This window comes from Maylandia zebra, linkage group LG20, assembly GCF_041146795.1.
Source record: "Maylandia zebra isolate NMK-2024a linkage group LG20, Mzebra_GT3a, whole genome shotgun sequence".
Lineage (NCBI taxonomy): Eukaryota > Metazoa > Chordata > Actinopteri > Cichliformes > Cichlidae > Maylandia > Maylandia zebra.
This window is the reverse complement of record NC_135186.1, coordinates 32,223,738-32,367,916: the sequence shown is the minus strand read 5'-3', so window position 1 is coordinate 32,367,916 and position 144,179 is coordinate 32,223,738. Positions and strand designations below refer to the sequence as shown.

Below are 144,179 nucleotides of genomic sequence, written 5' to 3'. Positions count from 1 at the left end.
ACTCCTTTTAAAAATTTCTCCGCGATTTCTCCAAAACCCCTAGAATAACTTGTTAGCTACCCCTCTATTCCCCCCAAAAAAAGCGCTATAATCCAAAAACATTGGGAAAGCTCCTTACTCTTTTTTCTTCAAAAACTTGCCTCTTGCTAGCTACCTCTAAAATTCTACGCAGAGTCTAAGTTCTACCTCGCTCTTAATCGCACCGACCCGCAACAGCTTCCAGAGCACAATTTTTTCCTGCTTGTTCGCTCCCCGCTCTGCTCCCGAATGCGCTGCTTACCTCGTTTGAAAATTCCCCCCTTAGACCAACTCCGCCTCACTGCGCCCCGCTGCCAATCACATAACCCTTGCACCGCTCCCTTCGCACCCCGGTTAGCCAATCCACTCCAGGTCTGATTTTACGATCTCCCGCTGATGTTAAGACTATCTTCGAACCCCCAGAAGACCCCTGCCTTCAGCCATATCAACAACTGGAACCGCTCAGACTGCTTGCGACTTCGCATAGGGAGCGGCCGATTTCAACAGCAACTTGCGTCTCTTTCCTTATCCGCATATCATTCGGTAAGTGTTAATCTTGCTCTCTAACTACATTTTTGCATTTTCCTTTTTACCATTCTGTCAATCCTTTCATTTAAATAAATAAATAAATATCACAATGGTTTGTAACAGGTACAATACACCATCCATCCATCCATTCGCCTCCACTTATCCTTTTCTCAGGCTCGCGCAGTGCGCTGGAGCCTATCCCACGTGCAATACACTTTAAAATATATATAAGCTCCACTTTTAACCCCCGTAAAAGTTTATACATTACATGTCTACATCACCTATCATGGCCTCATCGGGTATCTCATATCATCTTGTTATTGTTATGTTATGCTCCTTTGATATTTTGCTAGTTTGCGTGTTTTAAAACTCTTTTTGTTTTTCTTTATATTTTTAGACCCAGATGTGTTAACCTGATCCCTGCGAAACACCAGCTCTGCGTGGATTTTGACCGCGAGTGACCGGATGTTGTTTCCGGCCTGAGGTTGCCTGAAATGCCGTGAGGCTCGTTTGAAAGATTGCGCCCGAGACCAACTCCGCCTCCAAGGCATGCCTACCTTTAGCTGCCACCAGTGAGATATCAGAGCCGGGCTCCACATATCCAATCAGGAGCACGAGCAAGACAGCTTTTGCAGACTCTCCAGAAATATACAAGTCCTTACCAACTGCTCTGCAACCCAGTGTTTCTGGTCCCCTCACTAACATCGCTTTTTGAGATATTTTTTATGAACCACCAAAAAAGCAATTTTACCCCACAGACTGGGTCTGAGGGCAGCAGCGGGGACAAATGATTGTAATGAAGCGACGGACATTTCATGGCTGGTCTTGCATAATCGTGAGTTATTATGTCATATGGTGATAAGTACATAGTTTTGCAAGAGGCATACAAGCACTGTGGAAAAAGTAATCATAAAACTGTTTTTGTGAACACCCTACGTTATGCTTTAAAAAATGTGATACATGTAATGTGATCATCAAAGAACATGATTTAAAAAAAAAAAACTTTTATTCTTATGCTTTTAAAGTATGTCAGATTATCTTAAAACACTTATTTGTATGTTATAATGTTTTTCTTACACCATGTGTAATTTTTATAGACACCGTATTCATTGTATCAATGTGTAATTATGTATCTTTGATAAATAAATAAAATATTTAATCTTGTATTTGTGTACTTTCTGGTGATTCAATAAAAAATTAGTCACATATCGCTCTGATAAACACAGATGGCTGAAAGAAATGTTTGATGGAACAAAGGAAACAAGTGTCTTGCTGCTAAACTTTTAAGTCACCATGGTTTAAATGAGAAAGTCTGTATGTAAAACATGAAAAACTCCATATCAGTGATATCTACAAAGGTGTACTCATTTCTTTGTAATGGTACTTTACTGTTCCAATGAAACAAAAAGAAAATCTCATTTTTAAAGTACATTTTTCGGCCATCCTGACCTATTTTCAGGGGCAAGAATGTTGATGTTAGACTGTGTTTTAAATCAGGTTGTGATCTTAAACTAACTATCACAGCACTGATTTCAGTTGTAATGTCAATTAGAATCCCAATTTGGCTTTTCTCCAGTCAGTGTTATGGTGAAATTTAACTTGTTCTTTTGTGTAATTGCACATGGCCCAGCAAAGGACCCCTTAGTAAACTGTACAGCATAAGTTTTCAATTCACTTTTGTCAGAAAACTTCACAGTATGAGAAGTTACAGCACAGTTTCTCCAAACGTGTGGTTCTTTTTCAGCCAGCGTGCTTTTAGAGCATCTACATTAGCTCATGTAGTAAAAGTACAATCAGTAAGTGTACTTTAACATTTGAGATTCCGAGTCACTCTTGCTTAGATCATGTGAACTATATCATGAACCTTTTTTTGTATAATGCATCAAACGTGTTCAAATCAGTTTATTTTCAATTTATTTTAACTAATCTAGAGACAAGCAACTCCTTTTTAGCTTCTGTTATGTATTTACCTCTCACACCTTAATCTAGATGTTAGTGTTCTCAGAGTTAACATGTCTCATGTTGCCATGTTGTATTTCTAATACCCATCCTCAGTGTTCGCCCTGTTGACCCTCAAATCCAAACACCAATGATCTAGCCAGGTGAGTGAGTGGAGTTGAGTGTGTGTGTGTGTGTGTGTGTGTGTGTGTGTGTGTGTGTGTGTGTGTGTGTGTGATCAGAGGTGAAGCTGCTTTCTGCAAAGTCTCATCAACAACCAGGAAGAGTCTAAAAGCACTAAATATGAAACAGACCATTTACCATACCCAACACTGAGCTCCTGCACAGTCAGATGGAGTGAAACATAATGTCCCAGTGGTGTTCTGTTGGATTTAGCAGGTGAGCGTTGTTGCCAGTCAAAACCTTTTTGGAAACTCTTTACAAGAATCAATGTAATTATTTGTTTTACTTGAATCAAATGTATTGGTTTATATACCTGAAATAAAACTTTTTTTTGGAAACCCGTTACATCAAATAAAACTTTCTTGGAAAAGCATTGCAAGAATCAATCGAGTTATTTGTTTTACCCCATTCAAATCTATTGGTTTCATTACATCAAATTAAATAATTTTGGAAACCCGTTACATCAAATAAAACTTTCTTGGAAAAACTTTACAAGAATCAATGTAATTATTTGTTTTACTTGAATCAAATGTAATGGTTTATATACCTGAAATAAAACTTTTTTGGAAACCCTGTACATGAAGTAAAAGGTTTTTGATCTTGTAAGTTCTGGCTTTAATATTTTCAGCTGATAAAGTGAACTTCATACAAACTCTGTGTTAGAAAAAGGGGATAGTTTACTACATGCTATAAAAACACAATCCTTAATCTTTTATTTTGCAACTTTATCTTTCTGTTCTGGTTTTTAGAGTGATTGTTTTATTGACTCGTACTTTGGGAATCACCCTGTTGTGAGAAAAGGATAAGCTGGGAGAGAATACAGCATTATACAAGCAGAGTGTTTTAGCTGTATCCGTAGATCTAAGACATAAACCTGTTGTTAAAAAAGAATAGTTAACTGAAGTACAGATTTAATTTTAAATTATTTCACGAACTGTCCAGGAATTACAGAGAGCTTTATACTGATATGGTAAAATTCTCTGAGTGTATTGGTTGTATATGACAAGTATTTGTAAATCATTAGTAGTTACTCTTGCATAGGTGTTTTGCTTGTTTTAAATTTGTGCACTATTTATTTTTATTTTTTGTATTTTGTAATGAATCTCTAATTCACTTTTTCTTGTTGGCCTTGTTGTGTGTACCTCACAAGTCAAATTATACATTGTGATGGAGCAGTCACAATACACCCACACGAGACACAGTTTGATTTTTCTAACACAGAGTTTGTATGAAGTTCACTTTATCAGCTGAAAATATTAAAGCCAGAACTTACAAGATCAAAAACCTTTTACTTCATGTACAGGGTTTCCAAAAAAGTTTTATTTCAGGTATATAAACCATTACATTTGATTCAAGTAAAACAAATAATTACATTGATTCTTGTAAAGTTTTTCCAAGAAAGTTTTATTTGATGTAACGGGTTTCCAAAATTATTTAATTTGATGTAATGAAACCAATAGATTTGAATGGGGTAAAACAAATAACTCGATTGATTCTTGCAATGCTTTTCCAAGAAAGTTTTATTTGATGTAACGGGTTTCCAAAAAAAAGTTTTATTTCAGGTATATAAACCAATACATTTGATTCAAGTAAAACAAATAATTACATTGATTCTTGTAAAGAGTTTCCAAAAAGGTTTTGACTGGCAACAACGCTCACCTGCTAAATCCAACAGAACACCACTGGGACATTATGTTTCACTCCATCTGACTGTGCAGGAGCTCAGTGTTGGGTATGGTAAATGGTCTGTTTCATATTTAGTGCTTTTAGACTCTTCCTGGTTGTTGATGAGACTTTGCAGAAAGCAGCTTCACCTCTGATCACACACACACACACACACACACACACACACACACACACACACACACACACACACACACACTCAACTCCACTCACTCACCTGGAGGATCAACACTCAGGCTAATGGTGCTGATGGGGTTATTGCTCTGGGGTTTTAGCACGTGAGCCAAATCATGTGTAACATGTGAATTTCCTGAGTGTGGCATTAATAAAGTCTGTGTCTATGTCAAAGCTGACGTTTAAATTCCTTTTTAAATTTACCAACATTTCTGATTTGCGGTTAAGACTGTGACATGTTTTCACCATTTGAAAGCCAGAAGAGTGATCACTCTTGAAGCCTGGTTGCTGCAGAATACTAGGACTACTAGTACTAGTTCTAGTACTACTGCTACTCCACAAAGCACATTGTTCAGGAATTTCACAAATTTGCTTACGTCTAATGTGTTGGCTTACAGGTAAACTTGTTTTGCAGATGGATAGGATGAAAACTTCCAGCATCACATAATGTTTTCCGATCAGTAGGTTTGGAGTAAAAAAGAACTGGATATATTTGTCTTCTTTGGGCTACTTTTATGTCAAGAAAGTTAACTTATTTAGAACTGTGATCAAGGATAACACATAAACCCTTGCAAATGTGATGGTAAAAGAGTCTAACATCTAGGTGTTACATGGTGTTGCAGGTGATAAAGATCCATAAACTACTTCCATTTGTTTAGAGGTGATTGCCAGTTTTGTTGGGATTTTTAGAGATACAGAGATCCTGTTCTGCTTTACTTAAAAAAAAAAAAAGGATTTTCAGAGCTGTTGATATATTAATCAGTGTTCATAGAAACATGGATCAACCATGTTTTGACAGTGAGAGTGTTACATTGTGACAGTTTCCATAAAAGTCTGCAAATTCTCTGAACAGGTAGCCATGAAGCAGCCATTTTTTTAAAAGATTAATTAAACTTAATATTATTTGTATGGCCATATCACAACAACAGCATAGCCTTAAACCAGGTTTGGAGTAAAGAGAACTGGACATATAGTTTCTTTTTTGGGTTACTTTGAAGTGAAGAAAGTTAACTTGTTTAGAACTGTGATCAAGGATAACACGTAAAACGTTGAACGTTTCAATATAAAAAGTGTACAAACTCCAGAAAAGTGGCAACTGAGGTGGCAAAATTGCAGGCAATTTTCACTTAAGTAGAAGTACAGCTGCTAGTGTCAAAAACACTCGAGTAAAAGCTTGATAAAGTATCGGGTCAGAAATGTGCTCAAATTGAGGAAGTCAAAGTAGTAACCTAACTGAACCTTGTGCTATAATAAAAAAATAAAATAATATTAGTAGATAGGACTACAAACTTAGTCTGGTGGTAAAAGGCACAAAGGCCTCAGGGGGACATTTGGCAGCCAGGGTTAGAGCTCAGACACCTGGAGCCTGGGGGTTGGGGCTAACAACACTGACTGGTAAAATAATCTAACATCCAAGTGTTACATGGTGTTGCAGGTGACAAAAAGCCATAAACCACTGTTTAGAGGTTGTTGTGGAAGTTTTCCATTTAATAAAGCCTGCAGACAAGCGATGAGCGGTAGCTAACATTCTTTAATCAAGACAAAGAACAGAAATCGAGCTTGGTGAGGGACTGCCATCGCTGGGGCAGAGGGTGAGCAGAGTCTCTCACTGAGCCTAGCATGGCTCTCAGTTTTGTCTTTCCCGCAAAGAAAGTTTCACACTGCCTTGCTATCTTTTACAGTGGAGAAAAGACAAAAAGACTCTTCCTGTGGAGTTGTCTGCTTCCCCCCAACTTCCTTACCAGACCCCACTATCTGTTAAACTGTTTAAATGGAGTGTGAGGCAGACATGCTAAAACAGTGACCTAAAAGCATTACCAATAAACAATGGGATCAATACATAAATGAAAGAAATGCAGCTGATAAAAAAGCCATAAACTACTTTCATTTGTTTAGTGGTGATTGCCAGTTTAGTTGGGTTTTTTTGAGACACAGAGAGTGAGAGATCCTGTCCTACATTACTTTAAAAAAGAAGATATTTTCAGAGCTGTTGATATATGAAGCTCTGAGCATTGAGTGTTGCATTGTGAGAGTTTCAGTAAAAAGCCTGCAAATTATTGCATTTATACTGGAGAGCAAAGAAAAATTAAATTCTACTTGTACTATGGAAAATCAGTTTCATAAAAGCTACATAAACAGAGCTGAAGAAGACTGCGTTTGTAAAACTAGCGGTAACGTGAGAGAATTATAAGTTATAAGACTGTTTCTGCTATCGATACAATTTGTGTTGTTAATCCTAAATGATTCACGGTGACAACATCATAAGAACAAGGTCATTTTACTCCACACACACACACATTTGGAAAATCACATAGTTTGACCATAAAAATTCCCAGAATAATTAGTATTTGAGATTGCTGAAGCAACATCACTAAAGAAAAATATCCTTGCATGTCACTTTCGTTTAAAAATATAAAAAATGTGAAGTTTTTTTTTTGTAAAACATAAAAACAACAAAACTTAAGACCTTAAGAATCTCCTTATGAATGTTGTGAATATCTAGATCATTGGTGTTTGGATTTGAGGGTCAACAGGGCGAACACTGAGGCTGGGTATTAGAAATACAACATGGCAACATGAGACATGTTAACTCTGAGAACACTAACATCTAGATTAAGGTGTGAGAGGTAAATACATAACAGAAGCTAAAAAGGAGTTGCTTGTCTCTAGATTAGTTAAAATAAATTGAAAATAAACTGATTTGAACACGTTTAATGCATTATACAAAAAAAGGTTCATGATATAGTTCACATGATCTAAGCAAGAGTGACTCGGAATCTCAAATGTTAAAGTACACTTACTGATTGTACTTTTACTACATGAGCTAATGTAGATGCTCTAAAAGCACGCTGGCTGAAAAAGAACCACACGTTTGGAGAAACTGTGCTGTAACTTCTCATACTGTGAAGTTTTCTGACAAAAGTGAATTGAAAACTTATGCTGTACAGTTTACTAAGGGGTCCTTTGCTGGGCCATGTGCAATTACACAAAAGAACAAGTTAAATTTCACCATAACACTGACTGGAGAAAAGCCAAATTGGGATTCTAATTGACATTACAACTGAAATCAGTGCTGTGATAGTTAGTTTAAGATCACAACCTGATTTAAAACACAGTCTAACATCAACATTCTTGCCCCTGAAAATAGGTCAGGATGGCCGAAAAATGTACTTTAAAAATGAGATTTTCTTTTTGTTTCATTGGAACAGTAAAGTACCATTACAAAGAAATGAGTACACCTTTGTAGATATCACTGATATGGAGTTTTTCATGTTTTACATACAGACTTTCTCATTTAAACCATGGTGACTTAAAAGTTTAGCAGCAAGACACTTGTTTCCTTTGTTCCATCAAACATTTCTTTCAGCCATCTGTGTTTATCAGAGCGATATGTGACTAATTTTTTATTGAATCACCAGAAAGTACACAAATACAAGATTAAATATTTTATTTATTTATCAAAGATACATAATTACACATTGATACAATGAATACGGTGTCTATAAAAATTACACATGGTGTAAGAAAAACATTATAACATACAAATAAGTGTTTTAAGATAATCTGACATACTTTAAAAGCATAAGAATAAAAGTTTTTTTTTTTTAAATCATGTTCTTTGATGATCACATTACATGTATCACATTTTTTAAAGCATAACGTAGGGTGTTCACAAAAACAGTTTTATGATTACTTTTTCCACAGTGCTTGTATGCCTCTTGCAAAACTATGTACTTATCACCATATGACATAATAACTCACGATTATGCAAGACCAGCCATGAAATGTCCGTCGCTTCATTACAATCATTTGTCCCCGCTGCTGCCCTCAGACCCAGTCTGTGGGGTAAAATTGCTTTTTTGGTGGTTCATAAAAAATATCTCAAAAAGCGATGTTAGTGAGGGGACCAGAAACACTGGGTTGCAGAGCAGTTGGTAAGGACTTGTATATTTCTGGAGAGTCTGCAAAAGCTGTCTTGCTCGTGCTCCTGATTGGATATGTGGAGCCCGGCTCTGATATCTCACTGGTGGCAGCTAAAGGTAGGCATGCCTTGGAGGCGGAGTTGGTCTCGGGCGCAATCTTTCAAACGAGCCTCACGGCATTTCAGGCAACCTCAGGCCGGAAACAACATCCGGTCACTCGCGGTCAAAATCCACGCAGAGCTGGTGTTTCGCAGGGATCAGGTTAACACATCTGGGTCTAAAAATATAAAGAAAAACAAAAAGAGTTTTAAAACACGCAAACTAGCAAAATATCAAAGGAGCATAACATAACAATAACAAGATGATATGAGATACCCGATGAGGCCATGATAGGTGATGTAGACATGTAATGTATAAACTTTTACGGGGGTTAAAAGTGGAGCTTATATATATTTTAAAGTGTATTGCACGTGGGATAGGCTCCAGCGCACTGCGCGAGCCTGAGAAAAGGATAAGTGGAGGCGAATGGATGGATGGATGGTGTATTGTACCTGTTACAAACCATTGTGATATTTATTTATTTATTTAAATGAAAGGATTGACAGAATGGTAAAAAGGAAAATGCAAAAATGTAGTTAGAGAGCAAGATTAACACTTACCGAATGATATGCGGATAAGGAAAGAGACGCAAGTTGCTGTTGAAATCGGCCGCTCCCTATGCGAAGTCGCAAGCAGTCTGAGCGGTTCCAGTTGTTGATATGGCTGAAGGCAGGGGTCTTCTGGGGGTTCGAAGATAGTCTTAACATCAGCGGGAGATCGTAAAATCAGACCTGGAGTGGATTGGCTAACCGGGGTGCGAAGGGAGCGGTGCAAGGGTTATGTGATTGGCAGCGGGGCGCAGTGAGGCGGAGTTGGTCTAAGGGGGGAATTTTCAAACGAGGTAAGCAGCGCATTCGGGAGCAGAGCGGGGAGCGAACAAGCAGGAAAAAATTGTGCTCTGGAAGCTGTTGCGGGTCGGTGCGATTAAGAGCGAGGTAGAACTTAGACTCTGCGTAGAATTTTAGAGGTAGCTAGCAAGAGGCAAGTTTTTGAAGAAAAAAGAGTAAGGAGCTTTCCCAATGTTTTTGGATTATAGCGCTTTTTTTGGGGGGAATAGAGGGGTAGCTAACAAGTTATTCTAGGGGTTTTGGAGAAATCGCGGAGAAATTTTTAAAAGGAGTTTTGGCTTTGTTTGGCTGAGCATGAAGGGAGCCGCGGGGCGCTGAATTTGAGAAAAAAGACTAAGGATTTTTTCAGGATTTTCCCTGTTATCGAATATAAGGTTTTGGGAATAGAGGGGGTACCCTAACAAGTTATTGTAGGGTTTTGGAGAAATAGCGGAGGGTTTTTTAAGGAGTTTTCCCTGCTTATGTATCTAAGGATTAGGTTAAGGGGGCTGCGGGGATCGCGAGTTGTTTTTTCTGAGTATGAGTTTTATTCTAAATCTACAAATGCATATAAATCTAAATAAAGTTTTCCCCCAAGGCATGCAGCATGTGTTTGTGGCCATACTGAACGTTACAAAAGCACAAGTTTAACTAAACAATTTTAATATGGTTTAATACATTTTTAAACACATGAGCACAGAGCCCGAGAGAGCACGGTCCGGAGACACGGGCGCGCCCCCGCGCGCCCAGACACACAGCCTCGGGCGCGCGCGGGCGCGCGCACACACTGACCCACCACCAGATGGCGTTTTTTGAGCATAAAAAAATAAATAAATTTTTTAATTGCTTAAAGAAATAAAAGAATGCTAATTTGATATATAAAAAACTTTCTAAATAATCAATTATATTTTTATGAATATCATATTTTTATTATTTAATTACTTCCTACTTCCGGACTTCCGGAGCTAATTTAATTAGGGGCTAATTTAATTAGGGGATAATTTAATTACTTCCTACTTCCGGACTTCCGGAGCTAATTTAATTAGGGGCTAATTTAATTAGGGGATAATTTAATTACTTCCTACTTCCGGACTTCCGGAGCTCATGAATAATTAATGAGCTCCGGAAGTAACCTGTCACTTTTTTTGACGAGAGGGGTATAATATCACTCTCTCTTGAGGGAGGGATTGACTGAAACAATAGTAAGACCCGGAATTTGATTAAATGTAGTCCACTATGTTCAGCCAGACAGCTGCTGTTGTGTCTCCTGAATTAATGGGTACCAGACTGCTTAATTTGTCTACTTTGTTTGTATAAGAGGAGTTTTTCACACTACAAAATACAGAAACCTAAAAATCTGTGACTTACCAACCAGTGACTTATCTATTTAAATACTGAGATTTTAAGGAAGATATGCTATGGCTAAATGGACCTGCAAAGGCTCACCAAGAAATCATATGCAGTCATAGTGTAAAGGTGCACATAAAATAATTAGCCTGTCTCTGGCAGTTTTTACATGGTTATCGCTACATTCAAGAACCCAAAAAACTTCAGACACACACATTTAGTGAAACTGAACAAAAGCTAAAACTGTGTAAAAATGCTATTTCTATGTTTTAGCTAATGTTTTTCACTCACCTGGTTCCTGACTCTGACTTTTCTGAGGTTGGCATTAATCTCAGTTGGGAATGGGCACTCGGACAGCTGTGGACACTGTGGAAAAGTAGTCCCTGTTACTTTATTCACGCTTTATGGAATTTAGGTGGTGCAATTTTAAACCTCAGTGTTAGCTGCTGTGATGTCAGCTGTAAGAGAGGGTGAAGTGCTACGCTGTCAACTAAAGCTAGCAAGCTTTGTTAGCAGGTTTCATCAATAAACTGTACAGGTGTGGTGCACAGACACAAAGGTAATAGTAACTGACAGGCTAATAAAATACCAGAAAGTGAGTTTTGAAGACTGAAAGTGAGCTTGCAGTGCCTCTCAAGCAACATTAAGCAGCGTTGAAGGCATAAACATTGTTTTAGAGGGTGTAAAATAGTGTCAAATTTTAACATAGGATTCTATGGGCCCCAGGTGCCATCAGAAGAGCAGTTTCGCATTAATCACTGCGTCATTTCATGCTGCATTCCTCTAGCAAAATATTATATCTGGCGCTAAGATGATACATGAAATTATAAGAGAAGGTGGTGGAAACGCTAATAACTAAGATCTGATTAGTGCCACAACTAGACTTTTTAAATAGTACATCGTATGTTTAAAGAAAAGTTTACTTAGATGTATTACGTAGCATCATGTCTTTGCAGTACTAACTGCTTTTCATCCCTAATAACAGCAAGCTGCAGATGAAGTTCACTTATTGTATAGTGTAAGAGGAGTGAATTTTATGCTTCCCAAGCAGCTGAACTACTTGGCATCATTGCTAAGAAGTGACTAATAATATTATGTAACTCTCGATGCAACGGTGACTGTGTTATTGTGGGTATCATCCAGGGACAGCTCAGCAGTATAACACAGGGACCTGAAATATTTGGCGGTTTTATATAGAAGTCCCTGATTTAGTGTTTCTTTTCCACGCTGATGGAGATATAAAAGGCTTAGTTTTTTTCTTTTTTTTGACATTTCAGTTGCATGCATCGATTTGTTCCTGGTGTCCAAAACCACTGGTCCTGCTGTAATTACTATGCTTATTTTACTACATTCTTTAGGTTTATTTCATTACACCATGTCTGGCCGTGTTCAGCAAAATTCCCATTTTGTCGTTCCGCCAAATGTAGCACTTTATGCCTCAAGTGTCATCTTCTTTCATTAATCTTATTCCCAGTAATAGCTCTCCATGGACCTTGGCTTATCCTTCATGCTGTTAGTAATGTATCCTGATTGTCCTGGATTTTTTTCTCAAACTCTAGCACCCTGTGTATCTCATTAGCTTGGCAGACCACACAAACAACCAGCTCTCTCTACAGTACAGCAATTTGCAATGTAATGAACTGAGCGGAAGCTTTTAGTGAGTTTAATTTTACATTTGTTTTTTTTGTTGTGCAGTTTTTTTGTTGTGCAGTTTTTTTTTCTTAAACCAAAAATGGATGAAATGTCCTCTTATTTTGTCTTCATAGTCTAGTAACAAATTGCAAATGTTCACCCACTGAATATATTTCCAGACATACATGTTGTGATTAAATAAAAAAACAGGGGATGTGTTTGGACTAATCACGTCCTTTGTAATTTCAGGTACGGCTCGTCATTAATGAGAAGGGTCTTGTCTGTGAGGAGAGGGATGTGAGCTTGCCACTGCAGGAGCACAAGGAGCCCTGGTTCATGAGGCTGAACCTGGGCGAGGAGGTGCCCGTCTTCCTCCATGGAGACACCATCATTAGTGACTACAACCAGATTATAGATTACATGGAGAAAACCTTTGTGGGAGGTAGGACAATGCTGTCTTTCTTTTCTCTTGTTTAAAGATGGCAGAGTCATTTCCATTTGCATATTTTCATTATTTTCATTCATGCTCCATTAGAGAAGCGTTGCATAATTCATAGTTCAAAATAATCCCTATTTATCATGTATTATTAATCTGGTGCTTGCTGTGGCCGTTCAGTTCTCCTGCTTACTGTCTGAAAAACACTGTTTTAGCTCCTTTTGCTCTCACTTTAAAACTTTCTTTTTATTGGCTTCCCTTCATAAACAAAAACAAAAGATTTTGGCAGTAGGTTGATTGGGCTTCTGTAGTCACTGCTAAAGCTTGAAGAAACATCCCCTCTCTCTGACGTCACACAGAGCTATGGGTAGAAAAAATGCTTTTTCTCTCAGTGATAATCACTTACAAAGACCTTGTTATTTAAAACTGGCCATATGAGCATCCACCATGATAACAGTAACTATATAATAGAGGAATAAGGAAGCTGCATAGGTCCCACTTAACTTACAAGCATCCTTTCTATAGCAGGAAAAATCATCTTTACGCTGCACTGCAAAAAAAACCCCAAGTTCTTTTCATTTCCATATCTTCCTCATGGATCATTAATGGGTCTAGATGCTATTTGTCTGGACGTAGCTTTAGCCTCTCTATTTTATCTTGACATATTTATGTAGCCATCAAGTGCGTGTTTGAGGCCCTTTTACAGAGATCTACTTTTTAAAGAGTCCACCAGAGAGAGAGTTGTTAACCAGTAAAATTCGTTATGTTTACTAGCTAATTGTACCAAGTTAGACTATAAAAATTGGTACTGTAGTATTCAAAGCCGGCTCATTGCATGTGTGCTGCACTCCTCGTTTTTGCATTAGTCCACCTATACCAGACTAATTCATCTCAACCGCCGCCTCGTGCTCTGCCAAAGGTTTGTGATCTGTAATCACCAATAAAGATGAGGATGAGTATTTGTAATTCTGATGTAAGCCACCTCTGTGAGTTACCAGCTGTACAGGTTAAGTGGGTGTAAAAACTGAAGGCAGCAAAAATTCCAGCAGAAGTTTAACCTAGCAGACAGAGATTGATTACACATGTGGCATCTCAATCAGTGCTGCCACACCACTAACTGCAGTACTAAGATGAATCTGGTATAAAAATTTGACCCAGTTTAGAGCTTTTACGAAACTATTCATAGAGGCCAAAACTGCTTTTTGTATCAAGCTATAAACATATTTTAAAATGCTGTAAAGTCAGGCCTTTTAACATGAGAGTCTATTACGAAGAATTTGCATTTGGGGTCAACTTAAGGTGGACATTTTAGAAACTTTAACTTTTGGCACTTGTATGTTGGCTTCATTTTTCACTCCTAGAGGCTGTTTGTTTGTTATAAACACAACCCAACCGGTCGCGGCAGATGGTTGATACTCCCTGAAGTCTTCAGCTGGAGGTTTGTTCCTGCTAAAAGGGAGTTTTTCCTCCCTACTGTCACCGCCTGCTTGCTCATAGGGGGGTTGTCTGATTGTTGTTGTTTTTTTTCTGAATTATTGTAGGGTCTTTAACGTACAATAGAAAGCACCTTGGGGCAATTGATGTTGTGATTTAAGAAAATGTAATAAAATTCACTTGAAATTAAAGTATATCGGCCCTATAAGGGGGCGGGATATGCAACACAGGGGATTCTTCTTCTTCATCTCTCTCTTATATCTCTGACTAGAGCTATAGAAAATTTGAGGCCTCATTTGCCCAGTTTGTGAAGCTGGAGTGACAAAGACTGTTGGAAGCCATTGGAGGCCATCTGTTTTCTTTGTGCAGACTGTGTCAGTGCATACTATAATGTGAAACTGTAACTCATTGCATCAACGTCTTTGCACCAATGTCACTGAGACGATCCTTGCTGATTAGATTAGACAAAATTGGAGTGACCCCTTGGGGAACATTTGTGGCACTCACAAACGAGACACAGATATAAACACAAGAGACATAATTTAATGATTGAAACAAAAAGTCCATCAAAGCTATATTTAGAGAAGCGGCATCTGTAGCTGTGAAGTTGTGATGGGTATGGAGGAACGTACGCTGTGAGGTAATGACTGAGATTCAGACTCTTGAGCTTGAAAAGGAGGCAACTGGATTTCTTTACATGTTTGAAGACATTTTGAAGACATCTAAAAAGTTTCTTCAGTTCTAAAACAAGTGGCAGAGAGTCCCAGGTAATAAACCCTTAAAAGGTGTCCTGACCCTCTTGGATAAGAGGTTAAATGTGTTCAAAAACCTAGAGAAGGACAGTTGCCTTCTTTTTAGGCTCTCAAGACTGCCATGGCCTGGATGACTGAGAGCCTACACAGACATTCGGGCTTGGCAAACATGCAGCTCAAAGAATAAGCAAATGTTAAGAAGCATACACTGAATCCTGTTATCTGTGTTGTGCTGTAGTATCTGTAGGTGGCACGTTCTATAGGATTATCAGCTGAGAGATTATGTAACAAACTGGGAGCCTCAGATCAGAAAATGCCTGGGGACATAGGTCTGTAACTGAAAAACTTCATGGCTTTCCTGCTTAGTTAGTGCTCACATGTCTAGGGCAGCGCCTAGAGCTTTGAATTCAACAGCAGAAGATCTGGTTCACTGCTTGCTCAGTAATAAAAGGCTAGAGTGCATAAGCTGACCCCAGGGTCTGATGATCTCATTCAGCTAACTTCATTTTAGTCTTTTGATAGTGTGCTAATAACTTGTTTTGGAGCAAGTTAGTCATAGAGATATAAAATCATTCATCAGTCTCCAGTTATACTCTAATAATTTAGTTAAGCTGTTATTGTTGCATTTTTTGGTTTTGTTTATTTTGTCTACTGAATGTCAAACAAGTCTGATGCATGTTTTATCCAGAAGCTTTCATCCAGGAGTCAATTTGAGGGGATGAGTTACAGGCATGCTTTTTCTCTGCCTTTAAATCCCTAATGAAACCTGGCAACGTGGGCTGCAGCTGGTCTGCAAAGTGCAGATTTCTCAGAAACGGGAGGCATATGCAGTGTGGAGCAGTGGCAACAGTTTTACAGTGTTGTTGAGGCACAGCAGGGCAAAAGCTGTTTGCAAAAAGATGTCAATCATCGCCCGAGTTGTTCTTATATATTTGTCATGCTCATTGTGAACATGTATGAACTCAGTCGGGAAGTTGCTTGACAGTTTGCTGCTAATTTAATCTTTCCATCACCAGTGCTGCAGCAGACTTCCTGCAGAGAACCACTGCAGGGCATGCCCAGGTCAGCATGCAGGTCCAGAGACTGATTACTCAGCTCTCTGGAGCTCAGCCACGTGCAGCTCCACCCTCCTTCAGCTTCTCCTCATCGTCAAGCACCCATCTGATTATCTCTGTCTTGTCAGCGATGCCTTCCCTGCATGTGGCTGGCTGTGACCCTGCAGAAAGATAAAAGCTCCCTCTGTTCTGCACTTTCAGTACCGAATCTCAGCAGCAGGTCATTATGCTGAACACCATCGCTCCCAGCCAGGCGCTGCGCTGTCAGACACGAGAATTAGGGCAGCAAAATGTAAAAGCGGGATCTCTCTGAGGTAGTAAAAGTTGGAAGTGTTTTTATGTGTGTTAAGGTGCAAACAGACTGTAGAGTTCATCTTATTATTTTTTCAAACCCACGTTGTGCAGCATAGTTAGAATAAACTGGACTTACAGCCTGAAAATGTGATGAAAGTATTTTGTTTTAATAAAGCTTATGTTTGCAGGCCATTTTAGATGTTTACAGTAGCTATAAGGATAGACAATATAAAACATTTTAATATGATAGCAGGCAGAAAAAATCCACTCTTAAATTCTGGTAACAAAATATTTGGCACATGTTGATAATCAGTCTTTAACAGGAAACAAAATCAACATGCCTCACGTGCTTCCCTGTCGCTGTGTGAGGAGGACCTGCCTGAGCTAAAGTCACTAAAAGAGAAAACTCTCCAAACAACTCGACTCCTCTTTGGGTCACAAGTTATTTTGGAGTCTCTGGGCTCTTTTTTTAATCCTCCAGGTTGGTGTTTTTTTTGCCATCATTAACTTAGTGTTTTAAAAACAGGTGTAAAAGAGAAAAACTACATACTCACGGGATATAATCATGAGTCTATTCCAGATTACCTTCATTTATGTTTATTCTGTGAACATAATTTATAAAACGGAGTTAATGTTTTATTCATTTTGACCTGACAGTAGCGACCGAGAGAATATAGTTACCAGGAACTGGAACCAAGGTCTTTTTGCAAGCAGAGTCCTGTATGCCTTTAAAAAGTATGTAGGCTTAAAGCATCTCCAAGTTGTCTTGGATGGAGAAGGTACCTCCATCTTTTATATTTTCTTAGCAACAAAGCCTTAATAAGCTGTTGGATGAAAACTTGATGAGAGTGAAATCCATCTTTTCTGCAACTGTCTGCAAGAAAGTCTATAATAATTCACGATCATAATAATAATAATAATAATAATAATAATGCAGCTTTTTTCTTGTAACGGCAGGTAAGCAGAACAGATTGAGTCAGTAGGCGGATGATGTAACAAAGTTATGGAGTCTAATTACAGTGTTAATGTTTAATTTGTGTTTTTGTTGATCTGGAACGGGAATTTAATCTCATGTGGTTATACCAGGGGTGGGCAACTCCAGGGTTCGAGGGCCGGTGTCCTGCAGGTTTTAGATGTCACCCCGGGTCTACACACCTGAATCAAATGATTAGTCCATTACCAGGCGCCTGGAGAACTTCAAGACATGTTGAGGAGGTAATTTAGCCATTTAAATCAGCGGTGTTTGACCAAGGACACATCTAAAACCTGCAGGACACCGTCACTTGAGGCCCGGGGTTGCCTACCTTTGGGTTATACCATAGTCTAGTGTTTTCACTCAACATAAATTGTTGTTGATCTTGTTGTTCCCTTCACCTGAAGGATGAACTGGTTAGATTTTGGTAATCAAGGTCACTGTGACCTCACCTCCAGCCCTAACATCTGTATCATTTTTGAAAGCTCAGTATGTCAGGAACACTTTCAGGGATTTTCTTTACATTTGGCACAAACATGTACTTGGGGGTGACGGGTGGTTTATTATAGTCCTCCACCTGTTACCAGGTTACCATGTTGTGTGTCTGACAGCTGAATCTGGCACAACTGTGTTATTCTGGGTTTGTGTGGTTGCTTAGAGACCTTGGGGGTTTTGGACAGATTAAGAAAAAGTCCACAGAATAATGCTCTGCAGCATGTAATTATGATTCACTACATTTTGCCCAGTTTGTATTCCTGTAAAAATGTTTTCTCTTTTTCATGCTCTTGTCTTACTCACACAGACACAGTGGCTCAGCTGATCCCTGACGCAGACTCGCCTCTCTACGATCGTGTGCAGCAGTACCGTCAGCTACTGGATGGTCTGCCCATGGATGCGTACACACATGGCTGCATCCTTCATCCAGAGCTCACGACTGACTCTATGATCCCAAAGTACGCCACAGCAGAAATACGTAGTAAGTGAAGCCAGCTCACTGCACTGCGGAGGCACGAATGCTCGTATTTTAGCATCTTTGGGAATTACAAAACAGCTTGTGTTACTTAGAGAATGGTTTTTGGGTTGTTTATTTTGCAAACATAGTGTAAGGTCAATAGAAGAAATAAAGGATCCCTTTTAATCAAATGCATTTTTATTGTATTTTGAGATGTCTATAAACATTCCTATAGCTCTTGACAGTTAGCTTGCCTCCCTGCTTTGTGAGTGCAGATTTGATTTTCTTGTGAATAACAAATTTATTCAGTGTTAGAAAAGTTCAGGTTCCTCCAATATTTAAGATGTAAGAAATAAGAAGCATTGTTTCAAATTTTCAAGTAAGTTTTTTATTTTTTGTTTTCACATCAGTTTTGATTCAGTTAATTTTAACAGATTAAGTAAATACCTTTACAACAGCAGTCCCCAACCCCCAGGCCTCGGACCGGTACTGGTCCGTGAGTCATTTGGTACTGGGCCGCGAGAGGTGAGGCTCAGGTGTGAAATGTGTAGTTTTCAGGGTTTTTATTGGTTTTCAGCATTATTTTGTTATCGTTTTGATCGTTAACTCGGTTTTCCTGAGTTTTTTCACGTGTGTTATGAATAAATCTTTTTTTTTTTCGGTACCGGTACTAGTTTTATTTTGTTGTATTTATCTGCAACACCTTAAAGGCCGGTCCGTGAAAATATTGTCGGGCATAAACCGGTCCGTGGCGCAAAAACGGTTGGGGACCGCTGCTTTACAAGACAGTTGATAGCTAGATCAGCTGTTTTCATCTGTGTTACGTCAGCTGACCTTCTGCTGCTTCTGTAGCCGCTTATTTAAAGGACAAACATACATCACAAAGACTGACCTGCGTTTAATTCAGAACTATAGAAGAGGTAAATCTCAAGCTACATCCTGAAAGTTCACAAAGAGATTTAAAATAAACGAACAAAAACAAACAGGAAAGAAGTGCAGATTTAATGAAATGTGCAAAAATAAATGGAAATACAGGATGTTGTTTGAGGTAAAAAACAACTCTATAACCGGAAAGTCAAAACCATCTTTATCTTCATTATGCTCTGACCTCTCTGAGGCAAGCTTTTGTGTAATGTCTTGAAGTAATCGTCAGAAACAGTTCTTCAGGCTTCCCGAAGGAGATTCAAGTTCTTCTTAGGAGCTTCCTTTTCTTCCAATATCTGTCAAGATGATCCCATTACTTCAGTAACTTTAATCTGAAAAGAAAACATTTATCAAATTTGACTAAAGGACAGACGCAGCTCTCTGTCCATTCAGGTCAGTTATGTGAAAAAGCCAAAATAGCTTTAACCGACCAAACCTTTGTTCCCCAAAAAAGGTACAATATGAAGACTGTCTGATCTCCTCACGAAAAACTGAGCAAGACTTCAGGGTCTTTCCAGAAACAGGATGATTTGCAAATTTTAGCAACTGAGTCCACTCGAGTGTGTGTAGCACAAAGGCACGCAGTGTCCATAGAATCAGAGTGTTCACTGACTCAGTTTAATTTAATGTGACAGAGGGCTCTGCTCCATTTCACAATGCATGTTCACACACGTTTAATATCTGAATAGATACATGTGGGTCTGCAGGTGTGTGTGTCTGTGTGTGTGGTGAGTTAATGATATATTTTTGTCCCTTTTGTTATTTCTAAGATATTACATTTATCAATTAATACAGAGTGAAAAGGTCAAATTATAAAAAAAGGCTCCACAATAAAAGCAAAAATGCTTCCTTCTAGAGTTTGAATGAAAACAACAGAATTTCAATGAAAACAACAGAATTTGAGAACAAACAATGGAATTTGAATGAAAACAACAGAATTTGAATTAAAAGAACAGAATTTGATCAAAAACCAAAGAATTTGCATGAAAACAACGGAATTTGGGAACAAACAATGGAATTTGAATGAAAACAATGGAATTTGAATGAAAACAATGGAATTTGAATGAAAAGAACAGAATTTGAATGAAAACAACGGAATTTGAATGAAAACAACAGAATTAAAATGAAAATGTCGGAATTTGAATGAAAACAACAGAATTTGAATTAAAAGAACAGAATTTGATCAAAAACTAAAGAATTTGCATGAAAACAACGGAATTTTGGAACAAACAATGGAATTTGCATGAAAACAACGGAATTTGGGAACAAACAATGGAATTTGAATGAAAACAATGGAATTTGAATGAAAAGAACAGAATTTGAATGAAAACAACGGAATTTGAATGAAAACAATGGAAGTTTAAAACAAACAACAGAATTAGAATGAAAACAACAGAATTAAAATGAAAATGTCGGAATTTGAACGAAAACAACAGAATTTGAGAACAAACAATGGAATTTGAACGAAAACAATGGAATTTGAATGAAAACAACAGATTTTGATCAAAAACAAAAGAATTTGCATGAAAACAACACAATTTGAACAAAAACAACGGAATTAGAATGAAAACAACGGAATTTGAAAACAAACAATGGAATTTGAATGAAAACAACGGAGTTAGAATGTACAGAACAGAGTTTGAATGAAAGCAACAGAATTCTACAACGAACAATAGAATTTGAATAAAAAGAGTAGAATTAGAATTAAAACAACAGCATTTAAATGAAAACAACGGAATTTCAATGAAATGAACGAAATTAGAATGAAAACGACGGAATTTGAGAACAAACAAAAGAGTTTGCATGAAAACAACAGAATTAGAATGGAAACAACGGAATTTGAATGAAAACAAAATTTGAATGAAAAGAACAGAATTTGATCAAAAACCAAAGAATTTGCATGAAAACAACAGAATTTGAACGAAAACAACGGAATTTGAAAACAAACAACAGAATTTGAATGAAAACAACGGAATTAGAATGTATAAAACAGAGTTTGAATGAAAGCAACAGAATTCTAAAACAAACAATAGAATTTGAATAAAAAGAGTAGAATTAGAATGAAAACAACGGAATTTCAATGAAAAGAATGGAATTAGAATGAAATGAATAGAATTTGAATGAAAACAACGAAATTAGAATGAACAGACCAGAATTTGAATCAAAACAATGGAATTAGAATGAAAAGAACATAATTTGAATGAAAACAACGGAATTTGAATGAGCACAACAGAATTTGAATGAAAACAATGGAAGTTTAAAACAAACAACAGAATTAGGGATAGCCTTAAGTGGTAAGCATTCAACAAGGTGCTAGAAACATTCTCTCATCCCAACTGGTCGCAGCAGATGGCCGCCCCTCCCTGAGCCTGGTTCTGTCAAAGGTTTGTTCCTGTAAGAGGGGAGTTTTTCCTTCCCACTGTCGCCAAAGTGCTTGCTCATAGGGGATCATATGATTGTTCCTAAAATAAATGCAAATTCATGATGTGAGTCCCCTGCTCCGTCACATCTCAAAGGTGCTCCATTGGACTGAGATCTGCTCACTCTGGAATACAGTTACACTTATTATCAGTGTTGTTCAAGTTACTTGAAAAAAGTAATCAGTAACTAATTACTGATTACTTCCCCAAAAAAGTAAACCTGTTACTTTACTGATTACTTATTTTCAAAAGTAATAAATTACTTAGTTAATTAGTTACTTTTTAAAAACACAATTTACAACCTGAATAGGCGATAAAGCGATAGATCTTTCAGCCCAATTCTACTTTTTCTGCATAATCCATCATACAAAAATTTATCAAATGGAAAAGTCTCTTTTTTTAAACTTGTTTTATCAGTTTTAATTTTTTAACTTTATGCATCAAGCAAAAAATGAAATTATATGCACCATTCTCTGACTTGAAGAAATTAGTTTAACATTTAAACCTATTTTCTGCACATTCCATGTGTTACATGTAACGCGTTACTGTCCATCTCTGCTTATTATGAACTCATGAACTTAACTTAATATGCATGAAGCCACTGCACTCTGTGTATACTCTGGTTATGAATGGATGGATATGGTCAGCAACAATACTCAGAAAGGCTTGGTATTTAAATTTGGTACTAAAGAGCCCACAGTATACCAAGAAAATAACACCCACATCATTGCACCACCAGCAACCTGAACTGTTAATACAAGGCAAGATGGATCAGTGTTTTCACGTTTACACCAAATTTTTACTCTATTGTCCAAATCTTGCAGCAGAAATCAAAACACATAAGTCCAGGAAACATTTTGCCAGTCCAATTCTGGTGAAGCCATGTGAATTGTATCCTCAAATTCTTGTTCTTGGCTCACATGAGCAGGGCCAGGTGTGGTCTTCTTCTGCTGCTGCCCATCTGCTTCAAAGTTTGATACATTCTGTGTTCAGAGGTGGTCTTATGCATACCGTGGTGTTAACAAGTGGTTATTTGAGTTTCTTTTGCCTTCCTATCAGCTCAAAGTCGTCTTCGTAAACACCGGAGATGGTTGCGTGGGAATATTTAGGTAGATCATTGGCACAACCATGCAATGTTCAAAGTCACTTAAAACACCTTTTGTCCCCATTCTGATGCTCAGTTTGAACTTCAGCAGTGATTTTGATGAGGAGTTAAACAGGGGTACCCACTGAAGTGTATACTGGGCCCTCATTGGTGAAAAAAGTGTCCCATGTTTGTCCCTAGTGCTCATCCCTGAGGTAAAGAAAGTTTTCTTGTGGATTGACAGGATGAAAGGTAGATGCTATTTTGGTTTTGTCATCTTTTCTCGACTACTTTCTTCTTTTAAAGATATAAAAACTTTTCAGTGCTTTTAACTCGCTATATTGAACACTGTCACACACTCAGCGTGACTCAGCTTCAGCTCTGGTACCAAAGAGACTCCTACGACGAAAACCACATGCATTTTGAATGCAAAGCAATTCATCTTCCTTGCAGCATTTTCCACATCATTGGTAAAACAAATCCCAGGTTTTTATGTGCACAGCGTGATTAGCATACTGTGTAATTTGATGCTACTCAATACCAAAAACCCTTAACACAGCACTTTGTAGTGATGCCAGGTTTTTAACGGCAGATATTAGACCTCCCAGCCTGAACTGTGGTGCTCTTCACATCAGGTAATGGCCTTGTCATGTAAATCAGAGCAACAGGCTGGATGAGATATAAAAGAAAGTCTGCAGGAGAATTAATCATCCAGTGAAATCCTGACCAGTCTGTGATGGACCTGCAAAATCAACTTTAAGGAGTATTTCATTGAACGCATCGGTGTTCTCTGTGCGGTAAACTTTGGTTTGGATGATTATGATTCAGACTGAAGGGACAGTTCAGACACAAACATTTTTATCTTTCTGGGTTCATCTTGTCATCATCATTCCAGCAGACTCATGGAAAATATGCAAAAAATAGGCCGCGTCACAGGTTTGCAGCTAAAGTAAAGACTGACAAAATATTAGAAGACTAAAAGATTCTGCATCCTGGCCAAGTTCTTCATCTTTATTATTAACAATTCCCCAAAAAACAACAAACTCAGTAATGTGTCAGTCTATCGTATGAATTTTTCCATCTTCCTGCTTAACTCTGAAGAAGTAAAACTTCAAAGGTTTGACTTTTATTTTGTAAAAACAGAATCTCAGAGCACAGTTGTACACTGTTTTTGGCAAATGTTACACTAAATGTCATTACTAACTACACTTGTTAGTATTGTATGTGGATTTGGCTAAAAATATAAACTTCAGTGTCCAAGTACATAATACAATCACCGTGTTATTGCAGGGACTTTACCTTGCAATATCAAGTACATTGAAGCAACTGTTGTGATTTGTGCTACATAAATAAAATTGAATTGAATTAATGGTGCCTGCGCTGAACTACACCTGCCTCTGTTTGTTCTGTTAGTTTACCAAACTGCCTTAATTAGGTCACAAAATGCATAAAAATGCTTTTGTAATTAAAGGTTTATATCTGGTATGCCTTAAAAACTTGTTTTAGCTGCATGTTTTTTTATTATTCAAGTGATCTTTGAGTTGGAAATCATAAAACTACCTGAGTAGAGCTAAATCAAGTAGGTTAAACACTAAGACAAAACATCAATCTTTTACTTTGACTCATCATTAGTTACCCAGATGGCAAAAAGAAGGGTAACAAAAAAACAACACAGATGAGTGGATTCATGCCATTCAGACCAGAGAAACAAAATGAAAACAGCTTCTATTAAAAGTGTAGTACAGTAAAAGCCATACCGGACTGTGCTAGGTAACAAAAACAAATTTAATCCTGGACTCGCCTGTCTTCCTGTCCACAGCAGTAGTTAAAGAACAAAACAAAACAATCAGAACTGAAGAAGCTTCTCGGATGAGAGGTGAAACGCCTTCAAGCAACTTAAAGAAGTCCAGACGCTTTTTTTTTTGCAAGCTCCTTTGAAAACAAAACAAAAAAAATAGTATCTCTAACAAAAGAAGTTATGTGAATGTGAGCAGATATTATCTGCCTGACTGACTGTTAATGTTGTAATATCATACCTGGATAGAAAAACACACAGTGGAAAACTATCAGTCATGTTCTGGCCTCCTCAGAGTCCAGACCTCAACATTATTTAAGCAGTTTGGGCTCATCTCGACAGAGAATAGACTAAAAGGCACCCAAAATCCATAGAAGTCTTTTGTGAACATGATTCTACCAAATATTGAGGTTTGGTTCAATTGTGCAAACTATTTTTTAGCCTTATATACTGTGTTATATTTACCCAATGAAAGAAATGAGAGGTGGCTCAAGTGTTTTGCACAGTGCTGTACGTTAGCAATATAAAAAATTATAGTGCACCACGGACACATCTTATGTCCTTGATGACGTAAATAAAAACAATATGTGTAACAGCTGATGACACAAGCTTCTTCCTCTGCCCTCGGGAGACTGAATGGAGCTCAGATGGGAATAAGCTTTGTATTGTCAGACATCCCCTTGGAGATTAAACACACTGGACTCTGGCGTATTTGCTTTTAGTAAAATATGCCAGGCAGACAGCACAGTGTCTAAATATTATTCAAAGTGTTTTTTTCCCCTTCCTGAACAACAGAGGACACAGTTAATGTGAATGCATGCACTGTGTTTGTGTGTAACTTCAGGACATCTGGCCAACGCTGCGACAGAGCTGATGAAGCTGGACCATGAGGAGCCTCAGCTGACAGAACCGTACCTCTCCAAACAGAAGAAGCTAATGGTGAACCCGTGTTTTCATTAACGTTAACATTTAACTTTTAAGTGTCCTTCACAACTACAGATTTCATTAATATACACTTCAGAAGTGAAGACTTAAGATGACTTTCAGGGTGTGATTCATATACTGCAATTCATAGGAGTTCATTTGCATAAGTTTCAGGGCCTTTAATCCATTAAATGATGCATTAAAATTAAATAAATTTCTCACTTATTGTAAGAATTAATAGCTTAGTGTATTGTACATTTTTAAATTGTTGTTATCCCTTCAAGAAATTATAGAGCACATAGAAAATCCATTAAATCCTCTAAATGTGTAATACATTTATACTTATTTAGGGCAGCTGCCTGAATTAGCATCTTAAACTGATGTATTAATATCCTTCATGGGTACAAAGTGAAGGTTATCACACAGGAAACACCCTGTAAGATTAGCTTCATCGAGTGAAACCCTTAAAATTTTAAATCCTGAATAAAAATATACTTATTTTGAATTACATATATTTGAGACCCCTGAACGGGAATGTAACGAGTATGATTTTTATGTATTTAATGCTTTTTTGGGGGGACAAACAGTTTAAGTCTCTATTAAACTGACAGGTATTGCGTCATTTATGATCAGAGAAGAAATCCTGACTTTTCCTTCAGTGCCGTTAGTTTTCCTATTTGTGGCTTTGAGTGAAATATCTTTAGAGCTACTGGATGTGACATATAGTTAAAGTGCTTTAAATGTTTTTTAAGACTAATTCTATGTAAATACAAGTACACTGCAATTACTTTACATTATTATGACAGTTTTAAACAGATTCCATGCCCCCCATAGAATAATTCATATTAAGGTTATTTGTATTTTTTGTAAGCAATAAAAAGCAGTTTAGGCGTTTGGCTTTAGCATTTAACTAGATACATATTTTTGGCTGAAATAATGTTCTGAGATGTTTTTTATTTTTCTATAAGTTTTTTCTTTTCTTCCAAAAAATGTTTTTAAAGGCTGAATAAATCTCTGCAAAGTATTCCAAAAATGTTTAGTGAAAATGTTGCTTTTGATGTTGTTTTTGGAGTGAGTGGAGCTTTCCCTGTTTAACTTTGGTTGAGGCAGATAGTCAGACTGGTTAACAGAGTAGGACAACCACACACTGTCACATCCACACCTATGGCCATTTTAAAGCCACCAGTTAACGTGATTTGCACTGAACTGTGGGAGGAAGCCACAGTACTCGAATGGAACCTGTGCAGGTACAGCAAGAACATTCAAACTGCACACAGAACGGCTCCAGCTGATCAGCATATATAAGAACCAGGAAAGTTCTTGCTTTGCTGTCGCAGTGCTAGCACTAGCTGTTTCTCACTGCATGTCAAAATATCAAATTTAAAATGTATGTTTTCAGCATTTTAGGCTAAATGTTAAAATGACACATTTTATTTCCTGAAAATATGTGAAACACTTTTAGTGTAGTCTCCAAATTTGATATTTTTCCTCGTGGCATTAGAAATCATTTCACTGCAATGTGTCAATCTATCATAAAACCTGATTTAAATGATATAGTTTATGTTATCCAGTAACATCTGTGACACAGTCTCATAATTTTGCATTCAGAATACCTTTTGTTCAGAAATTGCATTCGAGGAGCATTTTAAAAACCCCGTCATCTCAGACACCAGTGATGTCCTCAAATCAGAATAATGCAGAATACTGTTTTTGTTTTTTATTGTCATAAATATGTATAAGGACATTTTATAACTTGCAACTTAACACCATTCTTTGAACGTTGTTAGGATTTGAAATAGTGCTTCAAATGAATGTTTTCTTAAAGACAGAATTACAAAGTTTATGTAAGGTTTGTTATTTTTATGGGAATGTTCCCTGCTAGCTAAAATTTCAGTGTTATCAAAACTACAAAAAAGTAATTACTGCTGCTTTAACAATTACACCATCTGCAGTTAAAACAGTTTAAATTGAGTCCTGCTAAATAAGAAGCCACACTTGCCTAAAAGGGGGCTGGGAAAGGCTTGATTTATGTCAACTTATAACAATTTATCACTTGAATTTAACATTAAAACATCAGTTTAATGCGTGCTACTTTTTTACTTGTTTAATTGACAGGCAAAAATCTTGGACCATGATAATGTGAACTACCTGAAGAAAATTCTGGGGGAGTTAGCCATGGTTTTAGATCAAGTGGAAGCTGAACTGGAGAAAAGAAAACTAGAGTATCAAGGTATGTCCAAATGATGAATATCAAAGCACAACCCAGACGTTTTCTATAGTGATGTTATCGCATTCTTTGCTTCGCAGGCCAAAAGTGTGAGTTGTGGCTTTGTGGACCTGAATTTACACTAGCTGACATCTGCCTCGGAGCCTTGTTGCACAGGCTCAAGTTCTTGGGACTTTCTAAGAAATACTGGGAGGACGGCAGCCGGCCCAACCTGCAGTCCTTTTTTGTGCGTGTGCAAAAACGCTACGCTTTTCGAAAGGTCTTGGGTGACATCCACACGACCCTCCTGTCGGCAGTCCTACCCAACGCCTTCCGGATGGTAAAAAAGAAGCCGCCGTCCTTCTTCGGGGCCTCTTTTCTCATGGGTTCACTGGGCGGGATGGGCTACTTTGCCTACTGGTATTTAAAAAAGAAATACATGTAGTGAATGCCCACTTGTTGTGTTATATGTCTGTGTATTTGTGTGATGTTTAAACTTTTCTGTAATGTTTTATGACTGCAGGAAAACATAATGAATCTATATAGAGAACACTATTACTTACCTGGGTGAACAAAGAAATATTAAAACATTCCATAATAAGAAATTCTTAACAGCACATTTTCTGGTAATCAAGGCCTTCGTTAAAGTTTAATTACTGGAAACTTGCAGCTCTTGTGCATGCAAGTCCTCATTTAACTTTTGTTGAAGGCATGCATCAGGTCCACCTACACTGAAATCTTAAAGTGAAAAAAACCCCCAGATAAAACTTTAAACACAACAACAACAACAGGGGTTAACTGACCTTCGCATGCCACTATTATAGTCACTACTCATACCTGCTCCTCACTCCTCCATCTACCTGAGGTATAACCAGTAAAACCACAGGGACATGTACATGACGATTACTTTCTGAAAAGTGCTGTGCTGCCAGAAACTGCCACATGTAATGATGAAAGGATGGAGGCAAACTTTAAAGGTATGCTTTGACATTTTGGGAAATGTGCTTATTGGCTTTATTGATGAGGTGTGGATGAGAAGATCGATACTACTCTTTGTGTAGGTGTTAAATATGAAGCTACAGGCCAAGAGGGTGATTAGCTTAGTTTAAACACTGAAAACAAGCAAAACAGCCGCTCTGTCACAGAAATGTGAATACCAGCATCAGCTAGGTATAGAACGTGATTTTCACTTAAACAGCATGAAACAGAAGCCAACACCAGTAAATGCCTTTGTCTCATTTAAATATGAAAAACATAATTATGCTTCACTATTAACATACTAGGTCTAATCAAATTATCACACTTAGCTTGTGATAATTCAGTGAAATTGTCACACTCCACGTGTAATTTGATTAAACACAAACACATTAGCTATATTTTGCAATATGCCGGCGTGGGGACAGTAGAATCTGATATATTAAAACTAAGAAGATAATTAGGATAATGATGGAAGGCGCGCTTCAGTCAATATTGTGCTTAAGTGGTGCAAATCACTTAACACATTTCTAATGAATTAAACTGCCACTCCACTTTGGGTGGCATGACATTGCGGTGTGGTGGTTTGCACTGTTGACTGGGAGCACTCACTATGTGCTGGGTTTTTCTTTCAGCAGCTCCATAGATGTTCACGTTGGGTTAATTTTTGCTTCTAAATTGGCCATAGGTGTGGATGTGAGTAAGACAAAGTGAAAATGTGAATGTTTGGTTTGTAGTGGAAATGCTTTGAATGGTCCAGTCAGGCTGTGTCGGTTCCACTTTACCTGGTTGTTAGCCCTATTTTTTAATCTCAAGTAGAGTATCAAACATACATAAAGTGTGTCACATTACAAGATATGAATATCTTCCAGTGTCACAACGAATCACAAAGGGGAAAGGTTAAAAAAGAAAGTTTAAAAACAAGAGCAGAAGAAGAAATCTGCTTTTGTCTATTTGTGTTTCTTTTGGGGGACTAAACCTTGCTCCTGATAGAAGCATGTTAGGGAAACTAAAGGTGCAAAACAGTGTGTGGGTCTTTGAAAAGACCGTCATTTCATGCAAATGTTTCCAGTCTTAATGCTGAGCTAAGCAGCTGTAGCAGCTTCATGATCATGCACACAATAAAAGCAGTACCCATCTTCTCATCTAACCCTCAGAAATAAAGTGGAAAAATCTCCCAAACTATAAAAGTGCTCCTTTAACTTATTGTACACCCAATATGTAATAACACACAGAGACATGCACACGTGTGTCCAGAGTCAGTTTATTTAGAGCACCACAGATCACACAGCACACAGTGGTCCACTGTCACTATCTTGTCGCTGAGCAGAGGAAAATCTGGGTGTTTGAAAAGTTACACTTGGCTCTACTGATAGCAAAATAATAAATTCTGCATCTATGGCACAATAGTGATGACTTAGGGTTAGGATGTATGTTTCATTGCATGGGTTACTTTCATATTGTGTACACTGAGGGGTTTTTTTGTGGCCCAGAGGCAGAATTTATGACATGACTAAGCCACAGATTTCTAAATATTCAGTTGGTAACTGTAACCTTTGAATCACCTGCACTGCACCGCGTCTGAGACGGTCCCTCAGCAATACTGAGCAAGAAAAAACGCACTGGAATTCACTGCTGTTTGTTTGTCTCTGCTGACTTCCTCCTGACAGATGCAAGATTGTTTTTAACAGATAGATATTTTTAATTACACACGGTCGCATTTATTTTACCATGCTTAATTTTTAATGAGCTTAAAGGTTAAACAACGGGAACGAGGGAAGGAAAAAGCTGACTCATCTGAAGGCTTAAGGAGCATGATGGTGAGAAACAGAGAGCCTTCCCAGCCGTCTCGTTGTTTCTTAATGCAGTTTATTTTTCTTACTCCACATTAAGTCAACCCTTGACGGGAACCACTTTGTGTTTCTTTACCAGATGTCTGTGCTTTTTAAAAAAAAACCATGTTATCATGTGCGCTCTTTGGGTTTAACTCATTGTTGTGAGGTGCTGGCTGGAGTTGTAAGCTGCTTTTGCTTTTTCTTGGCTGGTTATTACCGACATTCTTGCAGTAAGAACTCACAGTGCAGCGACTCTTTCTCTCATTATAACTGCTGCTCAAATAACAGAGGTCATGGAGAGTTTTCTACTGTCACACAAACTCACCTGTGCAGGTGGTGATTAGCATCTAACTGCAACAGAAAAGGCTGAACCAAAGACAATGATCAGTACTCCTTTAATATAAGTTTGTTGCTGTTTCATGTCTTGTAGCAGAATCTGTTTTTTTATTAAGAAAACCAAAGTGTACCCAGTTTAATTTTTGATATGGAGAGTGCAGGGCGGCCAGTGAGATCAATAAATCCTTTTTGTCTGAAAAGAAGACATTTGAGATACACATTAAAGTAGACATTAAAGTACTTGATTTCAAGATGTTCAGAAGGGAGGTAAATGAGATTTCCAAAGTTTGAAAGCAAGCAAAAGAGGAGATATGTGTCCAGTTACAAATAAATCAAATAATTAGCTTAACTGTGTTCTCATTTATGTTGAGATTTTCATGCTAAAACGGTTCAATAATTGACACTGTGGGCGAAAATGCCAAGAAACGTCATAACCAGCCAATCACTGTAAACGCTTGGTACATTTTGATTATTGCAAGCACAGCTGTTACGATTCCGCTGCTTCCTCTGACTGAATCGCACTACCCGAGGGGTCGGATCTGTACTTCTTGGATCCAACAAAGATTTCAAGTCGAAAGAATCCCAGTTGTGATTTGTGGCCATTATATTTCACTATAGTATTTTTTTTATTTTTTACTTTTTATTTTTTATATTTCTATATATGCATTTATTTATGGTGCTTTTTATGATGTTTGTTCATAAGCCTTAATTTATTCAGTTGCCATCAATGACCAATAAATAATGAAAATAATTAATGGAACTTTTTTTTGTTGGTTTATTTGGACAAAAACTCAGAGCTTCCTGCACGGAGGAGAAAGTCGATTTTTTTTATATTTGATACATAAATCCCAACAGTAGAAAACTGAAACATTCTTCTGTGATTTACATATTTGTAAGCTTAACAGAACTTTAACAAAATATGACTGGTGTCATTCTATACTTTTCCTCATAGCTCAAAAAAGTCACTCTTTTTACACAAATCTTCTGGCTCCTACTTCCTGTATAAATCAAAAAATATAAAAGTTCAGCTTTTAAAGTGAAATTTATGCTGTGGTTTTTACCAGAGATGTACTGGTGAGTGTTTAAGGAAGCAAGATTGTGTAAGTGGGAATTCTGATTTATTCATATAAGGCCAAATCACACAGATCAAGGTGCTTCATAGTGTGAGCTAAGGACCATCAGATGATCCCCTACAAGCACTTAGTGACAACGAGGAGGAAGAACTCCCTTTTAAAAAGGAAGAGAGGGCTGACCTAGGCCAGTTAGGGTTTGAGGGTTAAGTAGGGCAAGACAGGGAGAATACAGAGAGATCACGACCAGCAAGCAGGTCCAAACACAAACTACAGAAGTTAATGACATGCAGCAGTGACCAATAAATACGTGTAAAGTGGAGAGTACTCAGTGGATCATGGGAAGTCGTCTAGCAGCATAACTAAGGGATGATTCAGGGTCACCCAACTCTAACTATAAACTTTATGGAAAAGGAAAATCTGAAGCTGAATCCTAAAAAGCAATCCAGCACCAGTAAACTACACTGTTCAGCATTTTTAATAGCTTCTGTTCAGAAACTTATGGCACAGAGGAATATTAATCTTGTCTGATTTGTCTTTTAAAGACCAGTTAAAATAAAAATTGATAGTGTTTCAAAAGCTGATGGCAACATAAGCATAAAGCTGCTTTTCTCCATGTTTTTAAATTATATCTTTGCTGTAGGGAAAAATAGTTTCCTTTAAACAGTTTAGGCATTTTTTTTTCATGAAATAATTAACAGGAAAAACCCCCTCTTTATATCAATTAATGATGAAAATAAATGTTAGTTAAAGCTCAATACTGAATATTTCCAACCTTAATAATATTTCTTAATTAAATATATTAAAATTCTTATTCCTAACCACATTCTACATCCCTGAACAAACTTAAACTACACATAATGTTGACACACAGTTACTTTGACCCCAAATCATTCACAATCAAAAAAAACAGATTTCAAATATTATACGTAGGATGAAATGCAGCTTCACTGGATTACAATGACTTGTTCAAAGCTTTCTAAATAAATAACAATGAACATTTACTGTACATTGGTTTGCAAAAAACACACATCATCAGTGCTATACAACTGGAGCTGTAAACATTCTCAACTGTTCCCATACATATCTAAAAACTGCAAATACTCAGTTTGGAATAACGCACTATAAGTCAGGCAAATAATAGCGAACCTTGAGGCTGAAGGTGAGAGGACTGAAGCTGGGCAGCAGAGCAGCTCTGTGCTTTTATCTCAGATTACAAGTCATTTTGGGATCAGCAGCTGCCAAACAGATGAAGAATTGCAAGTAAGTCATTGTGTACAAGGTGGCCAGCCTATGAAGAGGGGAATTACTTAAAATAGCTTCAAGTAGAGTTGCTGGCTTGGACCTGGATGCAGATAGCGTCAAATGTAGTGTGTTATTTTGAGGATGATTTTACTTGAGTGTTTAGCTTAGGCATGCGGCTTCTGTTCTTTTGGGTGGCGCTGAGGGGGAAGTCCTGGTGACATTGGCTTTACATACCAAACCCGATATGTTAAATACCACCCCAGCAGGGCGCATATGGTTCCTAACAACTTGTGAGATGGGTCATGGAAATAAACAGAGGTGCACGTGAACATCCACACCCAAATGATCATGATAAGATTCAAGGCTATATACAGCAGGCTCAAGACCTTCCTGGGAAGTCCAGACAAGCTGGTGGTATTGAGAGAGCTCATCGGGGCAATTTCCTCCATGATGAAGAGGGTGGAGTACGCCAAAATGAAGGAGTGTCCTGAGATGTCATAGCCAACCCAGTGAAATCCAGCCCGCCTGCAGACAGCTTTCGATGTGAACTCCTTGTAATCAACCTTTACCAAGCTGTTTCCATAACAAGAACCGGTCACATCCTCGATGTAGAAGAAGGTCTCTGTGCAGACGTACCAGACAGCTGTTGCCACCACCAGAGAAAGCAGCCGCCGGGCGAGAAAGGAGACACTCCTGTTGAAGGAGGCATTGGAGAGGAGGAGGAAGGGGGTTAGCAGCAGCAGCGTCCAGCCCCAGGACACTTTAACAAAATACCTGCAAGACAAACAGAGCAGTCTGATGAAACAATTTACCACTTCAAGATAAAGTTAATCTCATATGTACACAGAATGTATATTTCATACTCCTGGGCCAATACAGAATGTTTATGCATAAACATTCTGTATACTCCAGGTTTTTACTTCTGTTTCTAACCATCTGTAACACCAGCACATATACTGGTACATATGTACAGATTTCTTTTTAGAATAGAATATAATAGCTTTTTATTGTCATTGTACATGTACAACGAAACTGTGGATGCTCCACACTAGCTGTGCATGGAACAAAAATATAAATAGCAGGACACAAATAATAACAATTGCCAGTTTCTGCTCCTACAAAATCCAGGTAAGCCAAGCAGTTTTTGTTTGTTTTGAGTTGTGTTCAACAAATAGGACTTCATTAGCCCGACAGTTGAACAGTTCACCCTTGACCTACATCTCTCCAGTCTTGCCAAATTCATTAAAACATTAAAAAAAAGAAAATTATAAAGGTGCTTTTAAGTCACCTTAAAGTGAACGCCAGGTGTGCCCACGAGCTTGAATGAATCGGTTGTGTTAGCTAATCAATCGCGTCGTCATACTTACACGTTCAGGGCGTTTTTGCTGCTGCTGAAATACGTCTGCGGAACGAACTCCAGCTCTTTCAGGACGGACCCCACGACCGAGATGAGCAAAAAACTCCAGGGGAACTTCTGTCGGACGGCCGGTATCCTCCACAGTACCACCAACTTATCCACAATGACATCCAACGACGCCATGTTGACGCTATGACCGTTGCTCTACACCGGCGGGGAGGGGTACGTTGCTTTGACGTCACTGCAGGTCAACCAATGAGATTTTATTGTTCTTCTTTGTGTTTTTAACGGCAGACTACAAACGGTAAATTCAAATGGATAGCGCCCCCACCGTACAGGGTGATGTGCTACTTTCTTCTTAACTTTCCTTTCACTTTCTTTGTATCTGACATATGTTTTCGTAGATATACATATTAATCCAAAATAACATAATAAATGGAGGAAAACAATTAAACCACAGTCCTAAAACCAAGACCAGCCAGGCAAGGCCATGATGATCCACTTGGTAAAGTAAACCTGCCAGGCATCTTTTTTGGCTTTAAAACAACAATTCTGATGGCTAAAGATCCAAACGGGACAGGGAAAAAAAAAGAAAACAAAAAAGGAACACCTCTATACACATCTGCACATCAGGCAACCTGCTCTACTCCTGAGCAACAGCTACCCTAGGGGGTGCTTCAGAGATTTTGGTTCCTTCTGAGATGAGCATCACACAGTTCCTGCCGGTATGTCGGCTGCAGCTCCATATTGTGAATCTCCACGTCTACCTGTTGGATTTGGGACTGTTGAGGCCATTTCAGTACAATGAATTCACTGAACTCACTTAGATGATCCAAGAAAAAACAAAGAAAGAACGGAAGAAAGATCTTCTGTATATTTCTCAAAAAATGTGATCCTGTCTCCCTGAACCTTAAAAGAGACCTCTTTGACAGCATCTGGTCAAATTCCCCTTATTTCCACATGTGGTATGTCTTCCTCATTAAACTGACATCATTGTGATGCAATCTACATTATTTATCTACTGGAAAAGTTGCTAAAAGAGTTCTGTTTCTGGGTCAAATTTAATTTATTTCTCCCAGTTTTTCTGTTATTACATGCAACACAATATATTCATACTTTGTAATTAACAGTTTAAAAAATGTATTTAATAATACTAACTAAAAAAAATAGATATAAATGCAAATCATATACATATATTTTCACTGTCTACACATACAATTTAAGGTAATTAATGGAAGTGTTGATGAGAGCTGGTGCTGATGTTTGTAAAACTGAATCCTGCTCCTGCTGATTGATTGTGATTATACTGGAATAAAATAAATCTCCCCTTGAAGGACAAAGTTTGTCCCCAGTGCACTCTGACTTGGCAAACAAGCCTCTCTAAAAAGCAATTTTCCAAGCATGCCTCCGGTTTGGCTGATTGTTCTTCAAGGATTGCTGCCAAACTACAAACTCTGTCAGGAGGCAAAAAAAAAAAAAAAACCCATCCAGATTAAATGGTTTCAGATTACATTTCAGACAGCTCAAGACCTGATTGAATCACACCTCAGATTTCTATAGTTAGATTGAAAAAAGGAATCTTTTTGCAAAACAAAACATTTGATGAAACTAAACTTTTGAGGGCCTTACTCAAGTGATAAAGACGTAAGCAAATGTAAAGAACAAGATGGAAAACTAAAAAAAAAATCTCCTGCAGTAATCATCACTGCACAGGTGTGTTTTCTGCTTCTCTTGAGGTAAATATAGAGGTCACTGAGTTCTTCTCATCTCCTTTCAGATTGATCTGCAATGTCACAGGGAAGTTTGCATGTAACTGTCCTGCAGTGCATCGAACCAGATGATGTCATGCTGCAGGCAGTAAGAGAGGGACTCCAAAAACCAAAATAAAACTGGTCTAGTCCAGCCAGATACTTATCCTCTCCAAGGTTTGACCTATTTCTGACCCCCCTGGTGAAGTTTCACCATTCAAATTTCCAGACTCTTGAGAACTAATACCCCATGGTGCACCATGTTTAAATTCCTTTCTGCAGTTCATTTGTGCATTTAGGAAAAAATAAACTTCTGATATATTTGTATTCATTGTTATTAAATGACAGCCAATAAGTTCCATTAAAAAGTATATAAATATCTATAAATATATGTTTAAAAAATTTGAAAAGAGCTAAAAATGTTTAAATTAAATACTAATCAACTGAAAAGATGCAAACTAAAGTTTTAGCAAATCACACCCACCTTGTTTTAATAGAGATTTTTCTAAAATTGTAAAAGCAAAACAATTTTTCACCACTTATCATTTTCTCATAGTTACCCTGATCCCTGCTTTTATAAACACACTATTCTAATGTCAAACAGCCTCTGCATGTATTTTAAGTGTTATGGTTTTATATTTGTATATATCTGGTTTATGCTGCAGCCCCCATGTGATGTTTCCTACAATGTTAGTGAATAGTAGCTCAGCTTTAAAGATTTTATCACAATACCTTTCTTTCCTTTGAGGCTGGCAAATACTCTGCAGTACAGCCACACTTTCACCTTTCTCCTCTGTCAGCGGGAAGCACCAGATGACTGAATAAATATACTTTGAGCCTGTGCTACTTGACCTTTTTCTTTCCTTCTTTTTTGATATTTAACAGCCAGGTTTGATGGATATATTCTCCCTTCTTTGATGTGTGACGACTTATATATCAACTATGTGCAAAAACTGTCATGCATGTGGCTGATGCTAATTTTAAAAGTTGGGTCTTTGCATTCAGTACGTTAAGTTCAAGCTAATCTGTTCATTCAGCTCCACTGACAGAATGCTAAAGAGATTTGAACAAAAAATCAAGAACAATACTAATATGATAAAGTGCAAGTAGATAGAAAGTAGATATAAAAAATAAACAGTTGCCAGTTATAGACAAGCAAGTGGAAAAAGTGCTTGAGTTTAAAGGATCGACAACACGATGTGACATTGACCTTGTGTGCGTTCAAGGTTTTTTTTTGCCTTTCTGTGCATTTCACACACAAATCACAACGTCTGGGAGCCTATATGGACGTATGCTGCAGCATGACTTTGAAGGCTACACTATGTTACCTGACCAGCCAGGTGACATAGTGGAATCTTCAGACAAAATGTGGCCATTGATGTTGAGTCTTTCTCTTCTGCTGTACTAACAAGGCAAATAGGAAATGCAGGGGTAGATGATCTAGGCAAGAATAATGCTAAGTAATGCACCTATGACTACTGACTGTGACAGCAAGTAAAGATGTACACAGTATTCCAATGCACAAAGCAGAGCCATGTGCATAAAGTATAATAAAAATGTGCAGTAAACAGGATTTCTGTGAAACCCGCTCAAATATATCTCAGTAAGATGGTGCAGAACAGAATAAAATCACTTGAAGGCTCACAGATGAAGCAAAATACTGGCACAGAAAAAGGGAGAAACAAAGAGTGGGCAGGACATTAAGACATGGGTGACCCAAACAGGGCAGGTAATCACACTGGAGGAAAAACCTAAAATGAAAAATTCTAACAAAGATAAATTATGACCTTGAAGACCAGATGAAACTTCAAGATGAAATAAAGTATTTTATTATGTTAGCTGCTATAATAATCACTTGATCTCCATAGAAAAATATAATTTGGAACATGAATTGCTTTCTCAGGGTAAGACTGTCACCACTGCAGAGAACATCCTATTCATGCCTAAGTGGTCGAGAGTTGAACATTCAGCAGAAATGATATAAAGTATGGAATGTGCTGGAAAAATATTGTAGTGCATGCATTTAAAACCAGCAGATTCCGCTGCCCTACTTGCTAGACGTGCATCCTTGCAGCTTCATCCCTAAACTAGTAGGATCTCTGTTTTTTGACACAATGGAGAAGATCCAGCATGCAGAGCAGAAGCATAAATACAAGGGGACATTCACTGAGAGCTCTAAAAAATATCAGCTGCACTGCATGCAGTCTGGACATGATCAATGAAATGGTCATGACTTCACTGGCAAAATTGATATCTAGTAAAGATTTCATAATTTTGTAGTCCAGTTTTGTGCTTTCCCCTGTGTCATCTCTCTGACACCATTACCTGTAGATCCAGGTGATGCAGTGCATCTTCAAAATCTCTTGAACCAACAACAGCTGCAGATAAACCCTGAGTCTGCAGCCACTTTCTCCCTCCTTTTTCTTAAATGCACATTCTTTGCCCATCTCCTACAAGCTTCCTATTATCCTGCTTATTCAGCTTTTTATTGTATTTTTTATTGAAGAAATCCAGCGAGGTAAGGAAACTAAAACATCTCTCGTAAACCAGCCTCAAGCTCTGAAATTCTGAATTCCTTTTTTATTTAATATAAAGATGTCTGTTATTGATTCCAGTAATAATTATTTCGGAACAGTATTTATCATTAGGTGTTAAAACCACAACTCTAACTCCTCTTGTCCACACTTAGAAATTACTGAAAAGTCAGATGTGCAACAACATAATATAACCAAGCTTGCATTATTAATTAAGAATAATGTACAATAATATACAGTAAAAACATATAAAATGCATGATTCATTGTGAAAATGTTTACTTGCTGCTGCTGATAAAGTAAAGTCCACCAAAGTCCTTTCATAAATTAAATCAGATGTGGTTCTGACCCTGTCAAAAAGGATGGCGGTCGGTAAAATATTTTATGATTGAGATTCATGTTCTCAGACGCAATTTCCTGTGTTTGTGAAGTAAGGAGAACGAAAGAGACAGACAATAAATTTTCAGGAAAGAAGAAGAAGAAGTCAGCATACAGGAGGGTTTGTGTTTCAGTTAAAACTGCCTGCCACACATGACAAACGGGCTTGTTTGCAAACGCGCACTCTGAAGTGAGGAGCTCCTCTGCAGCTTGTCTGACTGTGAAAGGATCCACTGATGCAGGTACGAGGCTCAGCTTATTCCACGCACTGTGTACAAGGCATGATTGAAGACTGCAAAGAAAATGAACATGTGATAATGAAGTGTTTAAATTAATTGAACGTTTAATCTTTCAGCAATCATGGTTTCTGACCTGTTCTAATAGTTTTTATCAATACCTTGCTGTGTGTTTTTTTGAAGACCACCAAAACTAAGAACAAAACAAAAACAAGTAGTGGATGGGTAAAATGATATTTTCTGACTGGGAAAATGCATTAAATTGAGGTATACTGAAATGTATTGACATTCTTGTTATTTAACAAATTTTTCTTCTTACACCAACTTTATACTTCGTTTGTCCTTCAAGTAGTTGTTAAGGTTAATTGTGTGATTGCTAACCTGATATGGACTTGTTATAAAATCCATATGATTTATGATATTTCTCAAATTTTGTTATTAAATAATAATAATAATAAGTATAATAATAATAGGTAATAGAAATAAAACACATTGCAAAGTGACCTCAAAACCTTTTGGGGCTTTTTTCACTTTTGTCAGAGAGCACACAGTGAAACATGAGACAGTAAAGTGTGGAGAAAGTGGGGGAAGACACACAGCAAAGGCCCTGAGGTCAGACTCAAACCCAGGCTGATGTATTTATCTCTGCAGCAGAAGGTCACGTGCTCAACCCAGAGAGTTAAACTGGCTCCTTTTCCTTTTATGAATAGTTGCAAAAAAAGGGTCACCTTTACAAATATGTTGATGAGACACTCTTTTGCCTCTTATCTGGTTTAATTAACCAAATTCAGCACACAACTTATTAAATTACCATATGCCTGGGATTTGACTGTGTTTTTTACTTGTAAATTTGACTATCATGTAATCTGCTCTGCTCCTCAGAGCTGCTGCCTCCTCCTCCACAGGCCTCAGATGACTGCTTGTGTTCAGCTTATGCTGGCTGCCACCCTGTGGATGATGCCTGGAGGCGTCAATACTTATCGCAGCAGACGTAAACCAGCAATTTCACCCAGAGAGATGAATGCCCTGCTGGATTACCATAACCGAGTCCGCTCTCAGGTCTTTCCTCCTGCTGCTAATATGGAGTACATGGTGAGGCACTTGTATATATATGGACACACATAGACAGTTTGTTTGTATGAAATGCACTAAAAAGGTTAAATAGTGAGGTGTTACCTCCAGCAGTTCATTATACAAACTAGCAGGCAGCTTATAGTGAAGACCCCAGCTCTGCTACATGTGCTGCAGACAGTGCTGAACGAATTGAAAATGGGGAGTCAGAGACCTCTGCTGGACAAACTATGAAATTACAGAATTCCCAAATCCATCCATGTAAGCTGAATCCAATAAACTGGTGATAAGCCAATATCGGCTATAATATCAACCAACTGATTAATCAGTCAGAGTCTAGAATACATAAAATATGACAAGAAAACAAATAACTTAAAAAAAATACTCTACAGTGCTCAAGACAAAACAATATCTTCTTGATAACTTTGCATTAAATACAATTCTGTGGTATTTTTGTAGTTTTGTTTATGTTCTTTTGAAGTTATTCATTGTATTTCAGAGGGCTATGCTACTTTTTACTTCATGTGCTACCTAACAATATAAAATAGCAGAATTAGTCATTACAGGCACTAGTCACTGCAATCAGTTACAGTGATAAATTACTGTTTTATTGTTGGCCCTTCAATAAAAGTAACCATGGAGAAAAACAATAATAATGTGATCATGACTTGGGAGCATTGCCTGCATAGTTTGGGTGTTTGACTTTGTGTGGCTTTGGTGTTTTATACAGAACAGGAAAAAATGTCATGTCATGTTAGGGATTGGTTGTTAGTGACAGCTCCTCTGTTGTTCTCCTTTTCTGCTATTTATGCAGCTGTGGGATGAGGGACTTGCTAAGTCAGCTGATTCATGGGCTTCACGATGTGTTTGGGATCACGGTCCGACACAGGCCATGAAATACGTGGGTCAAAACCTGTCAGTCACTTCAGGAAGGTAGTACATAGCTAACAAACTGCGGAAACACTGAATGCTCATTATAATCATAAATTGTTTTTTTATTAATAAAATAAAACAAACACTATATGTATGATATGTTGATTCATAATTTAAAAGGTACCAGTCCATCACAGATCTGGTCAGGTCCTGGAACGATGAGAGGCATCACTTCTCCTACCCAAACAGATGCAGTGGGTCAGTGTGCTCTCACTACACTCAGGTATGATATACTCAGTGATTCCATTTTAGTACATTTGAGTGAGATAAAATTAAACATGTGTTTTTCTTCCCTATGCTGTATAATAACCATTAGATATTTATATGTTTGTACATACTGTGAAACTAAGTGTTAAGATATTAAAAAATACATTTATCATCAATTTCATTAATTTCAAAATGCAGAAAACAGTGAAAGCCTGAATTAAATAAATATTTTTTCAGCTCACCTATAGAAACAATAGCACACAGCTTTTCTAAGCACTTATCTGGTGGGTTTTTCTCGGCACTTTGAAGAGCTTTTCACAGTTTTTCTGTGTTTTCTGTCTCTTCATCTATTCTCAGTCTGACTCTATGATGGTGATGCTCAGGACTCTTTGTTTAGGGTTGTTGATTTTACACAGAATCAATGCACGTCCATCAGATGTCTTGTGTTCTGTTGTATATCATAATAATGTAATAATGTAAAGTGTGTGCAGCTCTTTAGGCACATTTGAAACAGTAAATATAGCACCATCAGTGTATGTGTTCCATAAAAAATGTGGCTTCAGTTATTGAAAAACTCATCATTTAGATTATAATCAAGTATTTATAATCTATTCTTTCTGGAAAAGGTCGGATCCTTTTCTCTTTTATTTTATTAAACACTACTTTCTTGCTTTGGAGGGTTAAAATGCATATTTCTGGGTTTAAAGCAGCCTAACAGTTGTGTTTTCAAATTAGCGCTAACCTCTGTAAATGTGTGTGCTTTGACTTGTGTGCATATGAAGAGAAAACATGTGTCTATGGTTTGTGTCAGATGGTGTGGGCGAGCACCAACAGAGTGGGATGTGCTGTCAGGAAGTGCTCCAACATGGACGTGTTCGGCAGCACCTGGAGGGAAGCAACGCTGCTGGTCTGCAACTACTTGATAAAGTAAAGTTTGGGAAATATGCTCATTCACTTTTTCACCAAAAGTTTGAAGATGCAGCTCAAAACTGTGGCTTCCTCCGAGACACATAGGATGCCTATTTTTTAAAGTAGAAAATAAGTATCCTCTATGCAAATGCTAATAAGCTAATCATTGTTGGTTGTAGTTTCAGTTTTAGTCTACTATTAGATCTTGAAAATGCTTTAAATCCAAATGATCTGTTTTATTTCACACATATGGGATCAGTTTAATGTTTTTAGTTCAAACCAGGTTCAAATAGGACACAAGAGGCAGATTTCAAGAACAAAAAGTGAGCTTTACTTGTATATACAAATGTCTTAATGAAGTTGGCAAAAAAAAGAACAAACAAACAAACAAAAACAAAAACTGAAAATAGACGGTTGCTGTTTTCGTCCATGTTCTAAGTAAAAAAGAAAGAACCAATACAGACCCAAACCCTGCTCTCACAGGTGCAAATACTCATTTAACTATTACACTCAGAATCTCACCTTTTAATTAGCTAAATATATTTCTTTGTATTTCAGAGGAAACTGGGTAGGAGAACCTCCGTATAAGACTGGAAAGCCATGTTCTCTCTGTCCATCCAGCTACAGAGGCTCCTGCTGGAGAAACCAGTGCACACTGAACAAAAAACCCAGGAGACTTTAACACAAGAAAGAAGCTATTAACACAACACAGTGTTTTAATTTGTAAACTGAAAAAAAGAATCCGCAACAGTTCCAAATGTGACTCACAAAAGCTGTACAACAAGACAATCTGGATAAATGACACATGTGTCCAGTTACCACTGTTACCATTTGTACTGTAAATACTTTATTTACTGCAACACTTGAATTTCTATTCCAGTTACAAAATAATGTTAAAACTGTTATTTCCTTTGACTTTCAGGAGCTTTGCACTGTTAGAACCTGTTTAATAATAATAAAAAAAGCAGTTTTATGCTACAAGTTGCTCATTTTAGCCCTGATATACATCTTTGATTGTCTTTCTAGACTGTGAACCTGTTCCCACAGTAAATGACAATGCATTTATGATTGCCTGTTTGCCTGACCGAACATTAATTAAGTTATAAATAACTGATGAGGCTGTATATTCAGCACAAGTAATTCGCTGTTCACCACTTGTGTTTATTCACTGCAGCTGCAGGAAATTTTCTGTCCTGCATTTCACCTCATTACAGCTCAGCATTTACCCATCAGAGACTTTTTCTGTCATAAACCCGAGCCTAATGCAGCTTTTATGGCCTAAAATACGAGGGAATCAGCTGTGCCTCCCAGCTCAACTGATTTGTGGACACACACACACACACACACACACACACACACACACACACACACACACACACACACACACACACACACACAAACGTAAAACATTTGATACAGAAACCAGTCTCTCCCAAGCAAACAAAGTCCCTCACAAACAAGTATAAAGAGCAGCTGAGATCAGCACTTTGTTGACTGTAATGATTGTTTATTTAGCAGCTCTATTCAGAAATGGAGAGTGGGTGTAATTTTCTTTCTTTGTGCAAGGTGTTTCTCCTTACTCTACATTTTTGTACAGGTGTGGTTTTACAGGTAATTGCATACACTGTTTTCAGAATTTCAATCAATCTGTTTCCACTGATACAAACAGTTAGATGTTTGGAAAACACCGTTATCCTCGCTGGATGAAATTTTCATGAGAATATCCACACCGCCTCATCCCTGCAGACGATTAGCAAGAGAAACTGAACTCGGAAGAAACCAACATCAAAATCCTTTTCCTTGTAAAGCTAATCCTATTAAATTAACACATTATATTTAATCTGGTTTTTCTTTAGATGCTGTTACACTTACTGTTTTTTACATTTTAGGCGATTTTAACTTAACAAGCAGTATCAGTGTGTTAGTTAATGAGCTTTAGAGGTGCCAGAGAGTGGATTTTGCAATCTTCAGCCAGTCTTAAACTAAGCAACTAGAAAGAATTAATACATATTTTTGAAGGTGCCCAAAGAAAATATGACAAATTTCCCTATGGAAGCAAAAATGTCTGTTTGCATGCAGCTGAAATGTGCCAGCACGATATAGAATTATCGTAAAGGACGGCTTGTTTCCAAATCAAATGTACAGATTTTGTCTCTTTTTATCCATTTAGATTGTTTGGTGTGTGTCCCAGTTAGCTCAAGGATGAAAACATAACATTTTGTGAGCAATTTCATTTGGGAATTAATCTCTGTCTACCAAGCCGTACCTGCCAACCAACTGAAGCGTGAAGCTTGCAAACTTTAAAGCTCCGGTGAGGAGATGGCATCCATGTTTACACGCCAACCGTCTCACTTAGCAGAAGAAAGCCAGAGGAGGGCTTGTGACACTGTAACAGGATGTAAACATTGTAAATTGATAGCTGTATTATGATTTTCAACTCTTGCTAGCCATTAAAAGTGATTTTACACTTTTACACTATAATCCCCTCAGACAGACACACATATTCTTTACCTTTAAGCATTGGGGTGAAAAATAATGTTGAACTTCCCAAATGTAGAGCGAAGGAGCCACACACTGACCTTATGATTGCCACATTTATCATGCTGAGCACCTTCTTTTGGTTGGTGAATGTAGTTTTAGAATACCTGTGTCATAACTGAGTATTTTTCTGCACAGGACAAAGAGCCAACTAGCTTCATTACATTCAAAGAAGGCAGACATCTCAACAGCTTATAGGCCAAAGAAATTAAATCAAACGATATATTTGATTTAAACTCATTCTCCAATGAAATGAAGGTGGGCTTCCATCTCTGCTGGGAGGATGTTTTGGCATCCGCAGAGAGTTCAGGCCCCAGGTATATAACGGCTAAGCAGTAATGTTTTCTCCTCAGTCAAAACAAAACTGATGATGTCACTCGTCATACAGTATGCTTGCTGCCACCCTCAGTACATTCTCCACTCCTCTGTCTTTTATGTCCCTCCCCACCCTCTTTCTTTCATTCTATTTTACATAAACTCTTATTCTTACACAATTTTCATCTTCGACTGAGAAATGGCTGTTGGGTGATGAGAAAGAGGGAAAAGAGCACAATAACTTTATGTCTATTTGAGTTTCTATCATCATGTTGCCATAGCTACAGCTGCTATATAGATTGGTGTCCATACGAGCCTGGTTACTGTTTAACCTCCCCACCCACATTTGCCCAGATTAGGAAAATCAATAAGATAACAGCAGCAACACCGGCCTTACCTTGCACCAACAACACCCTTCTCGCACTACAGCACCCTGCGCCAGACTTCCACATTTTACACCTTATGGTGAGGGGAGAAAATAGTGGATTTAAAACATATGCTCGGGAGGAAGGAGAGGACGACATGGTCAATGTAAACTCACAAGTCAGTTCAAGTATGGAACTTCCATTTGGTGAGTACACACTTTTGCTTTTATCCGTGTGGCCGACTAGTTTAAAAAGAGGCTAAGCATGGCAGCTGCTTGCCTCTTTTTGCTTCTTATTCAGTGTTTTTGTGCAACAGCTGCTTGGCTCCAGAGCTCTGCTGGATCACAAGGGATTCAGGGTGCAAATATCACCACCATACATGTCTGTCTTTTTCACACGGCTGTAATCCAGGAGGTGTGTCAGAGATATGGAGGTCGTTAAAAAAAGGCCATGGGAGCTGGGCCTGATGGAGATGATGGTTCAGAGATATTGAGATGTAAGAGCTGTAAGAGTACAGTGAGTGTGACAGGGCTCACAGGCTGATTTGAAATGATTTAAGCTTGCTCTGTTTGACAAGCTGTGCTCATGGACTGGATATTTTTTACGGAGTTCTGAAAACATTCTTTCTGTAGAGTTACACTATCCATAAAAAGACTGACATTTTAACCTCACTATGACACTGTGACAAGCCTCTGCATTATTTTATGGCTACAATATAAGGTGCTGTGCAAACACAAAACAGCAGAAGGACACATCGCTGCTACAGGCACACAAACCGCCCCTTTGTCATAACTGTTTTGAACCATCTCAAGAGAGGCCTTACTCGGCATCATACCAGCTGTCTGATGCAGCAGTTGGTGGGAGTTTAGTTTTTGCTTCTGTGGTCATTCATTAAATAATTTGCATGTCACACCAGGGATGCAAATCCATTTAAACAAAGCTCTGGCCAAATGAGAAATGAAAATATCCGTCCAATGTTTTAAGTCTGCCTTTGCTCGTTTATTCCTTCCCTCCTTGCATTTCTTCTCGTGCCACTATGCCAATTCGCTATATGTAGGCTATTTTTTCAGCAAAAGGAACAGCTACACAGAAAAGGTGAATTGTACAAAGGAAGGAGGTGATATTTTCATACATTTCAGTCCTAGTGACCACTGAAGTGAAAGTCAGTTCAGATAGTGAAAATAACTTCTCATATATGTGTCCAGCAGTATTTCAAGGTTGTCGCTGCCAGGCTTGCTTCTAGGACTTTGTAGCTGGCAAGCAAACCCCCTATGGGCTAGCTAACTGGGAATATACTAACACTAATCTCTCTAATGAACACCCCATGCTTCTCTAAATTTTCTCTGCATTGGCCGGTTTGCATCCAGCTCCATTTACTTTTCCATTTCAGTTAAGAGTGAAGCGACAGGGATAAGATTTCCAGGCTGCTATTTTAGTTGCTGACAGGACAATATTTTTATTTAATTATATTTACAATTCATGTTTTGTGAGGGGTTTTTGTTACGGCATAAATCTCTAGATGATTTCATTTCATTATGACACAGTACATGCAGCATAAAGAGAAACTGTATAGAACAATGAGCATCATGATTTTGTTCAGTTATACAGTTTTGTTTGATGTGTTATTTTGTCAGTTAGAATTACAGTCACAGGTGATCATCATGCGTGACACACAGAAAGAAAGCTGTGCATTTTGTTTTCAGTGGTTGTATCGCACAAAGCCATGAGAATTTAAATCTACTGAGAAGTTAAGCAGGCTCACAGTCGTGTCCACAGCAAATGAATCCTGTTTCAGTAAAATCTGACCTTGATCTTGAGCACAGTTGAAGACACATTAGGAGACCATAATATGGAAGTTCCACTGACATCCTGAAGGCTTTACACATCAGATGTGTAAAATTTGTTAGAATATTTTGTGCTTTAAAAATAGTTTTTGGATTCACCCATTCTTAATGTGCAAATTCACACCGACCGCGTAATTTCACTGGATGAATTTGCAGCATTTATTTTTCTTTAGCTTTCTGAAATGATTCATCCGCCTCCTCAGATGTGGTCCCAACTCTGCCAACAAGAGTTCAAACTGCCCCCCTGACATCCTGACATATGTATGAAAGCAGTTGTGATACAGCTTTAACTCCTGGTTCAAAGTATGAAATTCTCCCTGCTGCTGCTTTTTTTGGAGACTTGAATGAACCTAGCATCTTTGTTTCCTCCTTCTCCGGGTTTAGAAACAACAGGACCGCTTAGTATCAACTTCTTTGTCCTCACATTTTCCTCAACAACACAGTGCATTCGGTGTATGTGTGTGTTAGATGACAAGTTCAGAATCCGAAAATTCAGATTTTCATGCTGTTTTTTGAATCGTGCCCAGTAATAACCTAATAACATAATACTGCAGTTAACTGTGTTATCCTGTTAAATTTATACTGTTTATTAATGTTACAGACAGACAAGACCACATTAACATTACCATTTTATTATAGCCACCAGTTGCTACCTGCAGGTAGCTGCTAATACTTAAATGGCTCATGTTTATGTGGACAGTGGCAAGGTCAACACTTCAGATAACTGTTTAATACTTGTTGTTAAAACAGGAGACTTACTGACCTCCCAACAGTCGTAATAACGACCAAGGCATCAGTCTTTAAGATGCTTCATCGTGTTTGTAGTGCTACTGTTCATGTGTCCAGCTTCTAGTAAGGGGGGAAAGGTTGTGCACCTTTACTTAGTAAAGGTGTGTGTCATCTGGAGCAGGTGAAGACGGCAGTGCTGGTATCAATGCTGTTGCAAATGCAAACTGAATGTGAATTTGCTGCCTAAATACTCACCAAATGTACATTAAACCCAAAGTTTTATTCAAAAAAAGTAAAATAAGAAGAAAAATACAGCACAGAGATCTTATATTTTACTTAGTTAAAATTTATGAATGTGCTTATTCTAAAGTTTCCACCAAGTCTCTAGTGACTAAGCAGCACAGACAGGCTGGGGAGGGGCTGAATTACTAAGAAATACAGTTTTAGTTTTCATATGATTTGTTGACAAAAGCAAAACTATGAAAAGTGATTCTTTAAGCTACACCCTATCGAGTCAATGCAGACTATAATCTTGGTTGCTAATTTACAGAACTAGCAAACATTAAAAGCAGAAAACCTTTTCTTTTCTTTTCTTTTCTTTTCTTTTCTTTTCTTTTTTTTCTTTTCTTTTTGTTTGGAGTACTGACTTCTAATGAATACAATAGTAAGCTTTTCTTGGAGGACTTGTTTACAGTATATGCTTGACAAATCTTCCAAAACCAGGACATTTATGTTATAAATACATTCTTTGGCAGTTGCGTAGTTTAAGCTTCTTTTTGGCCTAGCTCAGGTTAAACTATGCTTCTTTGTCCAAGCAAGCTACAAACCTCTGCTCATGTTACTTCTATTGCAAAACCGTATAATTCCACATCCTGAAAATAGTCTGCTTCCTACTGAGATTTTATCAAGATGATAAAATATATTATGATAAATTATGTATTTTTTTAGCAGGTTTCTCACTCCTTCACACTCAGCTGTGGGCACAAGCTGACAAACCTTCTTAGCAAGGTGACTTATAGCTCATAGAACACACATAGTTTGTGTCAGACACATGGGATTAATTGCTTAACGGTCGCAGCCTGGACAAACTCCCAAGCCCTGCAGAGGGGCAGAGACACTTGGTGAATGCAAACATGACAACAGCCGTTGAACAGACCCTCAGCAGATATCTGTTTGCCTAAAAAGCTGAAAGACTTGACAGCAGGGCACATTCTACATTAGACACATCAAGCTATGCACACAAAATATTTTTCAAGGCACTCTTTTTTTTGTCATCGTACTGGCATGTAGATGAGGATTTCTCATGATAATGGCATCTTTAAAAAAAAAATAGTACTTCTAAACACTGACACATTGCAATGCAAAGGTTTAACCTTCTCATAACTTCTGCATGAACCATAAACAAAGTAATGCTTACAAAGTTCAAATTTATACAATTATCAATTATTATCATTACAAATTAAATAATGAAACTTTCTGTTACAGGCAGAGGTTGTTACTGATAGGTCGCTAAAGAAGTAATTTTGTCAAAAAATGTGTCACATTTTTCAAATGTTGGTGGCAGAACAGCCACTTTCGTTGCTTCAGTCATGCATTTAATGTTTCAGGTGAAGCAATGTCATAAAGTCTAGGTTATAAACAAGTCAAGTTCATTTACAGCTTTGTTGCAGCTCTGGATTGGATTATAAATATCATTGTAGATGGAGTTAGTATGGACAGGGAAATGACATTTTTTTTGTTGCTTTTGGTGTTTATTGATGTGGCCGTTGCTTTGGCAACTTCAAGATAATGTTTCTAGGTCAAAAATGAACTTTTCTATGAAAAGTTTTAATACTGCAATGTGCAGCAGAGTTTGTAATTGTTCAATCTCTTGCAGTAAAATTAAAAAAATTAGTACACTGAGGAGATGTCCTCCTAACAAAACAGGCTACTGGTAATTAACACTGCTGCCTCCTGGTTCAGCAACTGGCTGTGGCCTGTTTGAAGTTCAATTATTCTCTCTGTACCTGCATGGATTTCACCTGGGTCCTCTGGCTGCGTTAGCCTACTTCTAAAAGTGAAAGCAATCAGTGAGCTGGTGGAAAAGCAGCTACTGAAGAGTTAAATCTATATAATCCTATATAATTTAACTATGTCTAGAGCTAAAGAGCAAAGCTAAAATGAAGGAAACACTTAAAAAAAGAGCAAATACAGAAACAGATGCATTTACTGGTCAGTATTTATTTCAAAGTGAAAGTATTGTTTGAAGCAATCATTTTAACAGTTTATACATGTACAGCTAATGTACACTCTCAAAACACTAGAAGATTAGTATTGTCTTGTACTGTAGCCACATTCATATTAACAGTTACATCGAGTTACATCATATTGTTACAAACTGTTTTTCAAGTTCAAACTGTGTTACAATTTCTCTAGCTGATGGTCTCGCACATATTAACAAGAACCAGCCACTATTTAGATTATTGTCACATAAAAAAAAATATGAATACCCAAAAACAAGAAATAGTTTATAGTATGTCCAGAAATATGGTCAAAATAAGTGACCAAACCTGAACATTTGGCCCACGGTGACTTGCCTAGGGGAAAAAAAATCATTAACTTGTTTGCCTGGCCACCCCTATAAAAACTCTCTGGCTCCATCTCTGTCCATTTTTATTTACATCTAGGCCTTCTCACTTGCAAATGTAGGGCTTTTACAGATACTCACACACTCTTAAAAATCAAAAATCATGCCCACTTTGCCCATGTGGTAAGACTGTCTGGAGGAATCAAACTAAATTACATAAATTGAAGTGCTCTTGGTCAAATCAAGACATGTGTCACTTTGACTTTAATGTTCCTCACAGCTTCAGTCAGACATAACCAAGAAATAAGCTGCAGCATTTGCATATTATGTAATAAGTGCAAGATTTAACAGCACAGGAAGACTTATGAGGTCTGAGTCAGATTATGACTCAAATGACAGATAAAATCACTCAGCTATTATTGAGTTATTGTGGGCTTTCTCCATAAGGAGCCATAGTGTGATGAAATGAAAAGTCCTTTTTAGCAAGGCTTATCTAATGTCCACTTTTGCCACCATGAAATATTTGTTTTCTTTTCCATTCCTTTTATCACTTTGATAAATCAGTTACCTCATTTTATAACTTTGTGTTGATCTTTCCCTTTAGCTAGCTTGTAAGGGTTTTTCCTTATGCTGGGACATGACCCTTTGTATGGTGAAATAATATAAATAGCAGAAGCTTGCATTATGTTAAAGTTACATTAGTGGGTGAAGGAACCACTCAGCTAATGAAATGAAACTTAATCTGTGCTGACATCAAATGTGACATTTAACAAATCTCAGTGTGCCTCTTGGGTATTTAACAGAGGCAGAAAGCCCAATTAGCAACCTGTTTGGAGAGCAGGTATTACACACTGTTCTCTTGACACTAATAATCCGAGTGTTCAAGTCTCCAATCAAATCTCATTGTGACAGGCATTAGGGGATTATCCCCATGTGCCTTGGGCCCTTACAGTCGGCCTGGTGGCCCCAGCAAACAACACTATCCAGTAGCTGCTTTTCCTCCCAGCCTGCCTCAGCCTGGCCGGGCCTGGGAGAGGCGACGAGGCTCATGGGCCTTCACACAGCTGGTCGGCGCACTGTCAGAGCTCAGCTTTCCCAGGGATGTATGGCCAGGATGGAATCCTCCACTTTACCAACCCGGGTAAAGGTAAAAGACACATAAACTTAGTTGTAGTTTTTTTTTTTTCTTGCTGTGTGTGTGTTAAAATCTTTGAGGTAAAGCCCCTGGAAGATTGAAGACAGTACTGTGAAAATGAACACAATATTCTGTTGTATATTCTGTTGTTGCTCGAGGCTTTCAAAAGAAACATGTTGCAAAGCTGCTTTGACAAAAAAAGGGTATTTTAATTCCTACCAGAGCTGCTTCTTTGAACATGTGTTACAATAAGTTGACTCTATCATGAATATTTTGGACGTTTCAGAGCTTCAACAGTTTGTGCATTAAACAACTACTGTAGTAAGAACCTGGTTAACAGAGAAGTGGATTGAGTGTTGATTTGCTGAATGTCCACAAGATGGCAGTGATAAGCAATGATTTCATATTACCTGACACTGATGAAAGCAACAGCACTGACACAAACACTGGACTATAAGTAGAGGGCCTAGTGATGGAAAGAAGCAAACCATGCTTAACCACCAACTGGACTTCCTTCCAGTTTAACCTCAATTGAGAATTTTTCATTTAATTCTACATATGACTTCTTCTCTTCTCAATTTCAGATGGGAATACTGTACTTTCCACTTGACTGCATTTCACATAGTTTAGCAGATTCATTTAGCAAAATACCCGATGAGGTTACATTGTTTCCATATTTTATGCTGCTTTCCCTCTACTCCACTACACTTTCTACGACACTACATTTATTTGCTAGTTGCGGTTACAGTTTACTTACTCAGATTATCAAAAAGAAAACATGTAATGTATTATTATAGAATAAACTATGCTGATACTTATTCCTGTGCACTTCATACAGTACTTTCACTTATAACAAGGTGAGTGCACTGTGCTATATTGTGACGCCTTGTTAAAAAGTAATTCTCCAGTGTACCATTCTAACAAACTGTTACCAAGTAATCCTCTACTGCACCATAGTAGCAATTTGTTACAAAGTATTTCTCCACCGTAGAGTGGCTACTTTTACTGAAATTAAAAAGCGGAGAATTTTCTCAAACATAACGAGAGTGGAGTATTGTTTCACTTGGTGAGGGTACTGTTACTCCAAACTTTCAGTACTTTGCTCACCACCCCTGACAGACCTGTTAAGGTGCTGCATAAAATGAGAACATCAGGTCACCTCAGTGACAGGCAGAAGGACTAAAATGAGAACATGAGTGAGAAAAATGAGCTCACTGAGTTAATTCACTTAACAATAAAAAAAATATTTGATGTTACAGATGCTGTGATGATAACGTCTTGCTAAATAAAGACAACACTCTGTGTGTATTGTGTTCATTACAATTCAAGTTAAGATGCTGGACAAAAAGCACTCTTGACTTAACGTTGACAGGGCAGCGTTGAATACTTCACGTCTTGTTATTCGAGCTGTCTAGGTTAAATGTCTATTGATTTGCTGCTCACTGAAGGACCTATAGAGAATTAGAGAGATAAAGGTGCTCCGAGCAGAGCTGCTGACAGAGTGGATTGGAAAAGCAGTCAAAATGAATCTTCAGCAAAACAGGGTTAATTATTACAGACCCTTATCACATGCTGTGATTGATTTACGTAGTGCATAGGTCTTCATGTTTATTGATGTAATTGTTTACTTATTTAGTGCACAGGGGCTACTTGAGGTTTTCAGTCTGACTGAAGTATAAACATGTTTTTGTGAATTTGTTTTTCTGTAAAGTGTGTCGCTTTCAGTTTTATATTTATGAAAGACGTACCGAAAGGTTGAATGGCCTAATAAATCTTTGAGATAAAGAAATACTGGTGGCCCAAGTTAATATCTGTAAAGAAATACACCTTAGTAAAGTGCCTTTAAACAGAAATACAGTGTGGTCTGCTAAGTGGGTAGAAGTCACAAAGAGAAACTGGAAAAGGGTGTTGTAATATAATTTTCCATCAGCCTATCTAATTTATTAGCTAAATCTTTAACCTCTTATAATATCATGACACAACTAATAGACGCTCTTGGTTTATCATTACATGAGAGCAAACAGTAATCATGAGGGCGATTTGACAACTTGCCTGCTCTTTCACTGAAAAGATTTTATTTCAGCCGCGGTGAAAATCATCTTCAGAAAGCTAATTTAAAAGTAAACTGAGAGTGGTTGTAAACATTAAATGATAAAACTTTGAAATCGTTTTAATTAACATGAAGACGGCTCTTTGAGGATTTCTTTGGCAATCCGATTTGTCATTTTAGCACAAAACTTTAAAAACTGTGTAAATAAAGGTGACAAACTGGCTTTTAATGAGTAAGGCTTCGTGGGCCTCTGAGATTGCATTATCTTCTCTGTGTAAGTAGAATGCTAATATTTGACAGGAAAAATAAGATATTTATATGAGCTTTGTCAAAGTAATTTCCACTACAGAGGCGGGAGTAACGCATAACACAATTTTACTGAATAAACATGCTCACATAAAACCATCAGAAAATGATGCAAGACAGTAATTCAATCTTCTTAAATGATAAATCTGCATTATTATAGGAACAGAATATTCCACTAGCCCAGAAAATATGATATTCCCCCACTCAACCACACGGGCTTGCATAAGCTGTGTTATTTGCAGATAGCTATCTGTTGACAAGGTCTTTGCCATGACACTCTACTCACCTATCTCCTCCATCTACTGCAGCAGGCTTTTTCTGCCGGCCTTAAATCTGCTGCAGCCAGCACATTGTTTCCTTCTGTTTTCCTCTTATCAACATCAACACATTCCTGGTTATGCCTTGCTTTTCCACTAAGGTGAAGCTCTCTTTGAAAGAAGCAAAATAAGTCCCCGGAGAGTTTATATTCCACATCTTATTAACTCTTCCAGGCCACCACGTTCGTCTTTTTTCCTCCCAGCTGCTGGTTTCTGCATTTTGATTTTATTATGCTGCTTCCCTGCCGCCTGCCTTTGAGATCGGACTTGGGGAAATGAAATGTAGTCATTGAGGAGAAGGTACAAATAGGCAGTGGTTACAAATGGAGTTTGGTCAGTGGTCGGAGATTCCTATTCAGAAGATAGACAGGACTTTGTTCACAAACTGGAGTTTGAAATTTCAAAGGGGAGAATCACACATGTATTACATCAGGTCTCAGCGATCCTTTGACTTTTAGCCTCGGGGCAAGAGTTTGGGTGACTGATTATAAGACAGCTCAGTCTAGCCCATCACATTTTAACATGGCAGCCTCCCACTTCATTTAAAAGTCAAATGGCCATTGCCAGCTGAGCTGCAGCTTTTATCAAAATTCAGTTTTGGCTTAAGACTCTATTTATATTCTGTTCACTACATTAAAAAAAGAAAAAATTCCTTACTTATTTCACTTTATTTCATTATATTTTGTTATAAATAGCACTCAAACAATCCCTGCATTTGACTACTTTAAAAAACAAAGCAAGACAATCATCCTTTAACGGCATTTAATACAACCAGAGAAAAAGCTGCTACAAGACAAATAAATTTAAAAAAATCATTAATTGTATGCATATTCTGCCCCCATGGAGCTGAATCACACACTATTGACTTGCTGATAAGCTTAAGCTGTCACATGTAAATGTGATTACTGTTGATGAATGACTGTTTTGAGTGGTTTTGTTAACTGCTGCATCACAATTGCCAAGTAAATCTGGTCCCCGCACATCAACACAACTCCAGTACTAAAGTACCAATAGAAACAAATGACAACAGTGGTGTGTTATTGTAACTGTCATTGTAGCCATGTCTGGTCAGGATTTAATACACATGACAGCTACATACTGAACCCAACTAGTAATGTTTAACTTTTTTATGGTTTTAAAATTTCCTATATTTAAAGAGGCAATAACATGGTAATAAAAACCTAATCAAAAATCACATGTATAATCCGAGTTATAGGCTTGTTGTCTTGGGAACCTGGTTGTGTAACAGCCTTAAGAATGAGATTTGTTGCCACGATTAAAAAAAAGTCTTCAAATATGTTAGCATCTCTACATAGAAAGGTACAATGTTAGCATGCTAACTCAATCACTGACTGCTTCATGAGGTGTTTGGCAGTTCTATTGCTTGCCATTTCATGTGAACATTATTGGAAAATGGAGTTCAGCAATTTGGAAAATAACTAGTAAAGTTATCATGTTATCACTGACTACACATCTTGCATTCTTGATTATATTTTAAATAGAAGTCATTGATTGTATTTTTGGGGGGTTCGAAGATTTTTTTTGAGTATTACAGCACCACAAGCATTATGACCTGACCCTGGGCTTTAAAGTTCTGGCACTTACCTGATAGTAGTTGTTTTGTATGCAGTACACATGCACACAAGTTTCCATTGCGGCTTATCTATGCTCTAACATTGAGAAAAGAAAAAGAAAGTGAAAATTAAGCATACAATAAGTATTCAATGGCTTGCACAACCACCTTTAGCAGCAATAACTTAAAGTAATAATTTTCTGTATAACTATAATATTTATAACTGCAGAAGTGTAGAAGAATTGTGGCTCACCCTTTTTATAATGTTGCTTCATTGCTCTGTGCAGGAACTGGTTCACACTGCTCTCCTAAAGTCCTACCATAACATTTCAGTTAGGGTAAAGTCAGGATGGCAATACCTTGATTTCTTCTGTTTACAACAGGTGTACCTGCAATTACTGTCTCTATGCACAGGAGACCTCTAATTTGAATACTTTGGTATGCACAAGAATTCGTAGTAGGCTCAGTGTCTGCAAGGTGCCCAAATTCTGTGGCTCCAAATCAAATCATTACTACTACACCACTGTGTTTGACAGCTAGTATGAAATGTTTGTGATGATATGATGTGTTTTCACCAAATGTGTGTTCAGATGCAGCGTTGCATTTTTCCTGCACAAGTACGGCTTAGGAACAAGCCACACTTGTTCAACATTTCCCTAACTGTACTGTCATGAACTGAGGCCTGCAGAGTCTGCGATGCTCTTGGTTTTTTGTAATTTCTCAGAACACTACACAATCTGACCTTGGTGGTTTTGCTCCTATTTATAAAGGATCATATGAGTGCTCTGGAGAGGAAATGTAGCCAGTTTTAGTACAACAGTTGCTGTCCGAGTTAAGTGACCTAGATTATTTGCAATAATCCTACAGGTCAGGTCAGTGCAATATTTTACTGTAAACAGCCAACAGTATGTATTTTGAATGCTCAGTGTAATAAAACAGCAATAAAACACACAATAACACATCTTCTTTTAACACGTGTGTTTTTATCACTTAAAAACATACAACAAAGTCAGAAGAATGTTCCCAAACTACGGAAACATGACCATCTGAGAAGCATGTGAATGCACAGTTTCTTTACTGCATCACCATGCTAACTATAACAAAATATACAAACCAAAAAAAAAGAAAAGAAAAAACACTGAAAAATAATACAAGTGAAAAACGTCAAATAGTTACCTAAAAGATGTGTATTTATTCAAGTTCATGGAAACAATGAATTGTCATGCTGTATGACTTCATACTTCACTACATTAGCCTATAAATTGAGCCCCTTTTCCCACGTACACATATATCTTGGTAAATATAGGTTTTCTATGTATATTGCCATTTTGAACCAGAAATGTAAGCTTTTGAAAAACTTTGTCCAGGTTTAAGATTTTCAGAAACTCATCATTGCATCTTCATTTCCTTGTTTACAGTCAGGCTGTTTACCATCGAATCATTTATTTTTGCAAACATTTCTATACAGTTAGGGTTATACCGCCACCTGTTGCTGTGTTTGACATTGTTTTTGTGTTTTCATTTAGATGGACAAAGAAAAAAAGAAAGTGAAATTTATTATTATTTTCTAAATTAATAAAAAAAAATAACTAAACATTATTTTCAGGGACACGAAAACAAGAACAGGAAATTTGTGTCCAGGAACACTGACACACTGAGCTGTTTTATCACAGCTATATAACATTTTCTTACCACCAGTATTAATGAATAATGAATGATTTACTTCTTAGCATTAGACTGAATGACTGTATGAGCAATATGAAATAAAATTAGTAACACATTAGCATAGCTACTGGAGCTGTTTTAACTACACGCGTTAGCTGCTTCTCCTTATATTGCCGTCTTTATGCTACACTAAACAAGCTAAACTGACATTTACAGTCATATTAAACTATACCTTTAGAAAAATGTTGCCTAAGATGAGTTGTAGTCTTTAATTAATTAATTTAAATATAGTGGCTACATTAGAATTTGGCATCAGCAAGAATGTGAGCTGCCCAGAGAGCCTGCACGTGTCAGTCCAGTTTGAGGAAATGTACAGTATGTTAATCCCCCCCCCCCCCCCCCCCCCCCCCCCCACACACACACACACACAAATCACAGATAAGTCACGGAAGAATTTCAGCCTGCCCTTTCTAACATATCAAAACAGTTTGTGGGTTTATGATTAAGAAAGCTATAACCATGCAGATTATATTTTATAGTCCCATATATGACTGTTCCTTGAGGAGTTCACAGAAATTTAAGATAGCAGCAATGATACAAGTACTTTAATGATAGGGGGAGATAAGATTTGCTGCAGTGACTCATTCAAAGCTCCACACTGATTCTCCAATCATCAGTTCTTCCCTCTCCCCCCGCTCGCTGACTGCTTTGAAATAATCAGCACACTTCTTGAGCAAATATGGGCATTGCAGAAGAGCAGCATGGATCGAACATGAAGCAGTGTTGTAATGGATGACCTCTGCACACACAAGTGAAACAACATGCTCCAGTCTGATACAGAACAATCACCTGTGCACACTGTAGGAGTGTGCACAAAGCTGCTAATCATTTTTTGATAATTGGTCTACGTTAATTGCATTGTTTATAGTGTCTAATTACCATGAAAGCTTAACTGTAAATGAATCTGTGACCTTTCCTGACATTCAGAAAAACAGTAGTTTAATCAGAACTTGATTGCTTCCATTTTCCTTTCTGATTGGCTCTTAGTAAGAGGGGTTTTTATCAATCATTAAGCAAATCATCTCTCAGTCACACACAGAAGCCTACAGGCATGGATGTTTGCCTGCATGAAGAAAAATAATTTTATGAGCCCACCGTATAATTTGAGTACATGACTAACAACTTCACCTACATGGGGTTTAGTGCTTTTGAGGTCCGTCTGAACCTGAGATCGTTGACCTATTGCTATGTACTAGGTACTTTTTCTGCAAATACAAGGCTCTTGTTTGCTGTGTGACATGCAGGATGAGCCTGCTTTCTGCTTTGCGCAAACACAAAAGTTATTTATGTAAACAATCAGATTCTGGGCATGAAAATCATTCACTGAGTGCACGTGTGCCTAATGACCAATGCTGCATTATTTTCAGTTTAAAAGTGGCACATTTACCTTCACATGTAATTTAAAGTGTAGCTACATTCAATGAAAACTGTTAAATTATACAGTAAATATTTTTGTATATAAGGCTTAAATACAATACTCATGAACAGTTTTTAAATTACCATCAACTTCTACTCATCTGGTCTTTACACTGTACAGGGAAACCATGAGATTTACTACACTTAGTGTTTAATGTATTTGCCCCCTTCTTGATTTCTTAGGTTTTGTATATATGTCACGCTCAAATGTTTCAGATCGTTAAACTAATGTTAATCTTAGATCAAAAATAGCCTGACTAAATACAAAATGCAGTTTTAAGATGATGATTTCCTTTATTAAGATCCATGCAATGGAATTGTGTTTGGTTAACTTTTTGTTTGTTTTTGTTTGAAATGCTCTGGTGTTTCTTCGTGAAGCACTTTGTTTGTCTCGAAAGGTGCTATATAAATAAAGTAGGATATAAAGTGAAGCTGCCAGAGTAATGACAGTGCACAGCTGCAGAGGAGAGTTAAATAAATGTTACTTACTTACTACTTACAGTGGGGCAAAAAAGTATTTAGTCAGCCACCGATTGTGCAAGTTCCCCCACCTAAAATGATGACAGAGGTCAGTAATTTGCACCAGAGGTACACTTCAACTGTGAGAGACAGAATGTGAAAAAAAAATCCATGAATCCACATGGTAGGATTTGTAAAGAATTTATTCGTAAATTAGGGTGGAAAATAAGTATTTGGTCACCTCAAACAAGGAAAATCTCTGGCTCTCACAGACCTGTAACGTCTTCTGTAAGAAGCTTTTCTGTCCCCCACTCGTTACCTGTATGAATGGCACCTGTTTGAACTCATCATCTGTATAAAAGACACCTGTCCACAGCCTCAAACAGTCAGACTCCAAACTCCGCCATGGCCAAGACCAAAGAGCTTTCGAAGGACACCAGGAAAAGTATTGTAGACCTGCACCAGACTGGGAAGAGTGAATCTACAATAGGCAAGCAGCTTGGTGTGAAAAAATCAACTGTGGGAGCAATCATCAGAAAATGGAAGACATACAAGACCACTGATAATCTCCCTGGATCTGGGGCTCCACGCAAGATCTCATCCCGTGGGGTCAAAATGATCATGAGAACGGTGAGCAAAGATCCCAGAACCACACGGGGGGACCTGGTGAATGACCTGCAGAGAGCTGGGACCAAAGTAACAAAGGTCACCATCAGTAACACACTACAACGGCAGGGAATCAAATCCCGCAGTGCCAGACGTGTTCCGCTGCTGAAGCCAGTGCATGTCCAGGCCCGTCTGAAGTTTGCCAGAGAGCACATGGATGATACAGCAGAGGATTGGGAGAATGTCATGTGGTCAGATGAAACCAAAGTAGAACTTTTTGGTATAAACTCGTCGTGTTTGGAGGAAGAAGAATACTGAGTTGCATCCCAAGAACACCATACCTACTGTGAAGCATGGGGGTGGAAACATCATGCTATGGGGCTGTTTTTCTGCCAAGGGGACAGGACGACTGATCCGTGTTAAGGACAGAATGAATGGGGCCATGTATCGTGAGATTTTGAGCCAAAACCTCCTTCCATCAGTGAGAACTTTGAAGATGAAATGAGGCTGGGTCTTCCAACATGACAATGATCCAAAACACACCGCCCGGGCAACAAAGGAGTGGCTCCGTAAGAAGCATTTGAAAGTCCTGGAGTGGCCTAGCCAGTCTCCAGACCTCAACCCCATAGAAAATCTGTGGCGGGAGTTGAAAGTCCGTGTTGCTCGGCGACAGCCCCAAAACATCACTGCTCTCGAGAAGATCTGCATGGAGGAATGGGCCAAAATACCAGCTACTGTGTGTGCAAACCTGGTAAAGACCTATAGTAAACGTTTAACCTCTGTTATTGCCAACAAAGGTTATGTTACAAAGTATTGAGTTGTATTTTTGTTATTGACCAAATACTTATTTTCCACGCTGATTTACGAATAAATTCTTTACAAATCCTACCATGTGGATTCATGGATTTTATTTTATTTTATTTTTTTCACATTCTGTCTCTCACAGTTGAAGTGTACCTCTGGTGCAAATTACTGACCTCTGTCATCATTTTAGGTGGGGGAACTTGCACAATCGGTGGCTGACTAAATACTTTTTTGCCCCACTGTATATCCACACATTCCTCCACATCACTGTGGAGGAATTTTGGACCATTCTTTTTTTGCAGAATTGTTGTAATTCAGCCACATTGGAGGGTGAACGGTAGAGTGTTTCAGATCATTGTCCTGCTGCATAACTCAAGCATGCATGACCTTTCAGGTTTTCTGGTAGAAAGCAGAAAGTATGGTTCCGTCAGTTACAACAAGTCGTCCAGGTTCTTAAGCAGCCCCGACCATCACATCGTTGGTATGATGTTCTTTTATGAAAGTGTTAGTTTTACGCCTGATGTAACAGGATTCAAACTTTCCAGATCAGTCCAGATTCTCCCAAAAGTCTTGTGGTTCATCAAGATGTTTTTTGCCAAATGTGAGACGAGCCTTTGTGTTCCTTTTGGTCAGCAGCAGTTTTCTGCTTGAAGCTCTCCCATTGATGCCATTTCTGCCTGGTCTCTTATTGTTGTCTTATTGTTGAATCATGAATCCCGACCCTAACATGGATAAGTGAATCCTGCAGGTTTTTGGGTTCTTTTGTGACCTCCTGGATGAGTCGTTGATGCTTTTCTTGGTAGGCCGGCCACTCCCGGGAAGGTTCATCACTGTTCCAAGTTTTTTCCCTTTGTAGATAAAGGTTCTCACTATGGTTCACTGGAGTCCCAGAGCCTTAGAAATGGCTTCGTAATACTTCTTCTATATTTATGGACCAAAAAAGAGAAATTATCTAGTAAACAGCAGTTCTGATTTAGGATACTTTTTAAAATGTAAAAAAAAGAAAAATTCAATGATTTTCAAATGATTTAACTTATAACTTAAAAAACTGAACAAAATGAATATATCAAATGTTGAAACCTGACAAAAAAACAAAGCTTGCACTAGGCATAATTAATGCTACTTATCATCACCTCTTTTAATAACTGTAAATAGAAAACAACTGAGGAGATTAAATGCTTTACTTTTTTTAATGAACTCCTTAACAGGTTCCTCTGTGTTAGTTTTTGCTTCATAATACATATGTGGACTGCTGACTGGATAGTTTAGCATGGACTCTTTTACTGGGGAGACATGCTGCTGTAATGTGTGCAGACTGTGCTTTGGCATTGTATTGCTGTCATGAATAAGGCCTTTTCCTGTAAGAGACAACTGGATAGGAGCAAAAGTTGGTGGCTTGGATGAAAGATTTTAATCTAGGCATCAAGCTGGCCTCTCTACTCTGTAACTCAGGTTTTGATTGAACTATTTTCCATCCTCGGGGGCAGAGGGGGCCAGATGTTTGATTAACTCTGGTCACTGTTTACCTTTAAAAATCTCAGTTTCAGAATTGCGTATGTTTGTGCATTTCTAAAAGATTCACTCTGTCTGCTCATGCTTTTTTTTTATACCCACTTATGTTACCCACAACTAATAAATCTGTAACCTTGTAAACTGTAAAACAAGCCGGTGTCACTTCACTGCATTTTATTGCATATTTTGTGGCATTAAATGTAAAATTTCTGTAAAGAATGATTAATTGACCCACCATTACTCTTTTTATTTTTCTAAAAGGCTTCTTTAGGCTCCTCTGAGTCATCTAAGCTGTCTCTCAGAGGAGCAGCCGCCTTTACAACAAGCTTGGAGCTTTTGAAAAAGCCTCACGTGAACCTTGCACAAACAATGACGGCTTTTACATAAAGGCATCATTTGTGCTTTTCCCCGCTAATTATGGCAGAATTAACTCAGATTTCCGAGCAATGTAATACACATGGAAGTATGTTTTTAATATAGTGGTTAATTTTATTTGATTGTGGTTATCTTGTGGTGGTAAAAGTATTTTTCCTCTACTTTTTATCTCATTAAAGTACAGTGCAATTATTCAAGGTCAAGGTAATCAAGCTGGCTCTAAAGTTAAACTGCTTTATAAGCAGTTAGGCGATATAATGATTTATCCTCTGTTTAAAATAATAATTAATAACTTCCGTAATATATTGATGTGCAAACTATGTCTGTTGTCATGGAGTGATTCCTGAATAAGCCTCAGTTAATATTAAATATCAAAAACAAAACCAGAGGAATGTTTCGATATTTTTTATTCTATCTGTGCAGAGGAGCATCTGTGAGGATCGGTTGGAAGCTTTGGACCTGGAGTCATACAAGCTTTCTGAATATTTAAGCAACAAAAGGCAGCCTCTGAGTGTTTTAGCTGACCTGCAGAGGGGAGACAAGGGGGGCTGCTGAGCTAAAAGGCAAGAAAAAAGTTGTAATGTTTTTCCACAGTGGAGCAGAAATGTAAAGTAGCATCAAACAGAAGTGCTTTCAAAATTTGTAAAATTTCATAAAAATTGGAATTCGTTACTTTCCGCCTAATTCCAGGTCTTTTTGCAGGCACTTTCGTTTGTACCAATATCCAAGCTTTAATTGGTGTGCATGTGATATGGGCATGCAAGGAAAGTGTCAGCTATAAAATGAAAAGTTCAAAATGGTGTCAAATGATGTAGTAGGAGTGAACTGACATAGCTCAGGTTGAGGAAATGTTTATCCATTACTGACATGCAGCGATGGCAGATATCAAAGCTGTGCTATCTCTTAAAAAAAAAACAACCCTGTGATTCACCAGTGAACACTCTGGTTAACCATCAACCGGACTGACACTCCACCTCTTCTCTGGTTAGTGGTATGAGGGAAGGAAGAGAAGGACACCAGCTCTGCTGTCAGTCACTGTTCACCTCTCTAACACCAGTAGGTCCATATACCACTCAACTGGGCCAAGGAGCTGTCCTGTCACTGGGCGGAGCTAGACCCAGAAAGAAGGAGGGGGGTTTGCTGAGGTGTGTGGGGGTGTGAGAAAGGAAGGTGGAGAAGGAGGGGGGCACTCTACTTTCTTGGACAAGTCTTTCTGTCCCACAGTCAAGTAGTTGAGAATTTGTTGGCCTAAAGAACTAGCAGACATGGACATGGCAGACTACAGCGAAGCTCTGGACCCAGCCTATACCACGCTAGAGTTCGAAAACATGCAAGTGCTCCCCTTGGGTGCAGGTGAGTGTCATATAAGCAGCGCTGCCTTTGAACTTTGAAACTTTTACTGATTTAAAACTTTGGTCGGGAGAGGAGAGCGCGAGTTCTGGCGTGAAGTGATAAAAGGGGTCATTTGTCCATCTGCTCCTGCTCGTAGAGAGATGATCCTGTTCAGTGGTCTTCTTTTATCACCTTGGGTGTGATAAAACATTAAGAGATTTTGTTTTACGAGACTGATGTATTCTCAGTGCACTTGGGTCATTTGGCCCAACCAATTTTAACCTGTTCCAGCTTGTACAGGGATGTGGTGTCAGACTGATTACAGGGGATTGATCTTCATTCAGTGATGAAGCAGTAGCTTTAGTATCATGATCACCCTTCTCTTGTTACAAACGGTCTGTTCCCACAGAGTCTAAACTGAGGAGAATGGATGTCGTTTTTGGATATGCGCTTACAGTGACACCAACCTATTTGTATATGCAGTCTCCCATGACATCTGGCTCTGATCCTGATTCTAAAATTTCCAAAGAAGTAAAAAAAAGAAAGCCTAATGGGGACCTATCCAAGCACAAAACTTTTTTTTTAAATAATTTACACAATTATATTCTGTCATTGAACAAATATGTAAAAGTGACTCTCCAAGAACCAGCCTACCACTTTTATATATTGTACATTTCTTTAGCATGTGTCATGGCAAACTCTATGATAATCAGCTTTGTTCTGGTGACTGTGAGAGTGGCTTACACAAAAACTGTCTCCATCGATTGCCTTTCATAGGTAATCAAACCTACATCAATTGAGCTCTGTTGACGCTATCTGAGCTACTCAGGCTGCTAACAGATCCCTGCAGTTCTCTGGAGGGCTGCTTTTGATCAGCTGTCAGTGGAGCTGATGAGTGTCTTCACTTCGGTCTTTCACGCCTAGAATTAAACCAACCTGGCAGTTCAAGTTTGCTGTCTGGCATATGATTAGAAATAAAGTCATATTTAAAAAAAATAAAAAGACGCTTCTTCGAGTTTCAGGTCATCTTGTTCCGGTGATTTAAAGCTAATCACCTAAAAGCCTGTTGGCCTGATGAGCCTTTTTTTCCCTTTCTCTCTCTCTCATGTCAGACTCCTCACCAGCTGAAAGCACTAACATGAACGCCGCGAGCCACCTGGCTGCAGGCAGTTTGTGTGCCATATGTGGAGACAGAGCTACAGGTAAACACTATGGTGCCTCCAGCTGTGATGGCTGCAAGGGCTTCTTCAGACGCAGCGTCCGGAAAAACCACATGTATTCATGCAGGTGAGTGAAGCTCTTCAACTAAAAAAATACTGCTACTGTTTGTGTGACAATGAAAAAGCAATGGACATCTAGCCAATGCAATTAATTCTCAGTTATGTGCCACTGTGTAGACAAGCAAAGATTGCAATCTTCTGATTACAGTCTTGTGATTAAATGTTGATGGATGCAATCATTACATATATATGTATATATTCTTCATGCTTAAGCTACTTGAAAAAGAAAGCATCTGGAATTTTTACTTCATCTATTTCAATTTGTATCCAATTGCTTCACTTTGTATTGATTCCTTCATTAAGTTTCCTTTTTAAATCCGTGATAGCACAAACAAACTTAATCCACTCACTTTTACAGGTTTAACAGACAATGCATTGTGGACAAAGACAAGAGAAATCAATGCAGGTATTGCCGACTGAAGAAGTGCTTCAGAGCTGGCATGAAGAAAGAAGGTAGATGACTTTTATCTCTTCACTAAACCAGTCAAAAAAGTCAATCTATGTGAATTTTTTAGTGTTAAAACAATAGAATCTATTGCCTCTCAAAACAAAAGAGAATTTAATCAGCAAATCACTACCAGAGCTTGAGCTGTCTCCACTAAATTGATATGACTTGTCTAAATGTGTTGCAACACCCAGGAGGGGACTACTTTGTTAATGTTCACTCCACGGAGTGCTTAAGTCTCTGACCAGCTTATGCTGAGCAAACATTTCCAAGCAATAACAGCCATATACTGATAAACATGACAACCTTGGAAGACATATTTTTCTTTCAAATCACTCTGTGTTCCGTGTTTGTGCAACAAAGGAAATGAGAAAATTCAACACTTTTCTTGCATTTACAAAAATATAACTGCATGAAAGTTCCACTTTTATCTTTTGCTTTGCAAATGCAACCTACATCTTGCTGCCACATTATAAATCTGTGAATGTTCTTTTTTTTTAGCTGTACAGAACGAACGAGACAGAATCAGTACCAGGAGATCCAGCTATGAAGACAGCAGTTTACCATCCATCAACGCACTCATCCAGGCAGACGTACTGTCAAGACAGGTAAGGTGGCCGTACATCATGTTTGGGGCTCATATCTACTGTAACTGTAACAAGACCTCAAATGACTTCATAAATGCATTTTCCTGTGTAGATCACATCCCCTGCTCCTATACTCAATGGTGACATACGGACTAAAAAGATCGCCACCATCACAGATGTGTGTGAGTCTATGAAACAGCAGCTGTTGGTCTTAGTGGAGTGGGCCAAGTACATCCCAGCCTTCTGTGACCTGCCCTTGGATGACCAGGTGAGACCCATACACAGACAGAGTGCACACAGTGATATAGACACTCTAGTCATTCATCAACCAGTATACTCAAAACCATAACGAGGGTTGAGGGACACGTGGCTGTGGGACTGTCACTGACTATGTTCTTCCTTAATCAAATAACACTGCAGTAAAAAAAAAGAAAAAAGAAAAGAGGAGAAAATAGTTTTCCAGTCTCTAAGGATGACGGGGTTTTTCATCACTCTCTCTTAAAAATTTCAACCAGAATGGTTAATGTGTTTTAATCCTCAGTTGGAACATGATGAGCTGGTTTTAATGTCACACTGCTTCTTGAAAAAAAAACAAACTGCAGAATCATTAACAGTGTGATCACCGAGCCTTAGTAACTGATTTGCTGATGCAGTGAGATGGCCTTCTTTGCCAATTTTAGTTCAACCAGTGAGATTCATGCAAGGGGAGTTTAAAACCCCCCAGACAGAACTTTATAATATAAACACGTATAACATAAAGGAGTTATTATTTCATAGCAAACTGTCTTTTAATTCACTTTCATTGCAGGTGGCATTGCTTCGAGCTCATGCAGGAGAACATCTCCTTCTCGGTGCTGCAAAGAGGTCCATGCTTTACAAAGACATCCTCTTATTAGGTAAAACTGACACACAAGGCAGTGTGATACTGCACTCATATTGCATATAATCATGCTCTTTCCCTATTCCAATGGTGCGTTTTCAATGTGTTTCTCCTGCAGGAAATGACCACATCATTCCCAGAAACTGCCCAGAGTTGGAGGTGGGCAGAGTAGCAGTGAGAATCCTGGATGAGCTGGTGCTTCCTTTCCAAGAGCTTCAGATAGATGACAATGAATATGCCTGCTTAAAAGCCATAGTTTTCTTTGACCCAGGTATTAGTGCTGACAAACATTTCAGATTCTTGAGCTTCTTTCCAAGCCATTAACTTGAGTGAAAACTTGAAAAACTCAGCTAGACCACATTATATACAGATGTTGGTCATCAAAACATTTCTCTTTGCTAACATTTGCCCATAGATGCTAAAGGTCTGAGTGACCCTGGAAAGATCAAGCGGATGCGATACCAGGTCCAGGTGAGCCTGGAGGACTACATCAACGACAGGCAATATGACTCTCGAGGCCGTTTTGGAGAGCTTCTCCTGCTCCTGCCGACACTACAGAGCATCACTTGGCAAATGATTGAACAGATCCAGTTTGTGAAACTCTTCGGCATGGCCAAGATTGACAATCTGCTTCAAGAAATGCTTCTTGGAGGTGAGAAATGGTTGTCAGTACAGATAGGTTTAGCAAAATTTACTATAGCATGAATTCTGAAACAGTAGGCATTGCATTAAGTGGACAGAACTGCATCAAACCACTATTCAGTAATAAATTATGATTAACTGACAATTGTTGGGGTTTTTCTTCCAGGTTCTGCTAATGAAGCACCACATGCACCTCACTCTCTGCATCCTCACCTGGTTCAGGAGCACCTCAGCACCAATGTTATAGTGACCAGCAATATGCCAACGCCAATCCATAATGGTCAAATCTGTAAGCACAAAATACATTAATGCATTGCTACATTTACGATTTGGTGTCTGTAATTAGCTTAAAACTGTCAGGGTTTTTTATTGCTACATATGGTAAAAACTTCAAGTCTAATGAAGGTGATCACAATCATTAATCAGTTGTATTTTAATGAAGAGAGCCCATCAAATTTTCCTCACGCAGCTCCATGTGCAGCCAAGTCAGGTAGCTGGAAGACCAAATAAGCTTGGTAAAATAATCCCCTAAGTTGTTCACAGAAACTAATCTGGCTTATTTTGTAAAAGAAAACTTCTGTTATTCTTTCTGAGCATATTTAATGCTCTGACAAATTTCACAAAAGTGCTTATTCCTTATTGGAATCTTGTGTTACCCCCGCGTCACACTGTAAGATAATAAATATTCACCTGCTTGTGCTGTAGTTTCTCCACATTAGTAACTGCTCTCTCTGTTCTACTTTTCAGCCACTCCTGAAACCCCAATTCCATCTCCACCCGCTGCCTCCAGCTCAGAACATTATAAAATGGTTCAGGGGGTCATAGCCACTGTTCCCAAGCAGCCAACCTCCATCCCTCAACCAACTATTACAAAACAGGAGGCCATTTAACAACCCCTTAAATCTTTATTCCTTCAGTTTTTTTTTCTAATTAAACCAGGGTCTTTACATGTATGTTTATACACAATCAGCATTGAAGCTGTTAACTTGACTGGAACCCTAAAGTAGCTGAATACTGTATATATATCTATAATAAAAATCTGCAGGTGTGGTCTTTACAGATTGATAGCCTGAGTTTTCAGGCATCACTTTGTACATGTATGCAGCTGCAGCTGAGCTTCATGGTTCAGTGAAGGCCAGATAAAACCATAAGCATTGTGATCTTCTAGGCTTACTGCCTTTCTGTAAGACTGACACTTAGAAGTACACTGCTGTATATATTATAGCTCATTATTGGGTAACTTCAATTCCATTGTGTCCTATGCATGTCCTCAGTGTGTGCAGTAAGGCTTATGTTAGAAATGGCAAAGTAATCATGTCAGTATTTCATGAATGTTACAACAGGCCTTACACTGTCATATATTTAGTGTTTAACTTTTTATTTTTTTATTTTATGTTTCTTAACAATAAAATGAACTCAGAAAAAAAGCTAAATATAATTCCTCTAAAGAGTTCAGCTTTTCCTTCGAGTTGCTCTCAAATATTTTGTGGCAAAACTAAAATATATGGGGTTTGTTTTATACACTGGGATATGCATATTTACAGGAGTGAAATTTCAAGTTTTAAAATTTACTCCAGTATAACCAAGTTTGGCAGGCTGTATACACAGAGACTTTTAAAAAGTCACAGGCAGACATGCTAAAGAAGTTTCCCAATAATATGTTGTGCTCGGTTTTAAAAGTATATTGTATGTTGTTTGTTTGTTTTTTTTGTTTGTTTTGTTTTGTTTAGTACTTTGTCATGGTTTAACTGATGGAATAAATTGTGCCTTTTAACCTGTACTGCCTTACAAAACCAGGTAATGTTTTGCCTTACAATGTGAAGTTGAGTTAATAAATCTTACGGTTTATTTTTACATTGCTTTTTCTGCTACGTATTTATACTACGGTCACAAGAGAAGTGGCCACCAATGAATTCACTGCATTTGCATTACACATTCTTTCAAAGGTAAATGGTGGAAAAAAAAAATTAGGTCCAACGTGGCAGTGCTTTTTGGTCCCTGATAGACTACTGCAACTTCAGGCTGATAAGCTGCCATAAAATCATTACAGATAGCGCTGACTCCAGATAGAGAGATGCAGATATATTTGTGCACTGCATCTAGAAAACAATGAATGCTGTGTGTGCTATTGTTAAGCTCATTTTACTTTTTGCAATGGAAACAAAGCATTACATTCAAAACAAGTACAAAAATAGAAGTATCTAGAGGAGGATTACTTTTAATATTACTGCCCATAATGAGAGCATCAACAGGACCATTGGTGAGACATAACTATTGAGATTTCTAGGAAACAAAATTGTACTTTCTGGAGATTGTTGGCTCTTGCTGGGTGAAATCTGTTGCAAACAAGATCCTGCAACAAAAACATATTGATTGCTTTGGTTGCAAGCAGATTCCCACAATTTTTGCTAACTATGCAAAAAATTGTAGTACAACTTGTGAAAAGGGTGTGATGCAAACTAGAAATTGAGACTTTTGCCTTCCAATTAAAAGTTGTTCATCAGCGATGTAGTCAACATGTTTTAAAAGGTGCAGCTTTTAACTCTGAAGGTGAATGGTCCTGGTTTCCAGTTTATACTGCACTTGCCACAGTTTCACCACAGCTCTAAGAGCAACTGGGCAATATTTGTAGACAACTCTGTCACTCCCATGAAAACTATGGGGGACCACAGCAATATGCTAGCAAGCAAAGCAATCAGAAAGAGGTTTTTCCAACCAGCTAGGGAATACACATTTTTCCCTAGCAACAGGTGTGATGCTGGGGAAATATGAGAGTCACTGATTGGTCTCTAGGCCTTTAGGGGCTTTAGCAAATATTTTCCCAGCAACTGCTGGTGACCTCTTGCAACTGGTTGGGGAACACTGATTTTCCTCTCATGAACAGTGATTGCCAGATGGTCACCGGCTGGTCTCTAAGCTTGTCTGACTGGGGTATCATTCAATTGACTGTACACTGTCACCATTCCAAAGTGTCCAAAATGAAAGAAAAGCTAATGTCACATAGTTAGCAGTCACATATCTGCAACATCTTAAGTGCAGCTTTAAGGTGCTTGCGCTTTACTGAAGTCTAATGTTTGCTGTTTTATGTTTAATGTTTTGATGCTTTCCACATCCACTCTATCACAATGCATATATTGTACTTTGTTCTCAAGACCCTTTAATTTTAAGTTTTAGTTACACTTAAACTGCAGGCGTTTGTCTGGTTAGGAAGGCTGAACTGTTGTTAACTGTTGCCTAACTATTGTGTAAACTATTTTACTTGGATTTGTGCAAATGAAAGTGATGACAAGTGCACTGGACAGGCAACAAAAAGCCAACATTCACAAGTGAAATGGTTTTACATGTGGTGTCCACAAACCATTTCTCTTGCCTTGTCACCATGAAAATCATCTTTTATACACCACTTTCCTACAACATATTTATTTTTAATCAGTTATTCTCGGCCTACATGGACCCCCCGTCTTGTTCTTGGTTCTCTCTTTAGCACAATACCTAACATATCCTGGATGTACATCACAATACATCATCGTTAAATTGGTTTGACACAAGTACAGGACATTAGCCTAAAGCTCATATCCATATTTTCTTTCTTTTTCGTCCCCTTTAATTAGACATTTAGTCAATTGCTTGCATTTTTTAAAGAACAAAACACCAACCCCTTGTTGTACGACCAATCCTGTAGTGAAACGAATCCCAAATATAAAATTTGTATTAAAAAAATTGTCTACCTACATAGCCTCCGAGACGACATGAAGCCTACAGTGACAAGGAAGCAGCCGCGGAAACATGAAGGTAAATTCTGCCATCTACTGCTTTGAAATGCAATACAAGGATGGTATAACCTGCGTACAAGTATGAGATCATTACGTTAGCCTACAGCTATAAAACCCCAGAGCTATAAAATTACCTGCCTGGTGCTTGAATCAAACAACAGTGTTTGAAAAGTGTGCGTTTCTGTTACTGTTGGATTTAGAGATGTGAGGTTCAGGTACCCAGGTGCGTGTTTATGTTAGTAAATCTTGAAACGGATTAGTTTGTAATTTGTTAAAAGAAAAAGAGCTGGATATTTCAAGATCGCATTTGAATTTGAAACACAACAGGCTCACATAACAGTCACGCTATTAATTTTTTGACATATAGGTTTGCCTAATTTCCGATTAAACTTGAACGCAGCATCGGCATCAAAACAAAAGACGCACGATTCATCGGCGCAGTGCATCACGTGTTACAAAAGCACCAATGAGCTAACGCCGGCTCTGTACCCGGAAGAGGGATTTTCCTGACAGGTCCGTTGTGATTTTTTTGACAGTGGTTTTTGTAGCTTTGATCTTTGCGGATGTTTTCTGAATTTATATATCACTTACCAGCAGCCTTTTAGCACTCTATGTCTGCCATTGAAGGCTACCGTTAGACCCATTTTCTGGTCAGTATTCAGTCATTATCCGGACATATGCTCTGTTTAGGCTCAGGCTGTATTAGCTGAGAATCTCTGGCGCTGTGACTCATTACTGAGTGAATGCATGCAGTGTTTGCAGTCTTGGGTAGTTACTGGAGAGCATCCCGCTCTTGTGTATCTGGGAACATCGTGTTCCCACATCTATTGCTAAACTTAGCTGAAATTGAGCTACTTACTAAAACTGCGCAGTTTGTGAGTGTACCTGACACTTACTGTAATGTTCAGGCACTTAACAGTTTTTATTTTGTGCTGCTGTACATTTACTGTGCAGAGGCAGCTTACTGGTACAAAATATGATAATGACTTTTAATTATTGATAATGAAGGTGTCAGGCCGTGGGGTATCGCTGTTCTTATTTGAAGTAAAGCTATGGTATTTAAAAGTTAATTCTCCTCACCCGTGCTTATTTCCCAACAGCTTCACCCAGTCATTCCATGGCCGATCAGCATGAGTCCATCGATCTCGGTGGTCCTACAGTGGACTCGTCAGCAGCTGCAGTGCACAGCTGGTTCCCCAGTCCTCCACCACCCATCTATTCCTGTACCCTGACCCCTGAACTGGTGGCCAAGGCACGTGAGGAGCTCCAAGAGAAGCCAGAATGGCGTCTACGGGATGTCCAAGCACTGAGGGACATGATACTTAAGGTAGGGCAGAACAATGATGCCTTACCAAGCGGCAAAAAAAGAGGGAAAAAATTGGAAAGCTTTTGAGTAACATTCAACTGGACCTTTGGGAAGAATTTGAGAAGTGTGAGTAAGGAAATACAGGAAGGAATTTTCAGTATGAAATGTAAGTGTATTCATATATGCCAAAAATAGCCTACATGCGATCGGAAAAATAATCAGTTCTTTTATTAGGCACTTTTCAGGGCATGTTTGCAGCACTGGGGCCTAAATTTCACCTACAATCTATAGGTGTTAAATATGTAGGTGTGTAGGTGTTAAATATTCCAATGACACTATGACCTGTGACAAATGAGTATGGATTTTAACTGCACAGGTCCTGTGTTTTTCTGCTGTAGTGTTTTGATAGCATTAAAAAGCAGTGAATAAAGGTATTATTGAACAAGGCCAAATTTCAATTGTTTGTCAATTAAAATATTTTTTCTTATTTGTTGCATTTCAGCAGCACTGAATTCCATGTGAATTATCTTTGTTTGTCTTGCAGACATTTTTTGACAGTGGTTGGAGTCTCATAGAAATAGAGTCTCATAGAAATATGATCTGTAGTTTTGTTATTTCCAGCAATGAGGTGGTCCACCTCTGAATTCTTTCTTTCCTCTTCAGCCTATAGCACTGAAGGCTCAAAGTAAATTTATTATAAAATGTGTGATGGACGTAAATCATTTTAAAAATAAGGTTTTGTTTTTTTCCCCTAAAACGGTGGTACATGTTCTTTATTAGTGAAGGAAAAGTCTCAAAGGTTTGGTCCTTTGAACAAAGAAGGTTCACTAAAAATAAACTGAAGTGCCCATGTTATCAGAATAAAGGATCCTTTTACTGGTGGCTAAATGGTGAATTTCTAATAGTTTAGAGTTTAGTAATAGCATTGACACCTCGCAATAGAACAGATTTGTTTTGGGGTTTTTTAAGGTGTTATTTTCAAGCAGTTACATTGATACAATTATTCTGAAAACTTTTTAAAAGATTATTTTAACCAGATTCTTTTGTAATGATTTATTAGTTCCACTTATGCCAGCTGGGGATTGGTCCGACAGGTACAGTATGGGGTGAGCCCTCCCTTAGAGACAGGCTGAAAAGGAGCTAGTTGAGGTGGTTTGGACATCTGACCAGGCTGCCTCCCAGGTGCCTCTAAGTGGGGTTTTCCAGTCATATCCTTCTGGGAGAACACCCCAGGGTAGACCCAGGAGATGCTGGATTATCTCTCGGCTGGCTTTGGAAACACCTCAGTGCTCCCCTTGAAAAGTTAGAGGAAGTGGACAGGGAGGAGTAGTACTGGGCATCTCTGCTTAGACTGCTGCCAGTGAAACCCAGGCCTGGAGAAGTAGTAAAGAATGGACAGATGGATGCTAACCAAGCTTAATTTAGCCATTTTTCTCAGTGTTTTATTTTGTTTAGTCAGAAGCCGTATTTTGTTTATTCTAGTTGTTGCCATTCATGACCTTCCCTCTTTTCTTTTTTTTTCAGTTAACTTTTTTTCCCCTCTTGGCTCTGCAGGAACAGCCCAATCTCAGGACACGACTTGATGATGCCTTCCTGCTGCGCTTCCTGCGGGCTAGGAAGTTCGACTATGACCGTGCCCTGCAGCTGCTCCTCAATTACCATGCAGGACGTAAGGCTTGGCCAGAGGTGTTCCAGGACCTGAAGCCATCCACAGTGAAACACGTCCTCGACCTGGGCTTTCTCACAGTGCTGCCACGGCCGGACCCCAATGGAAGATACATCCTCTGTCTGCGCCCAGGTTGGTGTCAGCTTCATTGTCACTGGAAAATTCACGCAATACTCGATTTATCTGACGCATTATTCGTTCGCTCACGATGCACGATTACTCACTTCTAACTGTTTTACAGGAAAATGGAAACCAAATGATTACCCATTTGTTGACAATGTTAGAGCGATTTATTTGACTCTGGAGAAGCTGATTCAGCCGGAGGAAACGCAGGTGAACGGCATTGTTATTTTAGCAGACTACACCGGAGTGGGCATGTCACAAGCATCCAATCCAGGCCCGTTTCTCGCCAAAAAAGTTGTGAGCATCCTCCAGGTATGACATCAAAAATCGAATGTTAGCAATAATGAGTATTATTTGATAAAGCCACTATCTGATGATGATATTCTTATGTCAGAGGGGATTAACTCTGCTAGTTTCACCCTGAGATGGTTACTTAATGAATCACTACCTCAAAATGATTCTTATTTTTGATGATATAGCAGTAAAAAATGGAATTAGTGCAACACTTGAGAAAAAAACCTTGTCAGTCACAGCAGCTCCTGAACGCTGCCTGTGGTGTTTTGTCGTGACTGCAGAGTGTCTGATATTTACATAAGTAGACAAAGCATGTGTGAATCATTTGACAAGGCCCAGCTGTGACTGTTTTCTCTTCTAATTCACAGGATGGGTTTCCGATCAGAATCAAGGCCGTTAACATAATTAATGAGCCGCGGATTTTCAAAGGGATCTTTGCTATAATTAAGCCGTTTCTCAAGGAGAAGATGGCAGAGAGGGTAACTATTCTTGTACTGTCTCTGACTCTTTTGTTTGGAACAAAGGCCCGCTTTGAATCGTGCCCCTCATTTTATTCTGTAGCCTGTGTTTCAAACCGATAGTCTTTTTCATCTGTGAAACTGAAAAGCTAAGCATGTTTCCTTTTCAGAGAAATAAACCAAAATGGTCAAACAGAACAACAATTTTTCAAAATGGTATGGTAAGCCTTGTGTTGTGTTCATTAAAACGCATAGTAACACATCTGTAATTAACACTGGGGTCAACAAAAACAAGCTGTAAATGCAACAGTGGCATATTATCTGTTTTTATGTTAATATATAAGCAAAAACAACAAAAAATCAGCAGGTACAGTCAAAATAAATAGATACTAGTTTGGATATAGTAAATGCACCTCTGTGTTCAAATTTGATTCTGTGCATGGCATTTAGTGGTCAGATTATTTCATTTTTCACATTTTTGCTCACAAGAGTGGCTTCTTGGCATACAAAGGGTGGTCAGCAACACTTATCACATTTACACATGGCCAGCCCCCATTCCAAGTCTTCTTCTTGGGCATGTGCAGGCAGCTTGCAGTGTGAGTGCCATTTTTAGTTTGCTCAGTGGACGCCCTTTTTTGACCACTTTCACTGTCACTGGTGAGTCTGAAAGTCTCCTTCTAGGACCATGCTGTTCTCAGACAAAATATCCTCAGTTTCTAAGCTCAAAAGCAGAATGTCAAGTGAGAAATGAGACCGGGAGCGTTCTCGTGATTTTTATTTCAACAGTGACTGGGTTGTGTGATGTCCTGAGGCGTGTGAGGGCGAACATCCAATAGAATCGACCTATACTGTTGTGCGTGCCAGCACGTTATCCGGTGCCAACATAGAGCACATTAAAAACACAGGAGTTATTTTGGCCTGAACCAACACAATCTTTTCTCACCACCTGTCCTGCTTGCCAGATTTGGCTCACTGAAGCTTCATACACTTCCATAAAATCAGAGTCAAGTTAACACTGCAGGAGGCTCAGCATGCATTGCAGATGCAGAAGTACAAAGGGACAGAAGTAGACTTCCTCTGAGGGATGTAAAAAAAATAAAAAAGCTGGGCTGAAAACAAACGAACAGAGGTGCACGAGAAGGTGTTCTTGAATGTGAGGTTGATTTTAATTCCTGAACCTTTTTCATAAAACATCTCAAGTATGAAAATGGCAAAGGTGAAGCTTTGTAGGAAGGTGAAAGTTGAAGGCAGTTACCTGATAAATCTAAAATTACATTCATCACATTAAATATTAAAGCTGCAGGTCGCTGACAAGTCTTTGTCGTCTTCTTACACAGTACATCCTCCACGGTTCAGACCTGCGCTCCCTGCACCGGAACATCCCACGATCGGTCCTGCCAGAGGAATACGGCGGCACCGCGGGCCAGCTGGACATGAGTGCGTGGTCAAGACTGCTGCTGGACTGCGAGGAGGAATTTGTAGTGGAGTTCTGCCAGCCAGATCCACTAGAGGGCGTGGTGCTTCCAGAGTCCATGCTCTTTGAAGGAGAGCAGGCCAGCGGGCATGATGACGACACCTTCAGGGGGCTGCGCTCTCAGCTTTACTACTGTTACTGATGTTCGCTGTAGTCGCAGAGCTCCCATCACTGAGAGGACATTTTCTGTTTCATTTAAGAAACACGTGTGTAGACTTTTACAGGGCAAGTTGCCAATATTATACATGATTTATTTTACTAAGTAAGCAGCACTTAGGTGGTATAGTCTACTGTTGTTCACATGTGGCCCAGCATTCAATCATTCATCTAAGGCAGCTCCAGGTACTGGTTAAGATGCTTTTTTTTTTCATACATTGATGCATGTTCAGCCAATATTGATGACCTCTAAGAACTGATTATCGGTGGGGTTTATAATATTGGTTCACAACAGATTTTTCTTGCCATCCATCCATCTTTTTCTGCTTATCCGGGGCCGGGTCGCGGGGGCAGCAGCTTAAGCAGAGAAGCCCAGACCTTCCTCTCCCCATCCACCTCCTCCAGCTTGTCCATGGGAACACCAAGGCATTTCCAGGCCAGCCAAGAGATATCTCTCCAGCGTGTCCTGGGTCTGCCCCGGGGCCTCCTCCCAGTAGGACATGCCCAGAACACCTCACCCAGGAGGCATCCTTGTCAGATGCCCGAACCACCTCAACTGTCTCCTTTCGATGTGGAGGAGCAGCGGCTCTACTCTGAGCCCCTCCCGGATGGCTGAACTTCTCACCCTATCTCTAAGGGAGACGCCAGCCACCCTTCGGAGGAAGCTCATTTCTGCCACTTGTATCTGCGATCTTGTTCTTTCGGTCACTACCCACAGCTCGTGACCATATGTGAGGGTAGGGACGTAGATCAACCGGTAAATTGGGAGCTTTGCTTTTACACTCAGCTCTCTCTTCAGCACAACAGACCGGTACAGCATCTGCATCACTGCAGCCGCAGCACCAATCCGTCTGTCGATCTCTCGCTCCCTTCTCCCATCACTTGTGAACAAACCCCCAAGACACATAATCTCCTCCACTTGGGGTACGAACTCGTCCCTGACCTGGAGTTCGGCACTCCATTCTTTTCTGGCTGAGGACCATTGCCTCAGATTTGGAGCTGCTGATTCTCATTCCCGCCGCTTCACACTCGGCTGCGAATCGTTCCAGTGCAAGCTGGAGGCCATCACCCGATGAAGCCAACAGAACTGCATCATCTGCAAAAAGCAGAGATGATGATACCACCCAGGTGAAAACCCTCCGCCACTTGGCTATGCCTAGAAATTCTGTCCATAAAAATTATGAATAGAATCGGTGACAAAGGGCAGCCCTGGCGAAGCCCATCACCCACTGGGAATGACTTATTGCCGGCTAGGCGAACCAAGCTCTTGCAACGGTTGTATAAGGATCAGTGTTGCTTGCCATTTCTCTAAAATCCTATTTTAAGATCGGGGACCAAATCCACAGTCCTCCTTTTGTGTTTAGCTAGGGTGGTGCAGTGGTCAGCACTGTTTCACATTGGCAAAAGACTCTCCAGGTTCAAACCTTGTTTAATATTAAGGGGTTTAATATTCTCCCTGTGCATGTATTGCCAAAGTCAGTTGGAGCAATCTCCAACCCTCTCTGCAACCCTGCAACTCCTGTGAATTTGAAATGCAGTAAAGAAAGTGGTTGGATTGATACATTTAGTTGACAATTATAGGTTGTCTTCCAATGTTCCTCTCTTTAATTCACATTCCACATGGAGATATCCTCACATATGAACTTAAAAGCTTCAGGAGTCTTAGGCTGGGATGCTTTCTACAGTATTGAAATGGTCTGCTTCAGGTTTGTTCGCAGTACTAGAAATACTATTTGATTTCAGCGAGCGTGCTGCCAGGTTAGAGCGTGCAGGCGGCAGCACACATGATGCCCACTCACAATTTTATCTGCATTATTCACACATTGCTGCAATCTGACATCACTTTTTGTACCAGGGAACTGGCAGTTTAAAGACCAGCCAGTTTGCTATTAGCGTGCATCACACACAGTCTTAAGTCCCAGAAAAGCCCCACGCTGCAATGCATGTTTGAAAATGGCTTTTTTGATATTGGACCTTCACTGTTGAGTAGCACAGAAACGCTGCCTGGGGAGAAAAACGCTGTAACTCTTGAAGTCTTCCTCTTATTTGGATGATTGAGCAATGAAGGCTCGTAGCCTTTCTGCATCATATGAACACTGTGGATTTTGTCCTCAATCTTTGATAGCAGGCTCCCTACAGCATGGGAAAAACTGCTTTCAGTGTACACGTTTTTACCAGTTTAACAGCATTTAGGTTTCTGCGTGCGCTACCATCTAGTACATTGCCTTAAATGATGTTGGATTTGGTTGACAATTTTGTGTGCACCAAAACTCATATTTGTTCTCATCAGGACTCATCTTACATAAGAGTGGCTATACTTCATCGCTATAAAGGACAAGAGAAAGGACAATGTCATAGATTTACCTAAAAAAGATTTAGCCAAATATGTAACTCAGAGTATTTCAGAGCCTTTGTTTAGCTGATGGTTACGTTTCCTGGCTTGACTCTTCTAAGAGGATTATCTTTTAAGTTCAGATAATCTGCCTTATGTTTTATTTTTTTGAAACCCGTTTGCCTGTGTTTCATCACACAGTCTTAACACAGGGCCGTTCCCGATCGCAGGGGTCACACGGGGAAATATAGAACATTGAGGCCTGACTTTACAGACCTCCAGTTTGCCAAATTGTACACCAGGCCATGTACAGAAATGTGCAATAATGTTGCATCTGTTTTCTTGCGGTAAAGCTAACTTGCTTTTGTTCAGTCTTTTGTATTTTTATTTTAAGCATGTCTGACTATAAGCTGTGTTGTGTTGCAGGATATTTGTTGTTGTGAAGACAGTAAAGGAAAAGCCAAACAGAGAACATGCTATTTGTGTCTTGTTTGTTATGTGGATGCTGTTGTTGGCATGCTGCAGGCTCTAGGGAAGTTGCGGGTATTTTCACAACATAATTGCATCTGTCTTGAGCTGAGTTTCCCATATTGGATTCATGGGTCTCCAAAGACGCCACAAAAGCAGCGCTGGGAGAAGCATTCTGATCTTTTGCTTCGGTGCACTAACTTTAGGACAGTGAAGTACTCCATTGCTTGTAATCAGAAAAGAACATACAAAGTACTCATTTTTCTTCTCAGATTGCCATTACATTTATATTTTTGGAAAACTCTTAACATTTGAGAAGCATTTTGAAGTTTCCATTCGTCTAAGTACATTTTTATCAAGTTGTCACATGATTTGTGCCAGACTGCTGGTCTTTCAGTCTAATCTGTCATTCAGGTGAGTGCTAGAGTACCTGTATCTGTCCAGTGTTTCGACCTCCACGACCATGATGTTGATGGGCATAGTCCCAGTTTTTTTCCTTCGGAAGTCAGCCAACATCTCTGACATTCAGATGGAGGAGGTGATTTCATCCGGACCATTCAACAAAGTTCCTTACCAGATTCCTGTGCTCTGATTTCCGCCCACCCTCAATACACCCAACCAATGCAGTGTTGTCAGAGTTATCTACCTGTTTCAGCATGCTGCACTTCCACAAGGCTGGTAAGCAAACTGAAGAGGATCGACGCTGCATTGGCTCAGCTCAAAGTTGAAAATATTCAAATTTGGGTAAAGTTTACTATTAATTTTCTCTGAAACCTTACAGTTCATTGGGCTGTGAGCTGGAGGGGAAAGAGTGAGGGTAACCCAGAGTAAGAATCCAGTGAAATATTTGCGTCACCTCTTAAAGTTTGTTATAACATTAATAATATAGACAATATCAAAAATAGTAGTCAGAAAATATTTTTTAAAGTTATTATTATATACTTAAGTGTCGTGTAAGAACATCAATTCATTCATATATATATTTCTAATATTTCAAAATTCGAAGTGGATTGATTAGTAAAATAGTGACAAATGCCAGGATACAGAAGACTCGTGTTTCTAAGCCAGTCGGCACCCGTACCGTAATATGCGTAAGAACGGTGCAACAACATTGTAGGTGCGGCTGGGGGTGCGGCTAGCTTGACTATGACTTCGCATGTGAGGGCTCATTGAATTACTGCGAGAGATAGCTGAAGGATATTGACAACAGGCGGAGCAAAATGTTGTAGTCCAGCAGGGTTTATGTACACAGCACTGTTGCAAGAGTAACACTTCTAGAAACATACCACATCAATGAGTGGAAACTTGCATCAAAGCACACTTGCACATTGTTTTTCAAACCAAAAAGGTTGAGATGTCAACCATATCGGCAGCAGCTGGGTCTAGATGGTCAGCAGTGAGTGAACTTTCAAAATAAAATACATATTACACATTTAAAATGGTACCTCAGAAGTAAACGCTACTTGTTCCTTACAGCAGCAAATGTAGTGCTATGAGTACATTTTTTGGACATCCTGTTTAGCGACAGTAGAGCAACACTGAGGATGAAGATGGCATTTAAATATGCTACTGTACCATAACTGGTTCTTAATTTTTTATTAGGTTAGTCTGGGATTTATAGATTTAGTTTATAGAATATATATGTATTTTAGACAATAATGAAGTATATCTTTCAGTAAAAATCAAAATAACTTGTGGCTTGTGAGCCTGCTCGTTTGCTGCTGTACCTCTGCCATCTGGAACGAGAACACAGAACTCATTAATTTCTTTTCTCTTCTCTCTTTCATAATTTTATCATTTTTTTCATCATTTTAACTTTATTTTAACTCTGCACAACCCACACTGTTATTGTTGCTCTGCTGTTTCCATGACGCTGGTTAACTGAGTGAGACAGTTAAAGGGGCACTGCACTGATTTTGCATATCATGCTCAGTTTAGTCGTTGAGAGATGTGAAAGCAGTCGGAGCTTTCAAAGGTTACAAAAAATATTTGAAGGTATTGTTTTTTATTGATTGTTGCGGATGGAGCTTGAGTCACTTTCTGTTTTTAGGTTATTAAACTGCAGAGAAGTGTTGACTAAAAACAAAACTGAGAATCTGGCAATAGTTTGACAACACTTTAGTGCTGAAGATATATCCACACCCCACTGGTTAGAAAAAATATTTTAGTTTTGCACACCTTAAATTTATTTTTAGTTCATTCTAAAAGCTAAAATACTATTTTCTATAGCTTATCACTTGTGCTTTTATTTAATCCATTACACCGGACCCATGACTAGGTTGTAATGCACCATAGTAATATATTTTTCTGTTATCGTTTTGCATTAAAATAAGTATACTTAAACAATGTCATACATTATTTCTGACTACCTGGACAGGACAACAAGCAATACTTGAGAAATGAGTGGAGATTCAGTTTTGATGGCCGAGCAAGAGCTATTTTTAAATATCCAAATGATTAGGAGCGACTGTAAGAATACTAATTTTTCTTAAATGCCATTTTAGGTTATTAATTTTAAACAAATGATAAAGAATTAATGAGGAAATTGCACAAATTTTGCTCAGTTGGTCGAAAAACCAAAAAGAGTAGTAAGGGCTGGGACCACACCTGCATCCTATTTTTCATTTATTTGCTTGGGTATGTGGCTCAGATGCAAAGGTCATATTAATACGCTGCAGCTGCATCATGGGGGAAGATGAAATTCAGTAATTTAACCGTCTGAGCCATTATGAAAGTGCAGTACTAAACTGGCCTGCAGAGTCATTTTAATTTTCTCGAACACCCAAAGTAGTGCCAGTTTATTAGGTGCTTAAAGGAAAACACATGTAATGCAGTGCACCGCTACCGCAGACTACATCACCCAAAACGATCAGATAAAAAAAACAAAAATCTGCTGTCTCAACACCAAAAGCTGAAGCCGGGAATGTTTGTATGTCTACATGCACAATAACCTCTAGACAGTTTGCATCACTAATAATCCTTCCACGCAGTATTTACTTTAAGAAATAGCATGAAAAACATCTGGGGCTTTCCTAAATCTCATCCCATGAGGTGTCTGCTGGTTTGATGTGCAGCTAAATAAAGGTTCGGTGACATGAAAGCTAGAAGAACCCCCCCTTCCTTTTATAAAAAAAAGAGAGAGAGAGACGTCTAATCTGTGGGTGTTTTATCTTCGGAGCGCAGTGTGGTTTTGGCTCCAGCCCACAGGAGGAGTGGGAGCCTCCACAGGCTCGCTGTGATTGGCTCAGACACGACTAACTCCATTTTGGAAAACAGCTGTTTGAAGACACAACCTTTTCCCCGTTGTTTGCCGACAGTACCCTGAGAAGAAAAAAAATCACGCAGGTTTTTGCCACGCACTCTCTCTTCACCAGGGGTTGTGTTTTTTATACACACCATCCTGCTTCACTTTCGGCCCACTTCGGCGCGCTGCGTTTTTTGTCCGACTGCCAGGAAACTTAACTGGAGATCCATGGTGTTAGATTTCCATTGTAACAAGTGGATAGCAGGAGGAGACCCGACCAAGGTTAGTGGCGCTCTTTGTATTGGCGATGTTGCTCTTATGGCTGCTGCTTTAAAAATGTATTATTTATTGTTGGTTTGCGTGCGTAAAAAAAAACAAAACAAAGAACGCTCATGTTTGGAGTGACCAGCCGCAGGGAGCTGTGGAGTCACGAAGCGAGCCTTCTACATCATGTTAGGAAGGCATTTTCCAGCCAGCGCAGCGACCAGCGTTAGACAATACATCTTGATTTGCAGAGCTGTGCGTGTCCACTGTACACACACTGCATCCAAACGGTATACACACGAACGCCTACTTCTACAAGGGCTTATTTTGTGTTGAGTTATCTTGCGGTTGTTAAAGATTTTCACATTTTTGTCTCGACAGAATGAGGCATTCAAGTGTGTCTATTATTCTGGCCGCCTGCGTGCTTTACATGCATATATGTGTGTGTGTGTGTGTGTGTGTGTGTGTGTGTGTGTACAGTTTAAAGGGCTGGCATCCACGTCCCTCCCACACATTAGCTGCTGCATTCAGTGTAGCTAATGACAGACAGGATTGCTGTTGAAAGCCTTCACCTCCTCGCTCATCAACTGGGCTATTTCTACTCTGTCAATGCACCCAGATCACCCACCTCCCAGATCAACTTCGTCATCTATTTCCTTACTCAATCGAATAACGTGGGAGCGTTGACAGGAGGTTGCTTGCGAATAACCTGGCTGCTGAGTGAATTAGAAAAATCCCAGTCCAGTTTTTCTCCTTTTTAAAAAAAATAGGAAAGAGAAAGCAGAGCTGCTTGGAGATGGTGCTCTCAAGCATCATCATCAGCATCCTGTTGGGGATCAGCTTGGGACCCCCCACTTTACAGTGTTGCTGGGCAAGTGCCAGTGTTACTGGGCATGGGCACTGGTGAAAATAAACACTGGCTTCTCGCCTGCCTGGGGTGGTTTGCTTCACTGTCTACTGCGTGACTTTAAGTAAAAGTGCTCCCCGAGCCCAGTGCACAGTAATCCAGGCATAATAATAAACCAGGGGTTGTGATTAAGTCAAAATAATACAGCACAACCAGTTGTTTTATTGTCAGAGCCCGAGTGGGTAAGCAGAGGAATGAGCTTAAACTGCAAAAGCAGTGTTTGGCCTGCACTGATTTGTCCCTTTTTTCCTCAAGGGAACTGTTGCATATCACTACTGCATTTTCCAATTTTTGGAGAGATCGAATAGTAAAGTTGTGCATTATTCCTGTTTTAATGGATTAATAGTCATAAGTAAAGGCAATCATACTACAAGATAATGCGAAGAGAACCAAAAAATCTTAACATTTCAGTTTGCAGCCAGAGAATGTTTTACAGATGATTTCAAACTATTTTATGTTGGGTAACGCTAGACACATACAAATAGTAATTATGAGATTTTTGCATTTAAGATGTTAATGTTCCTTAAAAATATCACGTCCCAAAGAACTGGGTCACCTCAAGAGTTTAAGATTAAATCCTGCACAGTCTGTAGAGACTGATGTCGCATGTGGTTTTCTTTGGATCAGCTCTCTGCTGCTTCTTCTCCTCCCTTTGTACCAGCTAACCATACATGGTCTGTTATCTATCAAAAACGCCAAGGGGGCTGGAGAACAGCCAGAACAGAGAGTGCAGTGATGCTAGGAAACCCTGCGCTACTGGAGAGACACACATGCCCTGCTGACCTTGGACAGAGCCCTGCAGAGCTCATGCATTTCAATCAAATTTACACACAAAAAAGGCATGTAGAAGAAAAGGCAGACCACTTACCATTAGGATTACACGTCCTTGTAATTTGACTGTTAGAAAGACTTGTCCTGGGAGGCCTTTTAGTGGGTTACACATCTTCCAATTTGTGACACGGGCTTTTCGGAAAGCAGTTAAATCATGAGTAATCAGGTCAGGCCGGTGCAGTTATGATTGTCTGCAGTGCTGTATGGCCAGAGCTTTCAGAACCATTCTGCTCCTTTAAAATATGCCAGTAGATAGAAATCATATCTACCTCTGCTGAGGGCTGCCAACTATAACATGATTAGCCTGTTGTTTATTCTGTACTTGCTCCCTCTGGGCGATGTGCTCCGTAAACATAATGTGTCCTTCCACATCTTTGCCGATGATATTCAGATCTACCTCCCTCTGAGGTTGAACTGCAATGTTTCTTTGCAGTCGCTACTCTCCTGCTTGTCTGACATCAAGACTTGGATGACTCTTAACTTCTTACACCTTAATGAAAGCAAAACTGAAGTCATTGTGTTTGGGCTTCCTAAAGATCCCAACTTCTCTCTTGACTTTTTGGGACCCCTAACCTCCGATTGCACTTCTTCCATTAAGAGTCTTGGTGTTATTTTTGACAATGCTTTTAAACTTGATAAACAAATCAGCTCTGTAGTTAAGGGATCTTTTTATCATTTGCGGATTTTAGCCAAAGTCAAGTCTTACCTTTGCAGGAACGATCTAGAAAGAGTGGTCCATGCTTTTATTACTTCACGGCTAGACTACTGCAATTCCCTCTATGCTGGCCTAGATCGTTCCTGTCTACATCGCCTTCAACTGGTGCAGAACGTTGCCGCTCGCCTGTTGACCGGTTCAAAAAAAAGAGACCACATCACTCCGGTTCTCTGCTGTGTACTGTATTTATTCTTATTGTATTCTAATTTTTGCGTCATAACTTTTGCACTGTCCACTTCCTGCTGTGACAAAACAAATTTCCCACGTGTGGGACTAATAAAGGTTATCTTATCTTATCTTATCTTATCTTATCTTAAATAGCCACAGGGTGCATAATGGTCACATGTCATAAAAGCTGTTATGGTGATGTTGGAAAACCTTGCCAATGAAGCATGGGCATAACAAAGCTGTTCACTGATGGGTCTAATGATGCCTTTTCAGTCTCAGAGATGCAAGAACTGGGGGGTGGTGGATGGGGCATTAAGACCAACAGAAACAAATACCTTGTTTACACTTAACAAAAAAAAGCCAATTGGAACACAAGTGGAAAATCACAGGACTTTGCTTTTTAGCTTTGCTTCCAGTCATGCCTGTCATGTGTGTTCAGCTCACCACTGCGCTGAGATTTTCTTACTTCAGGGCCATTTCATCTAGAAGGTTTAAGGGCCAGTTATTATTGGTCTTTGTGCCAGTCATGTGACACATTTGTTTAGCAAGAGCTAGCAGACAAATGATTAAAGAACTAATATTTATGCCATGGCTGTTCCAATGGAGCACAAAGTCAACAGCGACTTGCAAAAGAGCAAAGGGCAAGATTAAAAAAAGGACGCCCACATCCTGCGTTCATGACATATTTTTCCCTTTGCTTCCTTGTAGGGACACATTAGAGTTTCACTACAAAATAAATGCAGCCAAATGCACCTCTGGAAGGAGGAAGGAGCTTCAGATTACAACTTGTGTCTTTGGTTGTTTTCTTCTGTTTGGCACGGTCTTCTTTTGATCAAATCCCCAAACATGCATTTCAAAAGCAAAGATTTACATTATCGCCTTAAGTCTGCGGTGTCGAACATAGGCTTTCAAAAAGACTTGTGCTTTTGATGCATAATTCTTTCTCAAAACTCTGAAACAAATACAGGAATTTGCCTGGCGCTAAAAGCCTTAATTGGCATTATTAAAATTTGTTTTGCTTTCAATGTACAGGCAGACTTTCAGTTTGTACAAAGGAACTGTTTGAAACCTAGCTGTCAAAAAGTTCCTTATTTATCTGTCTGATACTTTAAGAGCTTCATAATTATTCATTAGGTGCCTCCTGCTTTTGTACAGTAATTTAAATATTAACATTTTTGCTCATTGAATTTGGTTTCAGTCAACTCCTGAGGGAAATCTCTGGTACTTCAGCGAAATGCTTTACAAATGTTCAGCAGCTGGCCCCTTAACACATCTGTCAGCTCTTTGGTGATGAGCAGTTGGTCTACTGTAGGTTTTTAGAGATTTTATTTTTTAACTGAAAATAGCTGTAGTTGCCCAGAAAGAGAATCGTGGGCGGGAACCAGAAATCGCTGTCAGTGACACCCCCCCTTCATAGTCATTGTTTTTACATTGCCATTTGATTTTTATTTATTTTTTAATCTAAATTACAGCCACTTTGGGGCAATTAAAATATAATTTAAAAAGCAGTGCTCTATTCCAAAATCTGTTTTATCCTTTTCTATAAAACATTACTTCCTCATAGAGTCACAAGGCATGTTGCGCCTTAAAAAATGTAGTCAGACCATTTCTGACTAACAGAAGAACAGGAAGTGGATGCTTAAGAAATCACAACCACAAATGTACAAATCTTCTCACAGCATTGCCACCGTTTGATGATGTCTCTGGACTGCGATGGAGGCTGTGTCCTTAAACAGCTTCACCAGCTTTACATGGCCTCGTTTTGCTGTTGGGCAAAAATGTCAATGATGAGTACTCGATGAGCCAACTGGCAGCTATTTTGCAGCATTATTTTTTTTTTTAAAGAGGGTCAATGGATCTGTTTTGTTAAACCGTGTCACTGCTGAAATGTACAGTAACAGCTCTGAAAACAAACTGTCCACAGTGCAATCAAACCGCATCCAGTCAGAGTGTGTCACACTCAAGAAGCTACTGGTGAAGCAATGCTTACGTGTCTTGTGGTTTTTCATCCCAACTGAAAATTGACTCCAACAACTGAGTCCAAAGCCTTGTAAAGACTGGAAACCAGTGTGCTGGGATAGGCTGCACCTGTGCGCCTCTGTCTACCTGATACATGGCTAGAGGAAATGGTTTGATACTGCATATCTGTTGCTATTAAAAGCCCCAAAGCTATTCCCTAATGTCTCTCAACTTCCAGACTAATGACATAGTTTGGCAGGGTCGCCTTTAAAACAACACATCTGTTTTTCAGCATTAAGCCTGTTGATTTAATGTAGCAAAGCTGAGTTACACCCTCTTACTTCAGCTATGTGGGCCTACAGCACAGCAGCATCACAGATAGGTCTGAGGTGTTAAATAAACACAGTTTTAATCTGGTTGGAAGGGGACTTTTTAATCAAACCTTATTATGTAAATGGATTCCCATCCACGTGAACTGATGTGGAAGTAAAATTGATGCGTCCCTTTTTTTTGGCCCAGCAGGTCGGTGGAGCGATGATTTGATGAGAAACCCCCTTCATAGAAAAATGAAAATGTACTTTAATCATTTTAGATGGAGTGGCCTGTTTCAAATTCCATGTGATCGGAATAAAGTGCTGAAATCGTTGAACTGTTAAAATGGCGAGAAGGCAAAAATCCCCTAAAGTAAAAAGAACACCATGATCTTTGGATTTTGACAGGGAGTCAGAAGCTTGCTATCTGATTTATGCTTTTATTTGATCCACGTCAGTATTTCTAAGGCTTTGTTTGCTTTAAAATATTTTATTGTTTCTGAAAAGCTTTTCATCTGAGTCCCAGAGGAGAGGAAACAATGAGTAATGTTGATAAGAGGCTACTTGGAAAAACGTGGAAGGGAATAAAAATGGTGATCCATTAATTAATGAACCCCATTGCCAATTGTTTGTTAGAATAAAACCAAATAAGATTAATTGCTTAATACGTAGATTAATGGCCTGTCAAAAAGCGGTATATGAGGCCTGACTAGTGTCAAACTTTTACCGACAACTGTGCAAGACATTTTGTGCGACAGGTGGTCAGTACAAAAAAATAAGTAAAGTTACATTTGGCACACCTTTTAGTTCCTCTCATACTTACTGATCTCCTCCTGGGCTGCCTGCTGTAGTTCCCTTCTTGCTGTTTCTTTAATCTGTGCTTTAGAGGCATTGTGCTACATTTGGCAAATGCAAACTCAGTTGTTAATTAAGGGTTAATATATATTAAAATAAGGCAAAGAAAATTATATTAATAATAAAGGGACTGACAGTTATCGCGGACGCTGTGCTGGACTTGCACTTGTGCCGTCTCTATAAATGCTGGGAATATATCAGTCAGGTGGTGTGCTAATTATCCAAACAAGTCCAGACATCATGCACAAACTGACTCCGTCATCTCTGGCTCCCCCTCCCTTTGCGGCTTGTCAGACACACACACACGCACACGCACACGCTGATGTGTTCTTTCACCTTGTTTGTACCTCTGAATAGTCCACACAGAGAAAGCTTTTCCTGCTGGAGTGCCCACAGCATCAAACACCTAGTTCACTTGGGCGCACACTGTGACTTAATGTATGTACTATGGTTTTGTCTGACACATTGTATTCTTGTGAGTTTGTGATTCAAAATTTTCTGACTACAGCCATAAACAGTGAAAATTATGAAAAATGCGTAAGAGTTACGGGAGTTATGGACATTCTGTATGAGTTGGCTCCAGAGGGATAGGTCGAGGACAAATGTTTCTGACATGTGAATATTTGCGTGGACTTATGATCACGTAATTCTCTCTGTTGTCAGACAAGCAACCTAACACGACATACAGTATTCGTATTTTAAATCGGACTAGCTTGCCTTTTTATAATTTAACAGAGGGCTTATGTTTGGCTGACTGTATTGGAATGTAATAGTATGTTTAATTTCATACAACCACTGTAATTGCCTGACTTTCACCAATAAAAGCAGGAAGGAGGCAGAATGTTTTTTTGTAACAGAGAAAATATTCTAAAATCTGTGCAAGTTTTTGCTGCAGAACATTATTACTGTGAGACCACCAACTGGTACAAGGGCCCTCTTGAAACAGTTGCTAGTTATTCTGTTACTGTTACTTTTTTTTCATGAAAGAAGCACATTTTGAGAGATTAAATTTGCTCATACAAGTTTCAGAATTGGTTAAAAAATTGGTTAAAAAGTCACTTTTTCACATTAAAAAAAAAAAAAAAGCTTCATCATAAAGCCACTACTATACTTTATTACTGTGATATTTACTCTACAGTTTAAAAACCCTTTTCTTTGTTTTGCTGTTTACAGTCATTGTAATACAAGAAATTCCATCCATACACTTTTATAGATGTGCATCATACTTACATTGGTCAGTCTAATCTAAAGACCTACATGAAGCTCCTTTGTGAAGCTTTTAAGTTTATATTTTGATGTATGGTAATGGTGCCATGGCAAGTTTTGAGGTTTAAAGCTGATGTTGTTCCACTGCTGCATATTTTGCGCCACATCATATCATCTGTAGTAATACTGGTATATATTTTTACATGATGTAAAGTGTCATGGGTTTACTGTCCCATTGCGCACATGACACGATCCCCGGCATCTCTGAGAGCGATGGCCTCCATTGCATCAGCCTCTGATGATGACCAAGTACCTAAAAAGAGGGCTTCTACAACAACGTCAAACAATGCAAGAAAGCTGTTCCTGCTAACGGTGGAAACAACAAACTTGTTTCGGCACCCAGGCAAAAAAAAGATGATCAGACCACGAAGGCAGCTGAGAAATACAAGCAGCTAGTCATGTGTGGCCCAAAAATAAACAAATGGCTCCGCCAAGGATTGCTGGAGCACTCTCTAGTTACACTCCATATACCAGGAAGAGCAAACAGTGGGTTGAAATTACATGGTGGAAAAGGAGAACTTTAAGGAACTGGTTTAAACCCCCCCAAAAACAACTCAACCCAAGATGCAATATCCTAAGAAGACAAAATTTTGAACCTTTTAATTTTATTATGTGACAGTATAGTGGAGGCTTATGAGTGTAGTGGCATACCTAACAAGAAAAAGATCCCCGGTTCAGTGCCTGTTCAATTGCTTTGGGGGTTATGTCAGAAAAAGCATCCATTGTAAAAATCTGCTAAATCAGACAAGTGGAGCTACCCATGACGGCGAGCCCTTGTGAATAACAGAGCAGCCGAATGTAGCTTTCATTGTGGAGGCTCCTGAATAGTTGGAAGGTTGTTACTTTAGTTATTGCAAGCACTTAAATTTATGTATAAAGACTGGCAATTGTAACTAAATTGCCTGAAAAAGACTTGGCCTAAGCCTCATAACAATCTCTCACACTGCTTGAATCCGCTACTGTGAATAATGCTGTAAGAGGGGGGAAAAGGAGCTCCTTGGTGTTTTGTTCTTATTTGATGTGTGATGTGTCACTGTATATAATGCTAAGTCACTACTTAAACGGTGTAATGCTGCTCCTGCTACTGCTGACACATTGTGCCTATAGATTCACATTAAATGAAGTCTGTCATCAGTGACAGTCGCCCATTAGAAAAGGATGGAAAAAGCACGTAATTTTGTTTGCTGTAATTGATGCTGCTGCCCGCAAGCTGCCATCACCAATAAAATCTTCTTTCGTATTATTTTTTTCTGTATTGTCGTAAATATAATTATCACAAATTTCCTTGAAATATTTCAATATTGAAATATTGTATTTCCTTAAAGTATTGTATATCACTTGCCCATATGTAACTCTATATAATGCAGATAAAACTGTTATTATGAATTCATACCCTGTGATTTCTGGACTCTGCTTTTTGGATGCCATGTGGGGTGGAGTGCTAAATTATAAGCTAGCACTAGCAAATTACATTCATAAACTTTACAGACGAATAAAGTACTGGAATTTCATTTACCAGAACTGAAGCACAACAAAAGGCACCAACACCACAAACACTGCTGAGAAGTTCAGTTTAGCGAACACAGGTGCAGCATCGATTCGCTGCATCTCCGTCTGTTAGGACATCTGTCAATAACTTCAGATTCCAGATGGATGGAAAAGAATTCACCCACCGTGTAGTGTTGTGAAGGGGAAAACTATACACCTGGACTATCTGTATTATCCATAAAGGCCAAAATGTTTTTGTACCAGGCTTTAAACGTTCTTTTTAATGTTGTAAAGTTTGGAATTTTAACAAACTTTGCTCAATTTTGAAGCCACCCTCAAGTGGCCATTAGAAAAACTGCAATTTTTGGCACTCGAGTGTGTGTGTGTATGTGTGTGTGGTTACTGTTCTGCACACTGTAAAAACCAAAGCTTTTCTGTATACCATCATGAATGATATGGAGTAAGGTGCAATGACTGCCTCTGCTCTTTCCTTTTTTTGTATCGGCGCGTTTGCTCACGAGGAGGGTGACATATGTGCCTTTGTATCTCCGTCAACTCAGCAAATCGAATCACATGATGCCCACATCCTCCTAGACTTGTGGGAGAAAAGTGTGATGATGTAGCTGAGTGGAATTACTTGGCAAACCTCAGACGCAGCAGGGCTGTCGGGGCAGGTGAGAGGAGCGAGTCGTTTTCTTCAAATTATTTCCAGTGCAGCATAAAGAGCAGCTGTGTTTGGTATAATCACATTTCTGGCTTTGGGACTGAGACGTGCCTGACTGTAAGTCATTTTCTGGTCTTTGTTATTTTATAAGAGAGAGGATTAATGGGTTGAGGGAGTTGTGGGTAAAATCCCTCTAACAGGTGGTGCATTAGGAAGTAGCCAATATATTGGTATAGTAGCCATTTATTCTGCTACAAACTGGTCAAATGTGTGCAGCTCACGAGCAGGATGTATTGTGTGTCTCAAGTTCTCAAAAAAAAAGTAATGAAAACATTGGAGCCTGTGAGGGATTCTGTCTTTATTTTTAAAAGCACAATAAACATGGATGCATTCCTTTTCTGCTTCTCTCATCCTCCCTTTTTTTCCCCTTTCAATAACCTCATGGATTTTCTGTCCTCATCTGCTTTCCATTCTCACCTCATCCTCATCATTTTCCTCTCACCCCCCCCCCCCCCCCCCCTACCTTCATCACCACCTACTCTCCAGTCCCCTCACTTACCACTTGTCCTTGCATCGTCCTCCGCCGCACCGCCGCCGCCGCCACCTCCTCCTCCTCCTCCTCGTTAGCTCAAGGGTCTTATTCAGCCTCCAGTGTGTGTGCAGAGAGTCTGGGAAAAGAGAGGGCATAAACAACACAGGCAAACAAACCACCTGCTTCCTGTTGAGGTCTCGTGTTGTTAAATGTGCGGACAGAAATAGAAATGGGCAACCTTGCAGCAGAATTAGAAAAGATGGAACGGACAGTGGGAGGAAAATCACAGACCTGCACAGCAGTTAAACACCACGCTTCCCTGCATACCCTCTGGATTCCAGAGAAAGAAGGCTCAATCACACCTGAGGACGTATGGTAATGGGGTGACAGGAACTAATTGGAGCTGAAGAAAGTAATTGATTAATTGACTGAGTTACAAAATTAATCTCCAGCTGAAGTGGCCCAAATTCAGTCTTCTTTGTGATTATACGTGAATCTTCCTCATACCGTACAACAAGAGCTGTCTTTGCTTCCACCCACACTAAATCTAATTTGTTTTGACCAAAAATATTTATTCATAAGTTATGTCAAATACAAACAAAGAAGAAAATCTTGGCATCTTAGAAGAAAGACACGAAGATTTTTGCCTTGATTTAACAGCTGTAATCATCATTAAAGCTGCTGCTCATTCATTTTCTGAAATTTGTTGATTTCCTAAGTGTTTCAGATTTCCAAACATTACATTAGCAAGCATTACATTTGGTTAAATATTTCTTTTTCACGCAGATTTACAGCTTTTCCGTCTATTATTGTAAAAATGAATATTTCCAAAATTTCAAGGAACCTAAGCACATTGAGAGAAAAATGTCAGATCCTCACATTTAGGGAGATGAGAACGTCTGCTTGGATAAACAATTGTAACCGTGTAGTCCAAATATGTTATATTTATTTATTTAATTTTTTTCAGAAAAAGGTATTAAAATCAACGGTGCAGTTCATTATTTTATCACTTGTCATATTATTATCCTCTTGCTTAATAGATTAAAAAGTGATTAAAAAGAGAGGGACTTGACATTATCAAATTTTAAAAAACAAACAACCAAACTGACTTAATGTTAAAAGGGAACTGTTCTACTAATAATAGTACTATTAATCCTTATTTTTTTACTACACCAGGCCTTTGTGCAGCTCCTTAAATCAGCCACTGCACAAAAGCTGTTTTAGTTCCCTTCCCCCCTTCGTTCAAGCCAACCTTCTTCTGATTGGCTGCCTGTCATACATGCAGGCACGTAGGTGGGGCTTCTGTGCTTACAGCCAAAACTGTGTGCTCCAGATGACCATATTAGGAATATTCCTTTCTATGACATCATGCAGATCTAAGGGTGTAAAAAAAAAAACTGTCTGAAACTGAACATTTAGAGCAGTCTGAAGCCTGAGCTTTTGGCTCACAATGTTTACTTGTAAATATGCTTATTATAAATGTTTAATGTGAGCATCCACCCCTGTAACGGAATATAAACAGCATGTATTTCATTGGTTGGTTGACTGAACTGCAAAAACCCAATAATGTAACATTTCAGTGAACAGAAATATATACAAGGTGTGGGAACATGATATATTTAACACCAATTTTTAACACTAATTTTTTATTTTCTTTTATTTATTATTTTTTTTATTTTTTTACAATATTTTCACTAAATATTCTTTTCAGCTATTTTTTAGATGGTATAGCCGCACTAAGTCCTTAACAAATCAAATCCCCCTCGGAGCTGCTTTATATAGTCATGAATTATTTTGTCTTGTTAAGTAAACAAGACGGTAACTGTTCAGATGAGATAAATTTCAGGGAGCAGTCGTCTCTTTTATTTGCTTTGATTGTATTAGATGAGAGTGCTGTCTGTGTTTGCTTCTGATAGTCATTCATTATAAAATCGGTTTCTCCTGACAAATTCGTTTTTGTGACAACACTGCCCGTGAACAGTCTCATGAAAGATGAGAATCTAAGCGAACAGTTGCTGCAGCACTCTGAAACTGAGATGAGAGAATTTTTTTTCCCCCTTGCTTAGAAAGGGGGCCATAATCATGGCCTCATTTTACAGTCCGGTTGAAGCACCTGCTCCTGACTCAGCTATGAATCATGGTTGGCTGATGGGAATCAGTCACACCCATCCTATTGACACACACCCACACACAAATACAAACCAGGGGAATCCCTATAGCCTGAGGCAGAAAATGCTGCTACAGCAGACTGTCTCATATATCTTGACACTTCTCTCTACTGCCTGTGAAATACTCATTGATTACAGGTTATTTGGAGTACTGTGTTGTACATTTAATATCTCTGGTAACGTAACCTTTACTTACCTCCAGAGAGGCAAATGTGATCCCATTGTTTTCTTGTGGATGGGTATCGTTTGACACAGCAATATCATGATGCACCGGCTCCCCCTCCTCTAAAACGAGTATCGATTGCCCCAGCTGTTGCTAAGTGAGCTGTGCTAACAGAAGAGGACACAGTCTATAGTAGAAGTATTGTCTGTCTCTTTAGTCTTGTTTATTATGTGGCCCTGCCATCTGCTCAGCAGATGAAATAACTGAGTAGATTTAAAAAAAAAAATCAATTTAAGTTGGTGTGAGCACACTGACATTTTAATGCCGAGTTAGAGGAGATCTGTCTCCTTTAATTAGACACATTCAGCAAAAGCACGTTATATAAAGGGTTTCCCTTTTCAGCAGTTGTTACTTTTTGAGCAGCAGTAATTAGTGTGGCTTATGTTTGATAAAATAAGTGGAAATCATGCAAGGCTTTGGTGTGATTACCTCAGAATGACGTTATAAATAAATGTGTAAAAGAATAGCTCAGCATTTTAGGAAACTGATTTAGATTCCTTTTCTGAGATGAAAAGTGTGCTCACTGTGAAGGACTAGTAAGGATTTGGTGCACAATCTGAAATGAAGTATGATGTAATGGTGGTCAGAAAACACTGAAAATGGCTAGTTGAAAGGGAATTCCACTTTACACATGTACTTGAGGACTGTGTATGAAAAGAGGATAAATAAAGTCCCTGCTCTAGTGGGAGCTCTGATAAATGTCCTCAGGTTGTGTCCCTTGAATCAACTTTGCTTCTGGTTGCAAATGGGCTTGTCTCTGTTCAGTACTAGAAACCTGAGGCTGTGTTAGTCACTAATGGCAGAAGGCATCAAAGGTTGCAGTGAAACAGCCAAAAACATTGCCATCCAGATCTTTTCCTAACCACTTGTCCTTTACGTCAATAGACAAGGGCATGAGGTCAGGACAAAAGGTGGAGGAAAATTCATAAACAAAGACAAAACTAATGCAAACCAAGTTGCATTAGAACCATCGCTTCACTTCAGTATAGCTCGGTATTTTTATTTGTAGTGAACTTTTCTAATGTCATCAGGAGATTTGCACAAGGCAACAACTTCATAACAAGCAGAATAAAATGAAGCAATGCTGCATTGTTGTTCACATATACTGTAGGTTTACACAAATACGTTAAAGTTCAAAATGTATTTACATGTTAGCAAGTTGCACAACAAGATGCAAAACTCACCAGTAATTTACATGATTTGCGTCAATCGTCACTGGTTTATTTCCATAAATGGTCAAATGGTGCGTCACATTGAATTGTGGCTTATCTTACAAGTGGCGCTCAAGTGTATCCTGTAGCAAAGGAAACATGGAAGCACCTTTCCCTAATGTTTAGAGAATTCAACTATTTAATCTTTAAGGTCCCCAATTCCTCTGTTTAGTCAACTAGTCTATATAAAATGAAGTATTGTTTACACACACAGTGATCGATCATGTTACTGTGACTATGAGGCACTGGCTTCTAAGAAAACCAAAGGGTTTAATCATACAAGTTTCAGAATGGGACCCAGAGCTGCTGCAAGGGAGACTCGAACAGTGACTTCTGTCTCTGAAGTCTATTTCTTATCTCACCAAGTGAACTGACCAACACTGATTAGATATGTGTCCAGAGAGGCAATTCAATTCAGTTTTATTTACATAGCACCAAATCACAACAGTCAACTCACGGTGCTTTATATTGTAGGGTAAAGATCCTGTGGCAGAATATAGTGTTTTAGATTAAAACAACAAAAATAACCCTATAAAATCTTGTAATACTACTCTGTGTAAGAGAGGTGGATGTTGTGTGGCTGTTCACAACCTTTCAGTTAGTAAATTTCTTGTTAATCAAATGTATTTAAAAAACACGTTTCCTTTATTGCAATACTGTGAGAAATATTTCTTGCTGGATGTGTTTGTGGATACAACATCAATATCGGGCCAATCAATATGATGTCAACCATGTTTGTTGGAAAGTCAGCTGAGTCAGCGGTCCCCAACCCCCGGGCCACAGACCGGTACCAGTCAATGAGTCGTTTGGTACCGAGCCACGAGAGTTGAGGCTTGGGTGTGATTTTCAGGGTTTTTATCGTCTTTTTTTTTTATCGTTTTTGCCGTTAACTCTGTTTCCCTGGGCCTTTTCCCATGTGCTATAAATAAGTCTTCTTTCTTTTGTACTAGTACTGGTTTTATTTTGTTGTTTTTATCCCTGACACCTTAAAGGCCGGTCCGTGAAAATATTATCGGACGTAAACCGGTCTGTGGCGCAAAAAAGGTTGGGGATCGCTGAGCTAACTGATCTGTTGTGGCGACATGCTGGCGTCTTGTGACCTCAACAACTAAGAAGGAAGAATGTTGAGTCATTACGTACCATCAGCCCACCTGAAACACTGATCCTGGCATCCTGGAGAACAAAATGAAGAAGACCTCATACTTAACCACACAGGATGCCTGTAACGTTTCGGATTGATTTTTTTCTGACCACCAAGACTTGTGTTGGTTTAGTAACTCGCTGAAACTCTGACCTTCTAATTCCCTGAAAGCCAGTGCAGCTTGAAGTTTCTCAGGCAGGGGAAGAGATGGTCGATCTGACTCCTGCTAAAAACAAATAGGGTCAGGGTTTTTTTTCTTTTCTTTCTTTTTCTATATTTTTTTAAGACATAACAAACGGACAACTCTTATTCACATACGTTTTGACTGAGCTTTGATCTTGGGATAATACAACTTCAGTGTTTTGTTTTTTCAGAATTACTTTAAAGATTCTACATGTCACCTGTCCAAGATAAAAAACAAAGAAAAATGCTCCTTAAATGATAATCCTGAAAAATACAGTTGTTATAGTCTAAGTATGGTGGACGAGTTCCGTAATTTCACATTCAAACAAAGAAACATCCAGACAGGCAACAGACTGTGGCTGGGGTGGATATCATCTATTAGTATCCTTTGGGCTTTTGGACAGGCCCCAATATTACTGATGCTTAAGTGAAGCTCGGTGATGACCAAGCCTTTCAGTCCTGGTCTGTGCAAATCTCATTCAAGTTTTGAATCTTTCCTGTATGACTGCCTCTCTAATGTGCAGACTGTATTTTTAGAGTCTAAAAAGATCTCTTAAAGCTGACTTGAGTTAAATAAACATGCTTGGGGAATTTTATTTAAATTCTAATCTAATTGATTTTAAATCAAATACAATACCACAAATCAATATGTTAGGGTAATAGGTGAATTGGTGATTCTAAGGTAGGTGTGAATACGAGCACAAATGGTCATCTGTCTCTGTTAGCCCTGCTATACACTGCTGATCTGTCCACGGTGCACCTCTTGTCCAATTGCAAGTGTAATATCCTGCAGGCCCAACGTAACCCTAAATCGGATAATTGGAAGAAAATGGAATCTGCAGACAAGTTGTCTAATCAAGAAAATAATCTGCAGTTGCAGCCTTACTTGCAATGTGCTGTGAAGCGTTTTTCGAAAACGCCTTTTCCTTTTTTCATGTCTTTGTACAGGCAAAATGCTTCATAGTAAAATCTTTAATTTGTAGCTCTTCTTAGAGGAATATGATGGTAGTCAGTGTGGGAGTTGGAGTCATTTTTAATGGTGGAGAACTCATTTTGGAGCAAAGCCATTCATATGTGTGTTTTTCTCCAGCACTGATCTCTCTTGAGAAACAAATGCTGGGAATTGATCTTTGAAGTGCTCAGGCTTACGAAGTGGGGAACCACAACTTAGCTGCTCTTCTGCTTGCCTGCTGAGATAATCTGTCCGAGTGAGATTGATTTTTGATTTGGCTGAAGCTTTCTGAAGATGCAGCTCCTTTTTGTTTTATTCATAAGTTCACTCATGACTCTTCCACAGTAGCTGATGCTAATAGCCTTGGTCAGCCTTCTTATCTCCGGTTCCTCAGCTGATTCATAATGCCTTAAGGCGTGGGAGCTCAGTACGCTCATTTAGGATGGCAATTATATGAGAGTGGCAGTGATCGTTCTCGGTATCTCCGCTCAGTGGAGAGGAGATGGGAAATTACATTGAGTATCCAGTGCTATCAGTGATAATTCTGCATGTCTGACAGAGAAGATGGAGGCTTCTACTGTGACTTAATCGTAATCCTCTGATTTTAGTGCCGGTGTGAGAGAGAGGTGCTGAAAACCTCTTTACAGCAGCGTCTTATTGTCTCCTCAGCAGGGAAAGTTTTTCCCAGTGCACAAGTAAAAGGCTACTGAAGAGCAAAAGCTAATGGGTTGCCAAGTTGCAATAGTCACTTCACCAGGGGAAATTAGGTCTTCCCACCCAGCCTGGGTCCTATAAGAAGAGGAAGGATATGGGGCACACATACACACAAAGTTGAATGGACAGAGCTTTTATTTATTTATTTATGAGAGGAAGACCAGGGAGGAACAACAATGCTAATCCTGATGAGGAAATACAGCTCCTTTGTGTTTGGAGTGGGCTTGTTGTCAAGCAAGCAGCTGCTGACATCATGTGAATAGACAGTGCCCAGACCACATTTCAAGGGGGCTGAGAGGCGGCGAGCAGGAGGGCAAAGAGCTGAGCACACTAGTGTTATGGTGCTCTCAGAGTGCAACGCTCTGCACTGGAGGGTGAAGCGATTCAGGAGCGTTTGTCTTAAATACTTTGTGTCTGTGTGCAGGGACCTGAGAGGAGATGAAGCAACTCTGATTACTTTGGTAAGAGAGACAGCTTGACGTTAATTCTCTGTCACCTGTTTTAATGCACTGTTTGTACGTAAATAAAACAAAGTTTTAGTATGTGGAACTGCAAGCTAGTAAAGATTCAAATCAAGAAGATGTTTGTGGTTCTTTATAAATGTGGAAAAGTGACAAACTGGCAGAAATTGAAATGCTATATATTTCAAGCAGTTTGAACAGACTCAGCTTCTACATTAGAAGGATTGGCTTCTTTAATTTGCTTATAATCACAGTAAACTGAAAATTGTTGTGTTTTGGATAAAATGAAGTCTTCTCGCAGGCATCTGGGAAGCTCAGACTGGCATTGTGTTGTTAATATAGTAATTATTGTGTTCTCTGTTGTAGCTTTCGTTTGGGTAATTATTTTCAAGATTAATCTTCGTTTGTTGGAGGGTTAAACAAATACACACAGAAGGATCATTTTGATGTCTTTGTACACCCCGACGTGTCCAGCGAGCAGTCGAAACCCCAAAACATTAATTTTACTGTTTTACAGTAAAATAAAAGCATCAAATTCTCACAAAAACAGTTGAACGTATTCCTCTGTTAAACCTTGCTAGATTGCAAATACATTTTCTGTCAGTCAACCAGCTGTTTAGTCAAACAATTCTTGTTAACATGATTCATTTGTTTGGATTTTATTAACTCTAAACCACCAGAAATAGGCCAGTGGAAATTTTAAGATGAGGCAGATGACTGTGATATGGAGAGTTTTTGCCTACTCAAGGACTTCTCAAAAACTAGTTGACTGAGTTGAAGTTGGACAGGTAGATGGCCCTAATGGATGTCAGAATCAGCAAAGAAGTTGGTCTTTGTGTGGGTTATGGCAGATAATACAAGCTTATTACACACAAATCAGGCTTAAAAGGCTCCGCTGGGACTGAAGTGCGCTTGCCTCTCTAATGGGCCCAGCATAAGTAACTGTGCTGACTCATATTCCCATAGTGAACTCAAAGGCTTTTGTTTCTAATATCTACATGCCCCAACCTCTCCGGTTACATGTCACCTCACCCAGTGTGGTCACAGTTCATGTTTAAACCTGTCAGAACCCTCTCTGTATACAGTTGATGTTGCTGTTGTACATGTTTTCTTCAGCCTTTGCTTTCATTCACAATAGGCTAAAGTGTATTGTGTGTGTGGGATAATACTGCAGGAATATGAATTTGAATTGGCATGTTTCCCTGAAAGTGATTGCCTACATCAGAAACTGTTGACAGATGCAATGCAGAGCAGGAAAAAGAAGGGGAAAGAGAGGAGTTCAGCTTGTGAGCTGGGATGTGGCAATTTCCCTTGGAGTGTTGAGTTGTTATATTGTCTCAAGTGTATATACACACACACACCTGTGACATTTGTCTGGTGGCAGTGTTTCCAGCTGCAGCAGTGTAGAGTTTCCCTCTGTGTACTTGCCCTGGGTTTTCGCATAAAGGCGCCTTTTTAATCAAACTAGGACATGCACTTTAAGAGCACCATAAGTCATAATTCCTGGAATTTAGTACTGTTGACATTTCCACATGAAAGCGGGGGATGAATCAAATCTGTGTGGAAGGTGGATTTGTTAAGCGTACTGTACAGTGTATCTTTAAAAGGCCATCTAGATATAAGGGGCAGGTCTGCTTATCTTCTGGACTTTTCATCTATCAGGCAAAAATGCCAAACAGTTGCTAGTTTCAACTTTGTAAACATGAAGGTTTGCTGCTGATTGTCATTTATTATAAGTTTAGGATGAACATGCTTTAGTTTTGGGGTCATGATTGAGCACTTTGAAGGCATCACCTTTAAAGTAGGTTGGTTGCATGCAACCAATCAAACAAGACCTGTAGTTAACTACTTTTAGAAGAAAGGTTCTTGAAGTTCTTTTTTTAAAATGTATTTATTTTTTATACAATACCTTGCACCTTAGTAACTTTCCATATCCATTTGCATTATACAAATCGCGTCATGTGAACAACAGCCGCAAGCTCCACTGCTTCAGTCAGTCGAGCCAGCGCCACAAAAACAAGTTCATCATCGCAGTTGGTTGTGTGGATATCGGTATCGAGTGAGATGCACCACCATTAAACCGCTTCCATCACAGCTGAGACCAGACAGTCAGGCACAGAAGAGTGTAAACACCAGCTGAAGAGCAGAAGGCATCATCACCATCATCATCGTCATCCCTCCATGGAAACCTGTTAATAATCTCATGGTAGGATTTGATCCACATGTGCAAGGAAGCCAACTAATTAAACAAACAAATGGCAATTAAATGAGACTTCCATAAGCCATATAACAACTGGGCTGGTGGAGAAGAAAAAGGCATAACAAACCACACAAGTTCAGTCATTGCTGCACTGAACACACAGTCAGTGTTCACTGTTTGTTCGATAGATCTCCCATTAAAATCTTTCATTCTGTGTAGAAATTGCACTCATTAGGAGCATGCCTGAGTGATTGTTTTATAATGTGATGTGAAATCGTTGTCTTCATAGAGCATCAACTACAATTTAAAGAAACTGATATGCTGGTTTGTCTATTAGCTTTTCTTTTCTTTTCTTTTTTTTGCAGAGGATTAGATGAGAGGCTAGATTGTCTCATGTTTGCTTTGGTGCATCTGCTCACTAGTCCAGAATATCACTCCTGACGTATTATAACATGTTGGTTTAATCACGTTTGACTTAAAAACATAAAAACAACAATTTGCATTTTTATGGGGAGGTTATGAGACAGCTGACAGCTGGAATAGGCTCCCGTGAATCTGAACTGGATAAACGGTTAAGAAAGTGGATGGGTGGTTATGAGACAGAGTGCTTCTTGGCTCGGAGTATTTTGTTACCTTATGTCAGATCCACGCAAGCCGTTTTGCCCTGAGTTTACAACAAAACAAGCTAGCACGCAAATATTTTTCACACATCGTCTTTGAATATTCATTGGAATAACAAACATTCTCTTAAGTGGCTGTAACAATAAAGAGTTTACAGTAAATTAGCGTCCCTTGATTTTATTAGGTACTAACAGCTCTTGGTGATAGTTTTTGGAGCTGTAGCCTGTGTTTTCATTTTGCATTGTCATTATGCCTCTATTGTGTATGGTGTTTGCTCCATTGAAGGAAGTGGGAATTTTCCTTCAAAATTCCTCTCCCTGTAATTTGTCTTCCTTTTTTTCCCAGTCAGCATTCAAAACCAAGAAGATATTCAGTTCATACTCTTTAAAACTGGAAACACTGCTACTTTGTTAAGCAATTTAATTTCAACAATTAAACTTATTGTTTCATTTTTAAACAGTGTTAACTACACAGTATAACATGTGCCCAGTTGTGCACCTTTACCCAATAAACTACAATCTCAGGATAGGTTTGAATATTATGGCACTTACATAAATTTACCACAGGATTAAAACCACCTTCCTAAACACGCATATAGAAAAAGGTCAGGCTATTTTATAGGCTAGCCGTAACATGATAAAGCAAGGTGAAAGACCCCGCCCATATGTTGTTCAGACCTTCTGTTTGTGAGGGGTATTCAATCAGAAGAAAGTAGCCTGAAAGTGAAGGGGGATGGGCCTCAACAGCTTCAAACATTGGATAAGGTGATGTGTTGCATCAAGGTGATTGTGAGATACAATGTTTCTTTAGTAAAGTCCAAGAAAAGAAAGTAGCATAATAGTCCACTTTAAAGGGAATTCCTGGACCTGAAGTTTCCCATCAGAACATTACATTGCTACTAGATTATGTTTCCCACTTTGCCCGTCAGTGTTTTGTTTTTTGTTTTCTTTATTGTGTGTGATTGATTAGCACTAGTATAATATCTCTTTGTGTCTTTGTTCAGTGTAATCCAGAAATAAAGGTATAGGATTGAACTTGCTGAAAAGAAAAATCAGAAATTTCACAGATGTTTTCCTGCTAATATCAAGATTAATTGGTGGTTAATGAAAGCCTCGATTGTTTGGGCTCCAGGAAAAGGTGGTACTTTAGGTGTACTAATGAACCTGTGAGACACTGGTCTCCCACGGAGATTTTTAGTCACCAATGACTGTATAGCTCTGCTATCTAGATGACAATCTATCAGAGGATCACACCACCATCTGCTGTCGTGAATACAGAGTGGCTCTTGTGTTTGGTAGAAGCACTCAGGGAAATGCCAGTAGTCCAGAACTCAGTGACATTTTCAGAGGTACTGCTCTTACCTACGGGGGCTTACAGCCTGCCCTTCACTGCAGATTTCCCAGTCAGCATTGCCTACATCTGCAGCTGCTACTGACCTCTCAGTGAACGACCCTGGGTGCTTCCTTTTTGGCATGGTGCACACGCACTGTGAAAGAAAAGAAAACAATTGCGGGACCCTTTGAACGATACAAAAGGAATGTGAGTGAAAGAGTTTGGGAACAGACTGGCCCCAGGTCAGCGTGTCGTTTCTGCGTCTGCCAGCTCATTTTTATTCCCCTCTCATTCCTCAACTCGCCCTCAAGTCTGTTAAAGATTCATGGCTTTGCTGTTTAGCTGTTCAGTTGTGACTTAACAATGCTTCAACAGAGAGTTAAAGTCTGTAGATGTAGTCATGTATGCTGCACATACAGAGCAGAGAGGTCTTTGCTCTCTGTGCTAGCCTGTGGGGGGACCTTCAGGGAATAAAGCTGTAGGAGAGCAGCAGCTGTGATGGCATTTGCTGGCAGTCTCTGGGTTTCCGTGACCCCATGTTTGCATCAGAGGACTACTTTCTTATCTTTTCTATCACTTTCTTTTCTGGAGCAGTATTATTATTGTTCTTGTCTCTGAGGAATACTGACTCTGTAGTGTCTTAGTGGTTGGCGGTGTCCATGACCTAGTTAAGTATGGAGTGAGAACAGGAAGCAGAAGAGGAATAAAAAGCTAATGGGAGCTTGATTTGCTTTTGTTTGTTTTGTTTTGCTGGGACTCTTTCTGGCCACATCCCTGCTGGGGGTTTTTTCTTAATGAGTTTAGGTTTTTACCCTTGTTTTCCACATTGACTGGCACTCTCTCAAGCTTTCACCCTTTTCTTTCTTTTTTCTTTTGTAAGTACGTTTAAGACAGACAAATTAACTCTAGTCGACAGGCCCCACTGTTAGTGAGACCCCCTTTCCCCAGTGTAATTAGGATGACCAATTAGCACAGATGTTAAGAGTGTCATTAATTGTATACCAAAATAGAAATTGCAATTATGAACACCTTCATTAATCTGTTTATTAATTTCCTCTTGGTGATCCCTCCACTGTAGAATTGTTTCTAAGTAGCTGCTTTTTTTCTCCGTTTTGGTTATTCTTAGTGATTTTTCACTTACTTACCAGTATTTTACATGTCTTGTTGGCTATACCGAAGTAGAAATGCACAGGATAAAGTGGAAAAAGTACACCCACGGCTTTGAAAGGAGACAACACAGTGATTTATTTGCTTCTTGCAACACTTCCATAGCCATCTGACACCCCCTCCTCCCTCTGGCAGGTGTAATGAGAGCGCTGGTCATGGGCAGATGATGGATGTGGAGACGTCGTATTCAGACTTCATCAACTGTGATCGCACAGGCCGCAGGAACGCAGTGCCCGACATCTCAGGAGAGGGGTCAGTAGCGACCAGCACCAGTGAACTTACCAAAGACATGGCAGAGATGGACCTGAAGGCTGCAGGTCAGTAATGCCACATCAGAATGAATGTGTGTTATACAGTGTGAAAGCAAATCAGAGAAAATAAGCATATAGTTTTTCATATTACAAACAAAGAATTTGCTTGGCAAGATTTAGACTGGCCGACAGTATAAAATCCAAAGACTGTATGTAAAAGATGGACATGACTTTGGGATTGCTCATTTGTTTGTGGAGCCTTAGCCAGTTGTTAACGCTACATAGATATCAGTTGTTTAGCAAGATTAATCTATTTATTTATTTGTTTTACAACATTAAATGTAGGTTTCTTAATTTGGAACATAATGACAAAAAAAACCCCCAAATAATAATATTTAAAAAAAACAATAGGTCCTTAGAAGGTATTAAATCATTATAATACAACTTCATATGAACGGTAACATATGACACATTGCACCATGTCATTATTTTTTTTAACAAAAACTGAGCCAAAATGCAGAATTGTGCATAAAGAACTACCGTAAGTGTCCCTCATGATTCGATAGCCTGTAGAACCACTTTCAGAAGCAAGTGCAGGCATGCATGATCAAGTTTCAACTTGATTGCCAACGATGGCTGAACCTTTCTTCTTTTGTCTCGTCTGTCCAAACCAGAAGTCTTGCGGTTTGTTCAGAAGCAATCTTGCAAACCTAAGATGCCATGTTCTTTTTATAGACAAGAGACTTTCTCCTGGCAACCCTTCCAAACAAACCGTACTTGTTCAGTCTATTTCTAATTGTACTGTCATGAACTTTAAGGCTCGTTGAGACCTGTCTGAAATGACTGAAATGGAATTCTTGGGGTTTATTGTAATTTTTCCGAGCATTGCACAATCTGACCTTGGGGTTATTTCACTGGGACATTCACTCCTGGGCAACATATTGGATTTTTTTCTGCTGAATAATCTTTGTAGAATGATAGACTTATTCAAAGTGTTTGGATATGGCCTTACTGATGCACAGAAATAACTGCTTCTTTAAGATCATCATGTTGGCTTCTGTATTTTCATTTTTGTTATCTAATATTAATAAATCACAGCATGCTGTTTTTTTATGTTGCTCATCTGAGGTTGTATTTTAATTATTAACTAATTTTAAAGGAATTTTTAAAATGATGTTCAGAGGTGTAAAACGAGTACGCATGAGGCACAAGGTTAGAGTCTGTGGTTAGACCAGTTTGGGTATTTGGTTGACTGTAAGAAAGATTAATTGATGCTGATGAGACGCCACTTAAATCATTTAAATGAATTAAAGTCTAAAAGTAAAGAAAAGTCACATTTTCTCCATCCCTCTGTGATTACAGTCAGGCAAATAAAATAAAGACATGGCTTTAAATCTGAGAAGGAAAACTATTTTTGAGTCTGTTGGAGAACAGCAGTGAGACTGTTATAGAGGCCTGAGCTACATGAAGATTTCACACTACTAGAAGTCCTTTGTTTTGTTGTTGTTTCTCACAGATATCTGTAAAATTCTTCCAGAATCGCACCATTAATCTGCCAAATCTTCTTTCTGCCAGACCGGAGCTGAAAGAACTGTTGTGATTTCTACTCTGAAAAAAAAAAACAGTTTAACCACAATTCATCATCCTGAAGCTAGTTGAGAAGAATTCCTGCTTATCTGTGCAAGGCTATTACTTTGATCTAAGCCACATTAAAGTCTTATCTCTTTGACAAAACACCGCCTGTACTAGATGCACCAAAATATACCACAGAAACACAATTTCACTCAGTTTATGGTCTCGGTGAGATTTGATTGTTGTCTCAGTGTTAAATTAATTGTAACTGCAGCACAGTGACACATCGTTGTGGCATCCTTCGGTCTTAGTCAAAGGTCTACTTTTTAAGAGGAAGGTGTCTTAATGTCAGTTGTACCAGACTGCATTGTTGTGTGTTACACGGTTGTTCTTGCTGGTTTTGTTTTCAGTCAAAGACAATTTTCCCATAAGTTGACAATTAAATGACCGAGATAAATCAAACCACAGGATGCTGATATTGTGAGAAGAGTCAAATCATACTAACACTGGGCTGCTGAAGGAAGTTGTATTTCCTTCCTCAGGATTCTCTTACTACTTGGATTGCCGTATCTCTTTTAGAGTGAAATTAAAAGTATCTTTCTTTTTTTTTTTTTCTCCCTGACCTGGCAGGAGGAGACCCAGGGTCCTCCCCAGCCCCAGAGGCGGAGGGCTCCAATAGCCAAGCTGCCCAGGGAAGCGGAGGCCCATCCTAAGCTCAGCCAGAGACCGAAGGGAGGCAGAGAAATGTAGAGAGGAAGCAGGTGAAAGTAGAGAGACATGGAGTAAGGAAATGGAGAGTGTTGGTATTGGTTCTCTTGACTGGACATGAGGACACTTTCGCTCACTGCCGGCCTCTTTGGAGCTTCAGGGGCTCCAAATGTTCGCCTTTTTATTGAATCCGATTGTACCACGGGGAACAGAACAGAGTAGAACTGACAGCTGAGATGCTGCGCTTTTGCTTTATACTCTGTTAGTTATTTATATTCCTGACGAGAGAAGAAAGCACAGAAACTTTGGATTAAGGTCTGCGGAGATGGACTGAGCTAAACAGAATTCGTTCATAACAACACTCGAAATGTTGCTCCAGCCTAATGTGGGACTGTCATGGAGGGGTATTCATTATCATCTGTTTGTCATTTTCTTTCTATGTATGTGTGTGTGTTTGTGATCCTGGTGTTCAGTTTCACCGTCGAGTCTTTTCTTTATATATTTACCAACATAGTCCCCATTTTACTGTCGTGTATGGAAATTCATATTTATTGCTAAATGTTCAGTGATAACTTTGTGATAGCAATTTTCTTTGTGTAATAAAATACTTATGAATTACTGCAACGTTCGTATTTTATGTTTTCGTTGATAATTAACTATATTTTGCAGGTTGCCGTACTTAAAATCTGAACCAGAGCAGGCATAGAAGTTGTGAAGGTGGTGACTCTCAGCCAAACCGGGATTAATGAGTTCGGGGTTAAGCTGCACCAGAACCATAAATAAAACTGAACGCTGCTTTTGTGTGTTTTAGTGGCCACAGGAAGCTAATGTTTACATTTCCACATAGCTTGGCCCCTTACTCCCATTTATCTCTTCATACAATAAAGAAATCTTTAGTTACAATATTTGGGGGTTACGAGGCTTTTGATAAATGATTAGATCACAGAGTTTACTTCATATTAATGATCGGGCTTCCTCTGAAAGATATTTAAAGTTACTGTTGATTTAAACTGTCACAGAAAATAAATGATGGCAAGCAGGAACATTTTATAGTAGCTTTTATTTTGTTTTCTTATAAATTCCATAAATGTGGTTATAAATGGATGTGCTTTTTTAAAAATTTTTAATAAATACATACATCAAACAAGAGTAAAGAGAGTAGTTATCAAATGCAAAACCATAGTCAGTTGTCTATCTAGGTAACAGTAGTGTGCCACCTAGTGTACACATGTAAGGCTAAACTTTTGGTATTGAGCTGTGTTCGCCTGACACACCCTGAAGTTTTGCACATACAAGGGAAAAAGCACATGTCTCTAACACTGGATTACGATACTTCACCTGCAACTGAACAGTGGATATTGAAAGTGAACTATATTTTGCAGTTCTTAGCCTCCACTGCTTTCAGTTATCCTTCATGTCATTGTTTTCTTCAAACATGAACGTTTAAGGTGTGAACTACAAATAACCTCCCCTATTTTTCCTTTTCCAGTCTGGTTATGTGTTAAACCTGTTACTTAGAAGTGTAATTGTGCATTCAATGCTTCCCTGATTCTCCTTACAACAAAAGGATGTAAACACAAGATGATAAATACAGGATGTATTAAAAAAAATCATCCGATTTCAAAAGGCTATTTTCGTTTAAACAATGGACATAGACGCTTGCAGTAAAGTTTAAAATATATGGCTGAATATAAAATTTTACATACAAAACGTTCACAAGTGATCAATGTGTCGTACTCGGGCCACGCAGCGTATGTCCGTACGAGAGTCAAACTCCTCCCACACTTTTGCGAACGTGTCTGGAGTAAACGGCTGCAGAATTAAAGCACATTGAAATCGGATGATTCTTTTTGATTCACCCTGTATATCCAAAGTTCTGATATAACACAATATGTTTCATTCTATATTTTTGGACACAGCAGGGGACCCTGACTATGTCCAAAACAAGCACCCATAACTAACACATTAAAGCTATGCAAATACTAAGTATGATTAAAAAGAAATCTGGGATCCGGCCCATAAAAATGCAAAAAACCCAAGTGTACATTTGGGTATTCTTCCTTTCAAGGTTATCTTCTTCTGCATCTCTTTACCACTTCCAGCACAGCTGCTGTTTTTAGATTCCTTCATAGACATCTTATTCTGTCCCCTTGTCTTCCTACCACTGCAGTATATGCTCCTCCTACAGCTTCCAGTGTTTTCCTAAGCCAACTGAGAGACAATCTGGTGTTTCCTGAATCTGCCTGAACCACCTCAGTGAGATCTGTTCAATGCAAAAGAGTAGCTCCACCATGAATGAGCTCCTCTCCCTGTCATTTTAGAGTTAGCCCAGACACCTTCAATTAGATTTTCATTTTACGAGGCAGATGAAGCCACAGGGAGCCAATTCTGGTAACCAGGGCTGGTTTTGAGTGAAGATTTTGTGTTTTTTGTGTTAAAAAAAAAAAAAAAATCTTCTGTGCCTTTAATGCCACGTGTGCCATCACAGCTGATGTTTTCTCTCTGTTGGAGGTCTGTGGTGAAAGTCACAAGCGTACACAATGGGCCTTCTATGGAACAATATAAAAATAGCAGTGGTGCTGGAAGCGATCTAGAGATGTGCAAGAAGAAAAGAAAAAAAAAAAAAAAAAAAAGCACAGCCAAATTTAAATTATGTATAGTTTCTGATTTTTGTGGTTTTTGTGCTTGCACCTTGTAATCAGATGCAATGTTGCTAAATACACAAACAGATGATATACAGGTATGTAAGATGAAGGATGCTTCCCATTGGTAAACAGCATATCTGATGTAATATTCTGTGTATGTTGTTTGTTGGGTTACAAATGACTAAAAACATGTTCCACTGCATCACATGGAAGATTAAGGTCTCAGAGTGATTTGTCCCTGCTTTAGGTTTCTCCTCAGAATTACTGGTCAGGGTTAAAAGGCAGTGCTCTGGATCATCTCATAGGCCTCATTGAGTGTTTTAAGCAGCTCTTCCTTTTCCTTGGCAGGTAGAAAGCTTGACTGTGCAGAGCAAATGTTCTGTAAGACACAAGACAGATTTCACATTGAGCTGGGGAATTAACTTTTAGGGAATGGTTCAGGAATCTGGGAACTTAGTCACACTCTCATCAACAGTAAGCAGTCAGCTAGAAGTTTCATACTCATGTATGTGCAGTGAATATAGAGGTACAGGAGAAAAACAGTGTCTTGTGCATCTTCAAATTCATATATAGATGTTATATGATAAATGCACAGAGAAATATATGGAGCTACTGAAGCATTAATCTTTAAAACACAATTTGCATTTGCTAGTTTTGCAATAAATGTCCTGAATCAGCAAAGATTGATGAGATGAGATTGATGAAGGCAGAAATGATGCAGAATGCTGCAGCTTACTGCTTAATGGCACTGTTGTGCTTTTGAATACTTATGCTTGCTTATCATATATAAAATAAAAAACTAAATGTAACTCCACAATTGGTGACTTTGGACCAGAGTTTCTGTGAATCCTGGTGCAATATGGCATGAAAAGACACCTGTCATACTCCCAGTGATGACAGGCATCCTCTTCTGTCACTGTTCCCGGTCAGGAAATAGTCTGGCAATTAATCCTCCAGTAAAATCAAAATGTGCCCTTTTTACATTATGTTAGTCTTTATTTAACCACAATGTTGCAATTACTGAGCTTTATAGCTCATATTCGTTACCTCTATAGAGCTATGCTAGCTGTTTCCTGGATGTAGCTTCACAATCTGCTATAAAGATTAAATGAGCATTGATCTAAGTTCGCTCTTGGAAAAAAGCCAATTAAAATGTCAGTGTCACCATCCTTTTAATAAGCTCTTGGAAAATTATTCCAAACCTGGTGGAACTTGGATGTGAAGCTCAATTGGTGCGTCTGAGGCTCTTCGGTGAACAGTGGATTATTTCTCCATGGAAGGTTTGGTCCCTGCTTCAATTAACGATGCAATATACCTTGCAATTACACCCCCTGCCTTCTTTTCAAACCATATTCAAATGAATTCTTCCTGTGAACTACTGCTATGATTATTCATGCATTTGATCTCACCAGTCGTTTGAATTCCTCCTCGGTGAATCCCATGTGTTGGTGTGCTGTCTGGTAGTCGTGATGCAGGTTGGAGTTAAAGATCAGAGGGTCATCTGTGTTCAGAGAGTAGTTAGCTTTGTCTTTCATGAACCTGCACGAAAGAAATAGTACGAAAATGAATAGATGCCCAAAGTTAGTTAATATTTAAATAAAATAATTGAAATTTTTTTATAAAAAAAAAAAAAAAACAGAAACTGACGTGATGACGGGGTGTGTGGTGAAGTCTGCGTTGCAGGCACCTGTTAGCTTACTCGAAATAGGACACGTCTGCAATCAGAACAGCAAAGGCAAAACTGAGAGGCCAAAATATTCCGGTCTTTTTTTTTTCTAATTCAATTCAATTTTATTTATATAGCGCCAAATCACGACAAAGGTCGCCTCAATGCTTCCCTGATTCTCCTTACAACAAAAGGATGTAAACACAAGATGAGGTGTTTCTAAAACACCTTTTTCACAGTAGACATTTTGACTTGTGGCAGGAAAAGCACACTTGGAATTAATGATGCCATAGATCCCTTAAGTGCCGCACTAAGGCATCAGAGACTACTCCAAGGTCTTTTCTTTTTATTCTGTACCTCCTTAACTCCTCAAAACTTCCTACTTGTGAAATCAATCTGAGTGTCCCATCTCAAAGGATGTCTTCATTCCTAAACTACATCTGAAGGACGGAGGAGAGAGGAACTTCTTGCAAGAGCTAAAATTGAGGATCCGCAGCTATATACTTTGCAGAAATCTTCTTACCCATGACGTATAAAAGAGCCATGACATAGAGCTGGTATATATGTAGCTGAAGCACTCTAAAGATAAGGTTTCTTTGTGTTCATATGTTGTTTCATTTATTTAAGATGATCAACTGCATGAAAAGGACACAAATATTGTGTCCTTGTCACATTCTGCCATGTTGTGAATTTATCTAAAGGCAGTATGCCTAAATATATAAACCATCATCAACAGCTGACATCTGAGACCAGAAAATACAGCTGGAGGCTACAGCAAAACAATAAACAGAGCTCTATGAGAATGTCTGATTTTATAAAGTGTCTCTTCCACTTGCAGGAAAGGATGCAAGGAATTGACAAAGAGGCAAACATCAAATTCTCCACTAGGGGTCAGTGTATCACTGTCGCTAAGTAGATACTTAGTAGCCCTCCAGTCCACTTATCAATGTAATTATCTAGTAGAACAATCTCATTTCCTGTCTGTAATGAGCAATATGATCAAAGAGCAAAGTACATTTAATAGATTAGATAACTTTGCGTATGATTCATATTTATAATGAAAATGCTGAGAATTTCACACAGTTCTTTACCTCAAAGTGCATGTTTTGAGCCAGCAGTTTTTTGTACAGGTCGTCGTCCTCCAGAGTGCGGTAACCGTGTCCAACACGTTCAGCTTTCAGCACTTCCACAGCCTAAATTTGAAACAGAAATTCATAACATAGAGGTGAAAGGTTATAAAGTGTAGAAAATTGCACATGTCAGCAGTGCCTTCAAGCTATTTCTGGAGGCACATTCAGATGTTATGCCATAGCTGAACTGTCAGTTTAAAGGATGGGTTCTTTAGAGAGCAGCCGTTTTATTTTAGTCAGACATAAAGTGGTTATGCACTACAGAAGTTTGGATGGACATTAAAAAATAAGCACAGTATGTAGACCTATATTGGGTTCTTAAGTATACCCTTGTAGGCCCCACAGGAGTTTGAATGAACCATGCCGCTGCCAGTCAGCAACAGCTGCGAAGGATGCAGTCCATGTTACCAGGTAGATGTTTAGACAACATCAAACGAAACTGAGAACACTTCTGTAGCTTCAGTGTAGGGTGAGCGGCAGATGTGTGACCCAAAGTGAGCATTTGAGGAAAGTTTGCTCTATTTAAATATCTTGTCTACGCAGTAAGAATGTGCACAGATCTAAATAGAGGGGCAGGGTTTTGTACAATAACTTATAACGAGTAATAACGAGTTACTGCATGATTAGTGACAGCAGCTGTGACACTTTATTTCGACTGGTACTTCTACTCATTTTGAGCACTTTCTGCTACATCTCTCATTCGCACAAATTCATGCAGTGCTTTTATCTATACCTCTATGCTTTTATCTATCATTCACACACACTCACACGATGGATGTGTCAGGGACAACATAAGGCTCAGTATCACAGTGATCCAAGAAAACTGATCCCCTGACTTTCTGATTGACAGACAACCTATTCTACCACATGAGCCGCAGTCGCCCAACAGTCTACAGTTAGTGTTGCATAATTTATTTCAGTTATACTCCAATGATAATGAACCAGCTATCGAAGAAGTTGTGCTAAAATTTGTCTGCTCTCTGCTGGAGGAAAGGGGCCCTCTCAGGGTTGGCCGTGGGTGTGCCTCACATGTTTGTTATGTTGTTGGACCTTCACATGTCCGTTGTTGTGTCGTCCTTTACCCATATATAGTATTTACTCAGTGTTAAATGTATTCTTTTACCAGGCCTCAAATGGGCAACACTAAATATAAAACACTTATTTTATTGACATGCCCGCCCTTTTTGTTGTCACTGTGTGGCTTGATCGTTTAGTTTACAGGTATTTTAGGATATATAAGCACTAACATGACTCCACCACCTCACTCAGAAATGTCTCATAGTTGAGCTGCTTACTTCCTTAAAATGCACACAGTACGTATGGAGCAATTTAAAGGCACTCCCAATTTGTTTTCACACTAACCTTCAGCTGGGCTACAGCGGACATAGAGCTATGCTCTTCTTGTTTTCTTTGGACCTCTGCCCTTAATTCTGTTGTTAACATGTGGCTTGACTGTTTTGTTTAAACGTGCTTTTACGGACGGTTAAACAATCAGTAGGCTGCACCAGCCTGTTCACAAATGTCTCAAGTTACTGTTGAACAGCTCACCTCCTTCACCACAGAGGCCGGCCCCACCTCGCCAGCATGAACTGTCCTGTGGATCCCACAGCGTACTGCTTCCTGGGAACAAAATCAATCATGAAACGCAGCAGCAATCAAAGAGCTCAGCCAAACATTTGGTTTCCACATCTGTAATGTGTACCACTGACTTGAGTGCCGTTTATAATGTAGACAGGTTCTTGTACACACTTATTCTGGCAGAAGTGAAAACTTTAATAAACGTTCCCCCAGTGGGTACACATTGAAATAAAAATGAATGTTTAATTTGTCATCGAAGTAAACTAAATATAGAGATGGCATTACTCTGGTTTGAACATCTGGTTTCATTTTAGCATCTACAACCTCTGGCACACCGAGTGTGTCCTGCTTAATCAGCTCATACTGCATGCATCTAATGATCACATATGAAGATAACCTTCAATATTAGGGAGGACTTTGTTCTGTCAGCTCTGGTACTCCTTAATAATTAACGTACAGTGTGGGGGCTTGTATATACATTTCACAGCAGATAGTGATAAATACTGCTCGTCATAAAGAGATGTTAGAAAAACAATGTCTCTCTAAAGGAAAAACAAAGAATGACAAAAATGTAACAAATAAAATGTATGCAATGAATACAATGTAAACTGTAGATTTACTTAATGCACATACAGTTGCACTGAAAGGTTTTCTGTGAATTATTCTAGTGCTTAACGATTGTACACCACGTATCTTCACTCAGAGTTTGAGACACAAAGTTTTAGTTATTTGGGGTTGTCTGAAATAAAAATTCTGTATACAGGGTTGGAAAATACAAACAAAACCCCTTAGATTATTATGCCAGAAGTTTGTTGGAAGCGTTTGGTCAACATGAGCATTCTTAGGTACTTTTAACAAAATTTGGGTATTATTAGTTGTACTAGATGCATTTGTATGTGTTTGTCAGTCCAATGAGTGTGGTAAAACAAGCCCAGCTGTATTTGATCACGAGCATTAACAGAAATTTGAGAGGCCTTGGCCTCAAGAAGTTAGTCAGGTTTTTTTTTCTGGATGTTGTGCAATGACTCCAAAGAAAAAGAACAGCTCACAGAAATCACTGCAAGCCCAAACATTCATATCCAAGACGAGTGCATGCAACTTTCAGCTGCAACTGTGTTATTTACCTATCTATACGCACATATACGCATGCAAGCTGTTTACCTTACACTGAATAACATTACAGAAATGCTTCAGTCATTCAGATGGTATTGTACTTTCTGTTGATGCTTAATGCATAATGAGCCAGCCAACAAAATCCATGCAACATCTGCAGATGCTGCACTGGAATTGCACAACATGGTTTACAACTAGCTTATGAATTACTTTCATTGACGCACAAGCCGAGGCAGTGACTGAAAGGAATTTTTTTCATGCTCACAGATGAAAGTTCATGTAGTGTTTTCTTATACTATTACTACATCAACACGTTGTGTTTGGGGGGGGGTATTAATATTAAAACAGCAGCTTAGTAAATGATTCAAGTATCCAGTGAGGACAAGTTTTAGGCTAAACTCATTATTTACTGTAATGTTTAACTGCACATGACTCAAAAAGACTTCAAGGGTTTGAAATTGTGATTCTTTTTGAGGTACCCATTAGTTATTAATAATTTCTAGTGTTATTTCCCCCCAGACTTTTGTGTTTTCATGCCTTAGTCTTTGCTAGTTATTTGTGTTTTTAGATTCTTACTTTGAAGTTTTTATGATTTTCTTCTTTTTATCCTGCCTCTGCAATCGAATGCCCTCATTTGTTTCACGTGTGTTTAATTGTTCCTACCTACTTCTCATTTAAAGGTTGTTTAAAGGTTGCTGCTGTGAAGTTCCCACTCTCTGGAGGAACTTCTCAGAAAAGCTCAAAATATTTGACGTAACTCATCATAATGTGTTTGAACTGCTGTCATCAGATGACACAGGATATGAAGGCACTGCTGTGCACATTTTCTGAATGTCTGTCTTTTTGTTTAGCCTTCCCTATTTATATTTTGTTTTATTTATTTTGTATATAACGTTTATACCTTAAAGGGTACTGCACTTCATTTCTTAGTGTGCAATGCCAATAAAGAGATTCTGATTCTGATTTCTAATCACCACCAAGTTTGTTTTTCCTGCCTTTCCAATTTTTGTATTCTATTTGCCAGATTTTTGCTACAGTTTCTCTCCTGTGCATCACTGACAGTAACAACAGAATACCAAAACAAACGACCACAGTCAGATCTCTTTAGGAGTATTTAGCTCTATTATTATTGCTACTCTTTTGTTTTCATACTAAAAAAGTATGAAATACAAATTATGATATGATACCTACCCATGCTGGTAATCATAACCCCTCCTGTCTTTCAGAATGTAATTAATGTAAAATTGATGTAATTAACTGATGTAAAATATCCAGCACTTCAGTGCATTAAGTGATTAATCTACTTCCTTCATTAAGGTCTGACAGGGAAAACTGATTACTTACTGTGGTGTTCCCAGAATTAATCAATACTGGCTGGCAGAAAAAGAAATTGGATTTTTCTGACAAGCTTCACTGCATAAGAGGAAATTGGTTTGGGGAAATTAGATTTTTCTCCCATATTTGCTGGATAGAGATATGCATCAGTACATAAATTCTCTATATAGTGGTCTATGCCAATAAATAAATACAACTTTCTCACTGAGAACATTTACTCTGCGGCTGTACTTAGCTGCAGCGTCAAAAGAAAACTAGGATTATGATAAAATACACAATCTAAATTACATTTTACTGTGTGCTCCTCTAAATATGCAACTAAAATTGGTGATAGTTAAAAGGGCAGAGAAAATCATAGTGATCAATTCTAAGGAGAGCGTCTTTATCATATATTGCAACCAGGGCCAATAGTTTGAGACATTTTACCTATAACCAGAAGAAGAAGGCAAACTCAGGGCATTACCAAAGAAAAACAGATTATATGTCAATCTGTCCTACAGCTGTCAGGATATTTCAGCAGACCAGCAAATAGACTAACGATGTCATAAAGCCCCCATTCCATAGAAGTTATACACCAATTAAATCCACAATGATTACACGCCCACAATGATATTGCTAAAACATTAATGCAAAGTGTAAACATAACCACGATCACCCGCTTAGTTAAGTGTCTGTGCATGCTCGAGCTTGCTAACTAGGAACTACGATCAAGGCTGTCAGGCATCTTATTAGGTAAATTGTTGTAAAACAAAAATATTGTACCAGCTGAAGTTTTTACCATATATTTCTGTGAGATGATAAAGTCTTTATTCCAGTCTGACTTAGAAATACATTTGCACCAAACCAATTTCTTAAAAAGTACTAAAAACATTTAAAATGTGCAAAAATGTTTACATCCGGTGGTGCTAGAGGAAAAGTCGGGGCATGACCAAAATAGCATCTGAGAAGCATTTTCTCCTAAATCTGTATGTAAGACATCTTACCATGTAAGGAATGAACATCATTCACTGACAGTGTTGCATTAAAATGCAGGTCAATAGAATTTATCCTTTAGGGACCATTTATTTTAAGGTTCCCAAAGGATTTCATGGTAATGCATCCAACGGTTATGAATTTTGACTGTGGAAAATTACGATCCCACAAACGTCTCTCTCCATGCAGCTGTAAAATAAAGCTTCCAATACTCTAAGGATGCCTGAAAGTTAATGATGCAAAAAAAAGCAGCTATATTTATCTGGCCGTAGCCACTCGGAGTATGACAGACTCTACGACTGTAAAGGTGTTTTTTTTAAAGGTATTGTAGTTAGGCATTTCTTTTTAGATTTTACAACTGTAAAGGTATTTTTATGACCTCAAAAATGACATAATACTTTATTGTTACAGCTGAAGGGGGTGAGGCTGGATTATATGGCATTGTTGTGAAACAAAGACAATTTAAAGTTCCTTCTGATGGATGATGTTCATCATACTGGTGTTTCAACAAGCTCACCTCATAGGCCTCCATGTGTTCAGGATTGGCTTCACAGTTGAGAGACTCATCACCTGCCAAATCAATGGCAACCACTCCCTCATCCTTATATTTCTTACACAGCTCCACAACATCCTTTGACCAGCCTGGAGAATTTAAAACATACATGTGTTACCAAACAGCTTGGTCCTGCTAACTGATAGCACACATGCTAAATGATACATAAATGTGACGACATGATTAATCTTCTTTTATGACAAGTTCAAGACAACTTTAATGAACATTCATAACTGTATTCACCTGGCTGATAATAACAGAGGTTTTGTTCTTAATGAAACAGTCTGTAAAGTCAATGTGAAACCAGTGCCAGCAACATGTGACCTTTGTAACCTTTGAACATACAAACGTGGTTGCTCCATGCTGATCTCCTGGTTTTATTATTATTGCAAAAACACTGTTTCTTATCTAATGTTCAGCACGAAAGCAATAAAGTGTTTCCTCAACTTGGTGCGTCACATCCTGTCTGTTATTACTTCACTCATATCTATTCTACTTTTACATAAATCCAAAGTTACGTAAGTACGCACTGTAACGTGTTTAAGCATAAACTACTCTACCTGCATGCAACAGCTGGTAATGCATCTGTATTTGCTGTCTAAACCATAACAAATTCAGATGTCCCGTTCACAAAGTCACAAATGAAAATAAAATGTAAACAGCTTCAGCCTGTTTTTGTGAGACTTGTACTAGAAAATGCACGATGGCAGATATGAGTTTCACTTGGCGGTTATACCGGAAACAGCTGCAGGAACGGAGTAGAGCAAAGGACACATCTCTACGATCAGTGCTGCTGCTGCTAACGGTAACTGCTCATGTTACCTCAGTTAGAATTACTGATACAGCAGTTTGAAGTGTGTACTTGTGCAGATACTAGCAGCACTCGTTAGCCCTCTCCTGTGAAAGCTGTGGATCTCTAATGCTTTTTTTTTTTTTTTTTTTTTTTTTTTTAATAGAATCCTTGATGTTTTCTTGCCTCTAAATACAAGTAATATTGTTATTTTCTTTGATGGCCAAAAACCTCAACAAATGTTCAGTGATCAAATCCTTCTGAGGATTAATCCTAATTACTTTGGAGCTATTTAATCAATAACCACTGAGAGAAAATACCAAAACCTGAGGCTTTCTCATTACCCTCAGATATCCTTTTAAGTGCTAATTAGGGAACGTTTATCTATGATCATCAGTTCCTCCATTTTCTTAACGGTTTATCAAATTCAGTAATAGTAGGTGACTGGAGCCTATCTCAGCTGTCAAGGAGTGACAAAACACCCTGCACATGTTACTGGTTTATCACAGCTTGTGACTGATGTAGAAAAATGAATAGTTTACAAACTGTGGGTCTCCAGTTATACCTAAATACTACACCACAAAAACTGATGTTTTGAGTACCCCTGGTCTTTTTCAGACAGTAATTCCCATAACATCACCACACTAAATCACACGCTGTTTGTAACATGATTCTGGGACGTATAAATGGGTCACAGGATAGAGAGTATGTCTGCTGACACTGGGCCAAGGGTGAGGTAGATGATGCTGACACAGAGGGATGGACTACCATCTACACATACAGCTAATTTAGAATGACCAAATAACCTGACTGTGGGAAAAGTTAAGCACCTGAATCACCCAGTGAGGCCAATATATCAGCTGATATTAGCTACTTGTTGATGTATTAGTATTACTATTAATGACAGCCAATAAATAAAATAATAAAGCAAAGCAGACATGGGAACCACCCTTAGTTTGTCTGCCAGAAGGGAATTCTGTAGCTTCCTTGTGTGTAGCACATTTATATTGCACATTTAGTACACCACAAACTTATCAGCTAACCAGGCAGAGCCAAGCAGAATAAATAAGTAATCCAGGTCTTTTAAAAATATATTTACACTGCACTGTCATTTTTCTAAGATCTTTGTAAAACCTCGTAAACATCTACACAAATTTTAGGGAAATCTGTCAATATATTGTGTATCTGAGAGGAGAAAATATTGGCTCATATATTCGATTTTTAAATAACCAAATAGTGGCAAATCCACTATCATTCAGGCTCTGAACGATAGTGGATTTGCCACATGCAAACTCCTCACAGAAAGGCTCCATCCACCTAGATGGTTTGTCCTCAGAAACCTCTGGATGTGAGTGCAGTGCTAACCATCAGCTGAACTAACACAGTCACGTTAGCAATTTCATTTCATGAGCTCAAAGTGCTTTTGTCTAAAACAGTCCATCAGACATTCATACAGTGCTCATTGGAGACCAACAATTTGTAGCATGTTCATTTGAAAGAAATACGAAAGGTTTGCATATCTATATCTATCTATATCTATATAGTATAAATTAAGTTAGCATGTTGTGTTTTTCTGTGGCGCTTGTGTTCATTTTATTTTTATTTTCTAAAAACAATAACTGAGGCAGTGGCTAAGGCAGAACACAGTACAGCAAGAAACCTTATCTCACAAGGTTGTGTGAGCAGACAGGAGCATGAACAGTTCATTACTTGGCATGTGGCGCATGCAGCATAGAATGGACCTGGCTTTGATTTTGAACTCTCTCTCCCCCTCGCTGAGGCCCTCGTTAACCAGTCTCACCACCTCATCTGGGCTCAGGTCGCCCCTGAGCAAAGACAATAAGAAACGTTCCAGTAAATGAATCAGAAGTTTATTTGATCCTTTATTTGAGCTGTGCAAACCAAATACCTACTCTTCCTGGTTCCATGGAATTGGCTTCACTCCACTGTTAGCTAGAAAATGTGGGCTGTATCTAACTTCAACATAAATCACTCCTTCTTTGGCTTTGTCTTCAACAAACTCACGGGCTATCCTTTTAATGGCCTCTCGGTCTCCACTGAGAATTGAAACAGAAAAACACAGAATAAATTAAAATGCCCATTAGCTCTGATAAGCTTATCTCAATGATAAAAAAAAAGCAAAAGCACTGGCCACTCCTAACCAGCTATCTATACATTACTGTCTTTCACAATGCGCAGTATAAGCATTTCTAGGAGTTAGCTCAAGTGTTATTGATATGATCTATGATACGGGACGTATTTTTTTGCTGATTGACTTATAATCTGTATTAGATTAAATTCGCTGACACTGACAACTATTCCATGTTGTGCATAATGATCCTCTCGGCTTTCTTCTACAATTTAAAACCAGGTGAAATAAGCAAAACGTTTTTATCATTTACACTGACATGTTAAATTATGTACAAATTCTTCCAAGTGATCTCACCTTATTGAAATTATGTTTAATACTTGGTGTTGACACACTGTATGAGATCCAGTGCACATTGGAGAAGCATAAGTACAAGGACTTTAAGGACCCCAAAATGTTGAATGCCCTTTCTGACACAACGTCAAAGGAATTTGTTTCTCCTCCTGGGATCAATCCAGGGAGTCTCGTTTGTTAGGGGAATTTGTAAAACACTTTCTTTTCAGATGAAATAGTTTCATAATTTTCTGCATGACAATACAATACTTTCATTCTGGGCAAATACTGAGAGAATTAGAGCTTTCCCTCTTTTCCAGCAGCACGTTTTCACTTGCACATCATGTGACTGCAAACAACGCTGCTTCCAGCATTTACAATGAAAGCGAAAGCTCATTGACCAGCCTTGAATGCATGTTCTGCAGTGTCCTCACAGTAACCCCCTCAGAACACACACACAGCCTCATCACTGCCAAGCTCATACAACAATTCGGCCTAAGCTCAACTCAGCCTAGCAGGTTCCCTGTGTTGTTGAAGCTGTCCTGGCTTTAAGCGCCTTGATTCAGAAGAGTCCATTCAGCACAACTGCATGAAGCACTCCAGACATTATACAGACCGTCATTGTTGAATTCTTTTATGGCCATTGAACATTTGAAGGCCTGTACTCGGTCTTTTTAAATGTTTGAGGCCAGTTACTGCGGGAACTAAATATAAGACAGAGTGACACTGGAAAGGAACCGAGAACAACTTCACTCTAGTTTTAATTTGGCTGCTGAAGTGGAACTTGAGCTCTGTAATAATGTGTTCCTCTTCTGTATGTCTGACATTTAAAATCAACCCCCTGTCATGGTGCACAATTATATTGCATAATCCTGCCAGGTCAGTATCATCAGTCACAGCTATACCACACATCCTGATTTCAAAGACTTTGGATGCACTATGACTGTAGTAGCTACATAATAGGGAAATCTGTCATGTCAGCGTGATAACAAACTGCTTAACTAGGCTATTAGTAACTCGTTCTTTGCACCCAGGGTCAGCTGATCAAGAGGGAAACACCTTAGCTAAGTGTGCAACTGAAATGTGGCACTTACGCAATTACGTGCATATACTCGTTGAACTTTTCCAAGAAACTAGTGAGGGTGCCAGGCTCTTCAACAATGATCTTCTTCTTCATCTCCTCCACAGTATTCACAGGCAGAGTTTTACCACGCCTCCTAACATAGGGCAAAAAAAGGAAATAGAAAAATGTAAAAACTGCATTGAAATGTAAGCATTTAATTTTACCCTTTATAAATGTTTTTTAACTGAGTTGTGTACTTTGTTTAAAAGAAATTTGGAACAGCAGTAATTTGTGTGACATGAACCACTAAAACTTTGAATAAAAACATTTGACTGTTTTGGTGACTGATATTCATCACCCAAGCCTTCTGAGATGGAGTATATTGCTATTTTGCCAAATCAAATGAGATGAGAACTACCTGACTAGGAACAAATGGTAGACAAATGTCATAAAAAATATAGCTTGTACATAAAGGAAGCTTGTAGCCTCCTGAAATAAAATGTAAAGCCACTGCATAAGTGACTTAAACCTCCACTCTTTCAAACTGCCAGCAGTTGGCTCTTCTAGTTGGAATTTAAAATTTTCAAAGTAGTTAAGATTCAGGACACGGCTACCTTGTGTGTTTGATGTCAGTGAGTATGGGCCTCTAACAATAAAGCTAAGAAATTACCAATTTTGCTCTGCACTTATTCTCTTGGAAAATAACACAACTGCTGCCGTAGCATTATTTTCTTAAATGAATCTACACTAGGCATGTCACCAGAACTAATCTTTTGATATTACAATTTTTAAGGAACAACGCAGACAGTGTCAGCAGCGTATGTACCGAGGCTCACATTGTTCAGAATTGACATGGACAGCATACACCTGCCAATGTTTTTGTAATACCCTTACATGCTGAAGAAGAAAAATGCCCACAAGCCACTGCAAAAACTACACTAGAAAGATGGCGACTAGAGAGCAGCTCTGACAATAACTCCACCCTGACTCACTGATAAGAAAGGAAGTTACAGACAGGCATATGTTTTCCTCAAATACAAGTTACCTCTTTTTTGAGACAGCAGGCAGTGACATGATGAAATCAACTATGCTCCATGTTTGCAACGGCTAATGCTCACGCTAATATAATGCAATTAACATTATACCAGAGGTGGGCAACTCCAGGCCTCAAGGGCTGGTGTCCTGCAGGTTTTAGATGTGTCTTTGATCCAACACAGCTGATTCAAATGGCTAAATGACCTCCTCAACATGTCTTGAAGTTCTCCAGAGGCTTAGTAATGAACTAATCATGTGATTCAGGTGTGTTGAGCCAGGGTGAGATCTAAAACCTGCAGGACACCGGCCCTTGAGGTCTGGAGTTGCTCACCCCTGCATTACACCGTGCAGTAATGTTAGAAGGCGACTCGACAGCCATCCTAATTTCAGTCTGTGGCCTGTCAACAAAATATAATGTTAAGATTTTTACTCAATGGTCTACCTTGACCATATCAGTGATTTAAAACTACTTTCTAATAAAGGAGTTTATTTTCACCAATAAAAACGATATCAAGAGTCAGTGATTTTGGTACTATGTAAAAAAAAAAAAACATTCTGGCATCCTAGTTCACGCTCCATATTACAATTTCCCAAAGCATAATTCCTAATGGGCCAAATGCCTTTTCAAAATAAAGTCGGAGAATTTTCTTTGGCCTGTATCATCCAAAATACCTGCCATGACAGTTAATATCTAAACGTCCATAATAAAAAACGAATACAATTTAAATATATTAACTCACTTGGCAACATCCATAATGGTCTGCACCCTGATGGCTCCATCCAGGTGCACATGCAGCTCAACCTGTGAATGAGAAAGTTTGTTACCAAATAAACTGATTATCAAAAATACTTCCACGCAGAAACCTGGTGGAGTTTATAGAAGACAAATATGATGTCAGTGGAGCAGCAAGCAAGAGCAGGGGTGTGTTGCAATTCTGTGATTTGGCTGCAGCCCATCGTGAATGCAGTATGCATGACAGAGCAACAAGTGGTGAAAAGGCCAGCAGTGCCAACGAAGGGTCACAATAAGTATTCTGGCTCTCCTTCCATCGCTGTGAGTGCTGATTTTTCCAACCAGATGACAAATGATAAATCTCTGCCCCTCCCTTAACAGCTGAGACCTTGGTTGTCACAGCGAGGTTCAAATGAAAATTTTCCTACCACAGACATTTAATTCTAACCTCTGGTTAGAAGTGATGATGAGCAAAGAACTAGGCAAGGTTATTGAAACTTGTTTCAATAGAAGTTTAATCTTTTTATTGCATTAATCAACTGGTTAATATGCTTTAATCCGCTTCTGATTGAGCAGTGGGAACCGACACAGGACACTGTTTTTGCCAAAGCTTAAAATTAGAGAAACTTGGGACAGTTTAGGACATTATCTGAAGATGAGGTAGGGTGAAGGCAGAACACATGGTAACCACATGCACACTGTGATTATTAGCACTAATCTCACATTGGCTGTATTCTCATGTGCGCCTCTATCAGTGTTTACAAAGGTTTATGCTGCAGTGCACATGTAAAAAAAAAAAAAAAAGCTCATGTTTTTATTGCTCTGAAGCAAGCAGGGCTCAGTGGGAAAAGCTGATGTACTCACTTTCATGCTCCAAAATCATCAAATTCTGACAGCTGGAATGTTTATTCACCATTTTTTGCTTCTTTAGAAATTGATATTTCACATTAAATAAATATTATAGAGAAAAGTGTCAGGCTCTGAAAAGACTTATTAAACCCTGGACAGCTGAATTTAAGAGCGCCGGGATTTCTGATGTCCTACTGTTTCCCTGGAAAATGCCAGATGTTGTGGGTTTGCATCTTTTACACCTGGAAAAGCTTGGCTTCATCCCATATGGTTGAAACCATGTTTCCAACATAAAAGGGAATTCAAAGGCTTGATGTCACTGGCACCTGTTAAAGGATGGGTTTGGAAATATGGCAAATCTCTGTGCGGTTTTCTAAATAATTTTTCATATCAGAACTTTCAATAATAACAATGAATAGAAATGATTTAATTGGAGCTGTTAAAATACAGATCTGCAATATCCTATCTGTAGCTCTGCGCTTGACAGAAAGAGGCTTTATGCATTATTAAATGAAGTTATGTCGGTTAAGCCACACAACCTTCTTATCATACTTCTGTCTAAGAACAAGCCTAAGCTGTGAGTAATGTTAAAAACAACATCAGCACAGTATTTCCATTGCATCAAATGTTATGAATTTGAGTGTGCTGCCATGCTGGCCTGTGAAACTTGTGACAGAACCATGAAATCCCAATTTTATGGAAAGATTACAAAGTCTGTCTTTGTCTATTGATCACTTTAGAAAAATGAGTAACACTACTCAGTTTTCAGTAACTCTGGTACTTTGAAGGCTCCAGATTAAAGTTCATAAATTAACTCAGACAGAAAATTAGCAACTATTAATACTTACAAGTTGCTTAAAGTGTTTCACATTATTAGCTTCCAGCTCTACATGTACAGCTTTATGTTTTTTTTCTGTTTTATATTGTCATGCCAAAACATAATAAATAACAATATAACCACCAAATGCCATCATGTATTATATATATATACACATGAACGGGGCAGGGATGGCTCGGTAGGTAGAGTGGTTGCCCCATGATCGGAAGGTCGGGGGTTCGAATCCACTGAATGGCTACTCTGAGGTACCCCTGAGCAAGGTACCGTCCCTACACACTGCTGCCTGAGCACCTGCTTAGTGGCTGCCCACTGAGTGAATGGGTCAAATGCAGAGGAAAAACAAGTAATTTCCCCATGGGGATCAATAAAGTATGCATTATTATTATTAATACATATTTTCCTCTTTTTTGTATAGTACGCATGACTTTGAAAGTTAGCATGAAGCTGAAAGTTTTTACATAAGAGTTTTGTTAGATAGATATGCAGGTATTTCTGCTGCAATCATGGTGTCAGACTCCTCAGAGCAGGTGTGTCACCCATCAAAGAAGAAACTGAAAATTTAAAAAGTTTCAACCACTTAACTGTATAACTGCATAGAAATTCCCAAATATGAGATGAATTAAGTATTTCTCACTATGATCTGTTTCCGCCTGCAAAAAATCTTCAATGACACAACCTTGCACTTTTTGAAAAGACTGAAAGGACTTTTTTCAGAGTCCAGTAATATCCTATTGAAACACAACAACTTAGTAGAAAATTGCTAGTTGGAGCAAGATTTGCTTCTATTACATGAACTGTCTACACAGCTCCGTAGCGGCATCCTTTTTGGTGTGACAATGGTAACCAAAGAGCAGATGTTTCTATCCAAATGTTCACCACAGAAATGCGTGTGCATCTTTGAGGTTGTTGATGTCCCTTGCCTACAACACCACACAAAAGCCGAGCGTGTCAGCAATATTGCATCCACATGGCTGATGCAGACAGGAGACAGCTGGGTAATCAAGTTCAAGTTCAGGGATTTCTTTCTTTCAGGAAAATAGCAGTTCCTCTAGCACATTGTGTGCCTTATACAAACCAGTGTCACAAACAAGCTGTTTGTGAAGCTGCTTTTTAAGAAAATGACCACTTATCTACTCTGTAATTATTAGGCAATCCTAAAATAGGAAGTTAAAAAGAGGTTTGGACAGGATTCCAGTTGGGTCTATTTTGAAGCAACATTTGACTTCTGTCATCGCACAAAACTTTATGTTTCTATTTGCCTTAGCACGTTTAATGTGATGCAGCTGTGCAGCATTAAAACATAACAGAAGCTCAATGAGAGCACAGTATTCAGTCTTACTGAAACGCTTTCACAGATTTCTGCTATTTTATAGATGAAGCAAATATTGTGTGATCAACAAAAATAATCAATCAGTGGTGATCATTTGCTACTTTGCATTACAGGATTGTACATTGAATATGTTTGGTTTAGAACAGGTGGTCTGATAAAATAAGACATGCAAAGATGCAAAATGTTTAGTGTCATGATGTATGTGTTATGAGCCATTTCTTTAAGAAATGAATTATTACATTAGCAGACACCAGACCTAAGACAGCAAAGAAACCCGCTGAAACTAGTCTGACCAAACTTCCTGAAATTTTAAGCACCAGTCTGCAGAAAAAGTAATGTGAAAATTTGTCATAACAGTACTGTTCAACACTCATAGCTTATTCTTTGTTGACATTGGCTGTATTTCAGCTTTATGTGATTGGAGTTAATTATTGGAAATACATATGTCAGGTTGCCAAATATGACACTATGCATAGATTAAATTCTTGGACCCAGGAACATGAAGACAACATTTCTCCCATTTATTTTTTTCACTCTCATTTAGATGTGATGTGCAACTACTGAAACTTTAATCCAGATCCAGAACTTCCAGGTTGGGCCAAACATCGAATTAAACTCTTTTTGAGTAATCCAACTAACCAACAAAACAAGTCATGTAGCCTCATAGGTGGAGTTAATTCGCTTAACACAACCATAGTTTAGCAAACACAACCCAATGATCACATACCGCACTAATCCTGAACTACAGCACTGTGATGCATTCAGCATATACAGTAAAACCTGTTTGGTGAACCGGTGACAGTTGTTGCTGCACACAATGAGCTCTTCAACTGCATATTAGTGTGTAATGAGATTATCTCTTCCAGCAGCCACCGCACCCTGTGAGGTTAGGTTATCTCCATTTACAAATTTTTCACAAGCCAACATCACGTGACCTCAACACTACATGGCAACAGAACCCACATCTTTTTCTCTGCTTCTAAGAAGGTAACAGGTTTCAGGCTCCAAAGGGCACCAATATACACTTCTTGCCTGTGTGCCTGATTTGCATGTCAAACTGTCTGACTAATAAACGTTTATTTGACTGTTAAACTTTGTTATGGTCATCGGTTGTCAGTATCATCCCTTTAAAAGTATTATTGATAAGCTATATCAGGAAAATAATGTAAAAGTTGTGTTTCGTTTGTTTATTATTCAGCGAGGAAGCCTTTTATGCCACGAGCGGACATTAATTCATAAATTTTTAACTGCCACGATCAAGTTTTGAGACCTTCCCCAATTTCTTTGCTTTGCGGCAAAAAAAGCATTGAAATGAAAGGTGCTGCACACGGCTCCTTTCATTCATACAACAGGTTTTGTCCGTTTAAAGGAGGGTAGCCAAATTTCAAACTCCAAGCAAGAAAAATAAAGTTTTTCCGTGTTTGAGTGCGGGTATTACGACAGCAGGAAGGAAGTTGGGTTTTTTTTTTTAAAAGTTAAACTTTATTTTATGTTTAATTTTTAAACCTTTCTTTTGAGTCCTTTTTTGTCGAGGGGGTTCTCACAATAGGGTTCCCAAACAGTGTCAAAGCAGGCGTACCGGGCGTAAAACCATGGAAAATTGAAAAAGAAACCGCTTGAATTATTAAAGCTCACACTACAGTGAGCCGGCTGAGCTGTGAACGTACCTTCGGCTTGCTGAATACTACTTGTTCAGATGAGCGATCGGCCATCGTAGAGAAAGCGTTGTGGCTGAGCCTGCTGGTGTACAGAGAGCTGACGAGTGGAGAACCGAAGCTTATCGCCGCTCGCCTTGCTATTATATGCATGACTCAGGGACACGCCTTCTTTCCCCTCCCAAATGCAAAAAGCAACGCCAAGAGGCTGTTTTTTGCTGGACTACAAAGTGAGAAGTGATGGTGTGCAGATCAGCAACAGGCTGTGCGCTTTAGTGTGCATTAAACATGCGTAGCCTTAACAACAGCGAGCAGAAGGATTAATGGCTCTGTTGTCTGTGGCAGCAGCTTTGCACCCATGTGATGGGAGCTTTGTAGCCATCTAATTGGCCTAATAATATGAAACCAGCGATTTCGTTTGCATTTATTAAAATCTCTGATCACCGACCCCAGAAAAGAACAATAATCACAAACAAAAATATTAATTTTGTTGCAATAAACTTCACTTTGGAGCTTTTAAAAGAATCCGTTTACCTCAAAGACCATTGGCCTACTTCAAATGCTTCAAATAGCTGGGCGTGGAAAGTGCACAACCTCCTAATCCCAACAACAGGTTAGACTCTTTTTCTGTCAGCATTAAAAGTGTTGAACTCAGACCTGAATTAAGGGCTGAAACCGGTGTAGTTTATCTTTAGGTTTTAGTTGGGAAACAATAATAATGGCACCATATGGCAGTGGGAAGCATTATTTTTGTATTTTCAAATTTCATATCACAGAGATAAAATGGTTAGACTTTTAACCAGCTGGTCCCAGTTTCTCATACCACTTACAAAAAATGTAAAAAGCACATTCGCAGCTTTGGTTTCCATCATCTGCAGCTATAAAGACATCATGTTTCTCTTGAAATGTTTATCACTAATCTGCATCTCTGAGGCTGCTGTTATCGCATTTAAAAACAACTTCACATAGATGCAGAATTACTGCAATGTCATTTCTGTCTGCAGAAAGCAGGCAACTGGTTAACCAATCTATAAGTTATGCAATGCAGTGACGCAAAGAAGCTGTTTGAATAACTGTTTAACACATAACTGTAACTGATGCACTATTAAATAAAGTTAAATAAAATTTGAATAAAAGGTATGTGAATAAAAACCTCTGGATCAGATCACAGTTCTAGTCCATTTTGATCAACATTTGACTGCATGGAAGCCCCCGGGTCAGTAACACTGCAGCATCAAGCCTCTCTTTAATCTGTTGTTGGATGTTACACACAACATTACAACTGCTTGATGCCTCTGCTGTATCATGTATCATATAATTTGCTTCCTTTTGCATTTTTTTTTATATATAACTGAAAGAAATATATATTACTGCATGCATTATTGCTGCATTATTCTACAATAAACATGCAATATTATTTGCATTTGGAAGGAAAACGTTAAAGCTTTATTAAACACATTGTTTTCCACCAATTTTAATGTAATATAATAATTAGTTGAGTGAGATTTATAGAAACCTGCCTAAAGGAAAAACATCTCTGTGTGTATGGCGGAGGTGTGACATGTGAGCATTATAACAGGATGCAATGGTGAATTCTAATGAAGAGGATCAACCTTATGTGAATTCAATGAAGCAGAAAATGAATTGTTATGTAAGAGTACAAAAACCTGTTTTAGGTGATGCTCAAATTGCAATAATATTTCTGCCTAATCAAAACTTTTTGTCGTCTGCGTTGACAACACTTTATAAAAACCGTACTTTCTTTTTTACACAAAGAACATTTTGGTCCATGGGAATCTAAACACAGTGAGCACATCCTCTTTTAACTTGAGTCCAAACAGCTGTGAACAGAATGTCAAACTTGCGTGCTATATTTTCAATCTGCTTTGGCAGCAGATTTTGCATTTTAACCAATGCTGACCTCCCCTGAAATCAGCCCAATCATCATTGCCAGTCACATGTGACCACTCTCCACTTAGTTTCTACTTTCAATCCACAGAAGCCTTCTGTTTGCTGCCAAAAAAACACTAAAATGATTCATAATAGTGACATTTCTGTATGAGCCCCTTGTTCTTTTTCTATTATAAATTATCAGCATTTTTGTTATGAGATAGTAATTCAGTTTTCTTTGCTGAGGTTTTGAATATCCTGCTTCCAATTAAACGGGCCAGAAGAATTTTATTTGTGAGGCCTAAAGCTGGAAAATTAGATTTGAGCAGCTCCAGAGTCCTTCTTTGTCCAGATAATCTGTCCGTCTTGCTGTGAGCAGTTTTCTCAAGAACCTTTTTATCACTGAAAACCAGTGGTGGAGGAAGTGGCTATCCCCGTCCTTTATGTAATACTTCAAGTAAAAATACTAATGCAACAAGTACTCAAAGCCATACACTAACAATGTTACTTCATTAAAAACAACTGTAGAATGATCAGAAATTGTACTTATCATTTTCATTAAAAAAAAAGGTTATACAGATATGTATTTAAGCAATACTGGAGTTACTTTGTTATATCCACCCGTGCTGAAGACACAGTTTCTGTTTAAAGCCTCTTCAAGACCGAGCATACACAGAGGTTCCTCTCTTCACTTCCTAGCATCAACAAGTGGTTGTAGCTCAGAGCAATCCTACAATTTTTCATCAACAAAGAATCCATTTTCAATTTAAAAAACATTCCACTGAGCCAGTGTGAAAAAATATCTGAGTGCCTCCCTTCACTCTTTTCCTCTTCCATAAATAAGTCTCCATTACATGCTTATTAGCATGTAAACAGTGCAGCATTTAATAAAGATAAGGAAGATTGTGCAAGAACTGGACTGACTCTTGGTTAACACAAGTCTGACATGTTAACTGTTAACAGCTGTTAGCTCATCTGCCCCATTAATGTAGAGACAATGGCATCATGTTTTAAAAAAGCTGCACTACAGATGTGAAACTATAAATCTGATGTGTCTTTAACAGAGAGTTTTTTCTAAGGCCTTACACATGAAGCTTTTTTTAGCGAGGTCGATTAGAAAATGTTTTGAAAAGCCTTTTGTGCAGGCACAGGAGAAATGAGAGAAAAACATGCATGGTCGACAGTTCCCATTTCCTTTTTTATCTTCTTATTATCATCATAAGAAACAGAGAAGTCTTTGTCTTAAAGAATAAACAAATATTCATATCGAAAGAAAGAGGCTACACATATCTTAAATATTTGCTTTTTGTTGCTCCTTGTAGGATATCAAAAAGGACAAGTTTGCTTTGATGTTTGACAAATACAGTAATGTTGGAAATGGTACATGTCATTTTAATCAATGAGATTCAGACATGCCGTTAAGTGGATGCTACAAACTACACAGATTTGATTTCATTCAGCCACAAAAGTTTTTGTGATGTTTTACTATAGTCCAAAGGTGATATTGGCCAGGACCTCACTCAAAGCAGGAGGAAGGAGGTCTCTCCTTTCTTTCTTTCTTTCTTTCTTTCTTTCTTTCTTTCTTTCTTTCTTTCTTTCTTTCTTTCTTTCTTTCTTTCTTTCTTTCTTTCTTTCTTTCTTTCTTTCTTTCTTTCTTTCTTTCTTTCTTTCTTTCTTTCTTTCTTTCTTTCTTTCTTTCTTTCTACAGCTTACACAACCTTTTATTTATGGACAGCACCACGGACATGTTGTCAACAGGATACATGTTTTCCCCCAAACTGTTCCCACAAAACGCCAGAGTCTGCAGTTGTCATAAATATCACTTTATGACTTTGCTTTAATCTTGCAATACTTCACATATTCTCTGAATAACATGATAATTACTAACAGATGTGCTTGTGGCTTGCTGTTTCTAGTCATTTTGGAGAACATTTATTTGCTTCTTTAGTTCAGTACAAACTGTTTCTGTTTAAATTGATTTTAACAGAAACAAGTGGGTAAATCTTATCCAGTGTTTAGAACAGAAAATGGAAGAGAAACTGACAGATCAGCAGTGAACATTCACAGCTGGGCGTCACTTGGAAACAGACAGGATTTATACACTCATTAGTGCACTGCCAAAATCATTGTGACTGGACATGATGGCAAAGTCTGTGCAGCAGAGACTGGACAGGTGTTATAGCTGCCAATAGAAAGCCCAGCAAATTTCCAGCAGGTGGCAGTGAAACATAACCTAAAATGTCTACTCAAACCGAAGGTAGATTTACTTTCTACCATGTGGTGTTATATGCTTTTGTATAGACTGGCCATAAACTATGCAAACTACTTGGTACATTTTCAAAAGGCCTTGTTCAGTTGTGAAGTTTTAGTCCTGCCATCAGGAAGGTGCTGCTTCTCATTTTGGTGATCTTGAGTTTTCAAAACTACACCAGGCAGCACCAATGGTGAGGGAGAAGGAGGGTGGGTGTTGTCTTTGGCACACATTTGATTTGCTGTTTGGGTTTCTCCTCCCACAAATATTCTCACATTCACAAATCTCGCATGATGTTATGCAAAGGAAAGCTGCAAACATGACCACATTCCTCAATGTGACAGGATATATTGATGAAAACATTTACATTTCATCTCCATGAATTCATCTCCACATGTTGCAGATGTTCAAAAGTATTACAAAAAATACAACCCTGATTGCAAAGAAATTGGAATAGTGCTTAAATAAAAAAAACTTTGATAACTTGCAAAGATCATAAACCCATTTTTTTTTTTACAATGAAGCGAAACAAAATGTTTACATTGAAATAATGAGAAAAATTTTAAAGAAGGAAACAAGGTCTTTTTAAGTTTGATGTCAGCAACACGGCAGGCCCATGTTCTGTGCAGCATTCTCTTTTATTTTAACAAAAGTCTGTAAATGTCTGGGAACTGAGGAGACCAGTTGCTGGATTTTGGCAGAGGAATGTTGTTGTCTGATAGTCTTGCTGCTTTTCTTTGCATCTTTCATTTCGTGATTTGTCAAAAGTTTTAAGATAAGATAACCTTTATTAGTCCCATGCGTGGGAAATTTGTTTTCAGTTGTTGTAATGTCAACGTTATCACTTGGACCCTTCTACTGCAAAGCCATGCAGTTGTATTGAATGCATTACACAAGACATGCCTGAAAAAAATGTGAGCATATGTTGCTCACACCCAGAAAGAAAAATTATTTTCAATTTCAGATAACGCGACCACAAATGTTGTCACATTCACATGTGGCTTCTTCTTTTCATGATAGAGCTTTAACCTGCATTTTTGGATGGCACTGTGAACCTTGTTCATAGACACTGATGTCTGGAAGTGTCCCTGATGCCATGCAGAGATTTCCATGACAGAATCGTGTCTGTTTTTAATGCAGTGCAACTGGAGGACCCAGTGATGGGCATGTGATACAGATTTTTGACCTTTTCCCTTGCAAACAGTGATTTCACCAGAAATCAATATTGTGGATATTACGTACTGTAGATTATTTGATATTTAAAGTCTGCGGTTCAAAACCCCACAAGACTGGCCGCTTTGATTGAAAATGTGGGAAGAGAGTTAAGCGCTCAGACTGTTCCTACTGAATGTATTATGGGAAAGATCTTGGAGGAGCTTACAGCTCTTAAACGGGAGATAAACCTGGACACCAGTGATGGATGCTAGAACAACTGTAAAATTGATGCAGCGTGTTCGCTCCAAAACAACATATCCATCATCTTTCATTCGGCTACCCCCCCACCCTGACTGCGCCAGCTGGATGCTCTTGAAGGTTGGAACAAACGAGAACAACAGCAATTCTTCCAAGAGATATGACAACGAAAACGAACTGTCTCTCTCGCCCGATCCCTCAAGGCCAGCTGCGTAGGCTGCGGACTGTGGAGCTTCGCCTAATGGGTGAAAGGACACTTTCTCAGGCTGAACACAGGACACACCTACTGACACGCACACACACATGTGCACTGATACTGACACGCCACACCATCACCAAGATGTGATGACATTTGTGTTTTTTATGTGCTGGAGTATTTTGTATTCTCCTCATGCTGACTCCTTTTAGGGATCAGTATGAGCAGAAATTCTTTTTTTCTCCTGGTCTGACCTTTTGTTTTACAAATTTCTGTGTTTTTCCTTGCTACCTAGCCTGACCTGTCTCCCCAATGTGATGTTTTGTATTGTATGTACGGTTGGCAAGGTCTGTCATCTCGGTGTGGGCAACTCCAACTGACAAATAAAGGCTCTCTCTCTCTCTTTGCAAGTTTACATTTAGGAACATTATTCTGAAACAGTTTGCATCTTCAGATCTTAGATGCATGAACCTCTGCCTATTGTTACGTCTGAGAACCTCAGCCTCTCTAAGATGCTCTTTTTATACCCAGTAATGATTCAGTAAAGGACTAGCTGTTACAATCCAGGACTATGCATTGCTTTTAATGGAGAAAATCTTGAGGGATGGCTGTTGTGAGGAAAGCAGCCCAGAGTACCAGCAGCACACATCATTGTGTGCCTCAACCTTTGTTCTTTTACCCAAGCTAGCCTGCCATTTCCCTGGTTAGGTTTAGGGATTAGAGATCTGATCTAAATTGTTAAAATTTGGGACACATCGTCAGTAGTGGACTTTAGATTCATCAGGTGTTTATCACTAGACACCCTCATCCAAGGAGGCCCTGCCAGGGTTGATCAGGCCCCGGAGTGTGTCAATGGTTTATGTTAAAATAGTTTTTCTTCTTCTTTCTCCTGTTTAATTTTCTACAGTTTATTCTATCTATTCACTGCAGCTGAGAAATACTTACCTCTTTAGCATTTATGGAGCCTCATTTCTTCAAAGGGACAGAAAAGGTGACAGAGAGGAGTGAGACAAGTAAGATAAGATAAGATAGGAGAGAATAGAGAGGAGAGCCAGAAGGGGGCGCCCGATCTGGCTTCCCACACCTCCCCGCCGGATCGGGCTGTACGCTCTACCTCCCCACTGCCTCCCAGAAAAGGGAAGAAGAGCAGAGAGGAGAAGAGCGGAGCATTTTTCATTCTTCTTTTTAGTTTTACTACCACGAGGCTAACTGCACAGGATGCCCTGAGACAGCTGTAGCAGTCAACCAGCAAAACTTCTAATGTTAATGACTTGTTGTCAGCTAACCAAATTAGTTGCAAAGTTTTGCTCCAGCAGTTTCTTTGCAGCAGCCCTTATATTTCTAGCCTTTTCTTGCCTCATCCCAGCTTTTTGAAACATGATGCTGCCATCCAATTCAAAATAAGCTGTTTTTAATACGATGTCACAGTTTAAACACTTCATAAGTTTTCTATGTTCCATTGTAAAAAAAATATGGGTTTATCAGATTTGTAAATCATTGCCTTCTGTTTTCCCAGGAAGGAAAGCAGACCAAGTAATTCTCAAAAACTGCAAAAGACCAAACCAAACCAAACAAAACGGACCTACATAGTCAAGTTCATGACAGTGAAACTACAAAAAGACAGAACAAGTATGACTTGTTTTGGAAGCATCACTGCTTAATGGGCACCTTAGTATCAAAGCAGAGACTTCATCTTGTTCTTACCATTGGGTGAGATGGGCACACTTGTGGCTTTAGTCACTTCTGGCCATGCCTCAGCTCTGCCTGTGGATAAGGGAAATACCAGAACCCTGAAAGTGAAATCTGTAAATTGAACTTAGATCTATAAATTGAACCATGTATTTAATTCAGTTAAGCTAACTTAACAAAAGTTGTCTCAATGTGTTTTTTTAATCGTAAGATAAAGACCATTCAACCTTAAGAAAGAACCTCACTGATAAGACAGTGAGCCAACATTTGTTAAATGTAAGAAGGAAAAGCTCAGTGGTCCGATTATTTTTCTGCCATAAAGCAAAGATGTTACATTGTCACTAGTTGGTGTTTTTGCAAATGATTAAATTATAACAAAATGCAGAGCTGGCATTACATAATGTTTTTCTTAAGAAGAGACTTTGGGCTGAACCAGGCTCAGGGAGGGGCAGCCATCTGCAGTGCAGGGTGAGGGGAAAGTGCAGAGACAAAAGATAAGTACAGAGAAACCACAAACAACACATAGACCAAACCCAGTACAGTGACTAGACAAATGTGAATGACTTGATCCAAACAGAGGAATGACTCGGGTCATCAGCTTTGTCAGAAAAAAAAGTTTTACGCCTGAGCTTCAAAGTTAGACAATTTAACGCTGATGAGTTTGTGTTTTTGTGCATTTATCTCTGCCTGTCCGGATATGAGAAAGCTGATTTTTATCAGTCAAAAGATAAAGGGCAAACTGCTCACTCTGGCCACTAGAGGTCTCTCTCGCCTTATAGTGGTTCAAGAGCATCTGCGATAGTTAGAACGCTTCACAATAGGCACAAAAAAGAAGAAAGAAATCATCTTATTTTATAACGTATATTAAAGAAATGAAAGCTGGAATTTTTATAATAATTTTCAGGGTCCAATTTTCAGATGCATTTTCTGGAAATAACTGACAGAAACTTTGATTACTCCTTTGACCGCTGGTACAGCATAAACTAAGTGCAGGTAAGATATAATGATATAATAAGATATAACTTATAACAAACAGAGAAGTGAAAAAAGTATTCCAAAGAACTGTCAACACTTTAGAGCATTCAAAACCAGTCTTTCAGGTTTAGAAGCCAGATTATTCTGCATTGCCCTCTCTGTAAATCAAAATATTTTTTTTTAATCGCCTTGTGATAAGGAACTGTGACACCGGCTTCTGAACTACCACAATGAAAACAGCTCAGTCTGAGTACTCCCACGCACCGAGACAGGTGCCTGCGTGCCATCAGTGAAAGATCTAGCTGTCGATGCAGATCTAGAGAAGACTAGACTGTTTATCTTACAACTGAAGTCGAACGGAAAAGTAAATTAAACATTTCATTGGAAATGTGTCCTGAACTCCTGCTAAATGTTCATCCAACTGTTCCTCAGTATTGTTTGCTTTAATTATCATTATATTGCGTAACATGAGATAAGTCCACAGCTCTAAATTATGCTTTACATACATGCATACAGTCTTTCTGTGTTTTAAACTTCTGCAGCTGCAGCAGATTGTATCTAACTGAAGTTAACAACAATTTCAACTAAAAATACGGAGTCTGAGTGCCATGCTAGGATGTGGTTGCCATCATGAATTGAGACCTTGTTCCATATTTATTTGTTCTTATTTATTTTTAGTAAATGAAACCAGAAATGGATATGCTGTTGGTTTAGGTGAGTAAACAAATGCAGCAGAATATTTTTATTTCATGTTGCTACAATCAGCTCTCCAAAAACACCCTTCTGAACCCAGGGTCAGATGAAAAAAGTAAGCAGACACGAGGATGATGAGATAGCAGTATATGTAAGTAATTTTGGTGGAAAAGGGGGAAAATCTAACACCTAAAAATAGGACATAAGGAAGCAAGACAAGGTTAAAACCATCCTAGCAACTCTGTGGTGCTTTGAGTTAAATCTGTATGTTGGCAATAGAGTGCTAGTGTACTGATGCTGGGTAGACAGGTACCTAGTCGCTAGTTTATGTGGTAATTGAATTGGTCATTTAATTCATAGCCACTGCTATAAATCCTGCCTTACTGAAACTAACCCAGCCACAGAGGGGCCACAAGCCAGTGTACTCCTGCTGTCATTCCCAAGAACATAGGGAGGTATGTGTCATAAAGGGCATCGAGCATAAAATCTTTGCTAAATCAAACATGCAAACATCAAATATTTGATTTCAACAATGAAATGGTGCATGGCCATCAGGGTTTTACTGTTGGCTTAAGACTAAGAAATATGAGCGGCGGAAGGCATGTTAGAGACATCAAGAGATAAAGAAAGGCAAGCATCTGGAGATTATGTATGTATATATATATATATATATATATATATATATATATATATATATATATATATGTATATGTATATATATGTATATGTATATATGTATATGTATATGTATATATGTATATGTGTGTGTGTGTGTGTGGATTCAGAATATTTAGTTGGCATAGGCAAGAAGAGAACTTGAGTAGGGGGATCTTGAAAGAAGAGCAAGTGAAAAGTGTTGTGGATGAAAAGTCAAACAGGATGAGGAGATTTTGAAGCTGGGGTGACGTTGAATATCTGCCAAAAAGCTGGATTTCAGGGCAGTTAAAAGGAGCACATTAACTGGACATGTGTGTGAAAGGTGTAGAGGTGCTGAGGAGGTGGTGAGTAGGTATGGTTTCAAGAAAAGAAATGTGGATGGGCAGAGAGAAGTAGATTTTGCAAATAGGATGAAATTGGCTGCGGTGACGAGTTCATGAAGAGTGAGGTACATAAGGTGACGTATAAGAGTGAAGGAATGTACACAAAGGTGGAATATATTCTATATGAGAGGTGAAATATCAAAGAGGCAGAAGATTGCAAGGTGGTGTCAGGGGAAGATAAATGTTTATGCTAGGAAACTAACAGTTAGGCGGGCACAAGTTCTTATGTTTTTAGAAGTTCTTTGGCAACACTAATCACAGAGTACAGAGCTGTGGTTGATGGGAAGCTGGTGCGTCATCTTGAAAGCAACATGAAAGAAGGTACAAATAATTTTAGGGAACTCAAGCATTAATCTCTCTAACTGATCAAGGCGTGTGTCTGTGTCCACCTGTTCTTTGCTTTTCTCAATTTATTTAACAGACTTCAACCCTTACACGCATAGAGTTTCTCCCATGCTTTCTCTGTCTAGTTTCATACTTTTATTCTTATGGGTTGCTTGCTCAACCAGGTGAGCTGTAAGGGCATACTGCTTGTTTAATTTAGGGTCAGTCTTATGGTCTTATTACAGAAAAATTCAGGATCCTGAAAAATGTACCTGGCAAATGTTTGGATATATGAGTAAAACTGCATGGGTGAATTCAATAAAATCTTGAACATGTGCAGAAACGTAACAGAAATCCATCCAATAGTAGAAATATTTCCCTCTGGAAAAAATGGTGATCTGGCCACCATTTTTTCCAGAGTAGGGATAGCCCTGAGTCTACACGTGATTCCTGCCATTATATTACTTAACATGGACCATTATAATTTCACGAGGAACTGACACATGGAGCTGTGCAGAGCTGTGATTTGTCATTGCACAGACAGTTGTTTCCACCTCTACCCACGCAGTGAAGCAGTCATGGTGAGTGGGTGTGGATGTGTGTCTAGACGAGCGGTGCTTTTCTTTTTCCGCAGTGGACACGGCAGTGACCTCGGCCCCGTGTACGTCAGGAAGTGACCTTATGACCTGACGATGTCCTTATCGCCTGCTACGAGCGTTCCTGTGGCAACTCTGTTCAACTTTCACACATTGTGCTGGAATGCCTGGAATTCAGGTATAATTTTAAGCAAAACCAGCAGAGCAATTCATGTTGGAAGAGTACTGACTATAAGTGTGCGTCTGTGTCCTACGGTGCCTCCTGACATCTGGACTGAATTTATCATATTATCATGTTAAATCATACATCAAAATTCTTTCTCACTGGTATGGTTTTCATTTTGTGGTTTTCAGTTCTGTCTTAGGACATTTTTAGATACTGGTGTGTGGAACTTTGGTAATTACTCTATTTAGTGTCTGGCTAAGTGTCTTGGCAGAATTAAATCATGTCTCAGTTGTTTATTTTGGATAGATGTAGACCTCTTTATTCAATCTAAGTTGTACATTACATCATGTAATAGCTGTGCACTGCACCTGTGGCACTTCCTCTGCAGAAGGTATTTCAGAGGAAACACATGGACTTGAGGGCTGAAAGCACTTTTATTGTGCTTCACTTCAATAAATATTTGGGAATGTTTTACATCTGCTTAAATGTTCACCCCTTCATCTTGTCTGTTTTCTTCGTATTGAAAAGTTTATGAAAGTATTTTTTTAAGCTGCACTTTTTGGCTGCTTCTGAGATTTGTACCAGTTAGGCAGTCGTGGCTGGTGGGAACAACTTATGTGGTCGTACAACTAGGAAAGAAATCAGGACTGTGTATTTCATTCATCCATAGTTTATGTGATAGAAAGAGAGCAAGACAGGTAATAGCCACCTAAAAAACTATTAATGAACCATACACCAGAAAAAAAGACATTTGCTGAAATCATCCAGCATCTTCTGAACAAACATATTAGAAAGATGTTTTTGACAACTGTATTTTTCATGAGCCCCTGCTCTGCATCCTTGAGTTTTCATTCAGTAAATTAGAAATGTGTTCAGAAGTTTTTCAGCATCACTGAAAGACGGTGTTATTGACAATCTAAGGGGAGGTGCACCAGAGCCGAAGGAATCAGACATAACAGAAAAGGCAGTTTGAGGTTTTATTTTGTTTTGGATGGAGGACTGCTCAGTCTGTGACCTCTGCAGGGTGTGGTGGCGATCCTGGAATAATGACTCAGTATAGCTTAGTAAAGTCAACTATGACTAGACAGCAAGTCGGATGTTTTTGCTATTTGTGGAAGTTCCAGCACTCAAGGCTGATTTGCCCACCTTGTTCAAAGAGTACCTGCAGATGTGGCAGAGACAAACCTGCCAGTGCAAACTTTCAGTGACTCTAAGAGCCAAAACCTTAGACACCAATTGAAGTGCTCTGCATTTCATTGAATACGTGACAAATGTTGTTCTGGGAGAAGATTTTAGTATTATTCAGGGCTTTTACAGCACAAACCATGTTTATTCTGAGACACTTAAATCAGCCACAAGCAGCTAGTTGGCACCACCCAAACCCACAAACTGGCAGAGCTAAATATTGTCTCGGTCAACTGTTGATGCTACAAAAACTTATTTTTGGAAGAAGAACAAATTCAGTGTGCAGTTTATTTACATACACATTAAAACGTGATGTTATTATATTTCCTGATGCTGAATGCTGTGTTTTAAAGTTGTTCATTTTCATAAATAAGAAACAAAACAAATCATACATTTGTTCAGAGAGCAAACAAACCGTTTCCACCACACGTTTTCTGAGCTGTTAATTTAGTTATTTAATGGGAATAAACACGTGTAACAGGTTCTGTGATGTGTCGTCTACATGGAAAAACAATATTCAGCTGCCAATCAGATATTTAAATTGATTAATTTTCAAGTAAGAATAAAAAAAAAATAATGTGGAAGGCAAAGGAGCTTGCAAAGAAAAGCGTCTGGACATCTTTAAGTTACTTGAAGAAGTTTCACCTCTCATCCGAGAAGCTTCTTCTTCTTTGCAAGCTCCTTTGACTACGATGACCTGGATGACTGAGAACCTTCACAGACAATAATGTGGAAGCGCTTTTTAACCTTAATGAGTGCAGGGTACTGTCTGATTTCAGACAAATCACGCCCATTTGATTTTCACATGTGTAAATATGATTAAAGAACTTTACAATGTCAGAGTATCAGCACAGAGTATCTGCACCACAGACTAAACCTGCCTTGTATTTTGTATTACTTGCACGCTGAGGAATTTTGGGGTTGTTGGACAACTCTCCCTGAACATGTGTTAGACATTTCTGGTTCACAGTGACAGATTTGGTAGAGTGACCGGGCTTTCTTTCAGCACACAGATCAATGAATTCTTTAGTAACATTTATAGGACAAATAATATTTTCATTACTTTGCCCTGTAGGTTTTGCATTCATAAATCAACAAGGAATCCAAAAGACTTTCCTGCATACCGTCACATACCAAAACAATATTCGCCCAAACTGAATGGGGGTTATTGTGCAGGATTTGGATTTGGGGGTTTCTTCAAAGGAGTTCACTGCGATTGAGAGTGATACTTCACTGTCTGGGACATTTCCAACATCTGTAGGCTTTGGAAAAATGTGTTGAGGCTTTTTTGCTAGTCTCAGTTTAAATTGGCAGATATGATTTCATTGTGTCTGATACTGGCTGACTACATCCCTTTCATACATGTTTGATCAAAGAACAAGAATAATGAAGCTTGACGGACAGTCTGTGAACTTGCTGCCCATATTCAGCTTAAACCTCATATTTTTCCTCTACTTTTTATACATATGTTTATGGCTTTAGTTGCTTAAACTTGCTGCATGTTACAGTGGGGCTAGCAGCTATTACAATGCAATCCTTCCAGGTTCGGTCATTTCTGGAGGGCATGGAAAGCACATGGTAGCGGCCAGGAAAGCATAGTTTCAGAGAAAGCTCAGTTTGAGCCCCAGCAGTATGTTCATACTGGCAGGCCACCTGGAGTC

General features: G+C 38.8%; 7 protein-coding genes and 1 long non-coding RNA gene across 13 annotated transcripts in view; 5 read left to right on the top strand and 3 right to left on the bottom strand.

Annotated features, from left to right (window-relative positions):
* gdap1l1 (ganglioside induced differentiation associated protein 1-like 1) overlaps positions 1–29,834 on the top strand; it is a 37,899-nt gene extending 8,065 nt beyond the window's left edge. The window contains exons 2-6 of the mRNA XM_004560278.5: positions 12,602–12,794; positions 18,099–18,272; positions 25,316–25,410; positions 27,511–27,625; positions 27,703–29,834. Coding sequence (XP_004560335.1) covers positions 12,602–12,794; positions 18,099–18,272; positions 25,316–25,410; positions 27,511–27,625; positions 27,703–28,046 — 921 coding nt within the window. The 3' untranslated portion in view covers positions 28,047–29,834. The remainder of the gene's footprint in view (positions 1–12,601; positions 12,795–18,098; positions 18,273–25,315; positions 25,411–27,510; positions 27,626–27,702) is intronic.
* On the bottom strand, positions 29,825–34,649 carry fitm2 (fat storage inducing transmembrane protein 2). Its single transcript, XM_004560277.5, has 2 exons — positions 34,430–34,649; positions 29,825–33,836 (listed from the first exon to the last, which is right to left on the bottom strand). The coding sequence occupies exons 1-2, from the start codon at positions 34,600–34,602 to the stop codon at positions 33,227–33,229; spliced, it is 783 nt and encodes a 260-aa protein (XP_004560334.2). The 5' UTR covers positions 34,603–34,649; the 3' UTR covers positions 29,825–33,226.
* Positions 34,650–39,183: 4,534 nt separating this feature from the next.
* Positions 39,184–43,370, top strand: r3hdml (R3H domain containing-like). The gene is made up of 6 exons (XM_004560446.4): positions 39,184–39,320; positions 40,197–40,406; positions 41,200–41,318; positions 41,439–41,541; positions 42,337–42,452; positions 42,993–43,370. The coding sequence occupies exons 1-6, from the start codon at positions 39,315–39,317 to the stop codon at positions 43,114–43,116; spliced, it is 678 nt and encodes a 225-aa protein (XP_004560503.3). The 5' UTR covers positions 39,184–39,314; the 3' UTR covers positions 43,117–43,370.
* An 8,420-nt stretch (positions 43,371–51,790) lies between these two features.
* hnf4a (hepatocyte nuclear factor 4, alpha) lies at positions 51,791–70,089 on the top strand. Of its 2 annotated transcripts, none has more exons than XM_076878368.1 (10): positions 51,791–51,938; positions 65,514–65,688; positions 66,040–66,134; positions 66,628–66,734; positions 66,826–66,981; positions 67,522–67,609; positions 67,712–67,864; positions 68,009–68,245; positions 68,402–68,524; positions 68,983–70,089. In XM_076878368.1, the coding sequence occupies exons 1-10, from the start codon at positions 51,893–51,895 to the stop codon at positions 69,123–69,125; spliced, it is 1,323 nt and encodes a 440-aa protein (XP_076734483.1). In that variant the 5' UTR covers positions 51,791–51,892; the 3' UTR covers positions 69,126–70,089. The 2 variants fall into 2 exon arrangements, with proteins under 2 accessions (XP_076734483.1, XP_004560336.1); XM_004560279.5 differs by lacking the exon at positions 51,791–51,938 and adding an exon at positions 64,092–64,422.
* A 2,364-nt stretch (positions 70,090–72,453) lies between these two features.
* On the top strand, positions 72,454–80,294 carry ttpal (tocopherol (alpha) transfer protein-like). 4 transcript variants are annotated; one of them, XM_076878365.1, is made up of 6 exons: positions 72,454–72,521; positions 73,109–73,335; positions 74,869–75,112; positions 75,222–75,415; positions 75,766–75,876; positions 77,193–80,294. In XM_076878365.1, exons 2-6 carry the CDS (start codon positions 73,126–73,128, stop codon positions 77,469–77,471), a joined length of 1,038 nt encoding a protein of 345 aa, XP_076734480.1. In that variant the 5' UTR covers positions 72,454–72,521; positions 73,109–73,125; the 3' UTR covers positions 77,472–80,294. The 4 variants fall into 4 exon arrangements, with proteins under 4 accessions (XP_076734480.1, XP_004560337.1, XP_076734482.1 ...); XM_004560280.4 differs by lacking the exon at positions 72,454–72,521 and adding an exon at positions 72,528–72,658; XM_076878367.1 differs by lacking the exons at positions 72,454–72,521; positions 77,193–80,294 and adding exons at positions 72,528–72,658; positions 76,026–77,155.
* A 3,194-nt stretch (positions 80,295–83,488) lies between these two features.
* On the top strand, positions 83,489–109,017 carry pkig (protein kinase (cAMP-dependent, catalytic) inhibitor gamma). Of its 2 annotated transcripts, none has more exons than XM_004560283.5 (3): positions 83,489–83,811; positions 105,998–106,179; positions 108,316–109,017. In XM_004560283.5, the coding sequence occupies exons 2-3, from the start codon at positions 106,026–106,028 to the stop codon at positions 108,396–108,398; spliced, it is 237 nt and encodes a 78-aa protein (XP_004560340.1). In that variant the 5' UTR covers positions 83,489–83,811; positions 105,998–106,025; the 3' UTR covers positions 108,399–109,017. The 2 variants fall into 2 exon arrangements, with proteins under 2 accessions (XP_004560340.1, XP_004560341.1); XM_004560284.5 differs by lacking the exon at positions 83,489–83,811 and adding an exon at positions 100,409–100,542.
* On the bottom strand, positions 86,423–89,704 carry LOC105941123 (uncharacterized). The gene is made up of 3 exons (XR_001167746.3): positions 89,508–89,704; positions 88,816–88,927; positions 86,423–88,179 (listed from the first exon to the last, which is right to left on the bottom strand). It is a non-coding gene; the product is annotated as an uncharacterized LOC105941123 (long non-coding RNA).
* Positions 109,018–109,434: 417 nt separating the features above from the next.
* On the bottom strand, positions 109,435–130,240 carry ada (adenosine deaminase). Its single transcript, XM_004560282.4, has 11 exons — positions 130,113–130,240; positions 125,436–125,497; positions 123,692–123,814; positions 122,089–122,232; positions 121,886–122,001; positions 119,350–119,474; positions 115,383–115,454; positions 113,796–113,897; positions 112,686–112,753; positions 112,448–112,577; positions 109,435–111,417 (listed from the first exon to the last, which is right to left on the bottom strand). Exons 1-11 carry the CDS (start codon positions 130,155–130,157, stop codon positions 111,313–111,315), a joined length of 1,092 nt encoding a protein of 363 aa, XP_004560339.2. The 5' UTR covers positions 130,158–130,240; the 3' UTR covers positions 109,435–111,312.
* Positions 130,241–144,179: the final 13,939 nt, after the last annotated feature.

Bases quoted from the DNA above. Each gene is read 5' to 3' on its own strand.
- fitm2 (XM_004560277.5), bottom strand. From the start codon at position 34,602: ATGGCGTCGTTGGATGTCATTGTGGATAAGTTGGTGGTACTGTGGAGG. The intron at 33,837-34,429 runs GTAAGTATGACG...TTTGTCTTGCAG, and splicing joins AGCAAAAACGCCCTGAACGT to GTATTTTGTTAAAGTGTCCT.
- r3hdml (XM_004560446.4), top strand. The intron at 40,407-41,199 runs GTGAGGCACTTG...CTATTTATGCAG, and splicing joins CTGCTAATATGGAGTACATG to CTGTGGGATGAGGGACTTGC. The intron at 41,542-42,336 runs GTATGATATACT...GGTTTGTGTCAG, and splicing joins TGTGCTCTCACTACACTCAG to ATGGTGTGGGCGAGCACCAA.
- hnf4a (XM_004560279.5), top strand. From the start codon at position 64,335: ATGGACATGGCAGACTACAGCGAAGCTCTGGACCCAGCCTATACCACG. The intron at 65,689-66,039 runs GTGAGTGAAGCT...TCACTTTTACAG, and splicing joins AACCACATGTATTCATGCAG to GTTTAACAGACAATGCATTG. The intron at 67,610-67,711 runs GTAAAACTGACA...TTTCTCCTGCAG, and splicing joins CAAAGACATCCTCTTATTAG to GAAATGACCACATCATTCCC.
- ttpal (XM_076878365.1), top strand. From the start codon at position 73,126: ATGGCCGATCAGCATGAGTCCATCGATCTCGGTGGTCCTACAGTGGAC. The intron at 75,113-75,221 runs GTTGGTGTCAGC...ACTGTTTTACAG, and splicing joins CATCCTCTGTCTGCGCCCAG to GAAAATGGAAACCAAATGAT. The intron at 75,877-77,192 runs GTAACTATTCTT...CTTCTTACACAG, and splicing joins AGGAGAAGATGGCAGAGAGG to TACATCCTCCACGGTTCAGA.
- pkig (XM_004560283.5), top strand. From the start codon at position 106,026: ATGATGGATGTGGAGACGTCGTATTCAGACTTCATCAACTGTGATCGC. The intron at 106,180-108,315 runs GTCAGTAATGCC...CTGACCTGGCAG, and splicing joins GATGGACCTGAAGGCTGCAG to GAGGAGACCCAGGGTCCTCC.
- ada (XM_004560282.4), bottom strand. From the start codon at position 130,157: ATGGCCGATCGCTCATCTGAACAAGTAGTATTCAGCAAGCCGAAG. The intron at 119,475-121,885 runs GTAATGAACTGT...TAAATTCTCCAG, and splicing joins CTGCATGCGCCACATGCCAA to GCTGGTCAAAGGATGTTGTG. The intron at 113,898-115,382 runs GTGAGCTGTTCA...TTTCAAATTTAG, and splicing joins CGGCCTCTGTGGTGAAGGAG to GCTGTGGAAGTGCTGAAAGC.